The 144,179-nt window shown below is 42.6% G+C and overlaps 1 protein-coding gene across 1 annotated transcript; it reads left to right on the top strand.

The window, feature by feature from the left end:
* The first annotated feature begins 77,278 nt into the window (after positions 1 to 77,278).
* Lpar1 (lysophosphatidic acid receptor 1) lies at positions 77,279 to 143,702 on the top strand. The gene is made up of 3 exons (XM_038348149.1): positions 77,279 to 77,407; positions 95,096 to 95,843; positions 143,332 to 143,702. The coding sequence occupies exons 1-3, from the start codon at positions 77,363 to 77,365 to the stop codon at positions 143,631 to 143,633; spliced, it is 1,095 nt and encodes a 364-aa protein (XP_038204077.1). The 5' UTR covers positions 77,279 to 77,362; the 3' UTR covers positions 143,634 to 143,702.
* Positions 143,703 to 144,179: the final 477 nt, after the last annotated feature.

Genomic DNA, 144,179 nt, shown 5'->3' with positions numbered 1-144,179 from the left:
TCTTTCCCTGTGTTTGAGACACACAGAGAGAAAGCCCTCCTTTCCAAGGGCTCTCTGTGAACGAAAGTGAAACCGTGCCTGTAATGAACTAGATACGTAATGGCCCTTGCTCTTAGTTGTGGTCTCAAAATGCTTTGTTTAGGCCTTCCCCCCCCTTACAGGTCTTTTGCATATTTATTAAGGCTTCCATTTTTTATGGGATTTCTCTGTGTGCAAATGTGTGTTTTTACATCTATATGTGTTTCTTGTGCTTTTTCCTTGGCTTTTTCTTCTGTTTGTTTTGTCCTATTCTGGTTTGATTTTGTTTTATCTTATTATTAATTTTTAGATGTCTGTTTGTTTTCTAAGGAGAGAGAAAGAAAGGGTGTGGATTTGGATGAGAGGGGAGGCAGGAAGGATCTGGGAAGAACTGAGGGAGGGAACCACAGTCAGAATATAGTGTATGAAAAAATTCCATTTTCAATAAAAGAAAAGAATTATGTGCTATCTCTTTAATAGTGCATTATGGTTTAGAGATTACTCATGTAGCTCGGGCTGGCCTCAAAATTGCTACATAGTTGAGGATGACTTTGAACTAGAAGTCTGGCTAGATTTAGTCTTTCACCCTTTATAGCTACTCAAACATGAACGGCCCCTAGTAGGCAAACCTGAATACACCCAGCAATTCTAAGCAACTGTGCTCTTCCTATGAGGGTGAGATTTCCTTTCTGCCTCCTGGAAACTAGTAGAAATCATCCGTGGAGTGGAGACAGAAAGGCGGATAACCCACAAGCTGCAACCGTGGGCTTGTGATCCAATCCCATAGTGAACTACACAGACAAGATCTGTGCAGTAGCATGCAGTAGTAAGAGAGTGGGCACAGAGCACATCAGAGCCAACCAAGGCTTCGGCTTACTGTGGATAAGGGATGAAAATGTTTTTTACTTTTGAGATAATATTCACGTCATTTCCTGAGATGATCAGCTGGGCTTTCACAAGGCAGTGATAGATCCCAGAGCTCACATTTGGGAATTCTTGAAGGAACTGAAGTTTCAGAGTCTGTTGTTTGGGGATTAGATGCTTACCTAAACACTTTGACACTCACGGGCTATCTTAGTCATGCCGGACAGATGTAAGAAGACACTGGATCAAACGCCTTTCTTCCTTGTTTTTTTTCCCCCTTCTCTTCCTATGACACGTGCAAGGATGATTACAAGCCAATAGCCACATGACTTGTGGTTTTACGAACTTACTAGTAGCTCTTTCCAGCGTGTAAGGTTCACCCTGCTTCTGAGACTACACCCCAGAAACAGAAAATGTAGATTTTCTGATGTGCAGACATGATTCAGAGAGCCCTTCCCGGGGTGGATGATCCCCCAAGGGCAGATGGGAAACAGGCACGCTGAGCTGTGCTCTCAATTAGCAACAGGAAGGACTGATGTCACTGTACAGTCAATATTTCACAACAAGGCTTTAAGCCTAGTTTTCACCCTTTCAGAGCTGACCCAGGGGCGTAAGCCTGCAAAAATTAAACTAAAAGCATAACATGAAGAACGTAACCTATTATATGCTCAGGAGGTGGGGGGAAAGTCAAAACGAATGCAAACGGGAATCATGGTAGATGGCTGAGGACTGCGGTTCACAGACACGTGGGCCCTGACCACCGACTGCCAATATCTTTTGGGGGCAAAAGAAAATATTATCTACCGAAGATGGATATTTTGCTGGTTTTTCTAAATGTGGATACAGTGCAGATTTTCCGTGTTTTTCCAATTCCTGTGCTCTGGAGAAAGGATTTTAACCAAGTGAAGGGACAGACCCCTGCCACAGCAGGCGCAATGCTGGTCTAATCAGAGAGGGGAAAGACGTATCATTTAGAATAAACAAGAAGGGGAGAGCAATTTAATTGGCTCCTTATGTTCTGTCTAACACAGGCCAGAAGTCTTAAAACCTAGAGGCTTATTTTTATTTGTGAGTATATTTATTTTTATTTTTTAAGCGAGTTTTCCATCTGTGTCCATAGAAAGCCAGTCAAGGAACGACCATCTTGGCCTCTTTGATCTTGGGCTCACCTTTCTGAAGCCTGGAAAGGTCTTCTATTTCCCTTACGTAGAAGTACTGCCAGCCAGCAGCTCATGGGAAAGAGATGTTTATCGTACTTGGGACAGGCACATTGAAGCTAGTCCGCAGTTGGCCCTTTCTCTCCTGGGCTCTTATTTTTCTCACAGCCACAATCTCCCCCACTGCTATCCTCAACTCATGGTATCTCCTAACATCGTTTTGTACAGGCAAAGGGGACCTGGGTGGCTATCAAAGAGTTGTTCTGAGAGCGAGGGAGAATAATAATGCGAAGGACTGGGCAGGCCTTCTGGGAAGCCTCTCCCAGACAGTGGGGCTGCCGAGGTTCCTCTGCTGACGGTTTCAGTGCCTCCGGTTTGGCCGACCTTGATGAGAAGTGCAGGCTTCAAGGCGGTCCCTGGAAGATGATTCTCAGTGGGGGTCCCCTTACGTTTTCTTTCCCCCATATCTTGGGAAGCTATCTGTCTATGAATTATTTAAGTTCAGCAGACCAAACATGTCTCGCTGAACTTTTTTAAAAAATAAAACAGAGTTTGTTTTCCAAAACTGCTGGTGATGATACTGGTGAAGATATGTTTCTTCTCAAGTGAAAAAGAGTACCCCTTCTTGGGCCACGAAGCCTAGGGATCAGAGAAGATTCTAGAACAAACTAGCATTTATTTTTATTTTTATTTTATTTTATTTTTGGTTTTTCAAGCATGATTTCTCTGTGTAACAGTCCTGGCTGTCTTGGAACTCACTCTGTAGACCTGGCTGGCCTCAATTTCACAGAGGTCCACCTGCTACTGCTTCTTGAATCCTGGGATCAAAGGCGAGCACCACTATTCAATTCAAACTAGCATTTTTTAAAATTCACTTGCCCCAATTTTTCTCAAAATAAGCTGTGGTGCTTATTAGTGAGCTTACGTGTTGCGTGTGTGTTTTCTCACACAATGGAAGCATGCTTCTGGAATTTATACTTTTCCAATCGTTTAAACAAAACATTCATCAAATAAATGACTCAACTTTAAGGGAAATTGACTTTCTTCTTTTCTGTTTTTATTTTAGACAGGGTATCATATAGCCCAGGCTGTCCTTGAACTTGTAATACAGCCAAGTTTGATTCTGAAGTCCTGGTCCTCCTGCTTCTACCTCCCCATGCTGGAATCACAGGCAAGAGATTTTTGGTCAACCCTAACTTACAAACTGTAACAAAGTAAGATCTGCAGTTAGTTATGTAGCAAACAGAATCCATTAGTGGACCCAAATTCTACTGAGTTTTCTCCAAATAATAGACTCTAGGGATACAGTTTGGGTGTAGTTTCATTTACTATAATCCAATTAATATGCAACTTTTTAGTAGCCATAGATTGCAATAAAAAGCAATAAACTTCTAAACACTCTTCTTTGAACTTCCTGTTTTAAATAAAATGACCACCATGGTCTCTGCCCATATCCCCACTTCTGCACCTAGAGAGTTTGGAAGAAATTGCTTCGTCTGCTCACACAACTTGAATGTCACATGGAATAATTAAGCCCTTCCCATGGAAGGTCTGTGGTGGGGGAGGGGAAGGTAAAATTTGGTGAAGGAGAAAGTAGGCGATGCTCTGTCCGCGTGTAGAACCCCGTTTATTATCCATTCCAGACAACGGAAACAGACAGCTGGAGCAGCGGGGCAGCTTGTTTCTCTCTGAGTCAAAGAAGGGGGAGCTTGGCAGACGCCAGCCAGCTGTGCTTATTCTGGGGTTTCCTGGCTCTGTGCTCCTCAGTAGACATGTCCAGACCTGGGGGGACGCTCTGTCCAGTGCAAGCCCATCTCCTGCCTCTCCTTCCCTCCTGTTTCAGAAATGAAGAATATCAGACATGTGTGATACTCCTGGATGACATGAGATGCCAGGGTGGGGGAGGGAGGACAATGGGAATGGAAGGGAGCATGGAGGAAAGGAAGGATGGGGAGGAGGAGGCTGAGGAGGAGGGAGAAGAGGAGGAGGAAGGGACCAGGAACTTGAAAGTGAGTCTAGGGTGGCCCATTAAATTTCAAGGAAGGAAGAAGGGAAGGATGGAGAATAAAAATGGAAGCAGCTAAAGATGGAGAATGGACAGGAAGAAGGAGCCTTACCTAATAGGTCAGTGGTTCTTAAAAGTAAATGTGCTTCGGAGTCTTCCAGAAGGCTTGCCAAATACAGAGTTCAGGATCTACCACAACTGCTGATTTGTTGGGGTTACAGTGAGGCCTGGGAGTCTTCATTTTAACAAGAGAGACTTCCCAAGACACTCTAGAGTTGAAAATAAAGCAGGTTTGTGGGCTGAGAGAGGCTGGCTGGAGATGGGTTACATAGCGTAGCATGGCGTCCTGAGAGCAGAGAGGATCTGGGCTTCAGAGGGAATGGGGACAGGGAGGCGGACAGGTAGAAGTGACACTAAAATGTGGGAGGAAGGGAGGTGAGGACAGAGGCCCCTTGAGACCTTCAGCGTGCAGGCTTGCTCAAGGAAGTCAAATAGAAGATGGGGCAGAAGAAGAAATAAGAGTGCACCGGGTTGCAGCTAAGGCCTTGATTAAAGCACCTGAAAGTTGTATCTAAGTGCTCAAGTCTCTTGGTCAGTCCTGTTTCCCAGTGTAGACAGGGGGCCTGGAGATGCAGATCAGTGACAGCATGCCTCATTTGTTGAAATAACCAGGCTAGCTATTGGCTAACAAGGTTCCCCCACCACTCATATGTGCAGTGCCCTGGGCTCGGTCCCGGCTTAGCATGGTGAGCTGAATGAATCAATGAATGGGTGAATAAAACTTAGTGCATGGTAATGGAGAGATTAATTGTGAAGAAAGAGTGCGGGGGACTGTGGGTGGTGTCAGGGTAGCTAAGCCCATCGTCCTTTTTGTTGTGGTTGTGGTTGTTGTTGTTTGATGATGATAACCAGGCTACCTGCCTATTACAAGTCTCCATGAAGCAGACTCACACAATGCCTTCCTAAAGCATCTACAAAACCACAGCAGGACAAACCAAACACTGAGTCTTAAGAGAGACTGATAAATGGCCGTGAACCTCTGGAATGGTTGTATTGACTAGTAGAACTTTGGTGTGCACATCCTACCACCCGAATGGAACAAGGGGAAATGTCTTTGCCTTCAGAGACACTTTGTTTCAACAGCGGTATTTACTGCTAATCTACTCAGTGCCCCTGCGAAGGTACACGGGAACAACTGATTCTCTTGTGTGGCACACCCAAGGGGCGAGGAGCCATCCATCTACCTAGCCACTCCCCTGTGATGGTGCTGTGTTGTACCTCTGTGGCTTTGCTGAGCTCACTTTGAGCATGTCTAGCCCTGACTTCTTGTAGGTCTAGGGAGAGCTGCACCGAAACTCCAGGGTTCGGTTTCCGCAACCCCTTTTCTAGATATTCTCACTGCCCTTTGCCCTACAGTGGCAAACATGAGCATTATAAGTCAGACACTCAGAATTTTGCAAATGTTTCAGGCATCATTTAATACTCATGGCAATTTAATAAAAAGAAGCAATGCTAACTCAGGTTATCAGTGAGGACGTCTTGGCCTACTAGCATGGCCCTTTAGGAGGACTGCCTGAGACAGCACAAACTCAAAAGCCAAAGGGAAACGGGCTATGATTTCAACCCAGGTTATCTAATGTACTGGCTGCAACCCCAGGAGAGCACTGGTTACACCGTGTCCGAGACATGAAGTAATGCATATAGCCTATTAGTTTGGTTTCCTGCAGGGCCCATTTCGCAATCAGTTTTGTTTTCATATTTTAGCAATAATATTTCAAATCTATGAGAATTCATCATTACTATCCATTTCCTACTTGCTACTACATCCTAATGGAAGGAAGCACGTTTTTATTGGAACTTCTAATTATCTTTTAAGTGTCCTGGGAAACACTAGTTGGAATGTTTTCCAAGTCCTACTTAGTTTTCTCCATTACATTATTCTGCTGGGGCCATTTTCTCTTGTTTCACACTCAATGTCCCTCTTCCTGGTGGCCGGGGCTCTTCTAGTGAGGTCTCCCTGTCTGTGCACTTGTTTAGGAAGGGTTAGAATGACCAGCATAAGTAGATGACTTGGGATTCCTTCACAGTCTTGTTGGGTCACATTAAGTGTCCTTCGGTAGGCTTCCTATCTGCCTTGTCCTCTCCTCATGCTGACATTTGGTTGCTGTTAAAACAGAATTAAGAGGTGGGACACTTATGAAGGAACTAGGTTATGAGGGTTCCACCCTCACTAGCAGATTTGTGCTATTTTAGCCAAATGGGTTTGGTCATGATGTCAGTGGGCCTGATAAAAGGCCAAGTTCCAATATTTCTATCCCTGTGTGTCACTTCTTTGCCTCATTGTGAGGAAGCAAAAGTCAGTGCTGTGCACTTCCCCATCTTTGGAACAGTGAGTCAAGTACATGTCTGTTGCTTAGAAATTATCCATGCTGTGGGATTCTGTTACAGTGACAGACAAATCCAGTGATACACACCACTCCCCATCTTTGTGCAGAGAAGGTAGATGAAAGCATCTTCCTGTCCCAGATAGAACAACATCACTTTGGCTAGGCCAGGAACCTTACTTCTTTGAAAAATGTAAAGGCTACATCCACGTTTATTAATTCATAGCCTGGAACAGCCTAGACATACACCAACAGATGAATGGATGAAAATGTGTATGTATTCAGTGGAGTTCCATAAACTGGAAAGAGGAAGGAAAGGATGTTCTTTTCAGGGGAATAAGACAAACAGGTGAGTCTGGAGAGACGGGGAAGAACGTGAAAGTGGAAGGAGGACTTTGAGTTGGGTGGAAGAGAGCCCCAAAGGAAGGGGACAGGAGAGGGTGATGGAGAAGAGAAAGTTATAAACAATAAAAAATACAGACTGGTGCCAGATAGCTCAGCACTCTGCCACCAAACCTGAGTACCTGCGTTCAATCCCATGGATCCACAGAGTGGAAGGAGAGAACCAGTTAGAGAGGGATAGAAGGATGGATAGATAGATAGATAGATAGATAGATAGATAGATAGATAGATAAGGACAGAGACAGACACACAGAAACACAGAGAATGGCAAGTAATACTCCCCAGCATAAATAAATAGATGGATAGATAGATAAAATTATAATAGAAAGATAAAAAGATAATTAAAAAAGAAAAGAAAAAGATGTTCAGACTACAACCAGATCTGAATAATGGTTTCCTTGTAGCTCTTTTTCCAGTCATTTTGAACTGAGCCCCGCTCAGTTAAAGCGAAGATCAGGCTGAGTGACATGCCAGCCACTCAGTACATTGTCTGTAAATGGCTTTTAGTGTCTGTTCTTCAGGTGACTAAATGATTTTAGCCTGCCCCTTTGCTCACGGCAAATCTTGGAATTCCAGCACCTGATTGGAAATGCAGTTGCCACTTAGAAGCAGGAAGGAATTACCATGGTGACTAAGCATGAGTGGGCTTCTTTCCTTAACTTGGACAGTTTTCTTTATGTGGTTTATGGTGGAAAATTCCATGTAGTAGAATTTTGAAATTCAACATTAACTTTAGAAGACATCCATTGTGTTTATCTGAGCTGTGCTTGCCGAATGAACCTTGAAAGTAAATGCAAAAATATTTACAGCATGAGTTGCATGGATTGTATATTCATCAAATTAATATGATGGCCCTCCTTATATACAGGTATGTGTCCCAAGATCTCCAGTGCTTTGATAGTGCCAAACCCTATGAGGGTTTTCTCCTGTATATACACAACTGTGGCAAGGTATATTGATAAGGTGGATATAGTAAGAGGTTAAGAATAATAACAATAAATTAAATAATCATCATGATACAATATGATAAGCAATTATGGATTATTATCATTTTTAATAATTGATATTTAAATAGCATAATAATATCCAAATAATTGAGAATAGTTTAGAGGTAACCTAAACTATAGAAGGTAAAGTCATCATAGGTTGAGAATGCAGTTCAGTGGTAGAGCATTTGCCTCACATTCATGAGGCCCTGGGTTCAATCCCTAGCATTGCAGAAACCATAACTAGAGCAACAAACAATGTTCCCCAACAAAACGACAATAAGAAGCATGGATATGGGAGAATGAATGTGTAAAAGTTAGCCATCAGGCTTGCTTTGCTCAATGTCATGATTAAGAAACATTCTTCTTCAACTACCCCAGAGTTCTCCAGCAGAGCCTTCCGTCACACCACCACATTGAAGGCAGCAGAGACGAGAGGAGTCTGTGACCAGAGGGGATCCTCGTTCATGAGGCAATGTGGAACAAGGTTTTATCCAGCTGACTAAACTTGGCTAACCAGATCCTCCTTCTTAAGAACTAAGATAATGAAATAGAGAGAGAGACAGAGACAGAAAGAGACACACATAGAGACAGAGAGAGACTCAGAGAGAGACAAAGGGAAATGGGAGAGAGACAGAGACACAGAAAAGAGACACACAGAGAGACCAAGAGAGACACAGACAAAAACAGAGACAGAGAGAGATAGAGAAGAGAGGTGGGGAGGGAGAAGGAAAGAGAAACAGAGAGAAAGGAAGAGCGGGACAGAGAGAGAGAGAGAGAGAGAGAGAGAGAGAGAGAGAGAGAGATTCAAGAAAAACAGGGAAGAATAAAGAACCCTGAGGTTTCTCAAGTGTCCCAAGCAAGCTCAAGTTATGGAGAAGAAAACACGTCATTTGAATTAAAGACATAATTAAATAGACGAATTCCACTGACAACAGTGAACAGAGTGAGTAGAAACTGGGATATGAATTGAATCACAGGTGTGCTTCAAGTGAGCGGGCTTACCCGCTGCTCTAGAGAGCCAGGATTCTCCATGGGCTCGGAGCAGATGGGCAGGGTGCAGCTAGTTCGAGGGCTGTGGACAGTGTCACTCTCTAACTTTGCCTGGGGGAGACAATGGAGTGCTTGTGCATTGAGCAGTGCACAATTTTGAAGGTAAAAAAAAGTAGAAACATTTCATCTACTTTATGGAGAAACAGATTTTCAATTTTCATTACTCCTATTTGCTGCACCAAAAGTTACAACCCAAATGTACTATTTTCTTTGGAAATATCCCATGTGAGTGATTAGGGATCAGAGAAAGACTTCCAGATGATGGAGAAGAACACCGCATTGCCCTCATGAGATCCAAACGGGGGAGGCTTTTGGAAATGAACAAAATCCAATCAGACAGCACAGGGGCTCCTGCTTGAAAAAGTCATTGAGCAGAGATATTTTCTCAGTATTGTTTGATAAAAGTTTGTGGTGTGGGAGGTCCTTCTGTCTATCCGCTGCTTTTATTGGTTAATGAATAAAAAAACTGTCTTTGCCTGTGATAGGGCAAAAGAACAGAGCTAGGCAGGGAAAACTAACGTGAATGCTGGGAGAAAGGAGGCAGGGTCAGAGAGAAGCCATGGAGCCACCACCAGAGACAGATGTGCTGAAACTTTGCTGGCAGGTCACGACCTCGTGGTGATGCACAGATTAATGGAGGTGGGTTAAATTAATATGTAAGAGTTAGCCAATAAGAAGCTAGAGCTAATGGGCCAAGTAGTGATTTAAATAATACAGTTTCTGTGTGATTATTTTAGGTCTAAGCTAGCTGGGCAGCCGGGAACCAAAAACAGCTTTCTCCCTCCAACAAATTTGGTTGTCAGAGAGAAAGTAACTGAGTGATTGTTGCAGCCACTGATAGAAGTTGTCTGAAAGACCATAGTGAGACACAGAATGCGTGATGGTTTGAAAGAAAATGGCTCTGTAGATTGCTTTTTTTTTTTTTTTTTTTTTTTTTTTAAAAAAAGGCATCCAAAGGGCAAAGGGAGTAGTGCTACTAGTAGCTGTGGCCTTGTTGGAGGAGGTGTGGTCTTGTTGAAGTTGTTGGAGGAAGTATCTCACTGTAAAGGCAGGCTTTAAGGTCTCCTATACGCTCAAGCCACGCCCAGTGAGACAGACCACTTTTTGTTGTCTTTGTGTCAAGATGTGGGACACTCAGCTCCTTCTCCAGCACCACATCTGCCTGCACGCCGTGTCCCGCTGTTATGATAATATGTTATGATAATGCCCCACTGTCACTTTGAACTGTAAGCCACAATGAAGTGTTTTCCTTTACAAGAGCTGGCTGTGGCCATGGTGTCTGTTCACAGCAATAGAAACCCTATCTAAGACAGTGTGGTTTAAGGGAATTATGGGATGGAAATGACTTATTAGGGGAAGATAGACAAGGCTGTGTTTCACGATGCTGAAAATAAAGGTATTAGAATATGTGTCGGGCAGCTAGAAAAAAGAGCCCCAAATACAGGTGTGTGTGTATTTTTTTCTTCCCTGGGCCAAGTAACAATCTACTGTTAAGTAGTCCAGATTCAGGGGATAGCTCTCCTGCCTTCAGATAGCCATTCAAGAACACTGTTTCATCTTCTTCAATTCCCAGGGTGTTGATTTAGTTGGCTGAAATTTGACGAAGCTAGAAAGAGAAAGCACAGAGATGGCCACGCCTCTTCCTTCTGCGGATGAGTAGGAGTCACGTGACCCTACCTGCTCCTAAGTAGTCTGGCAGAATGGAAGTTCCAGCTGAGGGTCCATGTGCCCAGCTAAAATTCAGCTACTTGGGAAAAAGAGAAGAAAGTGTTTCTGGTGACTACTTGGATTCTGCTCTCTTGGGTGTGGAAATCCAGGTCAGCCTCATTTTCCAAAGCACTCGGAGCCATCTGTGGCTCACGGGCCAAAAGGTCAGCCTCTGAAGTCACACAACAACACAAGTGGACCCTCTTAGCAACCACCATAAAACTTCACTTGCCTTTTAATTGCTGGAATCATTTGTTGGAGTCATTTCCTACCCACCCCGAGGATTCAGTGTTGGTGTTAAAGCGAATTCGGTGTTATTTTTCCTAAAGGAGCAGTGTGGGTCCTTTATTCTGAAGACCTGAAAGATTAGCTTAGCCCAGCTAAAGACCTGTCTTATTTTCTCCAGGACCTTCTTCAAATGCTCCACTCTTTTTCTCTCACGAACTCTTCTTAAAGGGTTCTCTCCTCTTATAACTCTTTGGATAGAAAGGAAGGATGTAAAAAGCTGAGATGATTACTGGCGTCTGTTGACTTTTTAATTGTAAAAGTTCAGGGGTGGAGTGTGGGTGCAGTTTGATACAGGTGTCTAAATATATCAAGGTAATATCTGAGTGCTGACCTACTCCCCCTTCCCAGTCCTTGTTCATGGGGGTCTCTAGCACTGAAAGCTTCCAGACTCACAGTGTCAATTCCAGGGGAAATCTAATTATTTCCCTTTTTATTAGTGCCTGCAAAAGTCCCAAGATCACCTCTCAAGAGCTTGACTCCGAGCAGATTCCTGGCTCATTTAATTAATCAAAGTGATGAGGAACCCCGTGTGCTGGATGCTTAGGACCGCATCATCCTACATCAAGGGCAAAAGCTGGAGAACAGGAAATGACAGGATGGAAAGGCATGCTGCTGTGAGGTCACGTGAGTAAGGGAGCCAGGTGAGGGAAAGAAAGCTCCTAGTTCGTTTGCTTGCAAAGTTGAAGGGTGTGCAGTAATTTCATTTTTATTTAAATAGTTACCTTCTTAAATTTTAAAAATTACGTCCTAAATGTGTAGATGTGGACTGGGCATGTGTGCCCAGGTCCCCATGATACATATGGGAATCAGAAGATGGCTTGTGTAGGCCAGTTCTCTTTTCTCATCACGTGGGTCTTGGGGAATTGAACTCTGGTCTCTGGGATAGAACTCAGGTTGTTGGGCTTGGTGAGAAGCACTTTCATCCAGGGAAAAGCTCCCCAGCCTTTGACGAGGCAATTCCCTACAGCCTCTCACTGCTCCCTTGCCTGTGAAGTCCTCTGGCGGTGTCACAGTTCAAATGCTTGTCTGCAGGTAGCATGTCTCAACGTCCCGTCACTTGAGGACAGGCATACATTGACCCGTTGAGACCCAGTGTGCTGTAGTGTGTTACGTCATGGTAGTCACCACACCCTATTTCAGCTTTTCATAGCTTCGACTTTCTATTCCACTTCTTTTTTTTTTTTCCAATGTGCTTCCCGGCCCTCATGTGCTCCGACATAATGGAGGTTACCACGGGTCAGATTATAGGAAATCAAACCTTTGTTGCTTGAATACACAAATGCAGTGCTCCACTGTTCAGTAGTATACTAGTTTTATTGACAGGTGGTTAGACACCCTGGGCTAGTATCTCAGGCTCGCAGTAGACAAGAGGTGTCTTCAATGACAGCAAGATCATTCACATCAATGAGGACCAGGGAGCCGAGCACGCTGGCATCTGCTTGTAATTCTAGGACTCGGGAGGCCTTGGCAGGAGGATTAAAAGTCCAAGGTCATGCTCAGTCACATAGTTAATATGAGGCCAACTTGAGCTAAATGAGACCCTGTCTCAAAGAATGAGAGGGGTGGGGGGAGTAGATAGGTATCAGAGAGCAGACTGTTGCTACTGTGCCCTTACAGTGAGATGGGTTCGTTGGCACTTAGTACAGTTTAGTGTGCGGTGAGGTGGTTAATAACACAGACTCTGGGCTAAAATCAGTTTCACCATTTACCGCCTACTTAGGTTTAGGTATATACCCTGACCTCATTATACCTTAGCTTCTAAGAATAGAAATAATAGTATTCACCTCACAGCACTGATGTGATGTTGAGATGTATCAATATTAACATATATAAAATGTGTACAATGATTTAGGATCTAAGAAAGTCCCACAAAAGAGTCATATAAGTACATAATAATAACTTTGTTAGTGTTATAATTTTTTTTCCGTGAAAATTCATGTGTAAACGTTCCATGAACAAAGTGAGGGAAGCATTGTTCAGTAGCAAGTTCCCCAAAATGGGGAAAAAATCCTGAAGCCCAAAAGGCACAGCTTTCCGTTTATGAACCTTGTCTGCATTATCCCCCTCTGAGTAAGAAAGTGGGCATGACATACTAATGGAAAAACCGACTAATAAGCCTGCTTCGGCTTCACATTCGAAGGGTGGAATCATTTATGGGAACACTCTCCAAACTTTCTAAATGCTGCAATCAAATCCCTGCATGGAGAAAGCTACAAAACCAAGTTCCAAACAATGAAAACATCAGTTTCGCAGTGGAGCCGTTCCAACCATCTGGCATTCATATGTTGTTTGGGGGGTGGTGATCGTACAGGCGAGTAATGACCCAGCCCCACCTCTAGGCAAGTGGCTTTCGTGCAGGAAGCTTTCTCTGGTCACTTGTGGCTGGTTAGGATTACCAGAAGCCTCCTCCCCCCACTTCCCTTGTTAATGTTTTAAATTCAGACAGATCTTTCTTCAGAAGCACACAAAAAGAGACTGAGTGCATCTGTGGGTTTCAAGGCAGTGAGGGTTCAATATTTCATAAATAAATGTGTTCTTTAAGGCGATTTTTCAGAAACAAAGTGCCCATCCTGTTATGCAGGCTGAACACAGTTTTAATGATAGTTGTCGCTTCTAAATGAATCTAAATCAAATATTGATAATCTTAGATCATGTTAAGGCTGATTTCGGATAAAACTTGGAACACAGACACTTGATACATCTTTCTTTGTTCTAAACTGTCAATTTTGTTAGCATTTTATCTTTTCCCTATGGTGAGGAACTTGACATACAGTTAAAGCTACATTTTTTTTCACTTAAAATAATTAATCTAATGAGTATTTGCTGAGCTACTAAGGGCTGAGTACTAAGTTAGGGTCACTTATTCAGTGGTCTATAAGGAATCGTTTAGAAATACTGGGACATTTGTGCTGTGAAAAGGGAATATTACTATAAAATGCGGAGAGTATGGTAGGATTTTCTTTTAAATCCAGGAAGAGATGAAAATGAAGCTAGAAAACAGAGGAGAGGCTTCTGAGACAATGTAAACAAACTGTGAATAAGATATACATTGGGGAGATTGAAGGGAAAACTCAGTGGATAACAGGACTGATCATGTGGATTCACAGTCCTTGCACTGTCCTGGTATTTGGGTGATATGGTGATTCGAATAAGTATAGATCCCATAGGCTCATTTATTTGAATGCTTGATCCTCAGTGGAACTATTTGAGAAGGATTAGGAGGTGTGGCCTTGTTGGAGGATGTGTGCCACTGAGAGTGGGCTTTGAGGTATCAAAAGCCCCTATCAAGAGTTTAACCATACTCTAGTGAGCATATAAATAACACAAATTGGACTTATATTTTTTCCTATTTTTATTTTGTTGGGTGGGGGAGTGGATGTGGAAGGACTGGAAAGTGGGTGTGATCCACATGTATGATGTGATCCTACTGCTCCAGTGCCATGCCTGTTTGATTTCTACCATGAGGATCACGGACTAACCCTTTAAAACTGTAAACAAGCTCCCGGTTAAATGCTTTCTTTTAAGAGTTTCCTTAGTCCTGGTATCTCTTCACAGCAATAGAACAAGTACTAAAATAACTGGGAAAGACAAAGGAATAATAAATGACAACAAAGTAGCTAAATGCTAAAAGACAGAGGACATGGAGTCAGTGCAGGGGTAGAGCTGACCCCAAAAGAAGCAGAGCTAATGAAGCAATAGCACCAACTACATGGATAAATGTTCTCCAGCCTGTCTTGTTGAGGTTTATAAGCCCACACAGAAGTCCTTTTCTTAACTTGGAATATAGCTCAGTGGTACAGTGTTTGCCTAGCAGGCATGAGGTCCTGGGTTCAGTACACAGTATGGGAGTGGGACAGGAGTGGTGCTACCTAGTTTTGAACACCTTGATGAGTGTTTAGGTTTTATCAGCACCACCTGTCTCTCTCTGTCTCTTCCCTCCCTCTTTCATCTTCTTCCTTTTGAAAATGTCAGGAAAGTCTAATATGTGCAGGGATTGAAATAAATACCAGTGATATGGACCATTTATATCACTGTGAAAAAACACATTAAACTGGCTAGTTAATTTTATTTTGTTTTGAGATGTTGCACAGTATGTGTAAGGACCTAGGTTCAATCCCCAACACTTGTGGAAGAGACTTAAATTGACAAATAATAATTGTGTGCATCATAGAGTATGGGAAAATTTTAAACAGAAGACATTCATGGATCATAGCTCTAAAGCTAGAATGTCCAATGTCAAGACACTGGCAGACTTGTGTCTGGTGAGGGGCTTATTTCTTATGTAGTTGATGTCTTCTCATGTTGTTCTTGAAAATGGCATCATGGGTAAGGAAGTTTTCTAGGGCCTGTTATCTGTAAGTTCATCCATCTTACTCATGACCAGAGAATCCTCACCATCTAATCACCTCTTATGCCCCCTCCTTCTTATACTGTCACCTTCATTATTAGGATTCAACATATGAATTTGGGTGGGACACAGATATTTAGAGCCTGAAAATCAGCCACAAAGTCTTGTTCAAAAGTATAAAGTTGTATGCCAATTGCAGAACATTTTTTAAAAAATCATTAAAAGGAAAGACTTGCAGATGGATTTTTCTTTTCTTTTCTGCCAGCTCTCTCCCCACCCTTCTCTCTCTCACACACACAAACCAACATGGACACTTATTATTAATTATAAAAATTCAGCTTTAGCCTAAGCCTGTTCCACTAGCTCTTAATTAAATTAAACCATTTCTACTAACTGACAAATTGCCACGTGACTCATGGCTTTTACCTCTCCTCCTGAATGTCTTGCTCTCTCTGAGTCCAGCTGGAAACTCTACCTTTCTTTTTCCCAGAGTTCTCTCTATCCAAAAGTCTCAGCTATACCTCCTGCCTAGCTATTGGCCATTCAGCTCTTTATTAAACCAATAAAAAGGCACCGTGGCAAAGACATATCTTCACAGTGTACAAGAAAGATTATTCCACAATGAAGAATAAAATAAGCTGAGTGGTGTTGTTAGTTTTTTCTTTTTTTCTTTGGTGGCCCACCACCCAGCTCCCAAATATGCAGAAAGTTAGTCTTACTTATGAATGCCTGGCCTTACCTTGGCTTAGTTCTAGCCAGCTTGTCTTAACTTAGATTATCTCATCTACCTTTTGCCTTTGGCCTTTTACTTTTCTCTATTCTATATTCCTTTCTTCCCTTTTACTCCATGACTGGTTGTGTGGTTGGGTGGCTGACCCCGGTGTCCTCTCTCTCTCTTTTTTCTCATTCCTCCTCCTTCTTTCTCTATCCTCTTTGCCTGCCAGCCCTGCCTGTTTTCCTCCTGCTTAACTATTGACCATTCAGCTCTTTATTAGATCAGTCAACTTGACAAAGTAACACAGCTTCACAGAGTTAAACAAATACAACATAAAAGAACGTAACACATCTTTGCATCATTAAACAAATATTCTATAGCATAAATGAATGTAACACATCTTAAACTAATGTTTCACATTTCCCCCTTTGTGTCTAAATAAAACTGTAAGGTGTTTAACTTTAACATAGTAAAACTACATACAACAAAACAGTTGTCAAGTAAGAATTACATTGCCATTACTCATTCCATTTTTATTTAGCAAATTCAGAGAAAATATTCTACCATCTATCTTACCATAGCGATTCCAAAGTTTTATATCTAATTTACTTTCTATCATAACTAAGAAAAACTATATCTCTAATTATTCATCTTTAACTCCACCTAACAACAGTAATATCTGGCTGCCTGGTTAGTCACTCAAAGTTCTTTTACAATATTAGGGCATCTTTGGCCCATAGGCCTAGAATATCTGGCAGACTTCTAAGTGAAGCAGAAAATTTGAAGGATTATTCCACCTCGTATTTCCAAAATTCTTCAGTAGGTTTCTTCTGTGTCATGCAGCATATCTGGTAGACTTTTCTATTAAACAAGAATCTTGAAGTACTGTCCCAGCTTATTTTGGCAAAGTTTGACCATACCTTTCCTGTGTGTCCTGCATATCCAGTTTGTATAACATATTGCCAGCAGTCAAGGCAAGAGCAGTTTCTTTCCCCAGTGACTAACCTTGCCACAATGAAAGCAAACTCTATAAGGAGTTTCTTTGTTACCCATCATCTTCTCTGAAGTAAATTGGTGTTGCCAGGAGCAGATGTGTCCCATTGTCATGAGAAACCCTATTTTTTAAAACATCTATCTAAAATATATTTCTACATTATCTTGAAAATATACCTAATGTGACAACAAGTTTGATTTTTATAGATTAACTGCTAACCCCATTTCTTAATTATACATTGCATTTTTAAATGAGCTGCTTAAGCATGATATGCTAAGCAAGAGTAGAAACATATACAGTATAACAAAAATAACTTTAAATTTGGATCAGTATATCAAAACCCATGCCAATGCAATATATCATAAATTAATAGTTGTCTTCTTAGCCTATATTCCTATATTCCCCTAAGTAATAACATTCATAACCCACCAAATAACCAATGACCACCCACATCATCTCTTGGTAAAGTGAGTGTTCAGTCTCCAGACTGTTTCCTGTTATCTGTGGGCAAAGGAATCTTTAGGGGTTCCTGAGAAAATTAAGATAATGGCCAAGTCCTGAGAAGATCAGCTGTAACCATTCTTGGTCTATATCACCCATCAAGATTCAGGAGTTCTCCTCCAATCAAACCTGATCCATATCAACCCTGAAAGAAGCCACAGACTCTTATTTCCTAGGGAAATAAAAGCAAAGCCTTTTTTCTAAAGCAATGCATGTTTTGAGTTCCATTTTAAAGTTAGGGCATTCCTAAAGTATACCAGCTGGTTGATTTCATCAGTCCTTCTTTCAATCCCATGTCTCTTAGAAGCTGTTGTTTGCAAATCAGCAATCAAATGTTTTAAGGGACATACAGCAACATACAGGATAGCTGTAGGATAATGCTCTTATACATAGTAAAAATTTGTCATTTGTTTGGTTTAATACAAATTCTGATTGGCCAGTAGTCATGCAGGAAGTATAGGTGGAACAGTCAGGCTAGGAGAATTCTGGGTAGAGGCAAGGTAGAGACTTAATCATCATCCAGAATTGGGGAAAGAAGATGAGAATGCCTTACCGAGAAAAGGTACCAAGCCACATAGCTAAATATAGCACCCATGACCCTGGGGTTGAGTCCCATGATCTACCTATTTAAACATTATCCACAGCACAGGATCCAGACTCCCTGTGTATTTTCCATCTTTATACATCTCTATGTGGCTTATTTCTTTTTTATTATATTACTTTGCTTCTCTCTTTAAAGACTTTATTATTCTTAAAGTACTTAATTTAATTTTTTCTATGACCATTACAAACTTTCTCTTTTCTTAAGCCTATGCACATTGTAAAACACAATGTAACCTGTTTAAAGTTCTTTTTCTGTCTGGAGCTGTCTTTACTGTGTACCTATAGTCTTTTTGTCTGCATGAGCCTTTAAACTGCTAAGTGGTGCAGTTAAGGCCTCCACCATGGCTTTGGTGGCTGACTCCACTTCTCAAGTGGTGAGTGGCAAGCCTAAAGCTTGTGGCCCTGTGAAGGTGCAGTTGATCAGAAACTGCATTCAGCCCCCCCCCCCCTCAGAGCTCTAGAATGCTGATGCTTATGCTACAGCAGGCATTTTTCTTTTCACTTAGCTTTTTTCTTTTCTTTTTTTTTTTTTAACTTAATGTACTGGCTGCTCAAGGGCTTGCTATAAGGCAGAAACTCTTAAAGAAACTGTGTCCATTATTTATAATCTAAGCTTTCTTGGGCTCTAGGTGGATATTCAAGCCTCATGTTGGTATGTCAAAAATGTAGTTGGTGCTTTCTTTCTTTTTTTTTTATTTAGCTTTTTGTTCTCTGTGGGCCCTGGTGTCCTATTTTCCTTCTCCTCTTCTTGCTCCTTTCTTCTCCTTCTATTTATTCTCTCTGCCTGCCAGTCTTGCCTATCCCTCTTCTGCCTTGCCATTGGCTATTCAGGTCTTTATTAGACCATCAGGTGTTTTAGATAGGTAAAGAATTACAGCTTCACAGAATAAACAAATGCAGCATAAACAAAAGCAACACATCTTTACAGCATTAAACAAATGTTCCACAGAATAAACAAAAGTAACTCACCTTAAAATAATATTCTACAACAAACAAATTAGAAATGCATCTATTAGATAGCAACATCTAAGAAAGGAAGAGGTGACTAAGCAGTGAAGGCAGGGAATGCCATCAAACCATGATGCAGTCTTCCCCACCCATGAAAAACCTTTGCTAGCCCAATTTGGGCCTTGGGAGCAAAGATGGCCCATCAGAGATGCCAGGCCTAACATTTCTTAGTCATTGGCCATGGTCTACCATGAGAAGAGAATCATCTTGGCTATCACCACTTTGCTCACCACTGGTTGAAAGGATGTGCTGAGAAAAATCAAGTTCTATTTCAAAAGCCACTGAGGACTGTCCAGATACTAACCACTGCAGCCACATCCTTTGAAAGAGATCCAGCTAGGGCTACAAGGATAGGAGATATAAGATATATCCAGAATAGGAACCACTAATCTTTCCAAGATGGAAGAAGCTTAATCTAGTCAACTTGCCCCAAGTTTCCAACTGGTCTCCTCCAGTAATTACACATTCTAGAGATTCAGTGTTGGCTTCTGTATCTGACAGCTTGAGTATTAAAAGACAACATTTGGTAGATTGTATTTGGTAGACAGAGACTATGCTGAGTAATCTTCATTTTCAACTTGCCTTGGATTTGGAGTCACCTAGGAGATACACCTCTGGGGCATGTGTTGCCAATTGTGTGTGTGTGTGTGTGTTCGTGAGTGATGTGTGTATGTTTTGTTGCCATTAGAATTTCCAAAGAGGCTTAACCGTGGAGGGAAGACTAACCCTGAATATAGGTGGCATTAGTCCATACACTGGGGTCCTAGACTGAATAAAAACGGAAAAAAGGAAAAAAACAAGATGAGCACTAGCATTTAGTTCTCTGTCTCCTGACTGGGGACACAGTTTGGCCAATTCCTCCATACTCCCACTATAGCTAGAGCAGCTTTCTCTACTACTCTTTCCTTGTCATGATAGAGTGTTCCCTCAAACTGTGTGCCGACATAACTTCCTTCCTTAAGCTGCTTTTGTTGGGTGGGAGTTTATCACAGTGCAAGAAAAGTAACTAAGACTGAGTCTACAATGCCAAACATACATGTGTTCTTCCTCTCTCCTTTGATGGCCAATCCTTTCATCTGTTTTATGGGGTCAGACTGACCCAGACTGGCTCAGCCTCCCTGGGTGTGGAAATGAACAGGCACTGTGCTTTTGACCTCTTCTTTACAGTAAAAATTATAGGAGGATTTTGTCCACTCTAGTTCACTTGGGAGTTATGGTCATTTCATTTGCACCTGCTAAGACTTGTCACTACAGGGTCAAGTCTATCTTCTCTTAATCAAGTTTCTACACACCACTGCAGATCTCTTCTGGAGAAGAAGTTTATCTGCTTTTATTGCTAATCTTTCAGAAACTTGAAGTCCCAGAAAGGACTGTCAGTGTGACCATATTCCTTTTCTGGATGTTTTTATGGACATGGGAGCTCAATTTTATCATCAGTGAAATCTGTTAAGGCTTAGTTGCTATAACTCTCTTCTTTACTTATGATTTTTACTTTATCATTGTCTTGAGACAGGGTCTCTTGTGGTTCATGCTGGCTTTGAACTCAGCATGTAGCCAAGGACAATCTTGACCTTCTAAGCTTCCTACAGGTACACTCCCGACTCCTTCCTCATCCTTTTCTATGGGGTGAGTTGGAGCCCTAGTCCTTAGAGGGTAGCTTTGCCACTTGGACCCTTCTACCTAAACATTCTTTGCAGCGTTTTCCCCTCTGAGGTCTTCCTGTCCTCTAACACCACTTCTGGGAAGCAGGGACCCTCTGATGCTGAATACCCAGACCTCGCTCTGCTACTCTATTGCTCTTGAACATGTTTTGCTGCCAGGCCTAGTCACATCACTCTGTGGATGACCTCTCCATCTTTCTGGAAATATTTTTTGGCTCTTCTGTTTTCTATCTTGTCACATACCTTCAAGTTCAGGGAGTAACATATTCAGGGAGAAGACTATATGGAATAAAACTCTCAAAATAGAAGTCCATCTCAGAATTACTATATCCTATTAAAACCAGAACATTCAGTATACCCATGTCCACAGAAGCGTATTTTATTTTTTTTAATTAATTTTATTGAACTCTACATTTTTCTCTGCTCCCCTCCTTGCTTCTCCCCTCCAACCCTCTCCCATGGTCCCCATGCTCCAAATTTACTCAGGAGATCTTTTCTTTTTCTACTTCCCATGTAGATTAGATCCATGTATCTCTCTCTCTTAAGGTCCTCATTGTTGTCTAGGTTTTCTGGGATTTTATTTTGTAGGCTGGTTTTCTTTGCTTTATGTTTAAAAACCACTTATGAGTGAGTACATGTGATAATTGTCTTTTTGTGTCTGAGTTACCTCACTCAATATGATGTTGTCTAGTTCCATCCATTTGCCTGCAAATTTCAAGATGTCATTTTTTTTTCTGCTGTGTCATGCTCTACTGTGTAAATGTACCACATTTTCCTTATCCATTCTTTGGTCGAGGGGCATTTAGGTTGCTTCTAGGTTCTGGCTATGACAAACAATACTACAATGAACATAGTTGAGCACATGTCCTTGTGGCACGATTGAGCATCCTTTGGATATATGCCCCAAAGTGGTATTGCTGGGTCTTGAGGAAGGTTGTTCCCTAATTTTCTGAAAAATCACCATACTGATATCCAAAGCAGATGTACCAGCTTGCATTCCCCCCAGCAATGCAGGAGTGTTCCCTTTCCCCCACAACCTCTCCAGCATAGGCTGTCATCAGTGTTTTTGATCTTGGCCATTTTTACAGGTGTAAGATGGAATCTCAGTTGTTTTGATTTGCATTTCTCTGATGTGGGGTTAGTGAAGCTCTTTTCCCATTCTGTAGGCTGTTGTTTTGTATTGTTGACCATATCCTCTGCTTTACAGAAGCTTTTCAGTTTCAGGAGGTCCCATTTATTGATTGTTTCTCTCAGTGTCTGTGCTACTGGGGTTATATTTAGGAAGTGGTCTCCTGTGCCAATGTGTTCAAGTGTATATCCCACTTTCTCTTCTATGAGGTTCAGTGTGGCTGGCTTTATGTTAAGGTCTTTGATCCATTTGGACTTGAGTTTTGTGTATGGTGATAGATATGGATCTATATACATTCTTCTACATGTTGATATCCAGTTATGCCAGCATTATTTGTTAAATATACTTCACAGAAGCATATTTTATATCTGTTTAGAATTAGGGTATTGGCAATGGGAAGTCATAGTTTTACACAGAAACAAACTAAATATATTTCTATAAGGCTAGTTTGTCTTAGGGTGTGATCACCACAGGTCTGTTCGATACAGTTACATGATCACATTTGCTTTTAGGTATTTTAAGGTTTTGCAGCAATGACAAGGATAGCCCCAAAGGATCTTATGGTTGAACATTATTATACCACTAATTTGTTTTCAGTAGATCCACATAGTTTCATTTTAGCTTAAAATGTATTATTGAGTACATATTTGAAATGTACCACCAGTTTGGAGGTGGAAACAGGAGAATCATGTATTTGAGGCTAGTCTGGGTTACATAGCCTTTTCTCAAACTACATGAATTTCTGAATAATTGAGGTGAGATTTACAAATAATACATTTTTATTAATATCAAGTATTCAGTTTGATGGATTTGGACAATTATATACACTTTGTAACTACCACATTAAAAAAGATATAAGTAAGACATTTTCCTAGCCATAGAAACTTTCCTTGTATGCTTTTGAGTCTGTCTCCATTCCTTAGGCAACCACTATTTAGTTTCTACAATGATTGCTTAGCTTCACCCATTTTAAAACCTTATATAATCATATAGCATGCAGTATTTTATTTAACCTTGTTTTACATTTATGTGTTTATTTGTTTATTTGTATGTGGTATGTTGTTCTGGGGGTGCATCTTCCATGGTGAGCAGGTGAAAGTCAGAAAGTTTCCTTTTCTGCTGTGTAGGTGCTAGGGATGGAACTTGGTGACAAATTCTTTTTTTTTTTTTTTTTTTTTTTTTGGTTTTTCGAGACAGGGTTTCCCTGTAGTTTCTAGAGCCTGTCCTGGAACTAGCTCTTGTAGACCAGGCTGGATTCGAACTCAGAGATCCGCCTGCCTCTGCCTCCCGAGTGCTGGGATTAAAGGCGTGCGCCACCACCGCCCGGCTTGGTGACAAATTTTTACCCACAGAGCCATTTTGCTGTCTTCAACATGAGTTTTACTCATTTGGGATATATCAATAGCTTGTTCCCAGTGTTGCAAACTTGTTGTGTCTGTGTGCATGTGTGTGTGTGTGTGTGTGTGTGTGTGTGTGTGTGTGTGTGTGTGTCTTAACTCTGGAATGTCCTGTGGCCAGTCTCTGAGAAATGCAGGGGATTGGCAGAGCCAGTCAGCTAGACACAATGCTTAATCAGGTAGCATTTGTACAAAGGTGTAATATCTCTCTATCTTCTCTCTTTTAGAAAAATACACTAGTATTTCTTTTTCTCTGACTCATCCATAGAGTCTTGGATGATGAGTCCAGCAGAGGCTCTGACCAACACTTAGAATGTCTGTAAGTGTATGCTCGAGTTAAGCTAAGGCAGCAGGCAAATTTCCCAAAATTAGCATCACAGAGAATAAGATTTATTGTTTTATAAAATGAAAATTCAAATAGGATGTTTGTGTTAGCAGAAATGGACTACAGGAGGCTTAGTGTAGTGCCACACACTGAAGAACTGGTTAGCCTGGCCTAACTAGTGAGTTATGGGTAAGTTAGGGCTGCATAGTGAGATGCCATCTCAAAATAAAATAAAATAAAATATAGAGTAAGAAAAAAGGAAAGGGGACTTTCCCATTTGATCACTTAGGTATCAGAACTATGACTGCCTATCATCTTTAATCCATACCTTCCATAGCTGGTGTTGGTATTGCCACCTCACAGAGCCACAGTGGACAAAAGGCTTGAAGAAATGCATGTTGGAGATTTTTACAGATGGTCCTACAGTTAAAAGAAGCCATCTGTATTGTATTTTGCTGGAGGCAGCTTTGAGTTTGAATCTTTAATGTTCCCACTAGCTTGTGTTTTAGTGCCTTTCCATGTTTTAGTGGAGGTATATCGGGAGGCTGCCAAACCTTTGGGCATGGGGCCTGGCTGGTGGTCGCAGGTTACTAGGACCGGGCCTTTGAATATCATAGCCCAGTCCATGACTGGGGCTTGGTCTTCTGCTACCTGGTCCGCTGAGTTGTGAACTGCCTCTGCCACACGCCCTGCTGCTGTTTACCAGGTCACTCCACTATGCCTTGCCTGAAGGACTGACATCCTCTGACACGTGAACCGAAACAGCCCCTTCCTTCCTAGGTTGCTTCTTTTTATTAGTTTGGCCACAGAGATATAAACTTACTAATGCAATGGCCTTAACTAAGTACTAGAAGAGTTTGAGAAGTCTTAACTAGCTGGGTGCTCAAGAATATATACTATAGCTAAGATGGTTATCACAAAACAAAATGAGTATACTTAAGAGTGCTGAAGTTTTACAGAGTTGTTTGGTGTTAGAGGGGGCTGCTTGTTCATCCTAGCTGCCCAGAACCGAAATAATCACACAGAAACTATATTAATTAAAACACTGCTTGGCCCATTAGCTCTAACTTCTTATTGGCTAACTCTTGCGTATTAAGTTAACCCATTTCTATTAATCTGTGTATTGCTACGTCGCTGTGGCTTACTGGCTAAAGTTTCGACATCCATCTCTGGTCGGGCTACGTAGCTTCTCTGTGACTCTGCCTTCTTTCTCCCAGCATTCAGTTTAGTCTTCCATGCCTAGCTCTGTTCTACCCTATCAGGCCAAGCCAGTTTCTTTAGTCATTAACCAATAAAAGCAGCACATAGACAGAACCTCCTATACCATTTCCCATTTTCTGTTTAAACAAAAATGGAAGGCTTTAACTTTAACATAGTAAAATTACATATATAAAAAACCAAGTATCAAGTAAGAATTACAGTTGCAATATTTATATCTATTTTATTTTTTATCATAACTAAACAAAACTATAACTATAAATTCTTCAACTCCACCAAATATTCCAGAAAGATATAATATTACCTAAGAAAACAGGAAGTGCATTGTAAGCAACTTCCAAAACTCCAGAATTTACAGAGACATCTTGCTGCCTGGACAGTCACCCAAAGTTCTTCTGTACCATTGGGGCATCCATCTTCAGCCTATAGGTTCAGAGTATCTAGAAGATTCTTTTCACAAAGCAGGTAATTTCCAAGACAGTTTCACCTATATTGGCACTCATGTTCTTCTGTTTTCTACAGAATGTCTGGCAGACACAGATTAATGGAGATGGGTTAAATTAAAATAAAAGAGCTGGCCAATAAGAAGCTAGAGCTAATGGACCAAGCTGTGATTTAAATAATACAGTTCTTGTGTGGTTATTTGGGGGCTAAGTGGCCACGAACTAACTAGCGGCCCTATTCCAACAGATTGGGTTCTCAAAGGTTGACTCAATACCCAAAACACCTTCAGCACTTCCAGTTGAGGGAACATTAGCTTTATTGCCTTCACCTTGCTCTAGAAGGTATAAGGGGGCCAGCAAGATAGAACAATAGAAAAGACACAAAATATATGCAGTTCAGAAAAATCCTTCATTCCCACTGTTGCCCAGGGTGGCCCAATGCCACTCACAGTTCTTGGAATGTTCTCATTGTGTGACTTGGCACAGATAGCCAAACAATTCCTTGAGCTCAAGAAAACCCAGCATATTATACCACTCATATTTTATCTGAAAGAAAGGGCCATATTATTTTATGGGGCTTGTACTTTTTTACATCATGTGAAACATTTCCTGCTATTCAGTGATGGAGAGTCTAAACCCTTTTAAGTTTTGCTTTGAAAAGTTAGGTTTTTAACTTATTAAAACATGTAAAAAACAAGGCTGGAGAGGTGGCTCAGTGGGCAAGAGAAGGCAAGGTTCAATTCCCAGGATCCACATGGGGGCTCCCCATTGTCACCTCACAGCCATCTGTAACTTCAGTTCCAGGGGATCCCACACTCTCTTCTGACCTCTGCTAGTACCAGGCACATATGTGGTACACATGCATACATGTAAACAAAACACCCAAACACATAGAAGGAAATAAAAAAGGCATCATCTCAAAATGCTTGTACCGTTGGTACAAAGAAAGGAGTTTCCTTTATACAGAGTGCCAGTCATCTTAACACTAATTTGCACTGATTCATCAGTTAATTATAAGGAATACTATTTCTAGACTTTTAGTTTTTTTAGTGTCTCTCAGTCACGGCACCAGTTCCTTAAGAATTTTCTTGATTATGCTAAACCCCTTATATTCTTCAATTAGTCCCATGAGGTTTAGAGTCATTGTCTTTGTTAGGGTTTCTATTGCTGTGAAGAGACACCATGACCATGGCAATTCTTAAAAAGGAAAACATTTAACTGGCGATGGCTTACAGTTTCAAAGGTCCAGTCCATTATCATCATGGTGGGACATGGAGGTGTGCAGGCAGACATGGTGCTGGAGGTAGCTGAGTGTTCTACATCTGGTTCCACAGGCAGCAGGAAGAGATAGTGAACCACGGGTTCTGACTTGGGCTACTGACATGCTTCCTCCAACAAAGCCATGCCTACTTCAACGAGGACATACCTCCAATGATACCACTCTCTATGGGGGCCATTTTATATTCAAACCAACACATTCTACTTCCTGGCCCCCATAAGCCTGTAGCCATATCATAATGCAAAATGCATTTAGTCCAACTTCAAAAGTCCTCATTGTCTTTAACAGTCTCAACCCTGTTTAAAATGCCCAAAGTCTCTTCAAAGACTCATGGCAATCTCTTAACTGTAACTCCTGTAAAATCAAAATAAAAAAGCAGATCACATACTTCCAACATATAACAGCACAGGTATATATTACCATTCCAAAGCATAGGGGAGGGAGCAGAGTGAGGAAATACTGGACCAAAGCAAGACTGAAAACCAGCTGGGCAATCTCCAAACCCCCCATCTCCATGTCTGTTGCCAAAATGCTCTTCAGATCTCTAACTCCTTTCAGCTTTGTTGACTGCAACACACTTCTTTCTCTTGGGCTGGCTTCACTCTCTGCTAGCAGCTCTCCTTGGCAGAGATCCCACAGCTTTGGCATCCCCAACATCTTGGGGTCTCTAAGGCAATCCAGGCTTCACCTTCACAGCTACACACACTGATCTCTCTAGGCATCTATTCGGGGACACACTGACACATACCTGGCCTCAGTGGCTTTCCTTAGTTATGGAGAAAGATTCCATAACCCCTTTCTTCTATCCTTGACTTCAAAGCCAGAACCATGTGTCTGAAGCTGTCAAGTTCTGCTGCTTGCTAGGTCTGGAACACGGCCTCCTCGTTCAATAAAATCTTCACCAGTTTTCTGGTTTTGATGGTTACTTTCACTGCCTAAGTTTGGCTGTCCTCGAACTCACTCTGTAGACCAGAATGGCCTCGAACTCACAGAGATCTGCCAGCCTCTGCTTCTGAAGTACTGGTATTAAAGGTGTTCACCACCACATCGGGCTCTAAGTTTTTCTTTAATTCCTTTTCACAAGTTGGAAAATTAGCTGGGTGGAATCTTACCCTGAGGATACCACACTCCTTTTATTCCATTTCTTAATCTGTTTATCTCCTTGAACACAGGACTTAGCTCCATTCTACTTTCTGGTGCCCCTTTTCTCAATCTGTACATTTTGTATTTTTACTTGCTAGCTTGCTCCTTTTCATTATAAGTCTTTATCAGAGTTAACACTAATAACCACCTGATGGCATCTAAATTACACTGTTTTTAAGGTTTCCTCTGCGAAGGGAATTAATCCAAAACTCTCCACTTTTGCCTCAGGCAGACTCTTCTGACAAGAGCAAAAGGCAGCCATGCTCTTGTTCTTTGCCAAAATACTCCAGGACCACCCTCTAGGTCACTTCCTAACATTCTTCTCCTCTGCAGCCTCTTGTACCAGGTCCCCAGAGTTCAGATCATCCTTGGCACCACTGTCTTCCATGCTCTTACTAAATGCCCATTAAGCCCCACTCAAAACATTCAACTGCTTTCCTACTCCACAGTCCCAAGTTCCAAATCCCTTGAAACAAAAACATTGTCCAACCTATCACAGCAATATTCCTGTCCCTGGTACCAACATCTGTCTTAGGGTTTCTATTACTATGAAGAGACATCAGGACCATGGCAACTCTTTTAAAATATATATTTTTCTCTCTTTCTCTTCCTTTTTTACATTCTTGCCTCAGTTTCCCCCCCTTCTTCCTAGCCCCTCCCTCACCTCCCTTCTGCCTCCCCCCTCCAACTCCTCCTTCATTTCTATTCAGAAAAGGTCAGGCCTCCCATAGATATCAAGAAAACATGGCATATCAAGTTAGAGTAAGATTAAGCACCTTTACTCATATTAAGGCTGGACAAGGCAACCCAGTATGAGGAATAGGGCCCCAAAAGCCAGCAAAAGGGTCAGTGACAGCTCCTAGTCCCACCATTAGGAGCCCACAAGAAGATCAAGTTACACAACCATAACGCATATGCAGAGGGCCTAGGTCAGTCCCATGCAGGCTCCCTGACTGTTGGCTCAGTCTCTGTGAGTCCCTATGAGCTCAGGTTAGTTGGTTCTGTGGATTTTCTTGCACCACAGCAATTCTTATAAAGGAAATCATTTAACTGAGGGTGGTTTACAGTTTCAGAGTTTTAGTCTGTTTTTATGGCAGGACATGAAGCCTGCAGGCAGACATGGTGCTGGAGAAGGAACTGGGAGTTCTACAACTTGATCCACAGGCAACAGAAGCAACCAAGTGTCACACAGAGCATAGCTTAAGCATAGGAGATCTCAAAGCCTTTCTCTCCCACGGTGACACACTTCCTTTAACAAGGTTATACCTATTCCAACAAAGCCACATCTCCTAATAGTGCCACTCCCTAAGTGGGCCTTTTCTTTCAAACCACCATAGTCATTTTGACCATGTCTGTGAAAGTTATCTTAATAGAGTTCTATGTACTACTTTATAAAATTTGTTTAGCTATCTTAAGATGACACTATGTTATCTATAAATGATGGCCCCTTTATATCATCTAATTTCTTTCTCTTACCTTCCTATGTTGGCAAGGAGCCAGAGTTCACTGTTGAATGTACATGATGCAAGCTGTCTTTGTTACCAACCTTAATAATAAAGAGCTCTACTGAAGGATAACTAACAATAGTGCCTCTAGACCAGCTTGTTGGTAGCAATGTTTGATTTTGCCTGAGAAATTCTTCCAAAACTGTAATTGGAATCTTCACATTCATAGTTAATTCTTTTTTCTTTTTTGTCTGTTTTGTGAGAAGCATTTCTACCCTCTGCTTGTCTTATGCAGTAATATTTTGTTTTGTCCACCTTTCCGACCCTTGCTTTGTAGCTATGTTTATCGTTAGCTCGAAAATTGTCGGCACAACACCTCTTTGCCTTCCCTTGCTTGTGGGTCGCCATTGTTTGCTCAGCTAGGTAGGGCAGAGGAATTATCAGCCCCGGGTCTGCTTCTAGCATCTCTCCAGTTATTCACACGGAGATGCGTGATTAGACACAGGCAACTGCATGGCCACTCGGCTTCAGGTTCTAGTTTTCTTGCCAGCTTTGTGTACACTGGGAAGTTCCACACGCAGCCCCAGCTTCTAATACCCTTTCCTGGAATGTCCTTAGGCCATGTCTTTTCTAAAGTGTTATTTTCTTTCTTTCTTTCTTTCTTTCTTTCTTTCTTTCTTTCTTTCTTTCTTTCTTTCTAAAAGTAGGTTGGATTTTGACACTCACCTTTGCCTTGGGCCTTTTAAAATAGAAAGTGTCTTTAGGGAAAAACACTAGAGAAGCTGAATATGGGAAGATGGAAGAGACCCTTTGTCAAGCAGACTGAAACCCCACAGAATGCCATTTCCCCAAATTTATTCTTGAATCAATTTCTCCATCAAAGAAGGGAGGGAACATTCCAGCAGATCTCTGAGCTTGAGTTTTGGTTGCACGCTAGTAATTTTTTGTTTGTTTTATTTCCAGAGGGAAGGGAACTCAAAGAGGAAGAGTGAAGTAGGGAGAACAGCCAGCAAACACTCTGAACCAATGATAGCATCAAAGGAACGGCAGATGGCTCTTCAAACCCCAGTAATGCTCCCCTGTTTACAAGTTTTGGGTCACTAGATAATCTGTATGCTTTAAGATGTTGTGTGTGTGTGTGTGTGTGTGTGTGTGTGTGTGTGTGATGTATGCACAGGCACCCATGTATGTGGAAGCCACATGACATCAGGTGCCCTATTCTGTCACTGCCTTCAAATCCAAGTCTTTCACTGAGCCTGCAATTCCCAGTAATCCTTCCATGTTGCTGCCAGTGTTTTGCCTCTTGCTTGACAGCAGGAGCAGCTTTTTTTTTTTTTTTTTTTTTTTTTTTGCCACTGCTGAAGAAGCACATGCTACTTAGCAAAACCCAGGAGAGACAGTTTAGCACTAGGGTGACCATCCAAAAAGAGTTGGGGGATAGGCGGGCTCCAGACAGACATTAAATAAAGTGTGTCTAGACACCCTCTTCCATTCCCATCTAGACAACATCATAGATGTTAGGATTTTAAGGAACTTCTTCAAATACATTTTCCTGGATAAAGACAACTTGGAACATGGCTCGTGCCTGTGATGCCCGCATTAGGGAGGCTAAAGGGCTGCTGAGAGTTTGAGACCAGCCAGCCTTGGGTGCATAGCGCCTTCCATGCCAGGATGGGCTACATTGTGAGACCTTGTATCACAACAACATGCAAAACCCAAACAAGACAGCTTGGAATTCTGTGAAATACAGTGCACAGTTGCATCCTGTTTTCCAGACTTGGACCTCATTTGGAACTGGTTTTGGTGGTTTAGTCCAGGTTTGTCACGAATGTTGTATTGTAGCTCACGGTCTCTCTTGTGTGCTGGACACCTAACCTACTTCTGGTTGTTGACGTAAAGCTGGTTGCGGAGCTGTCTCATTCAGACAGGCCTTCGCTTGTCAGCAAGACAGGTCTGTCCAGGCAGACCTCTTGTTTACTTCAGCTTTGGCTGTAGTAGATGGAATAAGGAAGAGATAAACCAAGTAACCCGGTGTGTGTGTTTATGTGTATATGTGCATACATGTGTATTTGTGCTTGTATGTTTATGCATGTAGGTATATGTGTATATGTGCATGCATATTTGTATGCGTGTGTGTGTGTGTGTGTGTGTGTGTGTGTATGTGTGGTGGTGGGCATCAAAACCAGCGCATGCTAGGTTAGCAATCTACTCCTGAGGCACATCTTTTCAGTCCTACTGTCCTGGTGAATACATGTATTTAATGAAGACAGAGATCCCTGTTTGAGGTTGGGAAGGACCACAGAGGAGCTAAACTAGTTACTACTGCAATAGTTGGGATAGAAGCAACTACGTTTCTCAAGAAGGCAAGAGATGAAACCAACATATTAAAATTAATCAATGTGACTGCAAGCTCAGAGAAGCCCACTTATCATGTGCCTTTAACCAGTGAGGAATGGCTAGCCATGGTAATCCCTTTAAAACAGTCTTTTCATAAAATATAGAAGTATTGATGTTGAGAAACAAAACAGGTGGGGTGAGTAGAAAGAGAAAAAAAATTAAGCAATAAATAGGATTATTATGAATTTAGTGGTGCCATAGTGAAAGCCCCTTTCAATGTATTCTTAGTTTTTTTTTAAATATGTATGTATAATACCTGATGGTTTCCTATTCATCCCAACTTCCTAATAGTTTAAGATCAGCCGTCATTATTTGTGATAGGAAGTGGTTTATATGTATACGTTTATTTTTCATTTATTTTTGTGGTGCTGGGGCTCAAGCTGCTCAGGGCTTTGTACTTGGTAGGCACTGTACCTCTGACTAACACCTGCCATGGGATGCATTTCTGCTTGTTGTCAAGAACAGAGTTGCTGCTGAGTATGACAGTGTTAGCAATAGTAAGGAGTACTTTTTATATTTTAAGTAGACAATTATAAAATAAGTCATAAATTGGTAGAAAAGGAGTTTGGAAAGCAGAGTCTTTTAAAAAGAGATTTAAAGAGTTTCTAGAGAGGGGGTCTTGGTCATGTAGTACAGACTGGCCTGAAACTCTTCATCTTGTCTCAAGCTCCCCTGGGCTGAGATTACAAGTGGGTGTCACCAAGCCTGTGTAGCTCGAACCATACTTTTTAAAAAGTAAACAGTTTTGGATAATAAATGACCAGCTTTTCAGTTCAGCCTTGAGCACTGCGAAATACCACGGACAGGAAATGGCCATGGTCCTTTCAAGTCACAACCTGCTGAAGGCTTGCGAACTTTCCACCCCCCTTATCGATGGAGCCCATCGCTGTTGGCAGTGACCTCTTTCTACCAGGCAAGGGCCTGGCGGTCAGATCCATTCTCTCACTGCCTTTCACTCCCCATCAGCTACGGTCGCCTCAGCTAGTCCTACTTCACTGTGGTCTGACAACCCTCGATGTCCCTCGGGCTAGAGATGGTTAGGCCTTTTACTCCTGGGCATCTGCTTTTGATGCGTGGAGGACACAGCTGTGGATGGGGTGGAGAATTCTGCTGACCCGGGAAACCCTGGGGTGGGGCTGGAGTGAGAAGCAGGTGGATGTGCTGGCATGGAGAGACCTCTCGCTCCCTGTTGCTCGGTCTACTGAGTCACGTTAGGCTTCTGGGCTGGTACCCTCCAGAAAATGATTCTTAGGCCCTGCTCCCGCCCACACCTCCAGGTGTTGCTACCCCCCACCCCCGGAATTAATTACTCACTGAAAATCATAGCTTGCCCTTGCAAAGATACACTAGGAGAGCGGAAGAGAAATTTATAATCATAGAGCCAGGGGCACAAAGCCGTAGTCACTTTGATTTGCAGTTGCAAAGACAAGGAGACTCATGCACCTTTTTTTTTTTTTCTTTCTTTCTTTTTTCTAACGGCAAAGCCAACCCTTTGGCCTGCAGTTTAGGGCCGGGCCGCGCCGGTAGAAAGTTTTCTCTGTCTGCAAAGTTTAGAAACTCAACTAAGAGGAGGCCCACATCAGGTCACCAGGTCTTCTCCCCGACCCCCCTTCCGCTCTACTGTTCGGGCTTTTCAAACAAGGGAAAAGCAACAAGACAAAAATGCACCATGCAGGGAGTCAACCAAAGCTGTGCAAGCGGCTAGGCGCTGGGGTGAGCGCAGGAGGGGGCAGGGGTAACCGGAGTGGGTGTGTCTGATGTGGAGGGTTGGGGGAGAGCACCGGGAAGGTACTGAATGGGAGGCTTAGGCTTCTCTCACCCGCCACCCCCCCCCCCCCCCATCCACAGCAGCTCGGGAAGTTCAGTGAATGACTGGGGGAGGGGACCACAGGAGTTAGGGGCGCTGGGGGAGTTACACAGGTAAGGGGAGCTGCTGGGGAAAGGCGCCGGGGGCGGGGTGCGGGGAGTTGCTGATTTGTGCGACGTGGATGGGGCAGAAAGCGCCAGAAGGCGGAGGGAGAGGAAAGGAGGCTGGCACCGAGGCTTCTTTCCCTGCCGCCCGCCTGCTCGCAGAGTCCGGGAAGTCGGGACTGGGCGGCAGTGACGCCCCTGGAGTCTTTTTTCCCCTCCAAGCGAGCACAGCGCTACACTCATAGCCTCCTGGCCGTGCCCCTGTGAGGCTTGGGCTGGGCTGGCCCCGAGGCTGCGGGGACTGCGGAGCTGGACCTAGCAGGTAAAGGCGCGGGCGGCCGGGTGTCCCCCGGCGCGGGTGGCGACGGCCCCGCCTCCCATCGGCGCGCTCAGCTCGCGCTGTCCCATCACTCGCGGCTTTGTGGCCCTGCGCGTGAGCGCCTGAGAGTGCGCGCGCCCGCGGGCCCGGAGTGGGTGGGTGTGCGCGCGTGTGTGAGGCCGCCTGCAGGAGGCGAGGCTGCCCTGGCCTCCCGCACCAGCCGGTGGAAGCCAGCCGGGGAGGGAAGTCGCCTCAGCCGCCGGGCGGCCCTCCTGCCCTTTGGCCAGGTCAGTGCGCCCCAGGGTCCGTCCGAGTGACGCGTAGGTGGCCTGCGGTTGGTTACCTGGGGTCGGGTTGGGGGCGCGAGAGGGCTGGCGTGGGGCGCTCCGAGTTCCTTGGTGCGGCGTCCCCGAGGACTCAGATGGCCCGGGTTGTCCCAGCGTCCCGCGTTCTGCTCGCTGGTGACTTAGTCGTCCCTTGAGTCTTAGGTTAAACTTAACTTGAAGTCGCCTGAGGCTTAGTCAGTACCTAGGAAATGCAAGGCAGGGGAGGGACCTGGCTTTGCCTGAATGGGTTGATCCGCTGTGGTGGCTCCTTTAGGGAGAATGCTTTTAAAGTTTAGGCTGTTTTTTCTTTGCTGCCATTTGGCCTTTGATGTGAGGCACCCAGGGCTTGTTGCTGCTTCCAAGCTGGGGCCCTGGACTGGGTCTTTTCTCGGTCCTCTTTTCTTCCTCTCCTCCCCTTTTCTTTCGTTCTCCCTTTCGCTCGATGTTTTTCTTCTTTTTTTCTTTTTTAGTTGAAACCTACGAGGATTTCTTCCATGTGGGTTTCAAGCGAGTACTGGCTTGTGAAAGTTTCGCTCTTAAGCTATACCCATCGTCATCGATGTCTACTGCTATCTGCAACCAGAAGGTAGCTGGTTATTAACGCAGAATCCTCTATTCTTTCCGGCAGTGCTGTGTGTTTGCGCTTTTGTGTAAGTGTCCTTTGCTCACCTAACAAGACTGTGAAGCCAGAGGTCTGAGTTTCAAAGTCTTAGAAAACGGAAGAACATATTCTTTGGTCAGATAGAATGAATACCAAGGAAGAAGAGTCAATTAGGCTTAAGGCCATGTGCATCGAATCGCAGTGAACTACGTGAGCACACCGCTGTTTCTGCCCTTGGTTCTCCAGATGCAACATTATGAATAATAATCACCAGGGCTCTAGGTATATGAAAGTCGTATTTTTTTTTTAAAAAAAAACTTTTATTTCCCCTTTCTTTGGTCTTGAGTGTTAATTTGAGGGAAAAGAAATGCAGAAAGAGAGAAAAGCCGCCTGAGGCAGGAAGGCTGAGAAGCGAGGCTGCAGAACTGGGTCTTGTCCTCAGAGCCCCCTGGTACACAGCGTCCCCTAGCGGCGCAACCCGGGCCTTCTCTGAGCTCCTGGTCTTGGTGTCTTGTCAGGAAAAGGACTGGGTGGGATGATCTTTGCTGTTTCACCTATCTTTCCAATTGGTTATTGCGGGGGAGTTCTCAATGATAGAATAAATCGAGCGGGGAAATGGGAGCGCAACAGAAAGAAAACGGGGAAAAAAAATAAAGAAACCCGTCATGCATGGGGTGTTTGGAGGTAAGGAACTTCCAGTTTTTCCTTTCTTTGCCCACGAGGGAACCAGTAATAAGGTCTTCTTCTTACAACCCGGTGAGGCTGCTTAAAGCTGACGTCAGGACTAAGTGATCCTTGATGTGGGACTGCAGGGCATCAATCACCTGCCCACTGTGCTCCTGCATCCTCAGCTCAGGAGAGGGGCTGCGGCCCTCCGGAGCTCAGCATCCCCGTGGGTGATGGGTAAGAAGTCACAGAAGTGAGAATTTAAGTGGCAGCGTTTTGGAAACTTCTGTTTTCATTCAAAGCTAGTACTTTCCAGAATGTAATTTGATTTTGTTTTTCAGATTGTATCACAGATGTCGGGTTTTACAGAATCGGCTCTGTTTGCCCTAGTGGGACACTCAAGGGAAGAGTAGTAAATCCTAGTTGCTGAGTCTTTGCGCTCACAAGAACAGTCTGAAATCTGTGATTTCTAGGGAAAAGGATTGCTCCAGATGCTTGGTAGAAAAGTTTGTACTCCGTGCTGACTTCGCTGGGAAGCTACGAGTGTGCGGCTCATAATATCTTTAGAAGTTTAGTTTAAGGGCAAACTTTTAATGCTGTGCTTAATGTGTGGTCACCCTACCCTCAGTATCTCCTTCCTTCCTTCCTTCCTTCCTTCCCTCCTTCCCTCTTGTCCTTTCTCCTTCTCCCCTCCCACTGTCCCCCTCCTTCCCTTCCTCCCTCTTTCCCTCCCTCTCTCCCTCCCTTCCTCCTTGCATCCCTCCCTGCTCTCCTTCTCCCTCTCTCTCTCTCTCCTTCCCTCCCTTCCTACCTCCTTCCCTCCCTCCCTCTTCCTTGCATCTCTACCTGCCTCCACCCCCCTCCCTTCTTCCCCTTCTTTCTCTCTCCCTGCCTACGACTTTCTGCCCTTCATTCTTTGCTCCCCTTTCTTCCTCCCTTCTTTCCTTCCTGCCTCCCTTCTTTGGTACCATCATGCCTACACATGTGAGGAACATGCTTTACTTTGAGGGTGAGTTAGGATGTCCTGCAAACTGACGCATAAGCCAGCTCTGACTTTGCCCACGAAGTCAGCATCTTGCTTCTGTCTGCTTTCTTACCTTCTGCAAAGCAGGATAATTCCAAGTCTCTATCGTGTTAGCCTTTAAGTAGCTGTTATGGGTGTGTTAGACTGTTGGGAGTGAAGGAGAAAACTCTAATCCAACAAGCAGCCATTGAATTCTTGTTGTAACAGGTCCAAAGAGGATGAGGAGAAAGTTCTAGAGGGAGCTGAAGTGCAGACGGCAGGGAATACAGATAACCGTGGTGTAGATGGTGATGAGTGTAGCTGTGTCCTATTGCTTCACTGTGTGGTCACGGAGAAATCTGAAGAACCTGGACAGGCCGGGGAGCCAAACAGCCGGAAGAACGACCCGTGTCTCCCAAGATCAGTGGGGAGAGGGAGGACCTCTCAGAGGTGGCTGTATCAGGGTCCCTGGCGATGAAGGAGGCCTGGGTGTTATTTTAAGATGCTGTGCTGCGACATTATTTAATCCTTAGATGCGTGAAGCCCCCGACTCGGACTGCCTAGCAGCAGAGTGGAGGTAAAATGTTTGAGAGCTGATTGAACGAGTGTTCTCTACGTTGTTCAATTGTAAGCTCGTAGCTAGGAAGGTGTGTGGCACCATCACCAGTTTATTTCATATAAAGCGTCTGGAACAATTGGTGTGTCATTTCTTCCCCCCTTTACCCCCTCCAGACGATAGCTTCCTTTTGGGAAACTTAATTTGGTCAAAACGGATGAGGCCCGTGGGTTGTACAGGGCCTCGTGGGGCCTTTGAGCATGTGTGTTCAAGCCCCTCCTCAGACACAAAGCTGTGCATCGGTGGTTGCTTTTCCTGTTTGGGGAAACAGCTTGCGGGTTAATGCTAATTTAAACACGGCTCTTCTCCACACTGGCATTCTTGACCCTGTTTATATTATACATAGCATCTTAACCACAGTGTGGAATATGTGTAGTACAGACGAGAGAGGCTTATTATTAGCACAGAAATAGGGCTAAAGACTCTTTTAAAGAACCGGGAGGTGTAGAGCCCTAAAAACCCTCTATGGCGTTTGGTTTCCAGTACTCCTATAGAAGTACCCTGTGGAGTGATGTGCACAGATTTTATTTTCTCACCTCTGAAGCAGTTAGCTCTTTATATCTCAGGGGAATCTCAGTGGAATTTCTTCAGTGGAGCAAGGACCCCTCTCCTGCCCACTGCCTTTTGGGTCACTCCTGGAAAAGGCTGAGCTTTTTAGCTGCAAGTCAAGCTGATTTGGGTAAAGACTTTGAGTTACCATTGAGTCTCGAATGCTAGGCTGCCTCGGAGACAGGTCACTAAAAGAGATTTGGTTAGCTTTTGTGATCTTCTGGATGCAATTTGAATGCATGAACCTTTTAGTAACTTTTAATTTGTTCATTTACTTATTTTTTTAAAATCTTCAGCAAGGTGTGGAGACATAGGTTTGCAATGGTTAAAAAAAATCAGCTAGTTAATTAATTTTGGTAAGTCCAAGGCTAATGTATTTTATTTTAGGGTTCTCAATGGGTCACTTTTTTTTTTAAGTGAGTGAGGGATTGTATTGAAATTTCTCGGCTCTTTGTTTTAGTAAGTTCATGAATAATGTACTTTATTTTAGGATTCTCAAGGGGTCACTTTTTTGTTAGTGAGTGGGGGATGGGGTCACTTTTTTGTTAGTGAGTGGGGGATGGTGTTGACATTTCTTGGCTCTTTGTTTTAGTAAGTTCATGTATTTATTTATTTAGTAAGTTCATGCATTCATCCTTACACTACCTGGTTGCTGGCACAGGGCCAAGGGAATTGTATTACTACCTGGACGTTCTCTCCCACCACCCCATTGCTGTTAAGGAGGCTTTAACCCTGGAGTTCACATGAAAGCCAGGGCTTCCCTCCCTGCATCTGGAAATGAAAGGGAACTATTTTAATGCATCCATGGGTTTAGGTTATAATTTATTTTCTTTTTGTGGTGCCGTTTTAAAAAAGCGATATAATAACAGGGCAGACTCTTAACTTTAGTCCAGCGCTAAAACAAACATGTATGAGCCTGAATGGGTCGGGGTGTGCTTGTGGTAGCATAGGAAGAAGGGAAAACGCTGCTTTCAAAACCAGTCTCTTCTTCTGAAGGGGAAAGAGAAAGCTTGGCTATTGGCATGTAGCTTTGGATCTCTGCTGAAGTTGAAACTGTCACTTAGAGGATGTTTTGTCAACTGTAGACATTCTATGTGCCTGTGCTTCCAGGGTGCAAGTTGCCCTGGGGGCTACGTAAACTGTTCCCCACAGCAAGTTGGCCACCTCCCCCCTTCATTTACTCCAGCCCTCCCTTTCCCTCGCTCTTGTGACAGGGTCTTATTCGGTAGCTCAGGTTAGCCTGAGCCATGAGACGCTGCCTGGACTCTGACTCATAGCAACCCTTCCTGCCTCACAACACCCCAAGGGTTTGGATAAGCCACCACCACACCCGGATTTCCTTTTTTATCCCCCCATTATCTAAATTTGAAAATAGACTAGATTAGTCTTCCTGTCAGTGTGCTACATTCAGGTTTCTTTCCCTGTATCCCAGCGAGTCTCCCAACTCTTGGTTGAATTTCCGCCCCCAGTGAAGATAGTCCTTGCTCTTTGGAGGGAGGCAGATATGGGGCAGAGGAGGTAAGATCCTCTCAAGCCCAGAGGTATGTAACTGACTGTTGGTGCAAACAGGTCTGTGCTAAGTACCAGGTATGGACAGAAATGAACAATGCAGAATTCCCCCCCCCCCCCCACCACCACATCCCCAACCAAGAATCCAGTGAGGGTTCCCAATGATGGGTTCTTGGTACTCTGGGAACATCAAAGGCAAAGGGTCAGGGGACACCTGGCCTTCGGAGTCAAGGGTCAAGGCAGTGGAAGTGGAAATGCTGAAGATGGGGGAGGAACTATAGATTAGAATCTGGAAGGACCCTGGGAGATTAACCAAACCTGGGGAGAACAAAAGAAATTAAGCTGGAGGGAGTTAGGAGACCTGGAGACTGAGCTCTGCTGTGTCTGTCTGTCCGGTAAGTCAAAGGGCTTTTCTTTTTACATCTGTGAACTAGGAACACGTATTGATATTATTTGTTTCCCAAGTCTACTTTTATTCTTCACGTAACCCCATCTATGGCTCATTCAAGCATCCCAAGTTCAGTGGGTATTAGTTAATTGTGCATCTACGCCTGGGGGTCAGTGGGAAACAAGCTGTGGAAGGCCTCTTCTCTCTTCTGTCATGGAGATGGCATTCCATGGTGCTCTGTCTCTCTCTCCACTCCTTCACACCAGGACAGCGCACTGTGTAGCTCAGGCTGGCCCTTCTACCTGCAGTTTTTCTTTCTCTGGTTCCTAAGTGCTGGAATCACAGCTATACACCTCCAGGCCTCATTTTTTTCTGTCCTAGTATGTGACCAGCTGAAGGCTTTCTGAAATGCCTTCACTCAAAATGGCTTTTGAGTGGATTCTTCTGTTTCAGCAGCTTCTTCAAAGTCCTCTCAGTGTTTCCCCTGGGTGAAGGAGGCAGAGCCTGGTATCCAGGCCTTCGATTTATAAACTCAAAACAGTTGCCTGAAATGTACCTGTAAATGTAGAGCCAGACACAGCCGTGCCTTGCCTGTAGCTTGCTTCCATTTCCTTCCAGATAGTCCTCCTTCTGACCCAACTTGTGTTTGAGTGTCTACTACACTCAGTTTATGGCTGTCTTCCTAGAAAATTTTGAGTCTGGTGTTTGACTTTGATGGTTTTGGTGAGATCATCTAAGGTACAAACATTGTAGAAAGCGTCCAGCCAGAAGAGAGGCATTGTGTGCCTTTGTGAGTGCAGGCGGCTTTGTAGTGGTCCAAACCGTACACCCATGTCCAAAGTAAGGGATGTGATCGCTGCCACTTCCACCGCCTCTCTAAGGTAGCTGCTCCATCACTGATTTGTCCTGAAGCCTTCTGATCTTGGCTTGGTTGCTCAAGCCTAGATCGCTGTGCATGCTTTGTTTGCACACACGGATGCATTTTTCATACATTTGTGTGTAATCATGCCAATATGGTTCCATTTGTCTCTCTTCCCCCTGGTCTTAGCCAGGCTGTACCCAAGGTTGCCATCAAAGGTGACGAGCAGAAGCCAGAAGAACATGGCCTCTTCTTGCCTACAGCCTGACTTCATTCAGTAGAGCTCTTGTCAGTGATTCGAGAGACTGTTATGAAGTGGGTGTGTGTGGGGGGGATGTGGGGAGGAGGAACAGAAAACTGTTTCCAGCTGTGTGACACTCAAGATGAATAATGCCATTGCAGGGTGTGTTCTTTCCACAAGGGCTCTGCTGCCCCTGGGTCTCCAGCAAGGGGGGGAGGAGGGGCATCTGGGAGCCTTTGGTGAAGTGGAAAATGAAGTACCAGGGGAAGGCCTGGATCCACTTGTGGGATGGAGACAGGTGGAGTTATTCATTGGAGGGCAGGTTTCCTGTGGGAGCAGCAAACAAAGCCTCCCTCCCCCAGCTCCTCAGAAGTCTAATCAGGGCGCGATAAGGATGGCTTGCTGTCAGGACTGAGGAGCACAGCACCGCCAAAGCGGGATTACCTTTTGTTAAGGGGTCGCCTGCCTCTCCGGACTCTGGTTTGTTGGGGAAGGATTGCTGTCACATCAGGAAAAATGAAGCTTTCCTTCTGCTCCTCTGTTCACTGCAGTTCCACGGAGAAACCCCTGCCCTCCTTGCTGAGGAGACCCAGACAGAACAGTTCAAAGGCGAGGGAGGGCAGTCAGGCTGACATTCTCAGATTCAGCAACTTCTGCTTTCTAGACATTTTTTATCTGAGATCCTGTCAGTGAACGCTCATGCATCTGCTGTCTTAGAGGATTCTGAGTCCTCATGCACGACCGAGAACACTTAGGAAGAGAAATTCAACAGCAGACAGAAAAGCCCGGGTCCTGCTCTCAATTAGATTATAAACATGGAGAGACTCAAGCCAAGGATGACTCAGATCAGGCAGCTAGTGATAAATACTCCAAACCAAAGTTTAAACAGAATTCTCCGCACACTTCTGAGGGTGGAGGGAGAGCTCCCTCTGCCTTGGAGTAGATAAGTGATTGACATGGCAGCTGGGTGCTGGTGTCAGGCCCCTGGCTAAGTTTATTCCATGCCTAAGAATAAGAAGAGAGACCCAGCAGGAATGCGTGTGAGCGACAGGCTTGGGAAGATGCCTGGAATATATGGCTTCTGACAAACGGTGCGGGTGTGCATGGGGCCTGTCTTACAGGCTGTAGAAGCACTGAACTGAAATGGTTGTTTTGATGCCATTGCCAAATAAGACGCCAGGGTATGAGAGGGTTGCCATGAGGTTTGCTCTTTCTAGATACGTCTAAAACTACAGAGGCAGGTGTGTTCTCCTGGAGCTGGAAATTTGGAAGCAAAGCTTAGTTTCAAAGACAGAGCTTGCGTGTTCAGGAAGACTCACAATACATGGGACATGATTTATGTAAACACTGCTAAAATATATGTGGAAAGCTAATGAGAATGTTCAAAGTTAGAGGATTTATTCAGACCTGGGATTTGTCTTGGTAAAGTGCTTGCTTAGCACACTTGAAACCCTGGCTTTGATCCCTGCCACGGCCCAAACTAGGGAAAAAAAGTGTGGGGTGCATGCAATATAGATATAGGAGAATTCCTGAGAGTTCAAGGTCAGCCTGGCCTGCAGAAGACTCTGTCTGGTAAAAGAAAATCTACAATAATGGTTTACCAAGGACAAGATATAATTTTGGTCTTTGAGTGTTTTTCTCTAGTACAGAACTGAAGGCAACCAGGCATTCCTTGAGCATACATTATGGCTTCTCTTGATGGCATGGTTCTGGGTGGGTGGCTTAGACCTGTAATTCCTGCTGCTTGGGAGGCTGAAGCAGGAGGATCTCAAGTTCAGGGCCTGCCTAGGCCCTGGAAATAAAATATTTCATATCTGATGGGATAAAATTCAAATGATGGAGTGAGTTCAAAGCTGGCCTAGGCAACTTCGGCAGAGTCTCTCACAATGAAGTTAAAAGGGGATCCGGGTGTAGCTCGGTGGTGGAGCAATTGCTTAGCCCTGTGTGAGGCTCTAATGTCAGCCCTAGGCACCACCCAAACCACCCAAACCCAAACCCCAAACAGGAAACGGTGTGGATTTTGGCATGCTATTCTGCGGCGAACACAAGTCTTACCCCACCCCCAGCAGTCCTTTCCAGTTAGGATTGTCTGAGAAATATTCTTAAAATTGTTGGGAGATTAAAGGTGATTTGGGGGTTAGCGGAAGGAACAAAGCAGTTTTAATTAGCGCTAGAACTTGCTGTGGGACTCCCATTGCTGCCATGACTAAGAAAGGGCAAACTGAATCCTCAGAGGAACTTGGAAATCCCAGGAGGCTCCCATGGAGGTTCCAGAAAAATCTATAGAACTGCTTCATTGAGACAAACAGTAGGACTTGGTCCAACTTTGTTGTTTTTTTTTTTTTAAACCTGGATTTAAACAACAACAACAAAATGAACCTTTTCTGAATAAGATTTTATTTCTACTTTAGATAATTACTTGTCATGTCTTCTACATTTTTTTGATAGAGCTAAGATAAATTGTGTTTTTTTTCCTTAAAGCTGTTATGATTCTTTAAACATGTGCATATTTCACATGGTAGTGAAAGCAGGGCCCACATTTGGGAATACTTGGGCTGGAGAGGAGATTCATCTGCAGTCTCACTGCTCCTGATGCTGGCCGTGGTGGCTCACACCTATCGTCCTGGCACTTGGGAGGTGGAGGCAAGAGAACCAGGGGCCCAAGGTCCTCTGCGGCTAGATAGCAAATTTCAGCCCAACCTGGGCTGAATGAGACCCTGTCTTCAAAACCCAACTCAAAACCAAACTTCTTTATTGCATTTTGGAATAATCTCTTGCAGTTCTTAAACTCTTAGGACCTACTGAATATTTAATAACGTTTTGCTTTGTAGCTAAACTGTCGATGCACCCTATGAAAGTATTTTATATTAAATGTCTAACGATGGGGAATAATCACTACATGTGATAAGCTCCTTATTTAATTATCACCTTCTAGCTCTGCTTATCTCTCGTCAGTCTCTCCAGGGCTTGTGTTTCTTGGCCCATTGTTACCTGCTATTGACTCCTTTATCCCTACTCCAAACAGTCTCTACATCTGAGCTTACCTACACAAGGATGGTGGCTCCTAGGGCTTTCTGTTGACCGTTGTCTCTGTTGAGAAGTTTTTCTCTCCAACCATCTGAACGCATTCTGTCACCACGTCTTTACTCAAAGCTCACCACCTTCTCAGCGAGGCCGAAGCCGTCTCTAGCTCCTGCCTGTAAAATGGAATGATCTTTCCTGTGTGTCCAGCTTGCCTCATAATCCCTTCTTCACTGTATTTTTTACTTCTTGGTTGAGGAAAAAAAATACTTTTTTTAGAAAAAAACAATTATTTTGTTTTCTGTTGTTTTCCAAGGGCTCAGCACAATACACTATACACAGCAGAAAGTTTTTCGAACAAAAAACTTGAATGAATGAATTTAATTATGATAATTAATTGCATTTAATTATGATAAATAAATAAATACATAAAGAAATGTATTTGTGGTTGTTGAGGATGCTAGAATAACTCAGATACAGCCTTGACTTCATGATGCTTTCAGTTCGGTGAAGGCGGGGATGGCTTTTGGGGAGCTCACTGTGGAGCTTTAGGAAAACCCAGCAGAAGAGGCAAGGCTGCCATTGTTTCTGAGATGGAGAAAAATGGGCCTGCGACTTGAAGGGCGAGCTAAAAGAACTGAAAATGAGACGTGGGGCTGGAACAGGAATGGAGGGAGTGATGAAGACAGAGAAAAGTTGGTTCCTGGAAAAGAGAATGGGACTCAGCTTTTCGTGTCCTGAGTTGAAATGAAGTCATTGGTTTTCTATGATAAGATTTTGTAAGAGTAGGCATTTGTCATGCTTATTGGTATTTTTTGATGGACAGAGCTTCATTTTGAATACTTTTTAAAACCATCAGCAGTATTTTTCGTTTTAAACTTTGCTCATTCGTGAGGGCATAGGGATTTTCCACTTGAAAAGTGGGAATTTAAGCCCATGGAAGTAGCTTCAATCTGTGTCTGGCAGATGATCGCTCTGTGGAGTGTACGCCTAAATTCTTTGTTTTATGCTAATGCTATTTCCTGCAAAATTTGAAACAGTACAGGAGAATAAATGTTCTCTTTGGCATTTGTCTTCATAGAGGTTCCTTTGGGAGGCTCAGCAGGACTCCTCTGAAGGCTGCTTTTTGTAGATGCTTTATGCATGTGGACTTCTCATGGCTAGTTCTGTTGATTCTCCTAAGTGAGTATGGATTTTATAGGTTTTACTTCTTGGGGATTAGGGTTTCTGAGCCTGATTTTCTTTGGGTGATAAATACTATATGTGCTTATTAGTTGAGCTGCAGTACTAATATTCATAAACTCTAGATTCTGTTAGCCTACTTGAGCTGTTATAGACCAATAATGCCCCCATAGCATTTGGGTGTTTCTACAAGTGGTTCCTTGTCTCTCTCTCTCTCTCTCTCTGTCTGTCTCTCCAATGTCAACTACTTTCTGACAATTTCCTTGTTAAATACATAACGTGAGTTACAGTGTAAACAACCCTTTGCATTGGAACTCTTTTTTCATTCAAGTTAATGTTGCTATTTTTGTTCTGTTGCTGTTGCTTGTATCTGAAATACCTTCATTTGCAGGTCTGATTTTTAAACTTTGCATGTTATTTTATAATGTATTTGCCTGTAAGCAAGATTGAACTGGATTTTGTTCTGAGACACCTCTCGATGAGGAAACATTGCTTTTATGTTTATTGTTATAATGGATGAAGGGACCACAGAGTCTGCACAGAACATTCTCAGCGCAAAGGAGATTTAATACCCTGGAGGGCCCAATTTTTGAGGGGGGGTGGGGCACTGCCTCTGGATCAGACAAAGACAACAGTAGGTATCTCTGTTGGAGTGGTTTTTAAGGAGAAATAGGGGAAGCCTGTGCTAGGATGAGTTGTTAAGTCCTGATTGGACATGTTAGCCCGTGTAGCCAAATAAAGAATCTTGACTGTCAGAACTTGGTGATCAGTTTCAGGAATGAGTTAGACATAAGGAAGTGGCCAAGTAAGGGAATTGACCTTATTAGTGTAATAGCCGCCATTACAGTTACCTTCATCGATGGGTTAAATCACATAAGATGTCTTGTACTTGATCTTAAGCTGCTAAAAAAAGGACAATTTTATATTGTTCTGCCTAATGTATTTCTTGGCCTTTCCTTTTGTTTTTGTTTTTTTCCATGTCTTGTTTGTTCTGTACATCTGCAGCATGGTGAGCTGGACACATCTGGTCTTCAAGTTTGCTGGTTACTGCTTGTTTAACAATAAGTCTGTTTCTCTCATTGCAATGTCATTGTTCAAATAATAAGTTTCAATTTAACTCTGACATCCATCAAAGAATTTTCCTTTTCAATTTCCATTCCTCTTTTATTTATACTTTTCACTTTATAACTCCTATTTTTGTTTATTTTGCTTTTTCAAAGAAGCTTCTTATTGGAACTCTTGTTGCAGTGAACTTTAAGTCTGACCTTGCTTTAGTATCTATTCCAGGAACCTCTCTTCCCTGTAGGATACCAAAATGCATGAGTGCTCAAGTTTCTTATGTAAAATGGTGTTGTCGATGGGACATACTAACCCAGATCCATCTCCCTGCATACTTTAAACCAACCCTGGACTTCTTAAATGACTTGGTAGTCTATACACATAAAGTCCATATAAATACTCCATATATCGTATAGCTTTGGCAAACTGATAAGGAAAAAGGAATGTTTGTGTATGTTCAGCTGAGATGTAGTTATTTTTTTTCTTGAGTGTTTTTGATCCACAAATGGTGAGCTGCCCATCAAGGTGGACATTAGGTTTCCATTTTCTATCTGTATCTATCACACTGTACAGCAATGTTGAGTGTATCACTACAGTTGGCTGTAGTGGGGATGGTGAGGAAAGAGGACCTTATCCCTAGAGATGTGAAGTCTAGTGAAGAAGATGTTGGCCCCCTGCTCACAATGCATAAATGCAGATGCCATCAGTGCTAGAAGAGATGGCACGCTGAGCCTCATTTGACACTGGAGAGATTCGGGAGTTCCTGGGGACGTGCTGTGTCTGCAGCATGAGATGGGTTGACTCTGCAAAGTCCTGGGCTGCTGCGCATGCTTGGGATTGCACAGGCATGGAAGAAGAGAATGAGGGGAGGAAAACGAGTTAGGGACAGGTGGAAGGCAAGCTTTTGATTGTCGTCCCCCCCCCCCTTTTTTCTTTTTGTGCTACTTGGTGAAGTCCCAGTTTGTAATTCTCCCTTAGCACATTTCCAATAGGAATAGAAATGACTTTTTTTTTTCTTTCAGATGAGTGTAGCTGCTTGTGGAAACAGTTGTGCAGGATAGCCCTTTAGCATCCTGCTAATTAATAGCTAACATGTATTGATGGCTTGTTCTATAAGAAACCGGACAAAGCCTTGCATAACCCTGTGGTGCAGGTAACCCTGGTCAGATTCAAAACACTACTAGATAAAGTAGTTGTCAGTTTCATACTTTTCCATAATCCATAGGAAATCAGAAGAGCAGAGTTAAGTCTTTGATTAGTGAAGACCAGATGGCTGGCTATTGAATAGCTTCTTGGTGGTTTTCATTGTGCAAAGAATTATCATTCTGCTTGCTCTTTGTTTCATATTCACATTGCTTTGCCATGGTAAAATTTTTACCACTTTAAAAAAGCTGTGTCAAAGCCAGGCGGTGGTGGCGCACGCCTTTAATCCCAGCACTCGGGAGGCAGAGGCAGGCGGATCTCTGTGAGTTTGAGGCCAGCCTGGTCTACAAGAGCTAGTTCCAGGACAGGCTCTAAAAAAGCTGCAGAGAAACCCTGTCTTGAAAAACCAAAAAAAAAAAAAAAAAAAAAAAAAAAGCTGTGTCAAGAATTAAAATAATATACATTAGAAATTTGTAAAGCGCATTTGAGACCGAGAGGTGGGAAATCAAGACCCATGTGCCGGCTCCCACTGCTGCCCCCACTGCCATGCTCTGGCCTTTCCAGGCCCTGCCTTCTCAAGTTAAATAGAGGATTCGAGTCACATTTGAACAACTCATTCCTCAAGTTTATTGTTTGGTGACTCTGATTTTATTTTGTCTCTGCTACTTAATTTTAAAGACTTTGCTCTGTACTGTTTAGATAGCCTCGCCCAAGAAGCTCTAGCTGACGTTGGGAGACTCCTATGCAATTTTTTCCTCCTGTGTTTTGGGAAGGTAATTCTCCAGTGACTTTAGCTTGGCCTCTGGATTTTAAAAGCTGTTTTCTTTTGATTCCCGAGGTTCAGGGAAGATGGAAAAGTATGATTACCTTAGATTTATCTGTTGATGCTTGCTTCAGAAGAATGTAAAATATTCAAATTGTGAGTTATTGACATTTTGTAAAACCCATCAAAGAGTGTGTGTTGTCACTTCCCAGAGAAGCATAAAAGAGCTAAGGGATTGGGGAATACCACTTTCAGGTTTAATGACTAGCCTGAGTTTTAGTAACATGTTAGAGGGATGAGCTTTTAGAAGTAGATAAAAGGTGTCTGGCAAATTGCTTTTTCCTTTTCCCTAATCAGCTCTTTTGTGTTGAAATTAACAACTATATTGAAATATAGCTATGTTTAAAGAGTAATACTCAATAACTTGATATAGAATGATGACTCCAATCTTTCAATAGTTAACATACCCAACATTTACCTGCTCATTTATTTGTTTTTTTTTTTTTTTCTAGAAACCTACGGGCTCACTTTTGAACAAATTTGAAGTATATGAGACTATATCATTATTATTATTTTGAGACAGGGTCTCATATAGCCCAGGCTAGTCTTGAACTCACTGTTTAGTAAGAATGATATTGAACTCCTGCTCCCTTGTCTCTGCCTTCCAAGTTCTGTACTACCGTGACCATTCATAAATAGTATTAGCAATGGTCACTGTGTTACCCCATCAGGTCTGCAAAACTTAGCAATCTCACAACCAATACTTGGTAGCACCTGGCCACTATCTGCCTATTTCCCCATCTAGTGCAGCTTTTCTTATCAGTGTGCTAAAATCAACTGATTTAAAGATGTCTAAACATCATTTTTGTCATTCAAATCATTCAGTTTTTGACATGTACATATTTCAATATGAATATTTTATTATATTTCTTTTTTGTTATTTAGAAATTGAGGGGGAAAATAAGACATAAACCTTTTATTTAGCTCTACCTAATTCCTCATTTAATAATTAATATTTATCCTGGAAGTCCAGGCAACTGAGGATTTAATGTGTGTTTGGGGCTGATTCATCTGCTTGTATCCCTGTTTGCTGTTGAGTTCTTTCTCCTTAGTCTGACTGATACATGGAAACTAGACAGGTCTCCAGGCTCTCAATCTGAAACACAGGTATAGGCAGTGTTTGGGATTAGATGAGGTGTTGGTTCAGGCAGGTACTAGGCATGGGTGTTGCTTCAGGCTAATACCAGAGATAGGTTGGTCCAGGAGGGGGCAGAGACATGTGGTTAGCTCAGCCTTAAGGCAGAGCCAGGAAGAATTCAAAGCACCCCTATGTGCTGTGAAGGTCCTGAGAGAGTCCTCTGTGGGTCTGAGAGAAAAAGCAGTGTAGATGAAAGACTAAAGCGTCCTTAAGAAATGTCATTTTCAGAATTGGAAGCAGCAGGTGAATGTCTTGGTTTCAAGTGATCTCAACCCCGAGGCACGTGTTAGGCAATGGATATTCAAGAAAAGTCCCAGCTACTTGAGCATCTGGCAGTTCCCAAGGAGAGGGCCACGGACCGCAAATCCCCATCTGAAGGAGTACTATCTTTCTAGGTGTAGGAATCAGAGCTTTCATGCGGCGACACATTTCTCCCGTAGGAAAGAGGAGTAGTAAACTGCATTCAGTCTTCAGTATGGACAGACTGCCCCTCCACGACCAGTAGGATTGAAGCTTGAACCCTGGACATACCTGTGTTTGGGGAGAGGCCTTTAGGGGAGAGCTGGCATTAAGAGAAGTTGTGGGAGTATGAGGGGAACGTCGATTCAATAGGATCTTTCCAGAAGAGGTAGCTCTCCAATGCACGCGCACTGAGGGAAGTCCGTGTGTACAGGAAGGAACAGTCCAAGCCCGCATGAGAGCCAGAAGCTCTCTGATCTGATCTGATCTCTGACGTCCAGGCACTGCCACTCAGACTCCACAATCATACTGGTAGTATGCTATGACATCCACAATCATACTGGTAGTATGCTATGACATCCACAATCATACTGGTAGTATGCTATGACAGGCCGTAGCAAGCTTTCCTGTTGGCCTATCTTTGCACAGCCAGCCTGCAAACAATGACCCGGAGACTTATTATTATTTATGGAAGCTTGGCTGTATCTTACACTTTTTCTCAACTAGCTCTTATAACTTAATTAATCCACATTGACTTTTAATCAGTGTTCTGCGATGTGGCTTGGTTACCTCTTCTTATTACGAAACATCTGACTTATTCCTGGTCCGCTGGTGAAATGGTGTGCCTAGACTCCGCCTCCTTTCTTCCTCTCCCTGGAAATCCTGCCTATCCTCTCCTGCCTAGCTACTGGGCGTTTAGCTCTTAATTAAACCCGTCAGAAGGTGCCTTAGGGAGAGACACATCTTTACAGGGCCCACAAATATTCTGCAGCAGCAGGCTAAGCTGACTGACACATTCTCTGTTGATTTTGACTGGGAAGAAAGTATTAATTCTGGCCAGTAGTTGTCCTGGTGGATGCTAATGGCTGACTTGGAGCTTGTTCTCACACACGAAGAATGCCCATCACTTCTTTGCCTCTCCTTCTTCCATCTTTCCATCCCATTTTAATGACAAATTAACCCCAGGTGTAAAGTTTTTCATTAAACACACTTCAAATATGTTAAAACTTCACCTCTCCTTTAAAATTCTTTTTACATGAAGTATTGCTCAAAGTATTAAAATGTTTTTGAAACTGCAAACAGCATATAAGTAACAAACCCAATCATCATATCTGCATTTCTATAGTAAGTAGAATTATCATTTAGTCTTTTTTTTTCTTTTATGGCCTTTCCCCATTATGGCCTGTTTTATGGTCTGCTTCTTTGCAGAGGTAGTGAATGTGTGTTTTGTTTCTATAGGCCATGGTCTAAAAGCCACTGTTGTACATGGTAACATGTTTGGAGTCAAATTTTGATAGCTTGATAATAAACCATTAAGTTGTTCAATATTTCATTTAACCACCGTGCTCTCTAGTTTTATGTCAGCTTAACACAAGCTAGAGTCATCAGAGAGGGAGCCTCAATAGAGAAAATGGTCCATAAGATCAGGCTGTAGGCAAGCCTCTAGGGTATTTTCTTAATTAGTGATTGATGTGGGAGGGCCGACTTACTGTTGGTGCCAGCCATCCCTGGGATGGCAGTCCTGGTATCTATAAGAAAGCAGGCTGAGAAAGCCATGGGGAGCAAGCCAGTAAACAGCATGGCCTCTACATCAGCGCCTGTCCCCAGGCTCCTGTCTTTTGAGTTCCTGTCCAGGCTTCTTTCTTTGATGATGAACAGTTGGAAGCATAGTCAAATAAACCCCTTCCTGCCCACGTTGCTTTAGTCGTGGGTCCCACCCCAGCAGTCCCAGCTCTAATAAGACAGCCGTTAGTTTAGTTTTGGAGTTGTAGTTTCTGCCTCTTCACTATCTTAAAAAAGTCTCACTCACAACTTCTCGTGCAATTTCCTTACACTGTGTACAACCGCAGTCACTGGCTTGAGAAAAACAGTACTTGGTTTTCAAGAAGACAAAAATATTCTTGAACTTTTTAACTCACTGTAGAAGATAAAAAGTATAATGAGAAAAAGGAAGCCATAATTATTCTGATTGAGAGACAGACACTGTCAAATTTGTGGGATGTTTTCTTCTAATGTTTCTCTGGTTCAGATCTTTTCTAGGCTTGTCCTTCTGTCCCCTCAGCACAGTGACACAAGTAGGTGGTTTCCTTGCTCTCTCTCTCTCTCTCTCTCTCTCTCTCTCTCTCTCTCTCTCTCTCTCTCTCTCTCTCTCTGTGTGTGTGTGTGAATGCATGTGGAGATCGGTGCAAGAACCTTGGGTATTGTTTCACAGGTGCCACCTCTAATTTGAGACAGGGTCTCTCGCTGGCCTAGAACTCACCCATCAGGTTAGGCTGGACTGTGAGCCCCGGGGATCTGCCCACTTCTGCCTCCCTAGCACTGACCTTCCAGGCCTTTGCCACTAATGCTTGCTCTTTTAAAATGCTGCTTCTGGGCACCAAACTCATTTCCTTGTGGTGGCAAGGGGAGCATTTTCTTGATGAGCCATCTTCATAATCTCTCAAGCGATTACTTTTGAGTGCATTCCCCAGCGACAGACAAACTACAAAGACATTTTTACTAGTCAGTGATAGTAATGATGAAGCTGATGTCCAAAATGACGCCCACACTTCATACCCCATGCAGCACAGCCAGAGCAAAAACAGAAATTAGTGTGACCAAGGGGCATGACTTTTCGCAGTGTGGGGAGGAGACAAGATGTTTTCTGTAGTTTGTCAAACTATAAACAGTTAAAATAGTGGGCAGTGTCTCTAAACACAATTTGTTATTATTATTATTATTATTATTATTATTATTATTATTATTATTAGAGACAAGGTCTTACACAGTAGCCCAAGAAAGCCTTGGAATGATAGCCATCCCCCTGTCTCAGCTCCCCATGGGGTGAGATTCCATACGTGGACCACCATGCCTTATTCCAAACACTATCTTTACAATAAGCGAAGTTTGAACAAAGCCACATTTAGTCCAGGTCTGTGGCGTAGCGCCAAAACTTATCTTAGGAAAGCAACTGTGAGCCAAAGGGAGACAGTTCAGACAAGTAGCTCTGCTGCCTCAGTCGGAGGGAGATGCTGCATGTTCCACATTCCTTGCGGAACGATGGGCTGGCAGCTTTCAGGATATTGCCTATAAATACTATGTTGCACGTGATCATAGGCTTGATAGTTGCTGAATGGGATCAGGCTCACACTTACACAATCTAACGCTGCACCCTTTCCCTGTTGTCAAGCTATGTGTGGATCTCTGTGCTTCCAGCCTTGGCTACACGGAGGACATCAATGAATGTCAGCCTGTGACCACAGCAGGATATGCTGAAGAGTCAGAGGCAGGAGGATCACATTATAGGAGTGATAACACTATCCTGGCCTGCAGTAGCCCACTACGGATTACTTTCTAAATCCCATGGTGGCAAGCTTTGGCATAGTAACATGTGTGGGATCCTCATTTCAGACCATTTGATGGTCTAGAGGCTGAGCCAGCACCTGGCAAGTCTGGAGAAGCCCAGATCGCTCATGGGGTGGAAGGTGGCAGGGAGAAGAAAGGGTGAGAGGAGAGGGCCCTGGAGCTTCTTGAGTAATGCCCACTGCCTTCTCCATGAGGGGTCTACATACTGTGGGCTGTCTTGGAGGGAAGAGTCAGTATGAGGGATGGAAAGAGCTAAGGGAAATGGCAGATTTAGGGCTCAACTGGGATTAGAATACATTGATTCATAGTGACAGCCTTATCTGGTCTCTGGTCGTCTCCACAGGGTCCCTGGTGACTGTGAATGAGAACAGAGCAGCAGTGTAGGTTTTCCTGGGGATGGTCATGTCAAACTGGCTGTGGGAGGGAGCAGGCTGGTGCACAGGAGCTCCAGGACCCAGCATGCGGTTAAGCTTGGGAAAACTGAGACTGGACAAAGGGAAGGAACATAGAGAGGTCAGGAAGCTGAGTAATTTGATATTCAAGGGCAGGGACAGTGTCCGTAGGTGCAAGCAGCTGGATGTTCAGTTCCAATTAGAAAGGGGGATGTCGAGGACAGCCTTACTGACAAGAGACTAAGTCAAGCAAGGAAATATTGAGACAAGGTTATCTTTGTTGAAATTGCCCTCGACAGTGGTTTGCCCGATGACTCTGGATGAATCTGGAGACGAGAAGGACAGCACCGAAAGTCCCTCCCAGTGTTAGAATTTTTTTTTCTACAAAATTTCATTTATTGGGGGCACTGCTTTCCCTTCTCTTCAATACATATTATTTTAAATCAAAAGACCAGAACAAACTGTTGAAGAACTATTTAGCAATCCCATTTTTATTGATCTCCTTGTAATTGTAAATGTTTGACAGATTATGGCCTCTGTAAAGGCCTTAGGATCCTTTAACGCAGGCTGCCCTGGGTTCACTCCGGGTCAGGGAGTACAATGGTCGGACAGTGTTGCTTTTTTCTCTGTATCCCACTACATGCTGGCTTTTGAAGTCCTGTGATGGCCAATTAGGACCGGAAAGCGAGGAGTTGCTTGAGCTATTTTTAAGGGAACATTAATTGGCTTCATCTTGCACCACATGGTCCGGGTCATGGTTAGTCTATTTGCCGTTTGGAGGTTTGGCATTTCACCTCTTGTGGAGTGGATGGTTCCAGGCATTTTCAGAATGAGTTCTGTGGTTGGGTGTTTTGTCTGAAGTTTGGATCTGTATTTGGGACTCAAGTAGAGCACAGGTTTGAAAACTAGGACCCCAAGTGACAGAAAGGATTCTATGAGTACATTCTATATTTGATATCTGAATTCTGGCTTGATATGCGAAGAAGGGAATCCAGTCCTCATCCTGGAAATAGAAAAATGACCCTTTAGGATGCATTATTATTATTCTTGTTGTTGTTGCAACCATCAACTAGCTTGAGTTTGAGTTGCTTATTTGGGAAGATCGCTGTATCACCACATGAAACTGATACGAGAGACATTTGGAACTTGAACTTGGAGGGACGGCATTCTAGCCTTCAGAAAGGCTGCAGGCTGGCTGGTGCAGTGGGAGGAATTCCTTGTTCTGGGGTAGGAGCTTCTTTCCTGGGTTTCCCCTCCCTCACTTCCCTCTCTCTTTCTCTCTCTTGAAAGAACTCCTCCACACTTGTGTTTTTCGTCCCAGAGCAAAGTCATCAAGACGAGGGAACAGTCGCGTTAGGTGGCTTTATCCCTAGTGATTCAGCCCCATCGGGACCACCCTGTCCCTATCCTTCCACATTGGAGATGCTGTCTTCTTTACTTAGCTTCTTAAACAGTGGATTGTGACCCTCTGTGGGATCAGATAATTGAATGCATTACAGACTCCACTGCAGCCATGGCTCTATAAACACACGACTTGCATTGCATGGGCCACCAAAGCTGGCCCAAACACCTCAACTCAAATTTGAGACTATGGTATGTTGTGGGTGGCAGTAGGCATTTGTTTTTTGTTTTTTCTTTTTTTTTTCTGTGCATATCAGGTTTTCTTATAGAGTCATAGTGGCTTAATCATGGAGAACAAACTTTTTGTGTTTTCCATGTGTCGTCAATCCTCAGCCTGTAACTATCAAATTAATATATTTGGATTTTGTTGTTTCAGAATGTTGAATTTTTAAAATTACTGTTTGAATCACTAACTTGAATTCCTTTCTAAATGGTCCAGTGAATTCGGGCTTGAGATTCGACAGACTCTCCTGCAATTTCTGAAACAACCCGAAAGTTACGTTTCTATTTTGTATGACGTACTTGCTTAAAAAGGCATTCTCAGTATTGTCAAATATATTCTTTATGATTTATTATCCATGGAACCCTTGATCTGGATACCTGCTTTATACACCTGTTTACCTGGGGTCACAGTGGAAACTCTCCGAAGCTTTGTTTTAGATGACACCTTTGGATTGGCAGGAAGATTTCCGAGGACTCCGCTACAACCACAGGGCATGCCTGCTCACTTCATCTGCTTTAGTGGATTTACGGGAGGCCTGTGTTTGCGTACACAGATATGCATACCTGTCGAAGATATACTATTGGACTGTGACCGCGGAAAGGAGTTGAAAACGTCAGAAGTAGGGATTGTGAGTAAGAAGCGAGGAGATCATCTTTGATTTCATCATGTGATAAGCCTGGAGTGTTTGATGGATCAAAAATCAAAAATGTTTGGTTTCAGGAGAGCAGCTAGCTGCCTTTGGTGGGCTCTTAATGTATGTATGTATGCATGTATGTATGTATGTATGTATGTATGTATGTATGTATGTATTTTGTGGTAGAGAGGATTGAACCCAGGGCATTGTACATCATAGGAAAGTATTATACCACTGAGCTACATCCCCTCCCCATCTTGATTGGCTTTTTAGGCACCACGGTTTGAACTGTACTTAAGAGAGGATTTGAACAAGTGACTTGCCCAAGGACTTCACCGCTGGCCTTGGAAGGTAGTGAGCTTCCTGTCACTAAAGGATTGTCAGAGATTCCACAACAGATCCTGTTCAGTGCAAACGCTGGATAAGGGAGGCTAGATAATTCTAAAAGTTTCTTTCCAGTTGCTAGAGATGTTGTGTTCAGTTTTATAATAAACACCACGCACAAACTACCTTAAGAACACTCTAGGAGAAGCTAAATCGGAAGTAAGACTAGTTAAACTCCAGCCTGTCGATTGGTCATTAAAAGCAAACATGGACACACCCATCATCCACTTAAGCACACATGATAAGTGCAGGAGAGCGCTGCATTGCCTTTGAAGCTCATGATTTGCAGGTGGCAGTGTTTTTAGGAGTGAAGAGCTTCCCAACTGTCTTTGGTGACCTGATCCTTTCTTGTGTCCTCTGTGAATCTGGGCAGAACCACAAAGTCACTCCTTTATAGCCCAGACAAATACTGGATAGAAAACATTTACGTTTTCCTCTGAATTTTGGTGCTCTTGTTCTCTGGCTGGGGATCAGCCTTCAGAGGTCTGCTTCTGGAAGAAGAGGGGAGGGAAGTCATAATATTTTGTGTGAGCTCAAGCAGGCAGAGAGGTTTCTCTATCCTTAGATAATCGTAGGTATACAAGGTCACATGAAAGTGCACTGCCTGTGGTCTGTGTTTTTACTCCCGACAAAAGGGACGATTAGGATCTGTGGCTTCCAGAAAGTTCAAGGATATCCTAGCAAACAGTTTTATATCTGATGCAGTTTTGATGCCATTAAAAAGAGAACCAGCAGGCAAATGCTCTCAGCTCTGCCCTGTCTTGAAAGGCCTTGGTAAATGTTGACTTTGCCTCTGTGACTGCCTGGGATTGTAAATTTGAATGTGCTTTGGGGCAGGTGGTCCCAGCTCCTACCTTACTTTCCGGTCTTTGTGCTTCCGCTGCTCGGGTTCCCAAGACTCAAAATTGATACCAGATGTGTGTCAACATCAAGAATCCCCTATGGATTTTCTTGTTCCTCCAACTCCCTCCCTCCACCCCGCTCCCCAGATACCAATTCAAGAAGGACACTCAGACACCAGGGACAGCCACTGTTAACACGGCCTGCAGGCCGTTTGTGAGACCTGTAGGCAAGTTGTTGTGAGCTTGAGAATGTTCACACTCATAGACGAGCATATTTGATGTATTGTGTTAGCCACTGGTCTAGAAAATTCTGGGCTTTTTGTGCCTGCGTTATTTTAATGTTTCTAGTTTCTGATTCTGAGGACGCAGGTTTTCTTCTAATTCTGGGAGTTATTTATTTGTTTGTTTGTTTGTTTATTTATTTATTTATTTTGTTAAGGCGTAGCCCAGACTGGCCTTGAACTCTTTCTGTCCCAGACTGGCCTCAAACTCAGGGAAATCTTTCTGCTTCAGCCTCCCTAGTGCTGGGCTTACAGGCCTGAGCCACAAGTGGTCTGTGGGATTTTCTTTTTTTTAAGCCTATTTCTTTACTCATATTGCCTCTGTAGGTTGGATATCTGCTCAGATGTTTCTGAGGTTGCAACCCTGCCTGCCTCTAAATCTTCACTTTCTGATCTTTTTTTCCCTGCCACTATTGACTGCTCTGTATAATTTCTTCTCAGTAAAACTCTCAAGTATTAATTCTATTATTACTATTATTAATACATACAATGTATTAGTCCCTATTGAGTTTTCCCACATAAATATGGTACTTTCCGTTTCTGGAAACACTGAATTGTTTTCAATTTTTTAAAATCATTTATTGACTTATTTGTGTGTGAGGGGTGGCCATGCATGCTTTTGGGGGTCAGAGGATGACCTGCTGGAGTCTGGAGTTAGTTCTCTCCTTCCACCATGTGGGCTCAGGTGATCAAGCTCATGCCATCAGACTAAGCAAGAACCTTTTTGTTGTTGAGCCATCTTGATAGCCCCATTTTCAAGTGGAAATATTTTCAATCTATTGTCCTATTAATATTTATTAACACATCATCCTATTATAATTTTACATTGTCATTTTATAAACCGTTTTTGACAACTCCAGTATCTATAGACTTTGCATTTATTGGCTTTGATGACTTCGGTATGTGCTGGCTTGTTTCCAATTGTTTTGTGCCCCTCCAGTCCCAACCCCTTCTTCCTGCCTCTGACCCTGTCCCATTCCTGTATAATCATATGTGGTTTTTTTTCCCCTCTGGGAATTGAGAACACAAGGTAAATCAGTTTGGAAAGAATATGCCCTTGCTTTTGCTTCAACCCACGGCCACTATAGTTTCAATTTTCACTTGGAGGGTTTTTTTTTTGTTGTTGGTCAGACGAATAGAATTAATTTTCAGTCTCCAGTTAATTAATAGCGGATGTCTGGCTGTCCGTTCTCCGAGAATTCTTTGCAACTTTCATCTAAGTCCCGAGGCAGACACACTTCTGTGCCCCATCCCTTGTGACAGACATCTGTGTTTACGTCTCTGCCTCACCTGCTGACATCGGGCTTGGTGCAGAGATCTTTGATGTGAGTCTACTGTCCTGATTTCTGCCTGTAAATCTCAGAACTAAGAGTTAACTGGGATTGGGATCTCAACATTGGCCAGATTCAGCCTTCTTTCATGTCAGCTGATTGTTGATGTAGTTTGTTTCCTCGGATACATGCTGCTTTTTCCAACTTGACTGGAAGCCACACAGGTAGCTACTTGTGGGTTTTGGGAGGCATAAATGCACACAATGAGTTCAGTTGCTTTAATGCTGGAAGGATTTCAGGGTATTTGACCCTTAATATTCCTGGAAAGACATCTACACTATAACTTATTTTTTTTTTAAAAAAAAAGGACGTATTTTATCCTCTGAATGCATTTTGTAAAAAGATCTATCTATCTTTATGCATGTATGCATATGGCTGCATGAGTTTATACACACTATGTGTGTATGGAAGCCCATGTAGGTCAGAGGAGGATATCAGATCCCCTGGGACTGGAGTTTTGAATCGCCATGTAGTATTAGGAACTTATCTAGGTCCCCCCCCCCCCCACCCCAGTGCACTAGAATCCAGTTTGCGAGTTTCTGGTAAGGAGCTGGAGGTTGAGGAAACACACGCAGAGACAGACCAACACACAGACCTCTGATCGCTGGTACAAAGCCCCTCTTTAATAGCACCATGGAAGCTTAAATACCCTACAGTCAATGGCCAACAAGTAAAAATCCCATCCTCTGATCCTCTAGGCTAGACACAGCTTCTAGTAACTTCAATTAGAAGGCTCTAGGAGGGAAGAGCAGCTGAAGGCCAGGACTCAAGTGGTCCTAACAGCAGTGAGTATGTGTAACCACTGAACTATCTCTCCAATGCCTGGACTGTATTTTAGTTACCAAATAATCCTACTCTTCAGACTGTCACATTGCTTTCGGGGTCACTGTGAGTTTTGTGATGCTGCCTTTGTATAGATATGCCAGCGTAGATTGCTGGTTATCTCCCCACGGTACTCTCTTGAGGGAGAATTCATAGGTCATAGGGTGTGCCTGGCTGATTCTTGGTAGATGCTGCCAGAATTAGCCTGAAGGAGTAAAATAACTTTGGCTCATAGAAACCTTCCTCACATTAGTGGATAAACTGATAAAACACATTAGTAGGTTGGGAGAAATTGCACTTTAGATTTAAATTTAGGTTTAAATGCTGTTGATCAATCGAAAAGCACATTTTTCTGGTTTATTGACCATTTGTATCTCACGTATATGTTTCTTGTTTGTGCTTATCAATTTTTATATTAGGAATATCATTTTACAGCTTATTTTTGTTTAGCTTGTATATTAATAATATAGCTCTTGTCTTTTCAAGTTATTAGTAGTTTATCCAAGATACAAAGTGTGTTTTCAGTTGTGTGTTCCTTCCCTCCTATCCCTCCCTTTAAACAGAGAGTGGCTTTATCTGTTTGTGTGGTTTCTTTTATTAACCTTTTCTTCTTTAAGGTTTTGCATTATGATAAAACATACTCCTCCCGTTTTAAGATGTTATAAACACTTAATTTTTGTTTAGCTCACTTAAGACTTTTTTAAAAAAATATTTCTAGTTGTAGTGTATGCAACATTTGCTTATGTGATGTTCAAAGTTGACCTAACATTGCAGGTTTTAAGTTGCTTGCCTAAGTACCATTTAAGTGGTCTCTCTTCTTAGTTAGCAATCTCACCTGAGCACTGTTAGTATGCCCGCCCAACTGAGCGTCTGAGTGAAAAGGTTAATTCTGGTGAGCGCTCCATCTTTAAGATGTTCAAGGTCCAAGTGCTTATGCCTGGATGATAGACATCAGTGTGGTTAATGTTGTTATGTGCAAGGTGCAGAGGTGACGGCATACAGGGTACAACCAACTCCCTGCCAACTGTGATGGGTGTGTGTGGGAATGAGGAAGGAGGAGACTGCTGAGACTTTGGCCAGCCCTGGAAGATTGACAGATAAAAGAGTTCACTTTGTGGCAAGGGACTGGAAAGGGACTGGAAAGGGCATTCTGATCAGTGAAAACAGGACATGAAGGGACACGAAATAGCCTGGAGTTTTCTAGCAACTCTGAGTGGTTTTCTTGGTCCACAGTGGAAGACTTGTGAGTGGATGGGGCAGAGTCCAAATCGGGGAGCATCCTGTTGGTCCCCTCCCTTCAGATCCTCGACATTAGCAAACGTTTCCATGGTTTTATATTAGGTCATGGGAGGTTAAGTTAGAGAAGGGGCAGAGGAGTGAAATAAGAAATAAGATTAAATATCCTTGCCATTGTCCGGGGAGGTGACTGGAACCAAGTGGACAGTGAGTGGAGCAGGGGAGAGAATGGACTTACCTCTCCTGAGGAGGAGAAATGGCCAGGTCTAACGACGTAGTTGGCACAAGGAAATACCAGGTTAGACTTGTCCTGACTCTGTTTACGATAGTAACGTCCCAGGTTTAGCCTCACTTCAAACAAGATTTATACCTCATCTGCTCTCAGAAAGCAATGGACCCTGTCAGATGCTCATCCTCCCTGGCTCCCTCTGTTAGTTACATTGGGGGACAGTTTCCCCTTTTTGGAAAGTTATTTCATAATTTTACCCCCTATCAGGTCATATTTCTGGTTTCGTGTGATGCTCTTGGCACGAACAATGTTTGGTAAAATGAAATGATTTTTTTTTGTCCCCCAGACAGCTAGATTACACAGATGTGATGCTGTGATAGCAGACAGAATAAGGGGCGCATCAAATTGGTTTCTCAAATGAGATGGTTTTGCAAAGGGGGAGATGAGTCTCAACTTAAAACCTTGTTCCTTTTAAAATAAGAAAGTAAACAGCTTTATTAGAACAGCTGACATTTGATTAGCAACCTCGCTGAACCTGGCTCTGGAAGTGGATGCCCTGACAGTGGTTTGGTGCTGTTTTTAATCAGCTGAGATAACAATATTATATCGGTAGAGACAGCTGTTAACCTAGAAGAAAGGAAGTTCTAAAATAGAGATTAAAAAATAAAACACTGTTATTTCCATGTAAGATATTTGATTTTGAGACAAGACGGACATATATCAAGGTTAAATCCTACCCTGATGCTAATGGCTTCCTTCATATGAGTTTTCATTTGAATATTTCTATCCAGTGGATTTTAATTCTTCATGCAGCCTTTGAGAAGCTATCACATTTATTTTCAAAACTGGATTCTAAATGGGCTTTTAAAGATGTGCTGCCTGAACCAGGAGCTTACCATGGCTTTGCTTGGTGTGGAAGGGAGACAGTGGTTAGTTCTTAGGGCCCAAAAGATCTTCAAGTGCAATTGCATTTTTAAAATTCCCATCTCTGTCCTGTTTCCTGAAAGCCCCAGCGTTTCCTTCATGAGTCTTAGCATAGATGGCAGTGCAAGGGTTCAGGAACAAAGCCAGAGCCAGGGTAGCTCAGTAACAGAGTGCTTGCCTAACACACCCAAGGCACTGGGTTCAAGCCCTAATTACTCCAAGAGAGAGAACAGAAGCTAAAAGGGAGGAAAATGTGAGCATGCCAAACAGGGCCTTGGCTTTTTCCCGGGTCAGTCAGTCATGCTAAGGGCCGCAAGACACTAGGGTGTTAGTTCTGTGTGTGATGTGACTTGGGGGTCTGCTTACTCCTCAGTCAGGATTCTCTAGAGAAATAGAACATATATGTACATGCGTGTAAATCCTGTATGTGTATGTCTATAAACTCTGAAGTCCCAGTCTAATGTTGAAGATTTAGAAACTCCCTGGAAAGTCATTTGCATGTGGAAGGCTGAAGAAGCTGTTGTCTCAGGTTCTTGCTTCTTCCTGTATAAAGCCCACCATATTCAGAAGGCTGTGGACCAACCAGCAAATTATTTGTTATGCTTACTGATTTATGAATGTACATTTGAAAGTGGTCAGTGTAAATGAACATTTCCAGTCCTGACTGCCCGGTCCCAAATAATCACTCAGAGGCTTAACATTACTTATAAATGTTCCCTCAATAGCTCAGGCTTATTACTAACTAACTCTTACAATTCAATTAACCTGTATTTCTATTTATGCTTTGCCATGTGCCTCATGGCTTGTTACCTCATTTTTTATGCATCCTGCTTTCTCCATGACTGGCTGGCATCTCCCTGACTCCGCCCTCCTTTCCATCAGTCTCTGTTTGGTTTTCCTGCCTAACTTCCTGCCTGTCTGTCAGCTTTTTATTAACCAATGAGAGTATTACATATTCACAGTGTAGAAAAGGGTTGTTCCACAGCAGATCAGAGAAGGGGGAATTGTGGTACCATGGCCTAATGTTTGTACCTCCCCCATCTCCTGGTTTCATATGCTGAAATCCTAATGCCCAGGGTTGATGACATGAGGAGATGGTGGTAGAGATCACGGGGAGTGGTTACATCAGGAGAGTGGTGGTGAGTTTACAAGAGAGGCCCCGAGTGTCCCCTTTGTTGGCTTGTGAGAACGCAGTGGGAAGATGGAGTCTTCTACCTGACAGAGGTCCCTCGTCAGTACCCAGATCTGCTGGGAGCATGGATCTTAGACTTCAGATCTTCAGAACGATGAGAAATGCATGTGTGTTGTGGAGGCCACTCAGGCAACGATGAGGGCCAGGGCCGTTCAAATGCACTAAACAGAAGCTAGTTGCCCACCCTGCAGGAAGCAGAGCAGCACAGCAAATAACAGAAAAACCTACCCACATCCACATTCTTCTGCCTTCTTTTAATATTACAATCCAATAGCTTTTTCTAAAAGGCCTTTGTGTAAATTAGAATTGCCTTTCCAGTTGAGCTGTGATATGATCTCAGGTCCGTGAACAGGATATGAATTTAGGCGATCTCAGATCTTTCGGCCAGCTCATTTAGAGGAGGAGAGCTTGCTGCTGACTTTGTCTAAACTAACGCCTGCCGCTTTTGGCAGCAGACTCTCCCAGTAAGATGCTCAGCAGCCAGCGGTTACATCCTATAGGCCAACCCCACGGCGATGGGGGTAAAGCTCTATTAAAAAAGCAATGTGTTCTCCTCAGGTTCTTGGCTGAGTGGTTTTGTATCCAGGAGTAAATGGCAACATCTACTCTCAGAACAGTGCCTCCCTGGCCCATAGGCTTTCAGCTAATGTGTTTAATGAATGAGTCAGAAGATTCTTTCTGCCAGTCTTTGTAACTGAACATGTGAAATGACTCTCAGTTTGGATTAAAGTCCATGTTGTTTCAGTTTTTAAGAGAAAATATCCGTTTTATCTCTTAGGCTGGGTGTTAAAAACACATTCAGTTGTGGTCAGCCTACAGTCTTGAGCTGTCTGCTTTCAGTTCTGCACAGGGCCATGTGGTAGCCTTGCTCTATGCAATGGCTAGTCTGGTGAGGAGTCCCCCCTGTGGCCTCAGAACCAGCAGCACCAGCACAGCCTGGGAACCTGTTGGTCAATCCAGGTTCACTGTCCCAGGTCATAGGTCCTGAGTCAGAAACTCAGTGGCTTGAGGCCTGCTCCCTGTTTCTGAAGAGCTCTCCCTCCGGTGAGCACTCAGGACGACATGTGGCTTGCAGACTGGTTGAATGCACATTCGGGTTTTCTGAGTGAGCTCTGTTTTTGGGAGCTTGTTAAAATATGGACTTTTGGTCCTGCCCGCAGAGGGGGAGTCAGGGGGATTTGGTGGGGTTCAGGAATCACTGTTTTGTCTTTGGTGGAAAAGCTTACTCCGTTCCCCCCCTTTATCCCACTTGATTACCCAGTAGCTATCTGGGTAGATTACAACAGCTTCGTCCTATTCAGTATCTTTAAAGAATTCAGGTTACAAATAATCTAAGGTTTACTTCAGATTTACTTAAGGAGATTTCAGAAATACAGGCATCTAAGAATATCTAGGTTCTACTAATTCAAAGCCCCTCGTTAAGTTATGGTTAAATCTGGTTTGCTTAGTGTTTAAGTTTTGTTAAGATATTATGCCATCTGAGAAACATGTTTTTTTTTTTCTCTTTAGCATTGATTGACAGTTGCTAGAAGGTATTACCATTGTAATATCTTTATGTATTTTGTATCATGGGATGACTCTTACCAAGATTCAGTAAGAGAAAATGGTTTCTTCATAGCTCTCCTCTTTCTCAGTAGTATACAACTTGTTCGTCAGAGTAAAACCTTACTTTAAAATAATATTTATTTATTTTTATGTATATTTGTATGCCTGTGTGGGTGTGTGTATATCACATGCATCAGGTGACCTGGAAGCCATAAGAGACCTTTGGATGCCCTGCAGCTGGAGTTACAGATGATTGGGAGCTGCCTGATGTGAGTTCTGGGAACTAAGTCCTGGTCCTCTGCAAGAGCAGTAAGTGCTCTTAACTACTGAGCCATCTCTCCAGGCTCTAATGTGTGATTAAAAAAAAAAATCTATCTATCTATCTATCTATCTATCTATCTATCTATCTATCTATCTACTATCTATCTATCTATGTATCTGTCTATCTGTCTGTCTGTCTATCTCTATCTACCTGTCTATCTACCTGTCTATCTATCTATCTATCTATCTATCTATCTATCTATCTATCTATCTATCATCTATCGATCTATCGATCTATCTATCTATCTATCTATCTATCTATCTATCTATCTAATTTATCTGTATTTCTGTATCCTGGCTGGGCATTGTTGGGGCCTCAAAACTAAGTGCTTGGTGGAATGTCTGCTTTTTCCTTTGAAATGACTTCCCTATTCAGTGCGCTTGTCTCAGCTAATGTCTTTCATTGGTCTCCTTCCATCTGATTGGCTGCACTGTGAGTACTGCTAGTCTGGTTAGGAAAGGGTTAACGTTTTCCAATCCCAAGAGAAGTCATAGGCGATGGGGAAAATCTGGTTCATTTTGTTTCAAAATAAACCATACCTCAAGTAAGTACAAACAGCTGCAATGCGGGCTGGGAGCCAAAAGAAACCAGTGTGGTGCTAGGAACTCCAACCGAGAGGAGTTCATGTATCATGGATTTGAGGGCAGGCTCCATCTCGAAATCATTAGGGCCCAGCAGGAGCACAGTCCTTGCTTGTCATGCTGGGCTGGTCACCTCCCTAGTCACCAACCCAAGGAAAACTGAGTGGGTTTTTTTTTTTTTTTTTTGAAAAGGTGGCCTTTCTTTCTTTCTTTCTTTCTTCCTTCCTTCCTTCCTTCCTTCCTTCCTTCCTTCCTTTCTTTCTTTCTCTCTCTCTCTCTCTTTTCTCTCTCTCTCCCTTCCTTCCTTCCTTCCTTCCTTCCTTCCTTTCTTCTTCATTTTAAAAAAATTACCCTTCCTTCCTTCCTTCCTTCCTTCCTTCCTTCCTTCCTTCCTTCCTTTCTTCTTCATTTTAAAAAATTACCCTTCCTTCCTTCCTTCCTTCCTTCCTTCCTTCCTTCCTTCCTTCCTTCCTTTCTTTCTTCTTCATTTTAAAAAAAATTACTCTTCCTTCCTTCCTTCCTTCCTTCCTTCCTTCCTTCCTTCCTTCCTTCCTTCCTTCCTCCTTTCTTCTTTTTCTTTAGAAAACAAAACAAAACAAAAACAAAACCCCAGAAACCAAAACCCACCAAAATACCCCTTCCTCGGCCCCAGAACACTGAACACACTACACCTGCACCTACGAAACAGGGAACTCTGGGGTGCAGGCATTTTCTGCTTTGCTGCCTGCACTTTTTAAATCTCCTCTTGCTTGGCTTCAGCAGCAGGCATATGCACCCTGGCCCTGGGGCACAGCACTTTCTTCTGTAAAGTCAGGAAAATGTTGGTCAGAGGAGAAGGCCTTTGGGGTGGTTTCTCCTCCTAAGACAACAGCTTATCAGGTTGGCAACACCTCCCCTCCCTCCCCTCCCCCAGAGGACTAGGGATTGACCCCAGGGCCTTACACAGTTAGGCAAGCTCTCTATCACTCACTGAGTTGTATTTAACCCTAGCTACACCTGTGTCGTTCTTCAGCTTGGCCACCAGCTCCCTCTGCATGCCAGTTCGAAGGCTGTGTGTGACATTTACTGTGTGCTTGCAATAGCCTCCTGGGGCTTTCTGGCCTCGCAGGGTGGTGTCTTTCCCTAATGATGAGATGGTTTGAAGCCTCTTAGATGTTAGGTCTCCATTTGGTTTTCCAGGTGATGCTGTGAGGGGAGGCTTGCTGGGTGATATTTTAGGGGTTTTACTAATCTCTTCACAGTTTATTTAGATAAAGGAAGGGAGGTTCTTCCTTTGCATTTTCTGAGGCTTTCATGATAGAGAACTTTAACAGTTATCTTAAAAGGTATTGCCATTAGATAGTGATAGGACTATAGATCAGGGAAGACGGTGGGAGCTAGGGTGCTATCCCTGTGATTTAGGCCCCATTTTTTTTTAAATTAGTCCTCATAGTTTCTAAAATCGCTGTGACTAGATAAAAATCGCTTAAATTTTTTTTGTATCTGTTCCCTTGTTTCTTCAGTAGAGCTGCAGGGTTGAAATGCAGTCCATAGGATTGCTATATGAAAAAATAGAACTCAGCTGAAAAGCACTTGCCTTGTAAGAATGGAGACTTGAGTTCGACCCCCTAGAACTCACACAAAGAAGTCAGCTGTGGCAAGTACTTATAACCCAGCCCTGTGGATGTGGACGTGGGCAGATTCCTGAAGTGTGCTGGCCAGCCAGCCTAGTCTAGTGGCATATTCCAGGCTAAGGGGAGAACCTGTCTCAACCAAAGAATGTGGCCAGTGCCAGAGGAACAATGGCTAAAGTTGTCCTACACACACACACACACACACACACACACACACACACACACACACACACCACATACTCACACATATATAAAGAGAAAATGAGGCCAGGGCAGGCTGTCCTTACCGATACTTCAAGTTGGTAAAAATCACGTATGTGAATTGTCAGGAAATGGGAATATTCATATATGTTACACCCAGCTAGAAGTCATTGCCTTCCAACACAAGGCTCAGTTTTATTAATTTCTCCTCTGTACTTGTAAATGGGGGTTCACTGAGGTGGAGTGGTGCATCCTGGGAGCAGAAAAGTAAAGGAAATTTAGTGCCTCATTATTTTTCCAGTACTAAAGTAGTCTACATCTTTTGTTGTTGTTGCTAAACTTTTGGCGAGTGTATATGTTAGATGCAGGTTTCATACCTATTTTCTTTAAAGCTGCCTTTTATCTTCGGTTTGATTGGATTATTTCAGGGAAGCTAGGTTTCTTGTTTGGCTCTAGAACTTTGAAAATAAACAGAACTTTCATGTTTTCGAATAGCACTTTGTGGGCTGAAAGACATCTGGAAGAGGTTATTCTCCTGGTAGGTGGAAGAAATCTCACAATCTTCTGTCTTCAAAGAACAAAGCACCTTGTCACATTGCTTCTAGATCCTTGAAACGGAAGCCCTGAGGGTCATGTTGCTGGGTCATCTCCTCTCTGTTGTGTATCAGACATAAGTTCATCGAACACTAAAGATTTCTGTGGCTTTTGAAAACAGAGCCAAATGTGGTGGTCTGGGGTTGCCGACTTTCCTCTGAGTCTAGACTTCTTTTCCGGGAATCCTATTTGAGTTTTGGCAACATACTCTTAAGTTTTGATTTGTCTGAGACATCTTTTCTTTTCTTCTCTAAGACCAGGCGGGCACATGTGTGTCTGGGATGGTAATCTAATTTTTAACAATAACTTCTGCCCAGCTTGAAAATTACAAAATTGAGTTTATTCCTGGCCTTGTCTATTTGTATGGGTGATATAGCAAAATATAATACTTTCATCTGTAAACTTTTTATCATAGATGTTTCTGGAATAAAAGGACCTCCCCTGGTCTTTCTTCCCCCCTCCTGATTCCATTTCTCTCTCGAGCCTATAGGAAAGTTGCAATTACGGCACAGAGTATGAAGAACCTTTATTTCAGCAGTCAGTTGAGGGTGATTTGCTTACATTTATATTCAACAGTGAGCTTCACGTACTTTATAATGTAATCCTCCCAAATGAGGACATTCTCCCACAAAACAGCTTTCCAAGTCAATCAAGATTGTACTGTCTTCTGGTTTTCACATCCTATTCGTGTTTTCTCAGATTACCATCGTTACATCCTTGGCAGCTAATGGTTCAGTTCATGACCTTGTACTGTCTATACCTGCCCCAGCTCTGCCTAGTCTCTTTCATATGGAATACTCAGGGGCTGCACACAGTAACTTCAACCTTGCTTCACCTCCCTGTCCTCCCATGCCTTCCTCTGAAATCTTGGTGAAAGCCTTCATAACCCCTAACTCTTACATTCTACTTGACTGCAAAACCAGGATCACCTTGAAGATACCGAAATCTGCCTATTTGAGCAATAGTCAGCTTGGTGGACCAAAGATAAGTGGCTTCTTTGATGGGTGGTGTCGGAGTGTCTTGTACTTACTTCCCTGGAACAAGACAGTTCTCCTTTTAGTACAGAATAGTATCTCAAGATCAACATGCTGCGTGCGTTTGTTTTTGTTGACATACGTCTTCTCCCAGTGTTCTCATTATGAGGACACATTTATACTTATCTTTTTTTAACCTCTTTTCTGATTGGATACCAGACTGAATTCTTCCTCATTGGAATATCTGATATTTTGATGCTTCTGTGTGTTATACCCAGTGGCCCATCTTATATGGTTTTCCAGCTTTCCTAGTGGTATAGAGACTGATTCTCAGGTCTGAGCCAGTGAAGATCGGGTACCATTTCCTTTACTCTGCTCAGGTGGCTGTCTCTGCTTCTCACAGTTTTCTCCCATGCATTCTCCGATAAGTTTTCTTTGAAACCTAAAGGAAAGTACTTTGAATCTCTTGAGCTTTCTTTCTGTTTTCTCATAGTCAGTTCCTGGAGCTGTAGTTTTTTCGGAGCTTCTTGGAGTGCCGGATCTATCTCCTCAACTCAGTAAGTGACCCGTGCTCCACCTGGATTTTCTTTGTATGGTATATTTGATTCTTTGAAAATTCTTTTGAAGGTGTAGGAAATGAACCCAGAGCTTTGTGCATGCTGCCCCCAAGCCATACTCACATCTCACATGAGTCAGGAAGTAGTTGGGGCAATTATACAGCATACTCGTCTTTTTTCTCCTTCTCAAGGATCGTTGTCCTTTGTTTTTAGTGTCTAATCTTTGTATTGTTTAATCATCATCATGATCTTATCATCATCATCATAATTATTCCTATTATTTTATTATCATCATTGGTTATTAGATAAGCTTTTTCATCTGGTCCATGTTCCTTCCCTTGAGTACATTCTTTTTTAGTAGAAAAATTAAATACACATACCACCTCAGAGAACAAAACCTGTTTAAGTATTATATATTTTTCTGTGTGTTTCCCCACATAGGAGAAAGATATTTGAACACCATCTAGTCTTACTGATTAGACACACCTGGATTGAATGTAAGCATATCTTTAATAACTTAGTTAATAATACTATTATCACTAAGTGTTCAGATGATTTCATTTTTTTCTGTCATATGATTTTGCATTAAAAATTCTGGGAGCTAAATATTTGCATGTAATATTCATTCCAGCATACAGTAGAATCACATACCTTCAGACTCAAAATAATGTTTAAGGATTCTGATATATACCATGTATACACATGCCTGTCTATAATGGATTCCAGAAAGGGGTTAGCAATTGCATCCACGCTAGGTATATTTTTAAGTGGCTGTTCCTTATTCTTTACAAATCCACCGGAGAAGTGTCTTTTAAGCAGGACTTTTGTTAGGTAAAATCTTAAGAAGAGCCTCTCCACGGACACAAAGTCACTCCAATTAAAACAGATTAGGCCAAATAAAAAATGCCCACATTTAATGAATACAGTGCTCCTGGGTGGACCGGGACACCATGGCAGGGAGAGGAGGCCATGCAAACCCCGGAGACCATGTGTTCCTTTTTCCAGCTCGAGCCTAAATAGCCTGTGGGAGTGGTCCTGACCCTCCCTGGGGAGGGGTCAGTGCTTAGCAGGCTGAGAGAGTCCCGACCAAGGCAACTCCCAGGCCAGGGCCTGGGTTGGCGCTTCCAAACATTCCAGACTTCTTGGATATAGGGGTGTCCGAGGGCTGGGGTCTCACTTTCAATCGAATAACTTTTTTATGCTGAGTTATACTTGTTTTAAAACACTTTTGCATCTTTTGTGATTGTTGTTCTAAGCACTCAAAACTGATTTTGGTGTATTCTTCCAAAGAAGGATGAATGTCAGCTCCTTTGAATCTCAGATGATAGATCATACACCTCTGTCAACAGAATCCCCACCTTTAAGAAGCTGTGTCGGGCTGAATCACTCCTATTGACACAACCACAGACTTCTGTATTAAGGCTGTTTGTCCTCTCCCCTACTTGCCCTTACTTCTTCCTTTTGTCTGTGCCCCTCTTCCTCCAATCTGCTTATATATTCTTATTCCTTAGTTTAGACCATTTGAGAACTACTTCTGATGTTAGAAGTGCATGTGTGTTCTTAGGAGGAAGCTTCAGCCTCTCCAGCGCGGGAGTTTTTCTTCGTCTTCAGAGGTTCTAGTGCCATCGTTGGAGCCCCGCTCTCATTCACTCACCATCTGCCTCCAAGAACCGCTGATGTAAACATTGAATATGGGGATGGAATCACCAATGTATAAACTTAAAAGATTTCGTTTTAGATTTATTTTGTTTAATTTGTCTGAGTGTTTTACTTTCATGAACACATATGTCCATGAACCATATGTGTTCCTGGTACCCAAGAGGGTTAGAAGGAGGTATTTGGATCCCCTGGAACTGTATCTATGGATGGCTGTGAGCTTCTTTGTGGGTGTAGGTGCAGGGGACCAAACGTGGGACCTTTGCTGGAACAACATATGCTCTTAACCACTGAGCAACCACTTCAGCCCCAACGTACAAACCTTTAAGGTCACATCAAACCATAGCATGTCTCTATATTATGAGATTGTAATTCTATGCTCATTAAACATTACCCTCTGGCCCATTCTTTCCTCTCATTGTCTGGTAACACTGGTATGCAACCAGCTTCTTTCCCTTAGCAAAATGTCACTAAGGTGCACCTTTATTGTTGCCTACGTCAGGGCTTCGTTCCTTTTAAAGCCATAATAATATCCCATTGTACATACCAACCAGTTTATTTATATGTGTGTATCCATTACTGGACACTTGGGTTTTTCTACTCCTGGGCCATGCTATGTGAACATGGGTATGTGATTAGCTCCTAAAAGTCCCATGTTAATTACTTTGGAAATGTGTTCAAAAGTGGGATTGCTGGCTCATAGTTTGAGTTTTCTGAGGCTCTTCCATACTGCTTCTGTGTTGACTGCAGCATTTTACAGTCCTGTGACCTTCGTTCAAGGGCTCTGATCTTTTACTTCCTCCTTCTCATGACCCCTTGTTATAGTTTTTCTTTGAAAATTCTTAGTAGCCAGTGCCGTGGAGCTTTCCTGTGGCTGTTTTCTGTTCACCTACACACGTCCTTTAAGGAAGTAGTTCCTCTATTCCTTTGCCCATTCTTTACTACAGTGTTTGTTCTTGAGCTAAGAAAATAACCTTCTCTGATAGATCATCTCTGTTCCATTTGTTTTCCTCGAGTGGGCTGGTTATCCTTATTTGAATGGTTTCTATGCCGTGAGCCATAATTTCTTTCTGGTTTTTTTTTTTTTTTTTTGGTTTTTCGAGACAGGGTTTCCCTGTAGTTTCTAGAGCCTGTCCTGGAGCTAGCTCTTGTAGACCAGGCTGGCTTCGAACTCAGAGATCTGCCTGCCTCTGCCTCCCGAGTGCTGGGATTAAAGGCGTGCGCCACCACCGCCCGGCTCATAATTTCTAACAAACGCAACATTCTATTACCATGAACCTTTGCGCTCCCTCACCCACAATGGCTTTCCATGACACCGCTTTGGATTTCTCAACTGACACTTTACCTCATGTGTGGTTCTAAACTATTTGATTTGGGGTGTTGTTCTTTGCATTTCATTTTTTTTTAAAAAAAATTGATCAGTTATAGATATTTGTAAAGTGTTAGCCTCATGGAGCTTGCTAAGAAAACGGTGTTCTTTTCTTCTGATTTCCCTATTGTCCCAATGTGTGTTAGGTCTTTATTTCAGTTGGGTCAGTGTTTATTCCCATCTATTGTTGTGCTGGGGATTGCATTTGAGGCTTTAAACCTGTGGACTGGCACACGTGAGGTAAGTACTGTATGGCTCAGCTGTATCTCCAGTCCTTTGTGATTGGGTTCTCCCTCCTACCATTCAGTCCTGTGTCAAGTGAAAAGTGTGTGGATCCTTTTCCTCTGAAAAAACTTTTGAGTCTGTTTTAAGTTCATCATCTTCTTCATGCTGGCTTAGTTTTCTTTGTATCAACTCTTCATGTAATACCAGCTCTCTTAGTGTTATAAACTCATTCTCAGTACATCCAGATGAACAATTGGTCTACCAAGGATCCCTTCTCAGTCCTTGTGTGTGTTGCCCAGGGATTGCTCTTCACAGTTAATTTCCTTTGGTTTCTCTGTGTTAGCACTTACTGTCCTAGTTGTCACCTCCCTTTCCTTCCCTTTCCTTCCTGTCACATCTGTTAATTACTTCCCTCATCATTGTCCCTTTGTCTTCTTGCATGTAGGGATCTTATTCAATAGTCCAAAGGCACGTGGATGCCCACCTATTGGATTATGAGTTCCCCTCCCCCTTTTTTAAGGTCTGTCAAGATTTTTAATTAAATTCAATGTTGCCGTTGTTTCTTTTGCAGTGCCAGGCTCCAATCCCATTGCTGCTCACATGTTCAACATGCACTTGCGCTCTACTGCTAAGCTGTAGCCTGTTTAGCTCTTCTAGGACTTTTAAACCTCTACGTTAATGTGATCCTATCAAAGCTCATTGAGCTGGGTAGCTTCTTATGGACCTTTTCACGCTACAAAAAGGACTTTCCGTTTTAGGGACTGTTTTGAGGTCTTCCCTCTCCCCCACCTTCTTTCTTTCTTGAACCTAGGGCCACATATGTGCTAGTCAAGTATTCTAACTCTGATCTATACTCCAGGCAGTACGGATCCTCCACTTACCACCTTTTATCTTCAGACAGGGTCTCCTTAAGTTGCCCTGGCTATTCTTTAACTTGTAGCCCTCCTGCCCTAGCTTGCATTCCTTTACTCCTTTAGTCTTCTGATTTATCTCTTAGGGTTTCTACTCTAGTTCTCTATTCCTTTGCTCTGTTCTCCCATTTTATCTGAAAATTCTGGCCAGCTTTCTTAAGTTCACATTCTAATCCTTTTAAATTAGGAATTATTGCTTTTAAAGCATCCTGTTTTTGTTCTGGTGACTGCAGCATCTCTTTCTGGAACTAACTGTTGTTAAGTCTTTTCCTTCCAACCAAAGATCCTGGAGGACAAGCCCTTCTGTCTCATGCTTAAGGGGAGGGAAGTCTGGTGGCAGATGCTGTCTTGTTCTGGTGGAGGGACAGATGGAGACAGACATTAAGAAAGACAAGCTGGCTTGCCTGTGTCTCTTCTCCTTGATGCTCTAGGTCTTTGGTCCAGAATTTTCTACTGAGTTTCTGCCAGACTGTCAAGCTTGTTGCAGAACAATATACAGATATAAAGTCTGATTTGTTCCCTTTTTCATCTCAAGTGTGTAACAGTTTTCTGAAAATTGGGGCATGATTTTATATTTTCTTGATTTCAGCAATGATGATGATAATTTCTTTCATGTAAAAAATTTTTTTTATACAGAATCTCATGTAGCCCAGGCTAACACCAAACTTGCCATGTAGCTGAGAATGACCTTGAACTTCTGATCCTCCTGTCTCTACCTTCTGAGCTCAGGATTATAGGCCTGTGCTGTCATTTACGCCTTTCTTCCTGCTAGGATTTCATTCACCTATCCTGTGTTGGGGTTGGTCTTTAAATGCAGGTTTTCCCACCTCAAAGATCTGGTTTGCCTTCTCTTCACTGAAAACTTTCTGTTTTCTATGTCCTGCCCTGCCTTCGCTTCAGTTCACAGTCTAGACTCACCTTTCTTCGTCCCTTTGGTTAATGATAACTCTTTTTTGACCTTGTGTCCTACCATGGTGACATGCTCTGTGTTCAGAAATGTACTGAGGTGTCCTCAGCCATCTTACGAAGATGAACTAGAAGTTTCTGCTCTAAGACATATACTTACTGCTTAAGTAAATATCGGCTCTAATTCTGGAATCTCTTTATTTAAACTCTGTCTGATGTGTCTGGGCTTAGTGCATTTGAAAGGCTCTCTGTTGCTCGTCTTTGGAGAGAGCCGGTGTCTACTAAGTCTTTCTTCTTTTCTCTCCCTCACCCTTTCTTTGCTGCAGATCTACCCTGTGATTTTTCAAGAGACTTGCATGAGTCACTCCTTGACCAAAATCCAGTACAAGGAAAAAGGTTAGGCTTGGAGTAGATTAATTTGCCAATTAGAGGTTTATCTTCTTGTGAGGCCTGGGGAGGGAGCCAGCTCCATTTGAAGCAGTCAGATGGAAGTTTGCTTCCAACCAGAGTTTTTCTTTTAGGTCTTTGGTGTGGCATTCCCTAATTAGCATAGCCGTTGTCATCTGGCATGGCTGGCCCCCTCAGCAGCCAGCTAGTGGCATTCTTCTCTCACAGTTTTCTGGTAAAATCTTCATAGGAGTAAGGCTGCTAGAGCTGACTTGCTTAGTTGGCTTCTAGAGGCAGAGGCTCTCTTGAAAGAGTTAGTGTGTTTCAAATGCGCCCCAGCTCTCCCAGGCCTGGCACCCTCCCACTGCTGAACACACTTCCAGGTCCGCTAGATTCTCGTTTGCTTGTTTTCTGTATGTGCACTTGGAACTTGCAGTTTCTCATGAAGAGGGTGTGGTGCCTAATTTCATCCTGGACCATCCACGTCTATTCTCTCCAGCACGGGTTTGTGGAGGTGTAGGCAATGGTTTCTGCAGTTTCTAGGACTGATTCCTAAGGTTTCTACCATCATCCATCCATCTGGTAATCTATCACAAGGGATGAACCTGTGTGTATTACTTATCGGAAAATTTTAGTTTCCACCTAAAATGGTGCTTAATTGCTTGTGATCCTTGATACTCCATTTCAATTTGTATAATTTTTCTATTCCTTGGATGAACATCTAGATACAGCTTTCCACTTTGCTTTCCTATACCATAAGTAGCTTCCATTTCATTCCTTACTGTTTGTATTCATAATCCCTTTGTAAATTAAAAAAATTATTTTGTGTTGTGATGCATAGATGAATGTGTGTTCATGTGTGTGTGTCACATGTATTTGCATACATGCGATAGCCAGAGGGTAACTTGCTGTGTTGGCTTCTGGAGGCCAGATGTCTTTCTCAATGGCTTAACACCTCATTTCTTTGTAGGTGGAATTTTCATGTGACAGTGGCCACTCCCAAATAATCATTCAGAAACTTAATATTAATTGTAAATGCTCAGCTGATAGTTCAGGCTTATTACTAAGTAGCTCTTAAAACTTAAATTAGTCCACTTCTATTAATCTATGTATTGCCATGTGGCTTGTGGCTTTACATGTTCTCCAGCATGTTTGTTCCCTCTGCATCTCCTGGCAGCTCTAGACTCTGCCCTTCTCTCAAGCATTCTCAGTTTGGTTCTCCTGCCTAACTTTATCCTGTTCAGCTACTGGCCATTCATCTTCTTTATTAAACCAATCACAATGACATCTATTCACACAGTATGAAGGAATATTCCACATTTCTTCAGATGAGGAGCTCATCCCTTTAGCTAGACTGTTTGAACAGTAAACCCAGAGAACCTCCCATCTCTTCTTCCCCAGAACTGGGATTATAGGATTCTTCCCCCCTTCTCTCTCTTTATTTGTATACATATGTGTACATGTGCCTATGTGATGTAGAACCAGAGGATAATCTTGGGTGTCATCCTGAGGAATAATGTCTACCTCCTTTGAGACACAGCCGAGACAGGGTCTCTCATTGATCCATCAGTCACTGATTAGGCTGGACAGTCTGTGAACCCCAGAGACCTTCCCGGCTGCACCTCCCCAGTCCCGGGACCACAGACATAGGCTACCACACTTAGAGTTTTGTGTGGATGCTGGGGCTCAAACTCGTGTACTCATACTTGCAAGGCAACCGCTCCACTGAATGAGCTACCTGCCCAGTCCTCCAGTACTCTTTAAGTTGGAGGGTTGACCTGTAGAAGAACCTGGGCCCTGGCATCAGGCAGGTCCGGCTCCAGGTCTTATAGCCCTCCTGGCTTTGTGACTGTGACTGGGTCATGTGACCTTTTGAAGTCTCAGAAGTCTCCCTTGTGACATCTAACTGAGACCAAGCAGAATGACCACTACTGAGCTTGGTGTGCAGAGGGCTTTCTCTCTCTTTTCTCTTGTTGTTAGTAATGATGACATATGACAGCTTGGTTTCGGGGGTGGGGGTATATCCTTTTATTGTTATAGACGAGGTGCTTGTGTTCCCCTCTGGGCAGTCTTTGTACTGTGGTAACTGAAGTTACCTTAAGCTAAAACGAAATGGACCTGATTATACAGTATGACTCTTATAGAATAGAATCCCACTTACTGGCTTTTTGTTGTTATCATCATGCTCTTCTTGTCTTCATTTATGAATATGGAAAGATCATATGAATTATAAATGCACAAGAAAATGGAGAAATGAAATTAGGGGTGAACACAAGGTCATGTGTTGCTATAAAACAGTGTGCTGTAGGTCCTATTAATTTTCCTAGGGTAGAACCCACAGTCTAGAAGCTGTTGTAAAGAAAGCCATTGCCCCTTCCCCTGGGCCTTTCATTTAAATTGTCAATGTCCTTCTCTTCCTCCTAAGAGTAGAGCTGAGGAAGATGTCAGCATTGGCTCAGGATAGCTGTGGCATCCCATGTTGACGCTGGGCCAGGACAGCTTTTGAAGCTTGCTTGCTGTGCTTTTGTTCATAAAGCGATTACCCTTCATTTAGAATCAGTAAAAGCTGATATGAGTCAAACTGTGGTGTGAAGGCATAATACTTATGCAAGAATAAAAATGAAAACTTGCAGGCCGTGGGAGTTGCTGTGTGACCGGGGCATTTCTACAGAGGCTCAGCAGCCTGGAGCCGGTAGCACAGCACACACCGTGGGATCAAAGGACTGGGATTAACTGTCCAGCTTCTCTGTTCCCACTGCACAAGGCTCAGATGGTTTGACCCTTGGTTTGTGACTCTTATTAGTAAGGAAGCTGTCATTCTCCAAGAGCTGAAGAATAGTCAGGCATCTCCTCTCCTCCTCACTCTGGCCTTCCTTATGTTTTTGCAGGCTAACAGTTCCTCCTAGCATGACCGAGATCTGATCAGCCAGCGCACGCATTGTTTCCTGTGCCCGGCTCTGCAGTGCTGGGGCCTCCTCATTGCCCCAAACTACAGCACTGTCATGGCGGCTGCCTCTACTTCTGTCCCTGTAATTTCACAGCCCCAGGTAAGTGATTTGACCTGGGAGATTTTGTTGTTGTTGTTGTTAACCATGGCTTTGTGCAATAGTCAAATTGACTTTTAAGGAAGCATATTCTGATGAATCAAGCACACCTCTCTTTGTCACTTGCTGCTACGTTGACGGGATGCTTTGGAGAGAAAGATGCTGTGTAGTTCAGGAAGCAGCTAGAACTGACCTCTGTTCACAGGGGACAGGTTTAACACACTCGGGATGAGAATGTCCAGTTGGCGCTCCTGCCATCAAGCTCCAAAACAAGACACGTCAGAAGTGAATTCTGCTTCTCTTATTTCTGCCTTCTTGAGGGGAGGGTGGTGGTACAAATAATATTCCTCAGTTTAATCTAAGCCCTCCAAGACTTCTTCATTGGCCCTTTCCTGTAATTATTATTTTGCCTTGGCCCATTCTGAAAAAGTTGAAAACAAAATGGAGTTCTAGAAACTTCTGAGCAGTAGTCTCAGTAACTGCTTTGGCTGTACATGAGGAGCAGAAATTCTTCCAGGATGTCTTCTTTGTTTAGATTATGGTGTTACCTGCTGCTCTGAGTGTGCTAGTATATTAGTCTCAGCAGGCAGTATGTGCAATGGGAGGGAAACAGACTTGGCCTCATTAGGCCTTGGTTCATCTCCCTGTTCCTTGGACTGGTGCCTCCTTGTCCCTCCCCAGCTTCAAACTGCACCCGTGTTATTGTCCTTCACACAGTATCCAGTGGAGAAAACAGTAGCTGGTATGCAAAGCACTCAAAAGTGTATAGTTTCTCATCTTCTTTCCCTTTCTTGTGACTCTTCTTTATCCCATGTGACTTCTCATTTATGACGCTCAATTTTAGGCAAAGGTTTAAGAAAAAATGGGTACCTTTGAGCAAGAGACATTTTAAATACAAACAGTACACAAAATACTGGGTTTCATTGTAATATTTTCATATATTGTTGTATTTTTCTCATTTTCCCCATGCCTCTTCTGTCCTGCCTCTGTCCTCCCTCTTTCTGGTCTCCCCCACTCCATCCACACTCCCCTCTGTTTCCATGCCATGCATATGGACTGTATTTGTTACTTTTTGCTGCTGTTCTAAAACACCATGAACAAGGCAACTAAGAGAAGAGGGTGTTTATTTGGGCTTCTGGTTCCAAAGGTGTCAGAGTCCATCATTGTCATGGAAACGCAGCAGGCATGGCCTCTGGAGCAGCAAGCCCAGAGCTTAGCTTGACACATAAGCAGAAGCAGAGAATGATCTGGAAGTGACTTGAGAATTTTAACTCTTTAAGCCCACTTCCAGGGACATACTTACTTCCTCCTGCAAAAACCACACCTGAATCTCCCAAACAGTGCTACCAGATTGGGACCAAGTGTTCAAATGCATGAGCCTATAAGGAACATTCTAACTCAAACCACCACGTGGACATAGTTTTTAAATCTAGCTTCTGTATATGAGGGAACCGGAAGTCTTTGGTCTTTCTTACCCCATCACCCAGTCTTGATGGCACAGGACATTGTTTTACCCATTTATTTTCTGTCTCATTTAGAAGCCTATTATATTTTGTGCATGTTTAAAATAAGGACTTCTGGTTTTGTTATTTATTTATTTATTTATTTATTTGAAGAGAGAGTCAAGAAAGAGGGAGAAAGAAGGATCAGCAGTTCTCGACCTGTGGGTCATGACCATTAGGGTGAGTTAAATGACATTTTCACAGGGATCACCTAAGACCTTCAGAAAACATAGATATTTACATTATGATTCATAACAGTAGCACAATTACAGTTGCAAAATAACAATGAAAATAATTTTATGGCTGGGGGGGTCATCACAGCATGAGAAAATGTATTAAAGGGTCACAGCATTAGGAAGATGTAACAAGTTTTTCTTGGAGGAATATCTTTGGATTGCCAACCCCCAAATAGCAACCCAGAGACTTATTTTTAATTATGAAAGCTCAGTCTTAGCTTAGGCTTGGCCCACTAGCTCTTATGACTTAAATTAACCTGCTTCTATTAATCTACGTTTTACCATGTGGCTTTTTATCTTTTGTTTTGTATGTCCACCTCCCTCTGTGTCTTGTTGGTGTCCCCACCTATCTTCCCAGAATCCTTTCTGTCTCTGGAAGTCCTGCCTACTTCTTCCTGCTTGGTTATTGACCATGCAGCTCTTTATTAAACCAATCAGAAGGCTCCTTGCCAAAGACACTCTTCACAGTATAAACAGATACTCTACAACGGAAAGATTGAGAACTATTGTTACGGATTAACTGGGGGTTTTCCACCATGAATAAGTCCTTGCTGTTCTTTGAATCTCTCAGAGTGTTTTTAGGGATGTTCGATGCTTGGTGTCATCTCCATCACGCCATTTCTCTTTTGCTAGCTGGTCCATCAAGGTTTCAACATTTGACTACTTGGGCATCTTGCTGCTTTTAACCCCTGTGGATCTTTGGCACCATAGGGACTTAGAGAATGGATCAAGAGATTTAGTTTGTTTTACTTTAGGTTACCATCTCAAAGCCTGAGGCAGCTGTTCCCGAGACTGACAGTTCTTAGCCCTTTTTTTGGGGAGTGAGTTAGGTCCTAGCATGGGCTTCCCTGACCAGACATTTCAGCATCTCTCACTGTCGTGTGTCAGCTTTTCCAATAACACTGGCTTACCCCCCGTGCTCCCCGTTATGTAAACTACTATGGTTTGGTGAGTAATATCAATGCTTTCAAGTGACTCATTCCATCAAAATGTCCAGTACTCTCCAAAGTAGAAGGGGAACCTATTTAATATAAACACTGAGGGAAAAAGATACTCTTGAAAACTTTCTGGGGGGTTAAATTGGCATAGCTACTTAAGTGGGCCGGTATTAATCAGTATTAGTCAGTATTAATAAATACTGATGAGGCAGTATTTATTGAAGTCAGGTACCTTTGCAGTCATTCTGCTGTCTAAACACATAAGACCAAGGGAGAGTGTAAAAAGATAATCTCACCACGAATTTCAAAGTTCCTCATAGTCAGTTGTGGTTATTAGTGAAGTTAGGTGTATGGATATGATTTAAATGGCACATAGCAGTTAAAACAGGCATTTCAGCATGCCTATGTTGTCATAAGACACCTTATAAAAGGAAAAGAAAGAAAGACATGGAATAATCCTCACAGGAAGAGATCATTAAAACTATAAAACAAGACCATGTGTTTTTTAAGGACTAACATATGGCTCATAAACAGAACTGCAGAGGGAAAAACCAGCACATACATTTTCAATAGAATTCGATTGCCCCCCAGAGGGCCCAAATTGGATCTGGGAAGATGATAAATCCCTCCAAAGCTTAAGCCTACCCTAAAGAACCATATTTTGTAGCGTGTGACTTCCTTCATTAGGGAGAATTTAAATTTAATTAAAATTTTCTCCTTGAGGATCATTATTAAAAAATAAACAAAAATGGCATGAAACACCGCTTTTCGGAAGCATGCACACGGGCGCTGTAGCCACACTGCTGGAGTCCAGATCCTCGAGAGCCCGAGGGCGTGTGTTTGCCCTCTCTTTGCCTCCACATCCCGCTTGCAGAAGAAACAGAGCAATAAAGAAGCCAGCCTTCTGGCATTGTTCGGAAAGTGTCATGTGCAATCATGCATTCGGCTCAGAACGACGGCTAGTGCATATTGTCCATGCACATTGGCATGCATTGTCGTTACTGCTCAGCCACTGGACAGGCCTCTACGTGCAAGAGTAAATGAGATAAATAAGGGTTGTTGCCTTCCTCGAGTTGAGAAACGCGGTAGAAGATGGGCAGATAAGGAAACCACAAGTTAAAATGCTGGGTCACAATTACAGTGGCCCAGAAGTATGGCTGTTCTTGGAGTTAGCACTCTGGCTTCTTGCAGGAAGACCACCAGACAAGGAGCCCGTGCATGGCTATGAGCTCTTTTGACAGGGGGGAAGAGAGAGCTTGTGCAAATGCCTGGCGGGCTGTGATGAGGGGTAGCTCAGAGTGAGCACAGTGAGGTGGGGCCTGGGCTGTCCCCAGAGGCTCCTCTACCGGACCACAGGTCTGACGGTTGAACTCTGAAGAATTCTGTGAAGGGCTCGGCACATAACTTAGTGCTTAGGAGTGTGTATTGTTCTCTCAGAAAACCAGAGTTTGATTCCCAGCACTGCACCCATACTAGGGGTTCATAGGTTCAGCTTTAGAGGACCCAGTGCTCTCTTTTGGCTTCTGAGGGCACCTGTATTTATGTGTGCACATAAACACACACACACACACACACACACACACACACACACTTAAATATAAAATAAATCTTTTTAAAAACCAAACCAAACCAAACCCAGCATCTGGTAAGCTGGCTGAAATCAGCCATGATGTAGTATTTACACTGCAGAAGTTGGCAAATGTGTTAGAATGGGTCGGTTCTTGGGGGTTTGCAGGATTTTGAAAGCCATATTAAGAAATTGAACAAACTCTTAATGAAGCCTGTAGTGGTAGAATGCTTGGAGTCTTAGACCTTTGCTTGACAATGTTCTTGACAAATTCTATAACAATGCCAACTACAGTAGGCAAGTCCTATTCTCAGCCAATGCTGGCCATACTGGTCATAGTATAAGTCTTTTATATTTGGGAACTAAGACAGTTGGGAGGAGTTAGCTGCAAGCTGGGATGATTAGATCACAGAGAAAGGTGGTTTATTTTTCAGGAGAGATACAGACCTTTGGATCCCCTGGCTCTAGGAGTCTGGCTCTAGGTCATAATGAGCCTCCTGATTATAGGCTGATTCTTCCTCTGGGTTTTGCAGCCAGGATTTCCATCAAGACAGGCTTACCTGTGCATCTCAGCCCGTACTGATGGCTGCTCCCCTATTAGCTGTTGTCTCCTGGTGCAGAGAAGGCTTGAATTATATGAGGGCAGCCTCTCTTTAGGTGGCACATAACGAGCAGCTCTGACAGAGCCATCACCTTACCCTGACATTATCCAGCCCGCCAACTGCTCCTGCAAAGGGAACTGACTATCCAGTGTGAGGATAAGCTCACCAAGTGGGAAAGGCCTGAGAATCCCTTTCCAAGGCAAAGGCAAGAAGTAGAAGAACAGGAAAAGAATGTGGGGTTTTTTTTTTTGTTTGTTTGCTTTTCTATTCATCTGGGAACAAAGAACATTTCTCCAGTGAAGGCTGCCTAACACCAGACATAAACTAATTAATATGAACAAATAGCCGGCGATTGTTTCAAATAACAATAGGGAAGAAAGCGCTCATTGTCACTCCCGATGTCTTCGCTATTTAGTCAGCCGGGCATTGGCCTTGTGCTTTGCAGTGAGACAAGTTTGTGTTCTCTGCTTGGCTACTGCCTGGTCTCCAGGATGCAGGCTTGTTTTCTTGTTCTGGGCCAGCAGCACCCAGTCCTGACATCATTAAGGTGAGTCCCAGGATAGTTGGGACTGACTGCCACAGGAAGTTGCCTCCACTGATTTATAGCTATTCTAGTCCGGAGTTGGTAAGAAGCTTCCATATCCACGGGAACCTGAGGATGCGTTTGTAGACAGGAATCACTGAGATTGGTGACGTGTTCCTCCTCTCCTGTGGATGCTGTGGGGGTGGAGTAGTTGCCGTGTTCTGTTTCTAGAACTCAGCTAAACATTTATTTCATTGTGGTTGATGAGGTTCCGGGGGGAGTCGAATAGTAATTTGGATTTCAATGTTAATGGAAGGGTCAGTAGCTCAATACCAGAGTATGTCATTTGGTGATAGGGGTGTCTGAGATCTTACAAGGTGCTTGGCTGTCATCCCTGGGATTCCAGTAAGGAAGGGACCTTTGCCTTCAGTGTTGTGGATGCTGTTCCCTTCTGCCTCTGGAGTGTAAAATGGCATTTGTGTTCACGCTAGTGACCAAGAGAGAGTTTGATCCTCTTAAGTGATTTTGTGTTCATTAAAGGTATATGTTTGTGATGGTTTCCAGTGCCTTCCAGTTTTCCTCTGATGTTTTGAACTGTTTTAAAGCCTTTTTGTTTTCAAAGTCTATGTCTTAGAAGCTTTTACTTTGAGTTGGATGAAAGCAAGTGAGTTCTGCATTCCAACTCTGGATATGTTACTTTGAGTTTGAAGGCTCTCTCTCTCCCCACTTCTTCCTCACTCCTTCCTTTCCTCCCGCCATCTGCCGTGTGTGTGTGTGTGTGTGTGTGTGTGTGTGTGTTGTTGTTGTTGTTGTTGTTGTTGTTATTGTTCTTGTAGAAGTCCGTGTTAAGGAGGTTTCAAACATTCTCAAGAATGAACACAAGCTCCAGCTACAATCTAGAGTCACCAGTTACTAAAGTTCGGCCCATTGGCTTCACTTGTGGGAAGATGAGGCCCTTTAAGTCCACAGCTTTGCTCCATCTCTTATCTGTCTGCATATCTCACTATTCATCTGCCAGATATAACTTGTTTATATAACCGCAATTCCATTATCACATTTAAGAACTGAAAGCAACTGCTGACATCACATTGTGCTCAATCATGTTGTCGTGGAAGGTCAGCAGACAGTCATTCGCTCTTCTGTTACTAATCCATCCCGTGAACTCTCATAGTTTAAAAAGACAGTCTCATTTTCCTCTTCACTCTCTGATGGAGATGGGAATTACAGTGAGACTCTTTCACCAACAAAGACTACAAAACCGAGATGCTGCTCACTTTAGTGTTCCACGTGAGGAGGTTAAGGCAATAGTTGCTCTTAAAATTTGATTGCCAAGGAGTCAGGCATGATTTTTAATAGGCAAAAGCATGAATAGTTGTATGAAATATTATTTTAGTATGAATCATTCATTGCAGTATGATGTTCCCTGGGCCACACAATGAAGCCACAGTGTGATCTGGTTTTACATACATGGACCTGAGAAAGAGAGAGGGTTCATAGGCTTAGATCCATATAGACCTTGCAAGTCTGAGCTGTTATATACAGCGCTAAGAGGTCTTTCAGTATAGGTTTTTCGTTCAGCTTTATTTTTCATGTTGTAGAATTAAAACGTGTGCCATACTTGAAAATGTAGACGGGAAGACAGGGGCTTGGTGCTTTGTGGAGTCTTTAATAGATACCAGGCATATGCTAGCTCTCACCATGTCTCCATGGTGGCTATGAGAGTTCCTTATAGGGAGCAAGTGGTGGCTGCATAACGGTTTGTGTGTGTGTGATGTGCATCTGTCTTATGCCAGGAGACCCATCAGAGGAAAGCAAGTTAGATAAACACTCTATGGAAAAATCCCCCGTGTTGCCAGGAATAAATGCACGTGGAGATAAACACTGAGATTTCTGACTTATTCCATCTTGATCTGTGCTCCGATTAGAAGTTAAATTTCTTCTTATATTGCTGTTTAAATTTATTTATGCCCCTTCTGTGTTTATAAACTCAGCAAGCTTGGGAGGGTATTTTATTTTGGAATCTGAGAGTGCATTTTCAATTTTTCTTTCCTAAGATAAAAATCACATGGGTGGTGGTGGGGAGCCTAGTGTAAACCACAAAAGATACCTATGGAGTTTGTTTATTTATCTTTCTAATATGCCCTTGTAATTGGTTCAGTCTGTGATGGTTGGTGAAGCTGCTTCTTTGTCCCTAAAGGGCCTGTGGCTTTCTCTTTCGCACCCACCCTGGTGCGTGTCATTTTTATGCCTCGGTTCTCCCGACACTCGGACTTCTGTTGCAGAGTCAGCAGAGATGTCAGAGTGTCACGGTGTCCTATTTTTACCATAATCACAGGGTCCGGGGGCGCCATCTTTTGAGCTCTGGATCGTGCTGTAACGAGCCTGTCATTAAAGAAATGAGCCTGAATTTGCTGGGTGATGACCCTGTCATACCATAGTTGCAGAGTGTCACTTAAGCACTGCCCTGGGGTAAATTGCAGCTGTAGGCAGGCTGAAGCCTATGGAGAAGGAAAAGGTGTGTTTCTTCTCTGAATTCCTTAGTGAGAACTGGGACTGTGGTGCAGACTTGTTTCTGAAGCCTGGATTGGCCATGGAGCAACTTTGAGAGATGCTGTCAGCTTCCAGCAGAGCCGAAAGACCCGGCAGCTAGAAGGACGGGGTGCGTGCTTGTGGGTGAACAAGGGCACTGTAACTCCACAGTCGGGATGTCCAGAGGATGATCTCCACACACCAATGTCAGATCAGCCTGCACCAGTCAGCAAAGGGGGGTTTAGGAGTCTAGGTTCAGGCCCAGATAGGAGATTATTCACTGAATTCATGCATGAGTTCCAGCTCTAAGCACTTTGCTCCAGAATTCTGCGTAGCACAACCTTAACTGTGGTTGGTAAGTCAATAAAGCCAACCAGGAGAATTGCAGTTCCATGACTTAGTGGCACAGGTCATAGTTCAGGGCTAAGCTAGAGGGATGAGTTGAGTTGTGTAGAGATGACGTGGTCAGGTGATCCCACCTCTGTGACTCATGGCCACATGGAGGGACTCGCCTGCAACATCACACTTTCATGAGGAGCCTGGAGCCCTAAGGCACCACTGATTCTGCATGTGGGAATTCAGGTAAAACAAGCAGGTGATGAGAGGGTGTGCCACTAATGTGAGGACCACTGTCAGCAGACACACTGGACAGTATGTAGTTAATTAGAATTAAAAACAACTTGTTTTGTCAGACAGGATTTCCCACCACAGCCCAGCATAGCCTTGAACTTGTGGTAATTTACCTACCCACTCCTCTTTTTTTTTCTTTCTTCAGTTTGAGACAGGGTTTCTCTGTGTAGCAGTCCTGGCTGTCCTAGAACTCATTTTGTAGACCAGGCTGACCCTGAACTCACAGAGATCTGCCTGCCACTGTCTCCCAAGTGCTGGGATTAAAGGCGTGAACCACCACCACCCAGCTTTACCCCATCCTCTTGTGTGCTGGGATAACAGATTTAAGCCACACTACCTGGCTAAACTGGATTTTTTTTCTTTTCTTTTTAAATTACATTTTGACCTCAGTGGTGGCATACGCCTTTAATCTCAACACTCAGGAGGCAGAGGCTGGCAGATCTCTGTGTTCAAGGCCAGCTCAGTATGTCTATGTACAGAGTTTCAGGCCAGCTAGGGCTACACAGTGAGACCTTGTCTCCAAAACAACTAAAAGTATATGTCACTTTAGTTATTCATCTTGTGTTCCCCGTGTACGTGTGTGTGTGTATGTGTTCTTGCGTGTGTGCATGCTTGCGTGTGCTCACGTGTGTGCACTCATGCATACACATGCCATGGCGCATACGTGGGGGTCAGAGGACAACTTGATAGAGTCTGTCACCTCCATCCACTAGGTAGTGTTGCCAACAAGGTATGACCTGGGGACTGAACTCTGGTAGTGAAGGCTTGACTGCAGATACCACTGTCTGCTGAGCTGGCTCACCAGCCCCAGAATTCTTATAAGTACCTTTGGTCCAAGTTTTCTCTTAAAGTTATTAAAATTTTCTCTCGATATGACTGAGTCATTTTGCGATGAAATACGTTAAACGATGGTGAAACGTGCAGGAATGTATCCATTCTTTTGCCTTGTAAAAGCTTAACCTTTTGATGCAATTTCGCAGTCTCCTGTCTTCTAATAAATCAAGGAAATGAATACTTACCATCCAGCAAGGTCATTGAAGTCCTTTCTGCTCTTTTTCCCAATGATGTTAATTTTTTCATTCAGATCAGAAGTTGACAATTATTATTCTCTCTGCATATATTTGAGGACATTCAGTTCTGTGAGAAAACATGAATAATTATAATCAATTTCTACAATTTTTTTTTTTGGTTTTTTGAGACAGGGTTTCTCTGCAGCTTTAGAGCCTGTCCTGGAACTAGCTCTTGTAGACCAGGCTGGTCTCGAACTCACAGAGATCCGCCTGCCTCTGCCTCCCGAGTGCTGGGATTAAAGGCGTGAGCCACCATCGCCCGGCTAATTTCTACAATTTTTAAATGCAAGATGATATACCACATGTTTACCTGTGCAAATTGCCTTCATGGTTAGTGTATGTGAACTGGCTTTATTTCATTTCTTTTTAGTAGTTTCTTGCCTATATTGTGATTCATTCCTCCTTTGGTGGTTCAGTATTTATGTTGTTTCTTAATTTTAAATTATATGATATTGGCTCTCCTTAGGCACATTTGCCATCTTCCCCACCCCTTCCAGAGTCCAGTGTCTGAATATATGAATTTGAGTCATTTTTGTGAGAACGTTTTTCAAAGTTGTTGTACTGAGTTTCCATTCTCTGGCATCGTATGACTGCCCTCGCCGGCAGTGACATTTTCAGACGCGTTAATTGTGCTGTGTTGGAAACAATTGGCCCTTTCTGTTGATACCGCTCAGCCTTATCTGGTTCCTTCTGAGGAGAATTTTCATGTGGCTCTCGGCTGGTATGGCTTTCTCCTGGGGATTGTTTGTCCATGTCTTTGCACATCTTTTTTTCTATTGGATCATAGCTTTTCTCTTTTTGATTGGTAAGAAATTTTTTTACTCCTCACTGTAAGGAGAATCATATATGTTAATTGCCAAATTTCATACAAGCGTTTTTCCTCCCCTTTCATTGAAAGTTTTTTCTTCCAGCACTGAAGTCTTACATTTTTTTGATTAGCTAAATTTGGTCAATGTTTTGGTTTCACTTGGAAAAAAATCTTCTCACTATTCACAGGTTATAAATACATTTTTTGTTTTCTTCCAATTCTTTCAGATTATGATATATATATAATAACATAAAATATTATATATAATAGATATAGCACAATAATACTTAATAGAATAAAAATAATATGTATTATATAATAATATAACATGTGCTTTACATATATATCATCATATTGCCTCAAATGGTGTTCTGTGTATGATAGTGACTTATACAGCCTGATGTGAGTTTCTGTGAATGACATATTTTTAATTTAATTTAAATTTTTATAATATTTAAAAATAAATGAATAGTCGATGGGTATAGTTTGTTGTTTTTACTCTTTGACTCTTTTGCAGAGCCTAACACAGTCACCAAATGGAGAGTCTTACTATTACTTATAGCTATTTGGCCTCAGCTTAGCTTGTTTCTGGCCCTCTTAACTTAAATTATCCTGTCTGTCTTTTGCCTCTGGGCTTTTATCTTTCCCTATCTCTGTATACCTTTCTCTGTGTAGCTGGGTGGCTGGTCACTGAAGTCGTCCTCTCCTCCTTTTCTCATTCCTTGATCCCCCCCCCCCCGATTTCTTCTCCTATTTATTCTCTCTTCCTGCCAGCCCTGCCTATCCTTGCTCCTGCCCTGCTATTGACAGACAGTTCAACTCTTTATTAGACCAATCAGGTGTTTTAGGCAAGCAAAGTAATACAGCTTTTCAGAGTTAAATAAATGCAACGTAAAAGAATGCGATACATATTTACATCACTAAACAAATATCCAACAGCATAAATATGTGTAACACATCTTAAAATAATGTTCCACAACAGATGGATACAGCCATGCCACCCTATCAAGCTGCCGTGTGTGTGTTTCAGTCTCTGGCTAGTTCCAGAGGATTGTCATGTTTGTCTGTGCTAACCTTGTCTTGTGTATTCCGCCTGGGCCTCCTGAGTACTGGAATTGCAGGTTCACACCACCATTCCTAGTCGGGTAAATCCTTATTCCTCTAATTGTTTTTCTCGATTGAAGCCGCTCTTCTTATTACTTGCACTGTGTGTGAACTGTTATTTTTCCTTATCCATTATTTTACTAATACGGAGATTGTTAAGACTTCTGGCACTACTAGTGGGTTTTAGTTCAAACTCACAGCCTCAGACATAACCATTTCTGCTTCTCGGTAGCATTTGGGAGCTGGAGAGATGGTTCAGCAGTTAAGGGCACTACCTGCTCTTCTGGAAGTCCTGAGTTCAATTCCCAGCAACCACGTGGTGGCTCACAACCATCTGTAATGAGACCTGGTGCCCTCTTGAGGGAGAGACCTGGTCAGTCATCCTCATCAACTTAGACCATGAAACCCAATATGGACAAGTTCAACAAAACCACCATATACAGGCTGCCTATGCATGCTTCAGCATTGCCAGGGCATAAACTTCATTCATTCTAAATTTCCTCATTGACCACGATAATCTGCCGCAGGTGTAGCCCATTAACCTTGCTTTGTAGTTCTTAATTGGCTTAGAGAAGATCTAAAAGACTTGCTATATTTAATCCTGCACATCTTTGGTATTATTAATAGCTTTTATCATTCCTCCTCTTAGCGACAACTTAAAATTCTCTGGGAATCTGCCAGTGTGATGATGTTTTCCTTTCTTTAGCCTGGTAGAGAAGAATCTTCATGAGAAGGCTCTCATAATATAGTCTCACTGACTATTACTTGCTTTATAAGATAAACCACTTGAGGTATTATTTTCGGTGAATTTCTAAAATACTAATGATTGCATCTTCTTCAGCATCTTAAGGAACCTAGAATTAAGCCATATTGTAATTTGTGTCAGTGTTGTATTCTAATGAGAAATCATGCCATTTTTTCTTACTTTTAATTTGAGACTCTAAGAAGGATGGAGATTATTTTCCTGGTAGTAAACCTAATAACATTTGAATAAATTCCATGCTGCCTACTTTTTCTGCTCTTATCGGGAGGATAGTGTAACTGGTTTGATTATTTTAGATTTAATAACTGGAAATGAAAAGGACATGGAGAACTTTATGCTTCCATTTCAAACAGAGGGAATGGAACTAGGAGCCATGGCCTACCTTTTGAACACGTGACTGGGTGGACATTGGACTCAGGAGGAGTCTAAAGCTCCGAGATGCACATACCCTCACACATTCCACTGTGTTAATAGAAATGGGACCGTGTGATCCTGAGGAGATGGAGACAGGTGGCTCCTCAGTGCGCATGGGCCAACCAGCCTAGTCTATTCAGCCAAATCCAGGCCACTGAGAGATCCTGTCTCTATAGCCAAAGTGGATGAAAAACTGTACCCAAGGTTGACCTCTGGCTTCCACATGTACGCACACACGTGTGCGTGTGCTCTGACACACATAAACCTATGTGCGCATATGCATACACAGAAGTGGGGAGCAAGTTGACTTCACTTATATCATACTGCGGGTTCTTTACCCAGCGTAGATTAAGATGCCCTTAAAGCATGCCAGGGGAGTACATATTTACTTTCTTCTTGGACTCTCTACTAAACCGCAGAGGTCTAATTAGTATCTTGTGAGCTTTATGCCAGGTGTTTGTTTTTCCTCTTGGCTAATGAGTGTATAATTGCCTTCTGGGAGATTAAAAGGCGTGTCAAGTGGACGGGAAGTGGCTTCAGCAGGCACTCAGGTGTGTCTATCGTTTGGTCCCCTTTGAAGGCATAGGGTTGAGCTGCATCCATGCCTGACATTCCATAATTCCTGGGAAGGCAGAGAGCGGTGCATGAAGGTCAGAGACCCCAGACAGCGCCGTAACAACGCCCTTTAGAGTTCAGGATGACAGGCTGCCCTGATTGAAGCTCACAGGTAGGGTGAGGAGATTTCCAAGAGGAACATCTGTGTAGAGTAGCCACTGATGCCCCACTTCCAGCCCAGGATTCCTTTCTGGGATGCAGTGACCAGTGCAGAGTAGCCAACTGAGGCCCCACCCCCAGCCCATGATTCCTTTCTGGGATGCAATGACCACTGGGGCCCCACCCCCAGCCCATGATTCCTTTCTGGGATGCAGTGACCATTGGGGCTCCACCCCGACCCCATGATTCCTTTCTGGGATGCAGTGACCAGTGCAGGATGGAAGGGCATGAATGTCAACTTTCTGCCACTGAGAGACATTTCGTTTAAAAGTAATTTTATCTGAGATGCATGTTTAGTCTCTCTCCAGGGCAGCATTTGGTAGCTTCTTACTCAACAAGGATTTCGAGCTGTAGTGATTTCACCTGTAGAGCAATAGCTTTCATTGGAAAGTATTTACTGAATTTTGTCTGAGTGTGTATTCATATTGTCCCTATGATTCTAACAGTAACTGCTGGTTTCTTTTCTCAAAGTAAAAAGGAAACAAACCACTTAAGATCTTAGGTAGATACATTTTGGGGGGGGGGGGTGATTAGTCTTTGCCTATTGCCCTTTCCTTTAGTACAGCCAGCTGGAGACCAAATGCTCACTTTTCCTCAGCAGTGTGGAAAGTGACCTTACTTCAGTAACTACCCAAAGCCACCATGTTTATCTCCACTCATTTCGGTAGTTCTGCCGATTGACTCAATTTAAATAGTATGTTCAATATGTTTGGATTTCTTCCTCCTCATCCTCATCTCTCACTTACATGATTCTTACCTAAACAGCAAGAGAAAATGAACAAACATTTACATCCTACTTTCCTAGCTCAAGTACTTTTTGGTGCAATGATAGATTTATGCCAATATTATTGAATTATATCTTGTGTAATTTGTTTTAAGAATTATTTTTATGTTTGAATTTTTGACCATTTAAAAACAATTGTTATGTCTTATGAATTCTATACACCAGGGATTTTGGCTGCGTGTGTGCATGCATGCATGTGTGTACACACATGTGTGTATGCATGTGTGTGCATTGTGTGTGTATGCACAAGCATTTGTGTTTATTAGTCACTTTCCTTGTCGTTGTGGTCAAGCTCCTCGTGAGCCTGTGGAGGGGGGGGGTTCCTGTAGGGTTCTAAAGATTTTTCTATACAGCAAAGTTGTTCATACCTTGGAATTTGTGCTAAAGCAGTGGTTCTCAACTTTCCTGATGCTCTGACCCCTATAATATAGTTCCTCATGTTGTAGTGACCCCAACCATAAAATTATTTTTGTTGTTACTTTATAACTGTAATTTTGCTACTGTTATGAATTGTAATGTAAAAATCTGATTAGTAGAAAATTGTAATATAAAATCCAATATACAGAATATATGATATACAATGCTGGTGAAAGGGTCATTTGACCCCCAGAGGGGTCACAACTCACAGGTTGAGAATCTCTGTCCTAAAGCTCCCACATCAGAAACACTGGGGGTGTTCTGCTCTCTTCACCTTCCACATTTGATGAGCTTGCTTTTTCTTTATTTCTCCTTTATGCTTCTAGAGCCTTTCTTTACTTTTAAGATTCCAAAATCTCATTAAGCTATAGAAAAATTTTGACCTGCTTTCACATTGTTCTATAATTTATATAAACATAAACCAGTAATGAATGTGTCTTAAGCTGTGGCTTTTTCTTGTATGAGGCTCTGCCTCTCTAACTCCACCCTAGTCCTTGGATCTCCAGAATAACTAGGTGTGTGTTTTAATCCACCCCTCCAATTCCTTCTTGTTGTCTCTGACCCTCTCTATGAATGCTGGGTGGATATCTTACATCTTTTATTTTATTTGGCTTTTATACTCTCTAGGAATTTTGTCTTTTTTCCATTTATTTATTTATTTTTGGTTTTGGTTCTTGGTTTTTTTGAGACATGGTTTTTCTGTGTCGTGGCTGTCCTGAAACTCACTCTGTAGACCAGGCTGACCTGGAACTCACAGAGATCCATCTGCCTCTGTCTCCCAAGTGTTGGGATTAAAGGTGTGCACCATCACTGCCCAGTTCTACTTCATTTTTTTTTATTTAGAAATTATGTTTTATTGTGTTCTGTCTGACATGTACAATCATGGCTTCCCAAGATAACCATTACTAAAACCACAGGACCTCTGAATAAATGACCTTAGTTGGCAGAAGGGATTTTTTTTTTAGAAGTGGAGATTTGAAATGAAGAGATGATCATATAGATTCAGGCTTCTTAAAAATGTTCTACTCACAACCCTTTTGTACCTGAAAGCTGTTCACAAGTCTCTGTACATGTCTGCTAGGAAGTTTCATGATTGAGAAAATTAAAATGGGAAGACCTACCCTAACTGTATGTGTGTGTGTGTGTGGGGGGGGGGTGACATTCCCTAGGCCGGAGTCCTGGAGTGAATACAAAGGGAAAAGCCAGCTGACTACAGCATCCTACGCTCCTGCATCCTGAGTGTGGATTCAGCTGCTGCTTCTTCCCACTCTACTGACAAGACTTTCTGATAGAGCAGACCACATCTTCACACCATCAGCCAAAACCCAGCCCTTCCATCCTTGACTTACTTTTGCCAGTAATATTGTTACAGCAATAAGAGAAATAATTAGCACAGTAGCTGTTGTTAATATAATCAGAAAATTCCGAATTCCGGTCACCTCGATGTCTTTGAGAAGAGACTATGTTCCTGTGGTCACAATAAAGGGACTAAATCAATCTCTGTGGGACTTGAATTGGGTGGAAAAGGAAATGGACGATAGGGAGGGTGATCCATCAAAAAATAGATCAAGAAAATGGATACCTTCAAAAGGCAGAGGTACTAGACATCACATGAGAAAAACTGAAAAATGAGAAATTATGATGAGTCGTTAGAATGTCTCAAGTAAGTATTTTTGAAAGCAGGGTTTCTGGGTAGGTGTGGTCTTGGGTGTGGGCCACTGGGATGTAATGGAATAGGTCACTAGAGGTGAAGTCAAGGAAAAGACAGGTAAGGAAAGTCGATGAATTACCTAGAATAAGGGCAAGATTTGAGGTGAACTGGAACATTAATGGCCAAGTTCTCTAATGTGTAGTGAGGGAGACACTCTGGACTGTGCAGAAGATGCTAAGAGATGTAAGACAAGGTTGTGGAGTATGACTTATTTCATGAAGAGAAGAACCATACAGCAGATTATTTGTTTAGTGATTTAGGACTTACAGCAAGAGAAGAGGAAACAGTGCAAAATGTTTCCAATTCTAGAAGTTTCCAGTGAACTGAAGGTCTCAGGAAGAGAATTGTTTTTTTTTTTTTCTAGTTGATATGCATTTCCCCCTTTTGTATTCTTCATTATCTTTTATTTTCTAACTTCGCTTTACTGTTTACTGATTACCCGTATTCTATTTAGACCTCCTCAAACCTTTCTGGACTCAAGTGTTAGTATAAATAGTATGCAAATATACTCCAACTGTTTCTGATTAAAAGAAAAAGAAGGAGTAAGTAAACACATTATAAAGCAGCATCATTCTACACTGGGAGGCATGCGTGTCCTCTAAACTGATTATATTTTACTTCTTGGGGAGTAGTGTCAGGTATCAGCTGCTTACAGTAAGCCTTCCAAGGGGGAAGAAAGTTCTCAAGAGTCACAGACTGGTAGCTGGATGCTATTCTGGGGAGGGAGAGTTCTGGGGATGGGTTGTGCAGACCACAAGAATGTTGAACAGTACATGCTGGCTTTGACTAAAGAATCTTTGATACATAGTATGACCTTTGAAATGTTGGGGCTGATGGCCCTTCTGCACGCTTGTGTTACAAAATGTCTGTCACAGGTCAAAACCACTGTGTGAGGTGAGAAATGCACACTAATTGGCCAAAGATACCATATCCAGAAGCTATCTCTGTTACTAAATAACAGGGCAGAGTAAATTTCAATAGGATAAACACTTCAATTGCAAAGTTCTGCAAGATTTTTGACTGTTTGGGGTATTTTAAGGAAGTTTTTTTTTGTGTGTGTGCATGCCATGTGGCTTTTCTCGAAGACTTCAATGACACACCAAGTAGAGACCTTGTTATTTATTTGTCCCACCGGCTTTAATCTTGAGTACTAAGTGGCCAATGTGGCTGTTGGACATTATTCTGGGTCAGATTTCCAGATTCTTTGCTTTTATTGTTTCATTTGCAGATGTTATAAGGAGTCTTGTGTTGTCTGTCCATCTTTATATTTGGATCTGTGGCTTCACTTATTTATTTATTCATTCATTCTTCTTTCTCAGTTCACAGCCATGAACGAACCACAGTGCTTCTACAACGAGTCTATTGCCTTCTTTTACAACCGGAGTGGGAAATATCTTGCTACAGAATGGAACACAGTGAGCAAGCTGGTAATGGGACTGGGGATCACTGTCTGCGTGTTCATCATGCTGGCCAACCTACTGGTCATGGTGGCAATCTATGTCAACCGTCGCTTCCATTTCCCTATTTATTACTTGATGGCCAACCTGGCTGCTGCAGACTTCTTTGCTGGATTGGCCTACTTCTACCTGATGTTCAACACGGGACCCAATACGCGGAGACTGACTGTTAGCACCTGGCTTCTCCGGCAGGGCCTCATCGACACCAGCCTGACGGCCTCTGTGGCCAACCTGCTGGCTATTGCCATCGAGAGGCACATCACAGTTTTCCGCATGCAGCTCCACACACGGATGAGCAACAGGCGTGTGGTGGTGGTGATTGTGGTCATCTGGACGATGGCCATTGTGATGGGTGCCATACCCAGTGTGGGCTGGAACTGTATCTGTGATATTGATCATTGTTCCAACATGGCACCCCTCTACAGTGACTCCTACTTAGTCTTCTGGGCCATTTTCAACCTGGTAACCTTCGTGGTCATGGTGGTTCTCTATGCACACATCTTTGGCTATGTTCGCCAGAGGACTATGAGAATGTCTCGACATAGTTCTGGACCCAGGAGGAATCGGGACACCATGATGAGCCTTCTGAAGACTGTGGTCATTGTACTTGGTGAGTTCTGTCTTAACCGTTGTCTCCTTTATAGATTCTCAATGTTGTCATGTAGCCACATTGATTTATGATAATGGTAAACGAGAGTGTGAATATTTACCTGGTATTATGAGAGAACAGGGAAATTTTGTTTTGCAAGTCTATGGCAATGTCAGCCTACCATTCTTTTTGCAGTTACAGAATCAGTTAAATACTGGTCTTGGTACTGTGGTGTAAATGATGAAAGGTATCATAGAAGATTTTTCCTCCCTAGAATACCATAGCATTCAAGGTTCCACACCACAAAAATCAAAACAAACAGAAGCCTCAGCATAAATGGTTTCATTTAGCTTTAAAAGGTTTTATGAGAGGCCACATCGTAAGACTCTTGCCCTGAGGTCTTTGCTTCACAGATGTTCAAATGGATGGTGCTTTATTTGATATGGGCACCCTAGATGCTTTCCTACATAGATATCTATTAGTTCATGTCTACATGCTGTAGTTATATTTTATTTTTGAGAATTTGATCCATGTAGGCAATGAAATATCATCCTATGTACCTCCACTTCCCCCTCTGGTTCTCCCTCTATCTCCCCGACAAGCCCCTCCCAACTTCATGTCTTTGATTTTGTTTCTAAGTTTTTGACAACCCCCTAAGTCCCATGTGCACAGATGTGGGGTATGGGAAACCTACCAGTATTGATTGCCTTCCTCCATAAAACAATGATTCTTCATCCCCTGGCAACTACCCATGAGCAATAGCTCCTCGGAATGGAATGGGTCCTGAAGATCATCTACCCATCCGTGCTGGGATGAACTTGGGAACCTTTTGGCTGTCTTGTTCATGCAATGGTCTTGGGTAGGTAACCTCTGCGCTGTGAGGTCATGATTTAGATAGCTCTGCCATGTATGGGAACAGCATTCCTCGGCACCCACCTCTCCCCTCTGGCTCTTACATTCTGTCTGCCTCCTCTTCTGTGATGGTCCCTCAGCCTTGGTGGTGGAGGTGGGTGTTCTGTTTAGAGCTCAGGATCTCTCTCTCAGCACTGTGACCAGTTCTGCACCTCTCCATTGACTGCTATCCACTATGAAAAGAAACTTCTTGGGCCAAGGTGGAGAGCAGCCCAGGGCTGTCGGTAGCAGAACCTGAGAAGACTCTCTATAATTCTTAACAAATTGTAGGCAAATAGTCCAAGGTTTTATAGAAATCTATGGCAGAAATCTTTAGGAAAGTTAGTTTTGCAAAATTAATTTTCTCTTCATATTAATAGACATTACATCACAGTTCAAGATAAAAATTATGATGTTTCTTCTATAAACTCAAATAATCTTTTTGTTGTCGATTTAAAAAATTAAAATATAATTATATAATTTCTTCCGCCCTTTCCTCTTTCCTCTCTGCAATCTGTCCCATGTTCCTCTCCATATCTATCTATCTATCTATCTATCTATCTATCTATCTATCTATCTATCTATCTATCTCTAAGTATATTAATATAATTTTCTCAGTTCCTTTAATGCTTCTTGTATGTATTTATTTTTATGACCACTTAGTGTATAACCAATTAGGGAGCTCATCCTTGAAGAAAATGATTTCTCTCACTCTCAGCATTTCTTGAGACAGGCTAACCTTGAACTCACTCTATATAGACTAAACTGGCCTTATCTTGTGGCCTCTTGCTTCAATTTCCTGCATGTTGGTATTATAGGCATGAATTACCACATCCAGTTTTAAACGCAAAAGAACTTCAAACTTAAAGTTTTCCTAGATTTAAAAAAAAAAACAAACAACTTCATGGTAGTGGTCAGTGTGGATGAAGATATGTATACATTTACATACTCACAAGATGGTTTCAGAAAGCCTAGTAAACTCTGGGCACTGGGGTGGCACCTGGAGATATACCCATCTAGAGAACATTTGGAGAACATTTCTTTTAGAGTATAGAGTAACTAAAATGTTTGCTTAATGATAATTTGATTAATTAATTACCTAATTGAATCACAGCTTCTTCTTAGACTATATTGAGGTTAATGTTTGATCACGTTTATTAATCTTAAAGCACACCCATATAAACAAAACAATGCCCCCCAAAATGAAATCCCTGTAAGAAAAACAAACCACGGCTTTTTCAGTGGTTGGGGATGTAGTTGTGTGGCGGCGGATGGTCTCTTCTCTTTTCTTTAATTGAAAGTATATTTCTCATACCGTATATTCTGATCATGTTTCACCGTTCTCTAATTCCTCCCAGGTCCTCCCCACCTCTCAACACGCCTAAATCAATACTCTTTCTTTCACTCTATCATTAGAAAACAAACAGGCAACTAAAAGACACAAAAGAATAGGACAAAGCAAACAGAAAGAAAAGAGCCAAAGTCAAAGCACAAGAAACACATACGGGTGTAGGTGCTCACACACCTGCACACCCAGAAATCCCATCGCAACAAGAATAGAGAAATAGATAATAATAGAGAAATAGGTGTGTAAGTAAAAGACCTGAAAGGTTCAAAAATAAAAATAGAAGCCCAGATAAAGAATTAGGAGATAACAAAACTCCAAAAGTGCTATTGATTTAATTTGATGCTGGCCATCTACTTACGAGCGTGGGGCCCGCCCATGTGTGGTTTGGATACCCAGTGAGACTTTGTTTGGAGAAAACTTAGATTTTCTGTTGTGAGCGGTTGTCAGTTGAAAACAGTTTCTGGGTAAGGGATGGGACTTGTGTCCACTTTCACTCTCCTCAGCCCTGGGACTCCACGTGACTAAGATCTGTGCAGGTCCTGTGCAGGCTGCCACAGTCTCAGTGAGTTCATGTGTGTGTGTTGGGTCTAGAAGGTCTTGTTTTCTCGGGCTCTTCTATCCCCATTGACTCTTTCCATCTTTCCATCCTCGCTCCTATTAAGTTCCCTAAGCCCCGAGTGGATGGATTGGAAGGAGACATCTCATTTAGGACTGATGTTCCAAGGTCTCTCATTCTCTGTCCGCTGTCCAGCTGTGGATCTCTTTTTGTTTCCATCCTACTGTGAGAGGAAGCATCTCTCATGATAGTTGAGCAAGTCACTGATCCACGAGTATATCAAAATGTCACCACAAGTCATTTTATTGTTACACTCCTTTAGCAGAACAGTAGTATCTGGTTAACCCCTTGGTCTGTGGCCTATCTAGTCTAGGGTTCTTGGCTACCTGAGCGTTGTTTGGCATTGGTTTCATTTCATGGAATGGGCCTCAAATCCAATGAAATAGTTGTTGGTTCTTCCCACAGCTTTTGTGGTGCTGTTGCTCCAGCATGACTGGCGGGTAGGGTCATCATTGTAAACTGAAGGGTTTGCAGCTAGGTTGATATTTACGTTTTCCCTCTGAAGTGTGCTGAGTCCTTTTAGTACCAAAAACTCTGGTCAATAGGGAATAAAGGCTCTAGGTAATCACTAGGTCAACTTCTCTCTATTGAGTGGGTGGTGAAGATGTTGTCTTCAGCAATAAGGACTTACTATCAGTGTCTGGAGGGCAATCAATAGCTTTGGCAATATCCAGGATCATTTGGGAGTTTCAAGGGGGCCCCTTTGGCTAACCGCCCAAGTACCATTCCTGGTACCGAGAGTTTCATTTGATGGACTTTTCCAGTGGGTTTAAGACCTCAGATTCGATCCCTAACAATGCAAACACACAGACAAACTAACTTTATTTTATCTTTGCTACAGAAGTTGAGTGAAAGGTCCTGCAATCCTCTGCTCTCTGGAAAGCACAGTAGGGTAACTAACCAAGGATTATGTGACATCTCTGAAACCACGGTTTTCACTCATTTTAGTCCACAGAAGCAGATGGAGCACAGATTACCCTTAAGTAAATTAGCATCCCTGAGAGAGCCTTCGCCCCGTTCTTTTGGGTCAGGGCAAGCGTGTCATGTTGATCCTCTGTGGTTCTATTGAGTGTGACCTGTAGACCTTGGAGAATGGGATTTAGGCCATAGATTCAACAGCCCTCCGAATTCCTGTCTAACTGAATATCCAGGAAGCATCCTCATTGGGGACACCATCACCTCAGACATGAGATATCTAATTCCACCCAAAGCCCAATGAGCCCAAGAACAGCTTCTTCCTCAAATAATTATGGTAAAGCCTTGGCGCATCTCTGTGCCTCCAGACAGCTTCACACGTTCGAAGAAAACACGTTTCAGTTTGCCATGGATATAATCTGTGTATGAGATGAGATGTATAGCCTGAGACATTTTGCTTCCGTATTGACGCAGACATTTGTTTGCTGGCTGTCAAACGTTGATGGACACTGTGAGATGCGTGCGTGGCTTTTCCTTTATAATCTCAGACACTCACTGTTTAGTTCATGGAGCACTAAATGACTGTGGCATTTGGACTATGAACCCATCAAGTTCTTACTTTAATCTTGACCTTTGCATAAGATTCCACATTTGCATCACACACTACACTTAATGATTCACGTAAAATTAACATCTGTGCCTCATTGAGTTGTTTGCCCTCCACCTTAAGCAATACTTCCACCACGTATCACACGAATTTCAAATGTGTATAGCAGAAGTTGTGTCCTTTGAGGCTTACGTAATAATAGTTCTGTGGCCATGAAATGGAAGAAGTTTTAGAACATGGAAAACTCCAGTCAGAATGATGCGTGAAAATAACTTGAAGCAAGATGGAAATATGTTTGTAATTTCGGAAATAGAGGTCAATAAATGAATAACAACCTTTTTGAGAAGAGCAGTAGGAGTGAGAGGGTGGGTGGGCTCCACACGGGAAAGTGGTAGAAAACCCCAAGAGGAAAGTCACAGCCCAAAGCAGCCATCCATGTGTTTGTGGCAGTGATGCCCAATGTCTCTTGTGCCATCCGCTCTCCTGCTGGAAGTGGTGGATCTGGAAATTTGGAAACCGTGGGTTGGTTTTGTGAAATGAGCGCTGTCATTGGCCTGGCGATCACCTCATTATCAGTTCACTGACTGATAATGTGGATCTTTGACTCTGGCTTTTGCACAATGGTTTTTAATATCTGAGAACTATGATCTATGAAGATTTTTGGCCTGGGGAAGGCCAGCGGGATCAAATGTTTTGTTGTTTCTTTTCTCTATGTGGTCTTTCACAGCTATCTGGCTCAAAGTAGGCACACAGCAAGTAATTGTTAAATGAATGAATGGATTTGGTGGGCAAAGCAGCTTTCTGAGCTTTCAAGATGGAAGAGCAGAGAGAGCCTCAGTGAATTTACTATGGTTTCATTTTAGCCAGCTATAAAAGGCGACACACCTGCCTATACTTCTATTATATTCCGTGAGTTTAAAATAAAGCCAGCTTTTTATTGAGATAGGGTCTCACCATGTAGCCAAGGATATCCTTGAATCCATGATTCTTCTGCCTCACTCTCCTGAGTGCTTAAATTAAAGGCATGCTCCACCACGACAGGCTAATAGTTCATGACTGCTAACTAGAATGTGAGCAGCTTAGAAAATGACTGGCTATTGCGGGTGTTCGGTTAATAGCAAATCAGTTTTATTGTGATTTGTTCTGGGCTGGCTAGGACTTATCACTTGTGTGGAATAGCCTTTGGTTTTTGCTGTATGAGAATGGGCTACGGCATTTAGACCTGTTCAGTGTCCGTGTTCTAGCGAGCATTTGTTGGTCAGCAGCTGAGTTCCTAGAGAAGAGGCATCTTAGAGTTTCACAATGGCAGCACCAGCGGGGAAGGAAGCATGAGAATGCAGATAGCTACTTTGAGTGAGTATTGCATCTTAACAAGAATCTTATTTCAAATGTGTACAGCATTACTTGTTCACCCAGCACTCAGACTACCTTAGAGGTTTGGATTTAGAAATGCCTACTGAGCATGGCTACCATGATCGATTTTCTGTCTTTCCTCTGGGTGGTGAAAAAGCAAGTCTAGGGACTCTGGGTAGCTTGCCTGAAGTCACACAGGTAGTAAGTGTAGGAGCTAGAAGTCTATACAACTCCTGACTTGGGTTCCATGATCTGTGTGGGTTTTACCTCCACATCATGCTGCTTCTCAAGAGTGAAACTATCCCGCGTCTTCTAGGACAGCTTGCGGGCAGCTGGTTTTTTTTTTTTGTGTTGATCCTAATACTTTTCTTTGATGCTGCCAAACCCCACCTTTGCCCCTTTTCCAGGGGCCAAAAAAAAAAAAAAAGACTTGAAGGTGTGTTCTTTTCCTTTCTCTCCCTTCTGATACCACTCAGGATTCCCAAGTCGGCCACCGTTCCCCATGGTTTGGAATTACAGCGTCCACAAACCAGCTGCTTCTCACTGAGGGAATGTTTTGTTCAAGGTGTAGTCAACTCCCCATTCCTTGCCCCAGCGTGAAGCTAGAGATCCCCTCCCCAGCTCAGGCTTCCATCTGCTTGACGTCTTACCAAGAATTCCTTGAGTCGGTTCCTCCAGTGACTCAGGCAGTGGAGGCGTTCTTCCTTATTTGACCACAGGCTGTCTCAGGATGGGAGTCCTCTCCCTTTCTGTTCTGTTCTTTGTGGTGACAGTTCACTGAGGACAATCAGCAAAGAGGAGAACCAGAGTTCAGAAAGGAAAAGGAGCCTGGGGAAGGTGTGGAGGCTTTGCCATCTGATCCCTGAGAGGCATAGAAAATAGAACAAATGTAGGGGTCATCTCTCTTGGCAAAAAGGATACTTTTTTTTCTAGTTTGACCATTGCAATTGCCAGTGGTCACCAGTAAGGATAAATTACCCACTATTATCCATGTACTATGTGCCAGAGTCAACACTCGCCACCACTTTTAGTGTTGTTTGGACCAACTATTAGGGAAAGTCTCTTTTTTCCTCCCATTTTATACGGCAAGTTATTTGTGGACGGCCTTCTCTTTGGAAGTGGCAAAACAGAGTCCAGCTGTAGGGGTGGGCTCTCCGCACTTCCAGCACAGGGTGCTGAGCGTGAGTTCTCTCAGTTTACATCAGTGAATCTGATGGGTGCTAACAATATGCTCAGGAATAAACAGACCAATCAGGACAACCCTTCACAGAGCTTGCTTTGGAGAAGAAGCTAAGAAAGTGCTGTAAAATGGATGCCTCCTTGATTTGGTAGGGATGGGGCAGAGACCTTGAGTGAAGGGAAGGCAGGACTCCCAGAAAAGACAATATTGAGTAGATTCATAGTCTTTCTCCCTCCCTCTGCCTCCCCCTCCCCGTGTGTGTGTGTGTGTGTGTGTGTGTGTATACACATGCATGTGCATGCACACAGGTCACAGTTGCTCTCTCACCTTATGTTTCGAGGCACTGAGCCCAGAGCTTTGGTTTAGCTAGACTCGCTTGGCTAGCAAGTCCGAGGTTCCCATGAGCCTTCCCTCTCCGGCCTCTTTAGCATTGACATCACAGGTATGTGACACCAAACTGGGCCTTTTACAAGGGTGCCGGGGACCCACGCTCACATCAGGGTAAAACACACACTTTACCCTGAGTAGATTCTGGAAAGGTGTAGAAGAGGAGTTAGTCATACCATGGTGTGGAGGTGCAGGGTGGGGGGTGCCAGTGGGGGCAGGAAGTAGTGTAAGCAATGGTTATCACCCTTGGGAAACTGAAAGCAGTCAGGCATGATTTGCATGACATGGTTATGCTGGGTAGAATGTTGACCAGATGGGGGGAAACTTCAAAACATACTATGGCATTTGGGCTTTAGGGTGACTGACAGGAAACGCTAAAGTGCATTTTCTAATGAACATCAAATCTTATAGGTAGGGCAGGGCACAAGCTGTGACCCAAACAAAGATACTTACAGTAGCAATACCAGACACTGATTGGTTGGGATGCTGGTACCACAGACGAACCCTTGCAAGTCAGGAGACTTGGCGTATCTGCTTCTTTTCTCCTATGCATACTTTCTGGGTTCCTGTTCTTTGCTGTTCAAGTATGAATGTTCATACTACATAAACATGATAGGAAGAATTATTTTTTTAAAGACAAGTGTCTTTTCTTATTTGGAATTTCAGAACTTCGAGGGTCTTTAAAAACCACTCCATTTACCCTCTTTATCTTTCAGAGGAAGAGTCTGAAGCTCTCACACTGAATAATTAACCCAAACCAGGGCCCAGTGTGCCGTCTCCTGTACCCCACTCCCATCCACACTTTCTATCTTTTCCTTCTTTCTGAACACCAACGTGTTTTTGTGGGGCTAGCTGGAACTCGCTCTAAACAGTGTGGCTGTGAAAGGTAGCACTATGGGAAGGGCCTCTTTGAATTTGGTCTCATTATTACCAGCTGGTAGTATCTGACCTAAGGCTTTGTCACATGACATCAAAAACCAAATCGCTTGCATATTTTGTAGCTTTGACATATATTACAATTATGTTGACTTTCTTAGTAAGAATATGATATTAATGCCTTTATTCAGGTATGTGTGGTTTTATTTTTATCGACTTGCTTGGTTGCCTCAGATCCTCACTCTGGCGTTGATTAGCTGGGTGATGATGGTTAAATTCCATCCTCTTTGTGTTAATAAATGTCTTCTTACCTTTGCCCATAGGATAAGTTGGCCAGTTTGATTTTCAAGATTACTTAAGGTCCTATTTATTTTATGAATAAGATTGTAAGGATAAAATGACCAACCTATAGATCTTTCTAGTGGAAAAATAAGAAATGGTATCAAAACAAAAATCATAGACCATTTTTTCTCTCTATACAGAGTGCTTCCTTCTTCAGTGATTCCTATTAAGATTCTCTGTTGACCATTCAACGCCTTGGCGCCTTTATTGAGAATCGTCTCTGAGAAGCCAGGGTTAACATTTGATTTTCTTACAGAGACCCGGGTGGCAGTGAAGGAAGGCTTTCCAGTTGGCCCTGCTGGTCAGAGAAGGGAATAGACACAGAGTCTCTTCTTCCCTGGCCACAGGTGATGGAGCTGCATACACATCCTGCACTGTGGAAGGGAATTCGAGCTACCTCAAGTGTCCTTAGGTCCCTGTGGCATCCCTGTGAAGGCCTATTTGAAGAAGAATCTGAGGGAGAATTCATGAGAGCCTTGATTGTTTGGCCAGTCCCTAGGTTGGCTTGGCCTTATGAGTAGTGGCCAGGAGAGACACTCTGCAGGCCTAGTGCTGTCCCAGCCCAAGCCCCAGAGAAAACACCTTTCCAAGGGCAGCTCTGTGTACTCTTTGTTGCCCATCTCCGTTCAAATATTTTTATTCCAAGGAAACAGTCAAACAGAAACAAAACCCCCAGACCACATGGACCCAACAGTATTCCTTTTGAGGGTGGACAGATGATCCTACGTGGAGCTCTTTCTTATTTTAGGTCTGCTGGAGTGACTCAGGCCTCTGAAGCTGAGATACTGAATGCTAAGGTCATGTTCTTGTCCTTACATGGAATAAAGGACGTACATGTTCCATTACTTTGGTGATTTTGATGAAGGCAGGAATCACTGTTGCCAGGGGTTATAAACTTAGATTCAGAGTGAGATAGGACAGTTTGAATCTTGGCTTCTCACCACAAGCTCCCAGGACCTAAGGAAAAAAAATGACTTTAACGTCCCTTAACTTCTGTTTCAGAATTTGGGTTCTATGAACTGATTTCTTAATGTAAAACACATTGTTCAGCCTCTCCCAGAGAACACTTACTATAGGAAAGAAAGGCGTCTCAGACTAGTAAATCTTAACCATGCAAGCAAGTGTCTGTCTGTGTTTTTCAGACACATTCATGTCCACAACTACCCACACACCAAGCCCACTCTTGCAAACAATGGTGGAGTTTCATTTCTCTGACACAGAAGAAAAGGACCATTGTGTTTCAGCAGCTGGCTCTGAGAGTAGGTTGTACATTTTGTTGTTAATGTCTTTGCCTTTTCCATGCAAAGGAAATAACAGTTTTGATCGGCTTCACTCCCCACAGGTGAATTTAACTGGGGTTGACTATTAAGAAATGTTTGGGAGTGGAAAAGACCACTTGGTTAGTATCTATTTGAATGCCATTGTCTTTTGTAGGTAGGTCTACAATATCTACAATAATTAAGGTGCAGCCAGCAGCCCAAAGTCCTGCAGAACTAATTCCTTTCTCTTTCCTGTTGATGAGTGATAAAGGACCACATCTGGAGAACGTGGAAAACTGTCAGATGAACAGTATGCTGCTTACTTCTCTGGTGCTGGACAAAGCACCATGGTCAAAGGCAACTTAAGCAAGAAAGAGTTTGTTTTGGCTTATGGTTCCAGAAGGATTAAAATCCTCATGTGGTGGCAGAAAGGAGGCACGGCAGCAAGTGTCGGGCATGGTAGAGTGAGGGCAGGAAGCTGAGAGCTCACATCTCAGTCCCAAGCACAACAGAGAGAGAGAGAGAGAGAGAGAGAGAGAGAGAGAGAGAGAGAGAGAGAGAGAGAGAGAGAGAGAGAGAGAGGAAGAAAGTAGGATTTTTTAAATCAAAGCCCATCTCCATCTGCAGTGAAATACTTCTTCCAGAAGCTAAAACCTAAACCTTCTAAACCACCTAACCCTCCCCCAAACAGCCCCTCCAGCTGGGGATCAAGTGTTCAAATAAACGCCCAAAACACTGGGAGATGTTTCTCATTCAAAACACTACATATAAGATCATGAGACCTTGTGCCGTCCTCAACTGCTCCCAGCTTCATAGTGGGACCACCTATGGGACCTGGAATGCGGCTTCTGTCACTATTCCCCTGGGAAGAAAAGGATGTGAGCTCTCAGTTTCTTGCTCCAACTGTCTGTCTGAACCAACTCTCCCTCTGGAACTGTGAGCCAGAATCGACCCTTTCTTCCATCAGTTGGTTTTTGTCGTGGTTACACAACAGCAGAAAGTAACTAGAATGCTTTTTTTTTCTATTTCTCATTTTTATTTAGAGTTGTCTGGAAATAAATAAAGGATTCTTTCTCATTAAAGAACTATAGAGTTGTTTCTCAGAAATGACACATGTACCAGTTTGTGAACAAGTGATTGTGCACACCTCTGGGTCAAAACGGAATTATTTTCTTCTTTTATGTATTCATTGTCCTATTATTTGAAAAAAAAGCACTTTAGTTATGTTTGCTTGTCACATAAGCAAAAATTTATGTTTTACTTTTTTAGATAGGGTCTTATACCGTTCAAAGGTGGTTTGGAATTCACCATGTAGTCTAGGTTGGCCTTGAACTCATGACAGACCTGTTTCAGCCTTTCTTACGTTGAGATCATACATGTGATTTGCCATGCCAGGCTTGTAAAAGATTTGTTTTCTCATGTTTATTATAACTTCGGTATTTTTTATTTGTGGTCAAAGCTCCATCCTCAGCCTCTGAGAAGCTTTTTATTCGTGTATTTGCTCGAAGATGACAGAGTCTAGACTGAATGTGGTCACAGCTTTACTTAAACCCTGGCAGGTCTCCTTTATCAATAGAGGACATATCACAGTGGTCCAAAGCAAACATGAAGTTCTCCCAGGGCGACACAGCAATAGCAGGGTCTTTCTGAAGAAGTGGGATTTAATTTGGCATCAGGAGACTGAAAATTCATGGCTTCACCTATTTAGCCTCCCTAAGTAGACTCTTATTGACACAGAGAGGACTACATTTGAAGCAGGGTTTCCATGAGTTCATTCTAAATGGGCATTTCTGGTCTTCAGAAAGCATCCCTATGTGGCAAGGGTGAATTCATTTACTGGGGTTGGTATTTTTTTTTCCTCTTTAGAAAAGGGAAATTAGGTGTAAAGAAGCCTAACCTTAAAGGACCCACGAAAGACAGCCAGCAACAAAAGGTTGTGCTGAAGCCAATGGGTCGCCGTTTTGTAGTGAAGTGATTGCCCAGCTGACCTTGCTGATCCCGTGATGTGCAGGCTTTGATTCCATAGGAAAGGCTGTGCTGTGGACCACACTGCAAGCAGTGCGTTTCTGAACAACAATTGGAGAAGACAGAGACATCCTGCAAAGAGTGGCTGTGGTATACGCACACGTGTGTGTGTGTGTGTGTGCGCGCGCGCGCGCGCGCGTATGGGTATAGCGATTAAATAATCAAACAAAAGTTGTGGAGATAGAGCCCTATCTTTATCTTATTTAGCACAAGGGGAGATGTTTTCACTGTAAACACTTTCTAAGTCTCGATACATATATATCCCACAGTATTTACTATTAACCTTTAGTATTTACTAATTATTAGTATTTACTAATATTACTAATAACCAAGAAAGGTTACTTAAAAACGGGAGCAGATGCAGTTGAGACAAGGTGACAGTTAATGCCACTGCGCTCTAGATTACCGGCAGTGTGGTACAGTAGGAAGACCGATGAAGTTCTGTGCTAGAATGTTCCAGGGTTTTCTTTAGTTGAACCTGGACCTTACCCCCGCTGAAGCACAGAATCCATCACTAATGCATCTGCACATGAAACAACACATACTACAGTTGGAAACTGGGGGGCAGAAAATGTATCTCCATGTGTGCTTTGCGCTCTCTGCAGCATCCCGCACTGCGTAACTGCTTGGCTGCTGTCCTGGGGTTGACTGTGTTATCCCTTGGCAGTCACCGACTCATAGCTATTGTTGTGGCCATGCATGTAGTTATGTTTCTGTGTGGCTAATTGTGTCGGGCAATAGTTTGACCCATTGTTGTAATTAGATTCTGATTACAATAATGTAACTGTGGATATTTGAGTGCTAATCCACATGTAAGGGAACTGTGTTGGAAAGGGTACTTTCTGAACTGTCTCTTGTTAGTGAACGTCCACCTTTTCAGTAGTTTAACTCATAAACATACTTGAAATATTTTCAGCTTGCCTCACTTTTTGACTCAACTAAAAAAAAAAAATCTTCAGGCTTAAATCTTTTCAAGCAAGTTACACAAGCTTAATTTTAAAAATTTTTATTCATTTTAATATAAATATTGACAACTAAATCATTTGCCACTATGAATTTTTATTTGACTTCATTTTTCAATATTTATCATATTAATTTGTATAGCATTTGACTGATTTTAGTTTTATTGTCACCTCTTCCCCGGCCAATTTAAGCTTTTGCTGGGTCAGTATTTTTAGTCTTTAGAGAGTTTCTATAAACATATGTGGATGGTGATGGCTAGCATGAAGTACTCACTAATTACCAGGGCTCGTTGAGTCCTGCTTTGCCATACATGGGTAAGGCTTTCAGCAAGAATTTCTCCCCCTTTTATTTTAGTTCTTTGAGAACTTCCTGCAACGCATTTTTATTACATCCACTTACCACTCCCCATTCCTCCTAGGTCCCCTTCCTTACCCATCCAGCTTTGTGTCATCATTTAAAAAAAAAAAAACCAAATTATCAAGTCCAATTTTGAGCAAGAATATTAATCTCTTTGAACTTCTGTCCCCTTATCAGCCAAACACGGAAAATACTTTCCTAATGATCATATGTGATGGTCAAGAAAGAGCTTTTTATAGGAAGCACTGTCCATGTGTCAAGTGTGGGTGCTTTTACAGCTGCTTATATATAGCTTACAATTTATAGGGCAGCGGCCCAAAATTTTAAAAATGTTTGGCACGCTACATGAGAAACATGCCCTGGTGTGAAAGGCTCTAACTAGTCTTGCTCCAGGTTAGCTGCTTGCTGGCTGGCGTGCTGTTGGGTCGTCCACTTAACCTCTGTGACAGCTTCCTATGCACGCCATGCCGGCCTGCACTGCGTCAATGCTTTGCCAGGCGTAGTCCAAGGACCACCTGCGTGTGAGTCACCTGGGATGCTCGTTAAATAGCATTGGGTCTCTGCCCAGACCTACTGTAGTGGAATCTTTGTGTTGGCATCCAGACACGAACACGTCAGTCACACAAGTCTGGTGGTGCCACCAGTCGCTAGCGTTGCTTTAAATGACATGGTAGTCAACTTGGTTTTGTTCAATTTTAAATCCGACTTTTCGCCTTTTCCACTAAACTTGGCAAAAAAAATTTTTTTTGAGTTCCATTTAAATATTGAGTTCTGGTGATAGTCCCAGGCAAATCTGTTGGCATGCCGACTTTATGTGAGCTAGGATGAAGAGGGAGAGAGAGGGAAGGGAACGAGGAGCTTCTGGGCAAAGCTCAAAACTATAAAGATAAAATTCTCGATCCTGAAGAACTTCCTATCAAGGAAAAGTGGTATTTTTATGCAGAATGGTTGTTCTTGAAGTATTTGAAATGACGACTCCAGGTACAACACCCCAGGAAAATGTGTCACATGCAGTTTAAGGACTGAAAAATGTGCACAATTCAGCAATACCTTCAGAAATCACAAGATCTCTAGGCATATTTCATGAAGACATGAGAGCTGATGCTGTTTTAAGACTCTTTATTCCCCTCAAGAGAAGAGATGGAACATAATACCTGGCTTTGTACCAATCCAATAAGAGTTGTGTGTGTCTGCGTAGGCACTTTTGTTGAGAAGGAAACACTGACATTACTCTTTCCCAGGCTAAACAGGGAGCAGACCATCCCTTTTCCTTTCCTTGGTTCAACATGGCATAGTTTGAGATTTGGATCTGCGTGTGCTTGGGTTTAAAGTCCCAATTATACTGATACATTAACCCCGTGACAGGTAATGGATCTGAAGGTTTTTTTTTTTTGTGCTTCTAATACAGAGAACACCTTATTGGAGCTTTTTTCCTGCTGCTTTAACAAAATACCCCGACAAGAAGTGACTGAGGAAGGGAAGGGTTTGTTCTGGCTTGTAGTTCCAGAGGGATAAAGTCTGTTGTGGCAGAGGAGACACGGCGCTGCACGGGGAAGGCCGGGTAGCAAGAAGCTGGAGGATCCCATTGCGTTCAGGAAGCAGAGGTGGGGTGGAGTGTGGAGACAGAAGTAGGGACAAGCCCGCAAAGCCCATCCCCAGGGACATCCTTCCTCTGGCAAGGCTATACCTCCTAACGGTTCTACAGCCTTCCCAAACAGCATCATGAACCTGGTTGGGACCAAATGTTCAAATACATGAGCCTATGGGGACATTTCTCATCCAACCCACTATAGCCACTACCCCAAATTGGGAATATGCAATGAGATGTTCAAATGCTTAGCATAGCACCTGGTACACACTGAGCACGACCTTCTCCCGCCTTCCTTCTGACTCACAGACATGAAGTCTGTTATCAGTTGGTTGAAACTGTTTTCCCAGAATGCTCTTTGGAGCAGTGTAGCTTCTTTCCCAGGCTTCTGTAATGAGGAGCAGCATCTTCCCACTCCCTGGAAGCCAGGGGCTCTGTATGTGAATCATCCTGTTAGTTTCATGTTCTTTATCTATCCATTACAGAATTATCTTCTACTGCTCACTTTACCAACTAGTGTAGAACCGTGACTGTTTGGTGTTGGGATGGAACTGTAAGGATTATAATATTTGTATCCTTTTTGAAAGCCAGGCTTGATTTGTCTATATAGTAGCAATTATATATAGGGGTGTATCTATGTGTGTGTGTGAGTGTGTGTATGAGAGAGAGAGAGAGAATGTGACTTGTGTGTGATCCATATGTATCTGTGTATTATAATATGCATGCATATATATAGAAAGGAGTCAGACTTCAGATAGGTGGAGTAGGCACGTACAGACACATGTGTGTACATGTTTATCACTGTATTAGTTATTTTTCTGTTGCTGTGGTAAATTACCAAGATAGCTTACATAAGAAAGATCTTTTTGTGACCTATTGCGACAGAGGGGTAAGAGTCCATCACAGCAGGGAGGTGTGGCAGCAACTGGCAGGTGTGGGGAGGAACAGGAGCTGAGAGACCACATCTTCAACCTCAGCACAAAGCAGACATGAACTAGAAGCGGTTCAAGGTTGTGAACTCTTAAAACCCACCCCCAAAGATATTATACTTCCTCTAGCAAGACTGCAGCACCTCCCCAAACAGGGCCACCTGCTGGGGACCACGTGTTCAAATCTCTGAGCTTATGGGGCTTCTCATTTAAGCCACCACAGTCCCAAATCTAGGGAAGAGTGGCTGATATGTTTGGGAATGTCATCTGCCAGATCTGGTTCTGTTTGCTCTCCGCCATCAAGAGCACCACAACCATGAACACCCCATTCAGTCCCAGGGACGCGATTTCTTCCAGCGGGGAAGGTAGACGTCCAAGTGTCTCCTGCTCCTCTAGAAATCTGGGTAAGGAATAAGAGGAAATGGGAGACTGTGCGGCAGATGTATTTATGAGGCAGATGGAGCCCCACCATTCTCAAGCCTGCAGGGACATGGCAAGGGTGCTCTGTATAAACAAGTCTTGGCATGGACGGCAAGCGGGGATGGAACTTCCCTAGAAGAGGTGCAGATGACGCTGGAAGGGACAGAGACTCCCTGTCAGTGAAATTATGGAAACTATGGACTCTCTCTCAGGAAACTATGTAAATGACCTGTTAACTTGGCTGTGAAAACATAGGCAAGGTCTGGGGACTAAGCTAATCTATTGATCACTTTTACCCCTTTAAATACCGAATGCTGTTTCAACAGCAGTTATTTTTAAAATTAGAATACATACTGATTTGGAAATAAAAGAAAACCAATGAACTCATTCAAATGATTTAGAATTTTATTTCTTATAGAAAATCCAAGTATTAAAGCATGTATACTGTTTAGATTTCTGCATGCTAATTAATACAACTGAAGTCATGTAATATATGTAGTTTTCTGGATGATTTTTTAAAGTAAGCATTTCATATGTGAATCTGTGAAAACATATTTCCCTCTCTACGTTTTATTACATAAATATGATAGAATATTGCATACTTAATGGGTATTTAAATTTGTCCTCTTTTCCCTTTACTAGTATAAACAGAATTGAGATAAATATAGAATTTAAGTACTATCTTATAGTGAGATTCTGAATTCTGCTACCTATTCTTAAATGCTTGTGTGTAAGTTCATGTCAGTTTCTATACTTATCATACAGGAACAAGCTGTCTTGCCGTTTTTATGTCCAAATCAAATGACTACTTTTTCTTAACATTCTTATTTTGTAACTACTATCATTCATGAGAATAAATATTAGCAAACACCCTCCTGAAAAAAGGGGTAGACACAGCAATGATTTAGAAACAATGAATAAATAGAAACAGGGATACATCTGGTCATGTTTTAAATATGTGTCCCACTTGGAAATACTTTGTGCCCTATAAAGTCTAAACTTACTTCTTCCAGAACCTGGATCTGATCCTCACAGCACTGCATACCAAGGGAGTCAACTTGGGCATAGTACTCAGCTTGTCTGTAGAATGAGAGATAGAGCTGAACTTCAAGAGGTTAAAGGAGATTGGTCACTGTGTGAGATGCCGAGGCTGTCAGTACAAAGAAAACACGTAACTCAATGCTTTCATCCAATGACTTGACTTCTCCTCTGAACTCCAAAGCCCCATCTTTCTCTTGCTATGGGAGATGGCCATCACACTGTGAGAAAGCTCAGCCTCAAGGAGGGACCAAGCTTGGCTTTGCAGCTTTGCAGCTTCCTGGGATGTGTGTCCCTGGGCTGGACCATGGCACTGTCAGAGGTTCCTGAGACTGGGGGAGCAGATGTGCAGTTCACTTGGAAGAACGTTCGCTGAACTGCCTTCCTAGGCAGATTTAATCCCTGGATGATGCTCCCGTCCCTGGTCAGTGCAGTGTTCTTACTGCTCAACAATTTTTTTTTGGTTTTTTTTTCGAGACAGGGTTTCCCTGTAGTTTTTAGAGCCTGTCCTAGAACTAGCTCTTGTAGACCAGGCTGGCCTCAAACTCAGAGATCCACCTGCCTCTGCCTCCCAAGTGCTGGGATTAAAGGTGTGCGCCACCACCGCCCGGCACTGCTCAACAATTTTGCCCACCACCCCAAATCCTTCCAAGTTACATTTAAAAGATTAAATCGTGTAATAAGCATATGGGTCCTAATCAAGTAGTAACTGTTTGATAAAATGGAATACAACTACATTACTTAATGTTATTTTAAATTTCTTTCCTGTGCTCTGAGCTTTCCTGTTGGGGTATGCACGCTGTCTTAAGATCTGGATTCAGGCAGTACTCTGATACCTTCATTTCCCATTCCACAGTGAGTTCCCATTTTGATCTCATCCACATTCCCCTTGTGGATCTCAGTTGGCCTCCTATTGGCAAAGGCATGATGTCATCAGCATTGCCGTCTAATGCTGAAACCGAAGCCACCCGATACTAGCCGCTCAGAGGGTAGATGTCAAGTGTCACCATTTCTTACGGTACTTGAGAAATTGTCATTTTGGAGATGATAAAACCAAGGCTCCCTGGAGAGGTGGCTCAGTGGTTAAGAGCAGTTGCTGCTCTTGCCAAAGACCCCGGTTCAGTTCCCAGCTCTCATGTGGTGACTCAAGCCATTTGTATCTCCGGTTGAGGGAACCTGTTGCCCTCTTCTGGCTTCCATGGATGATGCACATATATACTTGAAGGCAAAACTTCACATACATTAAACCGCAACAAAAAATAAAACACAAAACCAGCAAACAAGTGAAAACCCCCAAGGCTCCAAGAGACCGTGTGGAAGGCTAAAGATAATTAATTTAACATTTACAGGACCTTTGTCGGCTTGTGTGGGTTGCTTCTTACTTGCTGTGCTACTGGCTTCATTGTTTCAGAAGTTCTAAATGTAAGAGGAAAGGCTAAAGAAAGGAAGAAATAAAAAAAAGCAAAATAAGATGTTTATTTTTTAATTGTTCTAAACTATAAAAATTTGTTATTCTGTTTTGTCTGGCATCTCCGAGTGTTACTGTGACTTTACTTGGTGTTTAAGAATTAAGGCCATTGGAAGAAAATGCCAGTGTTTTCTATTAAAAGCAAACAATTTTTGTGGACCCTAATTGGACTGCATATCAAAAGCATTGTATTCATACTTCGGGGAACGTGTAAAAGAAGAATATTGAAGCTTGGTTTCCAATGGGCGGACAAATGATTCTGAAAAACGGAAAACCATTCCCTGTTTCTCCTTTCCTCTAAATGGTCACATGCCTCGTCTATCACCCACGCGCGTGCTGGTGCTTCCTGACCGCTTTCTGGGCACAGCCGCATGGAAAGACATCGTCAGGGTGTAATTTTGTGCAGAGCACAGAGAACATTGCTATTACAGAGCAGGGCCTCGGCTGGATAGCTTGGCCGTGGACCGTGTTTTGGTCTCTGTGTTAAAAAGGGAACGGAACAGTGCCTCTTCCACTCAGGCCTGTTAGGAAGTTTCTGGTCCTGGTCGTGTGCCTGTTGGTGATCTTCATAACTGAGGAGCAGAGCCAATAAGGAGAGCCAATCTTTCGATCAACTGCGGTTGGAGGCCTTGACTTGAGTTACTGGAATGGTGACTTTAGGTTGCGCTTATGCTGAGTCACTCACAATCTAAAAATGTGACCGACTAAAAAGCTGTGGAAGCCACAGACTGGCCGGCTCGACATTGTCTGGCTTATTGAGGCAGGTGTCTTTGGATGAGCAAACACGGATGTTCTCTGACTGACCCTGGTTCTTTAGTGAGGCACCTCAGGAACGGAGACAGGCATGTCAGCTAACTACCAGTACCACTCTTGTGAGAGAGCTTGGCCAAGTGTGATGTGGGAAGTTGAGAAGGGAGTTTGAGGTTCCAGATATTTTGTTTTCTTTCTTAGTTAATAGAAGGAAATTCTCATGCAAATTGACCCTCATTCTTTTTAGGTGTTGCGTTGGTTTTCTATGCTGTACAACAAATCACGCCAAATTTATAGGTTTTCAAAATAACTATCTAGTATTACCTGCTTCTGTCTCCTCGGCTATACCTAGTAACGTCCCTGACAACAGCTTTCAAAGAGAGAGAAGGCAAACCACATCTTTATTTTACCTAATTTGAAAGAGTAAAATCTTGAGTTTGCCATGTGTGTTATAAAGTTTTCTTCAAGTTATATTTTCCAATTGTCTTTCTTGAAATCTGGACAGACTAAACAAAATGTATATCTCACTGTGTGTAAAATCGTTGAAGTGGCTGCAGTCAGAGGGTGGGTAATTAACATTCCCTAATCCTCTAGGAGCTTAAGACACATCTGCCTCGTTAGAGGACGTTTATACCTCAACTACAAAGAGGAGAACGGACTTTGAGGCAGGCCAAGGGTCACCAACTTATAATAATGGGTCTCCCCTAGCTCTGAGCCTCATGGCTGAGTCACAAAGTCTGTATGCAGTACTTACTTATTATTCTCTCGCTTAGTCCCGGTTATGAAGTAATCATATCCAGTGCCATTTCTTTAAAAATGCAGAAATGCAAAAAATAAGAATATAAGTTTCCTCATTTGTAAAATAGAGAGAATCCTGTTTTCATAGGCCTCAATGGATGTGGGAGGGGGGAGGGAGAATTGATGTTGTGCCCAGTGCCGTTTCCTTTAAGTCTGAAGCCTGACTTCTGATCAGAAAGTCCTACCTCTCTGGGTAGAGCTGTTTGCCTTTTGCTCGCTGGTATTGCTGTTTAATCGTGACTTTAATGTTGACAGTTTGATAACTTATGAAGTTTATGAGGTCAGATGCTCAAAACTAAGCAGGAAAAAGTAAAAGAGGATAAGCTTGCTATGTGTGAGAGTTTATTACATTTACTTCCTGTGGGGATGGCGCAGTGTGTCACTGTGTGTGTGTGTGTGTGTGTGTGTGTGTGTGTGTGTGTGTGTGTGTGTGTGTAGGTAAGGGACAAGAGCTGGTTCTCTGAGACTGAGCTCAGGCTGTCCAGTGAAGCAGCAAGCACCCTCGCCCACCAGCCGTCTTGCCTCATCAAGCCCCGATTTCTCATTCTTAGGAAGTCAGTGGCCGTAAGAATGAAAATGCACACCTAAAGAGTTAAACTGTCCACTCTTTTACTTCTTTGTACCTTTAAAAGTTTGTTTTAAGAAAAATACGTTTAAAGATATGTGTGATTGTATGTATATGTGCGTATGAGTATGTTCATGTGTGTGTTCATACTATGTGTACATTTGGTACAGGATGTTCACAGGTCAGATTCCATAGGTAGTGTTATAGATAAATTTTTATATATTTCATTTTTACACCAGTATTTTCAAAATAAAACAAAGAAAAAGCATCAAATCATAACCACAGTTCAAGGGTGTAATTTTATAGTGAATTTAAAGACTCCTTGAGTCCAAAGTCAGACTGTTTAGTCAATGACTTTTATATTACTAAGTGCAAGCTTGAACAAAGGAATGCTTGTCATCCCCAAAGATTTGTTTTTTGTCCTGTTTTGGTTTTGTTTTCTTTTTTTGTGAGATTTGTGTGTCCCTCAACTTCCTGGGCAAGCCAGGTGGCTAGGCTCTGTTCTCATTGTTAAGGATGGGATCAGCCTGGGAACCAAAACATTTCTTTGTACCAAGACATGAAACCAAGAAGTACCATCTCAGCAAGCAAAATAAAACAAGACACCTCCCACTCCCCACGCTTTATCCTCTACCTTCTCCCACCCCACTTCTGGGCCTTACAGGAAACAGGAAGTGGAAGGAGATAGCAATCTTTTCTTACATACTTTCTTAATTACTTTCCATGTAGGCATCAATGTCTGTCACTCTTGGTAAGACTGCCCCATGTCTGGGGAAGAAGGAAAGCAGGATGGGGTGAGAAGGTTGTGGGACACAATGCTAAAGACATCATGTAGATGGGAAGAAGGCACTGGGGGTTGCAGTTAGAACCCCATCCCTGGGTATATGGAGCTTGCATCCTACGGAACTGATCTACCTCACAGAGGCTGACAACTTTTTGGAGAAATAATCAAGGGGAAAAAGTCATGTCCCCAAAGGAAACACCTTTTGTCCCATGTCTCCTGCTGAAGGTAAAGGGAAGTAAGTAGCCCTTCTCAAGCCTGGACCTAGGGTATTAATAAATTGATGATGATGATGATGATGATGATGATGCATCTTCCTTTCCTTTTTTTTTTTTTTTGCGTCTTCCTTTCTGTGGAGGGATGCTGCAGGTGCCCAGTTAAACTACCCAGCCATTCTCTCTGCTTTCAGCATCCCATCCTGTGCTTCACCCTCCAGAGCATCCCTTTGAGTCTCCTCACAGGTCTTTTCAATGGGTCCCCACTGCGTAAGAAAGCTGAACTCCAGCATTGCCACCCTTCCAAACCCTACTGAAGTCTGCCCTTCAGCCTTAAGGCAGACTGTTCCACTCACCTACTCTGCTACATCTAAAATGGATTTATTATTCCTTAAACATATTATAAGCTTGTCTCTGTTCTGTGCTGCAGGACAGAGGTTTAACTAAAGACAATAATGAACACATTTATTAAGATAATCTTCCCCAAAGAAGAGCACACCAATTGACTTTGAAATACCAAATGGCCATCCCTGAAAACATATATATGAGTAACATTATAAAGACTGAGAAGGCTGTATTTATGTATTTAAGAATTTATAGGTATATACAGAAACATATGTATATAACAATTACTGAAAAAAGGGGCCATAAATTTGAAAGAGCAAGGAGGGGTATATGGGAGGTTTTGGAAAGAGGAAACGGAAGAGGGAAATGATGTAATTACATTATAATTCCATAATAAATACATATGCATGCATACATTTAGAACCATCTGTAAAGGTGTTTGTAGACTTTTGAATGGGAATCAAATCAATCAAATGTCACCATGCAGAATGGTAGATTGTTGTTGACCTTCTTTTGGTAATAGAGTGAACCTTTCTGACTTTATTGTAGAGTCTGACAGTGACGTGGTAACTGGCTCCTTCAGAAATATACACTGAATCTGTCAGTTGCTCTAAAAATCTATATATTTCTTATTTACTTTTTACTAATTAAGCTTGTTCTTTTGACAATTTTGTACATGTATATCATACATCCTATCTGCTCTCATCCATACCTCTTCTCTCTCTACTTCCTCTGTCCACCTCCTTCCTACTAATCTCTTTTCCACATTCCTATCATTTTATCTGTGTCCCTCTTGGTTTGATGAGGACATCTGTGTGACCATGGGATTGAAATTTTCCACTGTAGCCTGGTGTATTCATCAGGGGGTACACAGATGAGGGCCATGACTCCCTTCATTCTCAGAGTCTGTTACAATACAATGCAACATTCCCATTATAGAGCTATTGATATGTATGCAGGTATGATAGACAGATGATAGATTGTAACACAGTTCAACACTTCCATTATAAAGTTATAGATACATATGCAGATAGAATAGACAGACAGACAGATAGATGGAGGGATGGATGGATGGATGGATGGATGGATGGGTAGTAATAGGTAGATGGATGATAGATAAATAGATTGCAACATAGTTCAGCACTTATATAGTATACATATATATATATATATATATACTTATATAGGTACATATGCAGATAGATGATAGAGACAGAAAATGTAGATAGATAAATATATATAGAGAAAGAACTTAGTACATATCAGATTAATTCTAAGTCAGAGAATGTAACAAAAAAATCTAGATTTAAACAAACTTCTGCTTGCATGGTAGTGAGATGAGTGGCCTTATTTTAGCATTTTAGTTTTAGATTCTTCACCTTGGAAAGAGCATGGACATCTCATCTTCAGGTGCTTGTGGAAGAGTAAATGACAATGGGATCCTCAGTCAGTGTCCACCAGCCTCGCTACCACCTTCCAGTGCTGAACTACTTGAGGTTGACCAGATGACTGTCCCTAGTTTTCCACTTGCTCTCTCTTTCTGAGGTCTTTCACTCATCCCAGCTGTCCCAAGAGAGGCACAATTTAGCATCTTGTGAACTAAGAGTGAACTTTTTCATTGGGTGTGGCAGGGTGGTGAATAAGGAAGGACAGAGTGTCCTGGTGACGTTTAAAATGGAACGTTGAGCCCTTCTGCCTGCACACAGTGGAGCCATGAAGAAACCCGTTGTTTTGATAGCCTTCTCTAAGAAACATGGGACTGGATTTTAAGGTTGGTTCCAATTTAGATTGTGCCCTCTTCTGTAGTCTAATGCACAGTTGAATAGCCAAACACTGACTCCATTATGAAATCTCAATGCTTTCTGAATAGCCAGTGTCTAAGGATGGGTTTTATGGTAAAAGGAAAGTGTTCTTTATGTTTCCTCCTCTGTTTCTAAATTGAGGAAAAAAGTAATTAAATGAGAACTCAATAGTTGGCAAAAGATCTTTGCCTCATAATAAATCTCTTTATATATTAAGTGTGTATGTGTGTGTGTGTGTGTGTGTGTGTGTGTTCATTAAAAGGCAAGAGTTTCTTTTTTCACAGTTTGACATTCTATCTCTGAGTCAGGAATGAGATGTCTGCATTTGTAAAGATCAAGAGCCCTTTGAAATGGAAAGTTCTAGTAATACTTGAGCTTCCAGGTTCAGTACTGCTCTGTGCTGGGTAGTTCTGGTCACTTTTGTTGTGAAAAGGGTCATGGTGAAGTGACTTGGTCTTCTGGGTGATCAAGTGCTGGGTGTGTGTATAAAGAAGCTATGGTTTTCTCTCCAGTTTCTATTATTGTTTAAGAGCTATGATTTATGCCTTTTTTCCTGCATGGTGCTTGTGCTTTCGTTTCTCCCTTCTACAGCCTCTCAACTTCCTTCATCATTAGAGGTTTCCTGCCCTGTAGATTTTCAGTGGGCTGTTGCCTTTCTTCTTCACGACTCTCAATAAAGCACAGCCTTTGCCTTTCTGTATATTGTAAGTATTCATGCTCATCTCAACTGAGAAACAGAAAATAATTGAAACCATGGGAAAGATGAAGGAAGATGTAGGTACTTCCAAACTGTTACTCTCTGATTGGTAATTCTCTTGTCCTTTCTGAAATGGAAACTTAAAAAGTCTCCTTGTCATATGTGAGGATACCAACTCCTCTCAAAGGATGCTAAATAACTATTCATCACTATAACAAGATATCTGAGGCAAAAACTTAAGGGGGGATTAATTTATCTAATGATTTCAGAGATAATCGGCACATCGTTGTTGACTCTGTGTGTCTGAGCCAGTGATGAGGAAGTAAATTATGATGGAAGGGTGTGTTAGAAGCCACTCATTTCATGGCATCCAGGAAGCAGAGAGAAGCAGAGAGCATCTTGGGTCAGGCGTGACAAGGTCTATTTTCAGAGTCACACCCTGCTGACTTGCTCCTCGGGGCAGACCCCACCTCCTGCTTCCTGCTGTTCCCAGTGATGCCACCATCTGATAAATCAACCAGTGAGTTCATCTGTCAGTCAGGTCAGAGTCCTCTTGATCTGTCACCTCTCAACCACTGGATCCACCACCTGGGGCACAAGTATGCAACACGTGTGCTTTCTATGGGAACACTCATGTCCTAATGGCACTAGGCATGTTATCTATGGGAACACACATGTCCAAATGATACTAGCCATGCTTTCCTTTTTTCTTTAGCATGGTTTTGTGGATGGCTTTGCCAGTACCCCTAGAGGCTGCCCCTTAGAGTTTGCAAGGCCTTCTGGGAAGCTGTACTCACATGAGTGTTTTGTTTTGTTTTGTTTTGTTTTGGTCTAGAGAAAAAAAGCATTCTTTTATAATGTCTAGTTAATTGCACTGCCTAATGAATCTCTTTCCAAGAGATTAGAGTGTTTTATTCAATGTATTTATTAAAATCCATTTATTCTTTCAAGCTATCATTCTACTTTATATTTTGTTTAGCTTTCTTTTAAAGATATGATGCCATTAATTTAACTCAGAATTTTCTGATTTAATACTTTAACAACTAAAACCAAAGCCATTATAACTCAGTTTATTTATATTGTCTTAGTGAAATAGCCATGTAAAAAGTAGTTTATTAAAAATTCCATTAAGGATTAATAATTTACTATAGATTTATCTAAATCAATGCTCTAAAAATTATAAAAGTTAAAATATTTTAACTAGCTTACCATTTCTAAATATTTAAATAAGTAATTTAAGTTAGCAGTTATTAATTTCTAGTTTAAATGGGAAAAAAGTTGCAAAAATGTGCTTAGATGAAAAATACACTTCTCAGACCCAAGAACATGATGAGAGAATCAGCTGTTGGGTTGGGTTTGGATTAATCTCTGTCTTCAGTAATGCAAATTCCTGACTTAAAATCAGGGCATCCTGTTTATACATGTAAACATGACTCAGTATACATATAATATATAAAAATTAAATCCATCTTCAAAAATTCACTTATTTCTGTTCATATCCCACTTATATGAAATATGCCATATTGTTGTCAATAGACTAGGGTTTCCTCTGCTTTCAATGCCATGTGTTTAACTTATTTTCAATCTTTGTCATCTGCAACTGCTCCTCCCAGTCCTTAATGACTCCTTCTCCAGGCTATTATTTTATAGGATCAACTTTTTCCTGTCTGTAGGTGAGAGAAAGTGTGATATTCACAGTTTACTGTCTTATTTAAGCCAGCATGATTTCCATTTCCAGGTAGCTGTAGCTGTTAACGACCCATGCTTGTTGTGGCTGTATGGTATTCTTTGATGCATATGTATGTGTATGTCCAGGGTTTCCAGCAACAGACTTCATGGTAACTAAAATGTGGAATCAGCTATCAAATTCTTTACAATTTAGTGCTTTATTCAGATCCATTGTTATCTCTTCCTCCTTGTCAAAACAGCATGATTAGTGTAATTCTTAATATTTTTAGATTTGTACTAACTTTTGTGATAAGGTAAATGCATGACAATACCAGAAAATGCATAGGCATTCATAGATAGGGTTTCATTGTTAATTCTAGATTTTTTTTTTTTGAAAACTGTTGCAGGGGGAGGCCACTTGTTCATCCTGGCCACTGGGCTAGTTTAGCCTCGAAATAACCACATACAGAAGCTGTATTAATTAGATCACTGCTTGGCCCATTAGCTCTAGCTTCTTATTGGCTAAGTCTTACATTAGTTTAACCCATTTCTATTAACTTATGTATCGCCACGTGGCAGTGGCTCACTGGCAAAGATTCTAACCAGCATCTGTCTCAGGCAGAGTATACATGACTTCTCTCTCTGTCTATTCTTCCCAGCATTTAGTCCCATCTTCCCCACCTACCTAAGCTCTGCCCTATCAACAGGCCAAGGCAGTTTCTTTATTAATCAATGGAAGCAACACATAGACAGAGGGACCTCCTATACCAGAAAACTATTGCTTATCCATAAAATATTTCTTTATATCATAGTTTTTAGATATACATTTCCTTTATCCTTTCAGTTGACTCTTAAAAATATATCTAAGGTCACTATTAAAACTTCAGGTCTTGATTAGATGCATAATTCACAAATTTCACAGAATATATTTGTTATTTAGGCTTTTTGTTGTTGTTTTTGCTGAGAATATTTGTGCATTTTATACAGAAAAACATTTTCATTCAGAGAGATTTTCCTGGAAGAGACATGGCGGGAAAAGCGTTTGCAAAGGGCTTTGATGGTGGGTTATCTCCTCCGAGAGTTGTGTTGTTGTGAAGCCTTTTATTCTCCTCATGGTGAGAATCAACCCAAGAAAAATATTTAAATATGAAAAAAAAAGCCCTACCACAGAATGATAGGAATGTATACTTTTAATTTTCGAGGCAGCCATGTTGGCAAATGTTAGATTGATGTTTACAAGGAACCAAGTAGCTTGGTCTCTAACAGAGGCTAGAATGTGGTGATGATGGTGTTCCTAGTCATTGCATGACTTTACCCAGAAGTTTGCTACTTGGAAAAAGTGTACACAGCTTGAAATAAGCTTTGGAAGAAAGCACTCGTGTCCTGTTTACAGCATGCTCACACGCATGCACGTGCACACACACACACACACACACACACACACACATACACACACAGAGCTTACCCTGTTAATAGAAGACATTATACCATGAGTGGAAAGGGTTGACACTCTCCTATCATGGAATGTGGCAGTGTGTTTGATCTGAGAGTCTCCCCCTCTTCAGGTCCCAAACATAAGCACAGGAGAACTTCGGCTCCAGTGGTGACATCTGTCAGCTCTCTAGAACTTGATGTCTCTTTTTGTTCCCTGATCCTCACTGAGCTGACTTCCTGAAATTTTATCTAAAGCCTTGCTGCCTCTGATAACAAAGTTTCTTGCAAAAGGCTTGTCCTGGATTAGAACAGCTACTGTGGAATGTGTCTCTCGTGCCAAGTACTTTAAATGTATAAGTCCATTTGGTTCTGCTAGCAATCCTTCAAAGTGGGGGTTGTCGTGTGCTTTTATAAATTAAGAAACTGAGGCCCATGGTGGTAAGCTGGGACAATGCCAACAAGTATACAAGCTGGGACATTCTAGCCCAGACGCATCTGACACCAAAGCCTGATGCTTAACCACTAAGCTGGGTGCAATCCTGAGATACTCCATCTGCTTCTATCTAGGAAACAGAATTCTATTTTGCTATAGAAAACAGAGATGGAGGGAAAAACAAAGTCTTTTGAATCCTACATTCTGTGAATTAAAAAAGAAAGACCTTAATACGTCATAGTAAAACCAAGGCGTCCAAACTTACAAAACACAGTGGTGACCTGTTTTTGTTTCAAATGCTTTTCTTCATCTACTGTGTGAAGCTATCCATGGTGACCCCTGACTCACCAAAAGTAAAGGATCTTTGACCTCTGCAGATGGGTAGGTGGAAGAGTGAACTGAAGAAAAGTTGAATGTGTGTTGAGTAGGTGTACCACAGTCAGCATCAGCCGGTTTTCAGTTCCTTTACTTGTGGATTTCAGGGTGGATCTAAAAGTAGGGGACAAGTGAGCAGCAGGATGTAGCTAACTGTCTCATTCTTTCCCCTGCCAGTAAGAAAGGAACATCCATCTGGGCGAAAATGGACCATGTACCAGTGAGTCTGTTACATATTCCTCCAAATCTCTCCTTAATTCTTTGGGACCCCTGAGAGCACTGAGTGTATCATGTAATAGTATCCTTGCATCAAGAACTGGATTCTGTGGTTTTTGGTTCATTTTCAGAGAACTGTGCATCACATCCAACAATGTAGGATGGATTTTGAAGAGAAGTTTGGAAGAGTTGACATGATTAGTTCTGGAGATTGTCTTACCTTCACAATCACTTCCTTGGAAGGAGGTATGCTGGAGCCCAGAAAGTTCTAGTAACCTACATTCCTAGTTAGAATTGGGTTTGTTCCCAAGCATAGGCTTCCTTTCTAGTGCTGGGGTTACGAGTTTGTGCCAACATGCTTGTTTTGTTTCGAGTGGTATATTTTAGGGATCAACCCCAGGTCTTTATGCATGGCAAGCACTTTCCTGACTGAGCTGCCTGCCCTAGACCAGCTTCTCATTCTCCTGGATGACTTTATGCTTTTATTTATATCGAATCACCTAAAGAACAGAATTCCAAATAAAAATTGTGCTTTTAGAATTGCACCTTAATTTATTTTTAGCATATCTTCTTGCATAGTTTTCTTATTGGTTGCTCGCTCTCTATTAAATTTATTTATTTTTTCACAATTCCATTCATACATAGTGTTCTTTGTTTAGTTTATCCACCATTATCCTTCCTATCTGCCTCCAACAGAATCCCTGCTTCCCAGGTTCTCATCCTGTTTTCAAGTCTTGAGAGATATATTTTTGTGACCCACTGCATCTAATTGTAATAGTCTGCATGAGCATGGGCAGGGCTTATTAGCTTGCTGGGGAGCAACATGCATGTGGTTAAACCACTGAGGACTAGGACTCCCTCACCCCGTCCCCCCTCCCCCATAGTCTTTGGTTGTTTATAGCTCCAAATTGCTCTCCTGTTACTACAGATAGATGACAAACAGATGGTATTTATCCTAACAAGCCAATGCTGGTAGCATTGCTTCTTTACCTTCCTCGTTTTGAAATATTTGTCTGGCATCTGGCGGTGTTTAAATGCTTGTTCTAGTCGTCTGTCCTGTAGTGCTCATGAGTGGTCATCGTTAGAGGTGACCACATTTCCACTGCCTCTGTTCTCTTTTCTTATACCGGATGTTCTAAAGATTCCTTTATGCACCACTTCTTCCTGTTTGGAAAAAGATTATCTTTAAAGCTGTTCCAATAAGGATAGGTCTATTAGCAAGCCCTATCCCTTTATCTGATAATGTCTTTATTTTCCCTGCATCTCTAGGAGTTAGTTTTTCTGAATACAGAATTTGAAGACCATGTCTCTTGTGTTTACTCATTAGAAAGTGACCCATTTCCTTGGGAGCCCGTGGTTTCAGATGACAACTTCATATCCCAAGCCCTGAGGCTCTGCTTTTCACTCGATTTCAGCCTTTTTTTCTCTGTGGTTCAGATCGAGTGAATCCTACAGCACTGTTTTTCTGTCATTGCTGCTTTGCTCTTGGACCCATGAAGCTAATTTTCATCACTGGTTTTATAATTTCCACTTTTGAAAAAAACTAAAATGGTTTTAATTTTTTTTTTTTTTTTGCTGAGGCTTGCTGTACTTTCAATTGTTTATAAAAAATTTGAAATTATTTGTTGAAGCATTCTTATAATGGCTGCTTTGAAATATTGCTAATTATTCCATCATCTGTTTCACTGCATTGTTTGCCATTTCTCCACCAAGTTGGTGATTTTTCCAAGGTATCATTTGATCAGTGAATTTTCGCTGAATCCTGGACACTTGGCTACCTCGTTAGGAGACTCACAGTCACACTTATCATTTCCTTTTAGCAGACTTTTATCCCTGTTACTTTTAGCATATAAGCCCTAATGTATTGGATGTACTTTCACTGAGGACATGATTTTCTGGGACTCTGCTGCTACCTTGGTCTGCTTGGTGTATCGGAATCTAGTAAGTGTCCACCAATCTCTGCTAGGTGTCACCTGGTGGGACCTGGGCAGGACTTTCTGATGCCTCTTGTGTAAGAAGGGAAAGACAAGTAGATTTCTTACAGACCAACACTTCTGATGCCCTTCCCCCATCAGGTGCAACACCTCAAAAGGAGCTCTTTGCTGTTAAGGCCCCTCACCTGCTTTCCCATTGAGACTAAAGAGTTTTAAACCTATTGCGTGGGGATAGTGCATTCCCTGCTCAGTCTTCTTACTGAAAAGTGATCATGACCCTTCCCTTCGCTATTTATTACACTGGCTCCAAGACTGAGCCAGTGACCTAGGCCAGAGCAGACCTGAGACAGCAAACTCCATAGGAGCAAGTACAGGGGAGCTACTGTACTGGCTTCCTGGTATTATCTGAAGAATTCCTGTAGGATATGGGGTGAGAGGAGGAAAGGAGTGAGCCTGCCTGGGCTTCCTGAGCTGCCTGTTCCTACTATGTTGGGCATCTAGAAACTCTGGGCCTGGGTCAGCCTATTTTGTGTGTCTTGGGTTGTGAGATGCCCTGATACTATGGTGTTCCTCTAGTTCTGGGATCCCATCCCAGTTTATCTTTATCTTTGCCTCTGATTTTTTTCCATGGTTTACATGTATACTTAACTGGGAGGATCAGGGAGAAAACCTATACTGTCTTGTCTATACTAGACCGAGGGACTTTTTTTCTTTAGGAGTTGGAAAATCTTAAGACTACTCATAATAGGAAAAACAATATGCATTTGGTTAGTGACTTTTTTTCCCAAAAGTCTTCCATCAGGAGTGTCCAACCTGTGGCCTGTAGGTTGCTTCCCACCATACATGGCCAAGACAGCTATGAACACCGTCCAACACAAAACTGTGACATTTAAAGTATTATGAACATTTCTGGTGACTGGATTGCAAGGTGCTTGAGCATGCCCTTTGTTCATGATGGCGACATTCATCCATACCAAAGATTGATGTGCCTGCATAAAAGCCTTTTAGTTTCTGCCCCTCCTAGCTCTCTGTAAAAACAAAACTGAAACAAACTTGGCTCTTTGTGCTCTTTGCCTTCCTCTTGCTCTGTGATTAATCCAGGTTTGTGGGTTTCGGTGGGTGGAGGTCCCATGTCTTTAGGATTGCAGAAGAAAAGTTGATCAAAGTCCCAGTCTCATCTGGCCACTCTTGCTGTGGCCAAATGAGTCGACTAGTCTTCCCATCCGCAGGCCACCACTTCTCCTTTCTTTTTCCCCCAAACCCAACTTCTCAAACTGGAGAAACTGGTGTTTTAAAGACAGTTAGTAGAATCTTGAACATATCAACCTCCTAAGGGGGAGAAACCCCAAGTTTCTCTGGACTCTGCGTCTTCTAGGAGGCTTGTGACTTTTTTTTTTCTTTTTGATTCTGTGAACTGAATGCATGCTAGACAATCCCCCATCTATTTTAGAAACCACCAGCTTTTATTCTAATGAACAGCTCCTGGTAACAGATTGAAGAATTTGTTTTAAACTATTTGGAGCGATATTATGTTTAGTTAATGTTGTCACTAAGTGTTTTGCAACTTGAGATGCCTCACCCTGAGTACACATGAGCAAAACCATAAAAATTATAGACAGGTTGCTAAGAGGAAGACATTGAGACTACTCCAAGGGGTCCAAACCCTATTCTGGACTCTGTGAGGATTGCACACACATGTGAGGATTGCATACACAGGCCATGCTCTCATATTCATATACACATAAGTGAAAATAAAAGTAAATCTTAAAATTTTTTAAAAGAAATTCTTCTCTGTTCATTTATATTCCAGTTTTATTGACCTTACCAAGTTTTTGTATTTTAATTGCTTTTTTTTTATTTTGGAGGAAGCTCACTCTTAAACTTATGGTGGACATGCATGAGTCATTTCATTTATCTTTTCTCGTTTATGAAAGTATGGCAGCCTCTGAATGCAAGACCGTAGACAGTCTTTATCCTGTAGATTGAGGGTTTTTTTTTAATCTTAGCATAACTTCTTTATTGATTTTTTGGGAATTTCACATCATACACCCCAGTTCTGCTCATTTCTCAGTCTCTCCATATCTGCCCTTCACCCTTGTAGCACCCTCCCGCAAAAGAAAATTTAAAAGAAAAAATTAAAACCAAAACAAAACAAACAAAGAAAAAAAAACAACTTTTCTGGCTCTCTGAGAGTTCTTCACTTGTCTCAGTGGCAGTGGAAGCTGAGGTGTGTCACACAGTAGACCCTTTTGACCTATCAGCTTTCCTTGGAAATGTCCCTTTCATTGAGTCGTGGGTCTGGTTCAAGGCCTCTGGCTTCTGGCATCTCCATCACTAGACCAATCACTACAACTCCTCTGGGATATCCCGTAGCCATCCTAAGTCATGGACATCCTATGGGTGTCATTCCACAGGATCTGTCCCTTCACCGGCTCCATCAGGGTTAGGGTGGGCCAACCCAAGGCTCTGGATGTAGGCCTAGGTACTAGTTGAACTGGTCAGACCTGGCTGCTGTGGCTGCCCCTGTCAGGTGCAGAGTGGAGCCAACTCTCCTAAGCCCACACCATCAGGGCCAGCTCTCCTATACCCATGGTGAGGGCTGGGGCCATCTCTTCTGAATGCAGTGGGCCAGTTCTCCCGTAAGGATCAGGGCCAGATCTCTTGCTGCAGTGTCCAGCAAGGGGCTCAGCCCAACCCTCAGATCTCATCTTGCATGGTTTTTATGTTCTCTCCCCCACCCCCCGTAGAAACGGATCACAGATATCAACACAGACCCTCATGTGCAGCAGGACCATGAACCCAGACATGGCCCTCGCAGCAGCTGGGGCCCAGTTGTCACCATGGCTTCTGTGGCATTTCAGGTCACCCAGATCAGTGTAGCCCCAGTGGCAGCATGGCTCTTAGTCACCATCATGGTCTTAAGTGACTGACTAGAACCCAGGCATCTTCAAGGCCCTTGGTGTCCCAGACTTCACATCCTAGCTGGACTCAGACATGGTCCTTGGCAATCGGGCCTGGAAGTCACCATGGTCCCAGGTGGCAGCTCAGTCCACTCAAATTCTGACTCAGAACTTCTGGCAGTTTAGCTCACCACCAAGTATGCTAATGTGGCAGTGGTGGGCTCTATATAATTGATTTTAGAGTTAATTACAAAAATAGTGATTATGGTAAAAATGCTCATGAAGAGAAATAGTCAGGGAAGCAATGTTCTTATGGCAACTCTCAGCCGTGGCAATAACCCAGCTCTGATGTAGTTTTCTAAGAACAGACTCTGTCATGAGGATGTGTAGGTAGGCAGGGGTGAACATGCCTTGGTATTTGCACTATTATTCTTTCTTTCAAGGGAAGAGGAGAAGATAAGGTCTCATGGAACCCAGGCTGACCTCAAACCCACCAGGTAGCCACGCATGACCTTGAACTAATGATCCTCCTGCCGCCACCTCCTAGGAGTACATTTATCTGTCCCGACTGATTCATGCAGCACTGGGGATTGAACCTATGAATTTGTTCATATTAAACAAACGCTCTCCATTCCCAACCCACACGCTTGTTCTTAATCGCCTCTCTGCCAACAGGATATACATTACAACTTTATAAAATGTAGCAGTAAATGCCTCAGCCGCTTTCCCTTCTGCTGCAGGAAAACTGCGTCCAATTCGTCTTTGCTTGCGCCGCCCCTTTTCTTTCCTCTCTTGAACCTGTTACAACGAGGCTTCTGTTCTCAACGCCATCCACCCACCGTCAGCGACCTTCTTCTCACTAAATCTACTTTTTACGTTGTTCTCAGTCTTGACTCTTTTCTCCCTCAAGTCAAGTCCACAAATCATATCACCTGGGCCATCGAAATGTCACCTTCCTGTGTTCAAAGGCAACAGCATCTCTTGTGGTCTCATCGAGGAGCCACCGGCATCACCACTACAGGGGTTCCTCATGGTTCTGCTTGCTCTGTCTCCAAACACCATCCCCTTCTAAGAAACATGGCACTTACCTTCTTCCTAGTTGCTTTTCTCATTCCTTCTAGAACCTACTACCTTAAAAACACTTGACGTATTTGTGCTTGCATGATTAAAAAAAAGAAGAAAGAAAGAAAATAGTACAGTATCACTCGAAAGCCAATAATTTAACTCTTGACAGTTACTAATATCCAATTGTTTTTGTTCCTAAAACTTTACACCAAACAATCATAATTACATAATTTTATATTATCTGACAAATAGTGATTGCAAACAAAGAAAGCATGTATGTGTCAATTAGGTGAATATTTTCCTAATATTAAGTAAAAGCAAGTGGAAAATAAAGATGTTTGAGAACATCTGGAGAAAAGTTCTGCAGGGCCTTCACAGTCGGACTGCTGTGGAAGAGTTCTGAGTCAGGTGTGGGGGTGCTCACCCCCAATCTTCACCTTTGGGAGGCAGAAGGGATCACAAGTTCACAGCTAGAGACAGGGAGTAAAATCATGTCTCAAAAACAAAAACAAAAATAAAAAATAAAAAAAAAAAGAAAGAAATGCCGGGCGGCGGTGGCGCACGCCTTTAATCCCAGCACTTGGGAGGCAGAGGCAGGCGGATCTATGTGAGTTCGAGACCAGCCTGGTCTACAAGAGCTAGTTCCAGGACAGGCTCCAAAGCCACAGAGAAACCCTGTCTCGAAAAACCAAAATAAATAAATAAATAAATAAAATAAAAAAAAAACAAAAACAAAAAAGGGGGTGGGGTGGTTCAGCGGGTTAAGGCTCCTGCCACCAAGCCTGAAGACTGGGTTCAGTCCCTGACCCCCCACAGAGTGGAAGAAGAGAAGCCGTAAGTTGTCTTCTAATCTCCACATCCACACCGGGACACATGTGTAGCCACACACCTGAACACACACAATAAAAATGTAAATGTGATTTTAAAAGAAACCATTTTAAAACAAAAAGGAAGAAGAAAGGAAGGAATCGTAAGTGCTGACTCCATACCGGAGGAGCCGAGCGGGAAGTGGCTCGTGATGACTCTTTCTTGGAAGATGACACAGGGCTTCAGTCAAAAGACCCAAGCTCAGATGAGCAGTCTGGACTGTGTTTCAAAGCACTGGCAGATGCAAACAAATTTTGCTTTTCAAGTTGAGTATCACGTCTAATGTATCATCTTTATGACATTCTAAATTGACGATTAGTCTTAATTGAGGCCCATGTTGTGCAATTCTTGGTCGTTGCTCTTCTCAAGACATAGCTGGTGGCAAATTATTCATATTTTACATTTTGTTCTTTTAAACTAATACAGTTATTTTTAGGTCATTTGGTAACAATAAAGACAGAACATCCTAGTCTTAGAAATTATTATGAGTTTACTTTTTGTATACAATGTGATTTGTTTTCTTTTCTATGGCAGTTGTTATTCTTAATTTTTTTGAATAAGCAGTATTGCAAAGAATTCCTTGATTGTACATAGTTTGTACAATGGTTGGATACATTTCTAGAATAAGTTCCCAGAAATGATATTGCTGCAATTTACATTTAAAATTTTATTTTTATTTATTTTATATGTATAAGTGTTCTGCCTGTATATCTGTGTTCCACATCTGTGCCTGGTACTGGAGGAAGCCAGAAGAAACTATTATAGCCCCTGGAACTGGAGTTACAGACAGTTGGAAGACCCCATGTGGGGCTAGAAATTGAACCCTGGTCCTCTGGAAGAGCAAACAGTGCTCTTAAGCCCCCAGCCACCTCTCAAGCCCCTATAGTTTATCTTTAAAGCATTTAGAAAACATGGATTGATATTGCTTAGGTATTCTGTGCTACAAAAACTTACTGGACTACATTTAAAGTTGCTTTGTCAGAGCTGACCCACTGGATTTTCCCTCAATAACTGTTATTAAAATAATTGATATTCATGCAGAAAAAATTACTTATAACCATGGAAATCTTAACCATACCTCTAACACCCATTTCTCAATTACATTTTTTAAACCTGTATTTTTTTAAAAAAAAATTAACCATTTTTGATAACAGGAGATATCTTCAGCACACAGCTATCATATTAGAGTAGAACAGACAGTACCTCCCACTCTGCCAGGAATCTGTACTTTGGGAAGGTCAGCCCAGGACATCTGGCAGCCAGAAGAGACTCAACAGATCTCCAAAAAACAATCACACTGACAGTTTGAGCCATTCTTCTTTTCATGTCTTTTGGACACTAGGTAAAGAATACAAACAAGTAATAAACATTATTAGATTGCAAAAAACCACACAAAAATATTTGCTTTTGGACTAAACTCTAATTTTCCCCCTTTGACAGAAAAAAAATGAGTAAATGAAGTTTCCATTATGTCTGTGTGCCTTTGAAATGGTCCTCTAAGTAGTACACATCGTGCTGCTCCATGTATGTGCTTCGTGAAGTCCAAAGATTAAAATCCTCTGGATTTTGTCCCTCGCTATAATCTGTGAGCTTTTGCAGCCAGATTTCAGCACTTGTTTAGATGCTCACCACTTTGGAATAATCTTAATTCATAGCTAAAAATTAAATACACTGCAAAACCATTTATAAACTTCCTGTTTATGCTGAACTTTTGCAAAGGAAAGATTTAGGGGAGTTCATTTATCCCTTAAGTGGGATAAATATTATTCAAGTTACCTTGGTAACAGCCAGTCAATAAGCATGCTGTAAGTTTAATCTTACTTTTTCAGTTAGCTGATGTCAGTCTAGAATTGACAACAGTTATTTTCCTGGGAGACCTAAGGGCTTTTAAGAAAATCTTTGGTAAGGCTGTGGGGTGGCATTGATGTTTGGTTATTGGTCGGCGATAATACTCTGTCAAGGCAGCCTCAGCTTCTACGACATCTTTACTTTGAGACAGAGGTAGAGGTAGTTGAGAAAGCATACGCGGGGGGTGGGGGGACAGGTGGTGACCCCTCTTACCATTGTTTAGACTGCTGTACAGTTTGTTCTGCTGAAGGTAAATTAAGTAATTTCCTGTTTTGTATGCTCACAGAGAGAGACCTCAAGTATCATGTTCTACTCCTGAGTGTCTTAGCTGCTGATGAAAATAGTGTCTGCGTGTTTGAAAGGATGTATGGCCCTAGGTATCCTGGAGCTGACTAGGGCCATGCTGCTTCTGTATGACTGTGTGTGTGTGTGCGCGTGCGCGCGTGCGCGTGTGTTTCTTGTCCTCTCTTCATGTGGTTATCTAACTGCATTTGCCTACACACCAGATTGTCATCACTGGAGCTGTAGCTATAGGCAAAGCAGTTTGGGACGCAGTTCTTTATACTATCCTCCACAAAATAAGAAGTCCTCTGTGTAGACTTTTTTTTTTTTTGCAATGGGAAGCCACTCACCGAAGCATGGTGGCCTCCAGTGTAGTTGAAGTTAAAATGACAGCTTACATGGAAGCTGAAGCACAAATAATAAAAACTCGGGGGTAGATATTGGGGTTCAACCTGAAGACCAGAAAAGCAAAGCAGCCAGCCACTGGCTGTCACCTTGACCTTCCGTCCAAAAATGGTAGTCCTGCCTCCAGGAATCTCAATGAGACCGAGATGGAGCTCTGTCTCCTCCCGTTTTATATTCCTCTCTAGGACTGGGATTAAAGGCATATACTACCTGGTTTCTATAGCAACTGGTGTGGTTCCTGGGAATAAAGGTGTGTGTTATCACTGCCTGGTCTGTAAGGCTGACCAGTGGGGCTGTTTTACTTTCTGATCTTCAGGCAAGCTTTACTTATTAAAATGCAAACAAAATGAGAAGCAGTGTTATTATAAGAAACACATGGTTTTTGATAGGTTCTAGTTGGCAGTTTCATAGATAAAGGACAGTATTTTATTGACTAAATTAGGATGCATTACTATATAAGAATACTGTTTAACGAGAAAATGAAGCATGCCTGAAAATAAAAAATGAAATTTGTTTGCCACCTTCCCTTTACCCATCACTGGCAAAAAAGCATGAATAATGCAGCAACAAAATGAACAGGCCACGGCTAAAGACCCAATAATGATCCTGGAAATGAAGTTCAGCTTACCTTCCTAATTGCCACGTAAAAAGCAAGATGCTGAAAATGCAAAGGAACAATAGGGAATCAGTCACATCTGAATGTAAATTCTAAAAATAATCCATATCTATTATAAAAGTAGTCCCCAAGGAGCAAAATAATAGAAAAACACTCAGAATAAAAATGGAATACTTCTTAATAAAACAGCTCAACAGAAGGCAAACAACAATTTTGAACAAAGACGGTACATCTGAATCCATGTATCCTGGTAACATCAGCGCTCCCCTGAGGAAAAGTAAATAAATTGGCATTTCAGCCTGGTGCACAGACTTTCTTGTGGCATGATGTATGTTCTTTATTCACTTATTTTAGAAAAAAAAAAAAGTTCATTCAACAAATCTTTACAGGCTCCTGTGGTAAGCAGAAACAGCCTGATGACAGAGAAACAATGTAACCAACAACGATCCTGTAAATAACAATAAGTGACAAGTCTGATGGCTTCACCATCGAGGGTTACACGGTGCCAAGAACTTAGAACAAGGGTTTTGACTTCGTTGTGGAAGGCATCCTGAAAGTAATGGCAGGTGAAGGAGTGGGGTTTAGATTGAGGTAGCGATGGAAAACTGGGAGGGGGCGGGCAGTGGCACACCAAAAGTCACTGAGAAGGTGGAGTGTCTAGGAAAGCAGGAAGGCAGCGCTGTGTGAAACTGAGACGACCCATAAATCCGCAGCTAGAGTGGAAATGCTGTCAAGTGTCATGGCTGCCACACTCTGTTCTTGAGCACGGGGCTCCGAGAGAAAATGGTTTCAGCTGAAGCCAACTTTCCAGACAGAGTGTGGTTACATGTACGCTTGTAAATGGGGGAGGGAGAAGGCGAAGATTCCATAATGCCGTGGACTGGTAACTAAGCTTTGACCACACGGACCTTTGGGAGGCAGCCTAGACGCAGACTGTGGCATTCTATTATATAATATATAATACAGACGTCTATCCCGTACCTAGACTTCTACTAACAGTCATGTCCAGACTACAGACTGTTTCTCGAGGGCAACATCATCTATTACACCATTCAGATGGCAGAGGTATGGCTGGGCTGTGTCTTTCTGGGCTTCTGACCCACCCTACTTTTCTGAACCCTCAGACTCTATGGACGATCCTATCAGCATGAATCAAGGCAGGTTAGTTTATACTGTAGTAAGGAATGCCTTTGTGTTAAGATGTTTGCATGAGAGGTCCACCTTGTGCCCCTTCGAATGTCCTGTAGCATCTCTTCAAAGTCTTTCCACATGGCAGTATATCTTCTAGATAAAACATCGTAAAAGATGTTTATTTTTATTTATCTGCCTGAATGAATGTCTGTGTACCATGTGCATGCCTGTTTCCCATACAAGATAAAAACAGTCATCGGATTGCTGGAACTGGAGTTCCAGATGATTTTAAGCCACCATACAGGTACTGAATCATAAGGCAATAAATAAGATAGTTTTGGACACACACACACACACACAGGGACCTGAGGATACTAAAGAGGGATAATGTGGTGGCGGCAGTGGGAATATAATAACTATTCTGTCTTAGAGGTCAAAGTGTTATTAATGCTCCTCACTAAAAGAGGACAGGCTGTTTGGATAACCAAGAACAGCCCTTTAAAGGAAATGACATTTAACAGTAAGTGGTCACGAAGACTCACAGAAGAGTTCTCCCAGGTGGAGGACCTGTAGAAGAGTTTTTAAAAAAAAGTTGTGTGGGTGGAGCCTAGTAAATGAGAGGTGTGTTGTCGTCAATGGCAGCCAAGAGGGGGTGATCAGGTGTGAGGCCTTATGGACCAGGGTAGTGATTTCAAGTAAGAAGGCTCTGGAAAGTGACATATTGTGAGTTGTTTCCTTTGTAAGAAGTTGTTCTGGCCATTGTGTTCCAGCTGGGCTGTAGGGAAGGGTTGTGGAGGAAGAGGCATTGGTGAGGTTAGGAGTCTGTTACAAGAGGTGTTCCGCACTTAGCTGGGGTATCAACAGTGGGAAGTGGTTTCTACTGGCTGTTTCGCGTAGAGGTTTCCTCCACAATAGAGGACACTAGCACATAAATCATGTTAATGTGTACTTTCCAATGTACAATTGCAGGATTAAGGTTTGGAGCCTGCAGTAGTGGCCAGTGTGTGTGTGTGTGTGTGTGTGTGTGTGTGTGTGTGTGTGTGCGCGCGCGCGCGCGCTGAATGCTAAGAGGTGTAAATAGTGCCCGAGGGAAGGGTGTTGACGCTCTCTTGCACAGAGGAATGGCTGGAGTGCTAGGTCAGGATAGAGCTGGAGGAGTAGACTCTGACACAGGAATGTCAGGAGGAGAAGGCAGTGACTGTTCTGCTCTGCATGGAGGTCTGTGTGCTGCTAATGCTCTTCCCTAGTCTGTAAGTGTTGCTCTTAGCAGTGAGTAATGGAAATACCAGAGCACACCACTCCATGAATGAAATTATAACCTCTGAATGTCTGCCATTTGTCATGACATGAAGAAGGGGATGCGGGGCCCCAGGGGACAGCAAGCTTGTTGGGCAGCTAGCTGGGTGTATGCAATGATGAACAAGGGAGACCCTGCCTCAAACAAGGTGGAAGGCAAGAACCAACACCTGAGATTGTCCTCTGACCTCCACACAGGCACTATGGCACAGGTACAACCACGTTCACATGTAAGAACACACATGGACACACACAGACAGACACATACACACACGCACACAAACACTCCTCTGACTTCTGGGCACACATGGACACACACACACACACACAGACACATACACACATGCACACAAACACACAAAGCATGCACAAGGGTTACAAAACGGATGTAGAAATTATCGACATTAACCAGGTGGGGTAATATTGGTGTTAAGATAGACATTATAACACGGGGCTGGAAAGATGGCTCAACAGGTAAGAATGGATATTGTTCTTACAGAGGACCTGGTTTTGATTCCCAGCACCCATGTCATGAGTTACTGCCTGTAACTCAGGCTCCATTGGTCTCAACATCTCTGGCTTCCATACTTTCTGCCAAGTACCCACAAACATGGCATCCATGAACACAGACAAACATACACATATGATTAAAAATAATTTTTTTAAAAAGATAGACATAAAACATATGAATCAATTCTTTTCATTGGAAAGGGAAATCAATGTGTGATAATCTAGGTTAGGTTCATCTTTTAGAAAGAGCTTTCACCACAGCTGGAACTGGTGGCACAAGCCTAGAATCACAACTGCGCAGGAGGCTGAGGTAGGAAGGCTGAAATCCCAAGGCCCACCTGGGCTAGATTTTTCTAGCTCAGGATTCACCTGGGCAACTTGGTAAGAGTATCTCTCAAAATAATGTTAAAAGACATTGGGAATTTATTTTAGTGTAAAGAATTTGCTTAATATGCTTGAGGCTCTGGTTTTAGTCCCCATTCCTGCCTAAAAACACCACCTGGAGTTACGTCGTAATGACCCTTTAGCTACTGGACAGAAGGATAAGCTTTATTATATCTATGGTCCACTACCTGAAGCATTTATCTGATTATTATTTATCAATAAAAACTTGGGAGTCAGATATCAGGGTAAGAACCTAATTGATCAGAGAAATGGCAGAGAAGCGACCAGTGACCTCCAACCTCCTCTCTCTCTCTCTCTCTCTCTCTCTCTCTCTCTCTCTCTCTCTCTCTCTCTCTCTCTCTCTCTCTCTCTCTCCTTCCTCCATCCAAAAGACTGAGAATTTTTCTAAATTCCCCCTACTACTTCCCTTGTTTCTCTTTATGTCCTGAGTCCTCTTCAACCTCTATAGCTAATTTTGGTCAGCTAGTAACTAGCTCCACCTTCTGATTCAAAGTAAACTTTATTGGCAGTCTCAGGAGTGTCAGCTTGCAATCAAAATATCCCACAACAGCCACCTAACAGAGGCCTTTAAGATGTGTTAGGTGAGAACTGTTACAGCAGAATCGCAGAGCACCTTAAGAGGTAAACTGAAATTTGAATGGGTCCTGGGATACAACTGGCCGGCCCTGGGGGAAGATACAAATTCAATGGCACTAACGGGAAAAAAAAAATAGTTTCTGAAATCTTCATCAGAGACATGAAAAGAACCAGGACATGAAGAGGTTAACCTGGGTGTGGGGCTAGTGTAGAATTGATTTGCCTTGACTAGTTCCAGATCTGTGGAATTGCTGGATTTTTTGTGAAAACACAATTTTGCCAGCCCAGACTGGACATGCTTTCTGCTTTGCTCATCTGAAATCTTGGGCTCTCTTCCTAGGGTTCTTCTCTGGCCCCTGCTGCCTGTTTTTTCTTTGGTTCTTGTGCTTCATAGGGAAGAAAATAAGCAAAGATCAACTGGTTAGGAAAGAACCATTCCAGAAAAGCGGCTGAGTGGTGGTAGCATCGTGCCGCTGGGGGGCTGTATGGTCGGAGGGACGGTTTCGTTATATGACTGTGGCCTGCAGCTGTGACCTGTCCTTCCAAAGCTGCTCCCTTCCTCCCGCCTCTTGCACCAACATTCCAGCACCTCTCTTTCCATTTGTGTGGGCATCAGGCCCTCCAAGATTGCCTTCACCAATGTGTAAGAAAGGCAACCAAAGGAAGGCAACCCTCAGACATGTTTTGAATGGCCTCCTGGTCCCATAAGGAAGATGGGAGACAAATTGGGGCACCTTTCTGCACCCCAGCCTTAGCCTTCCAGGAGCCTAGCAGGGTGACTTGAAGTTGTCCTCATCTGATATCCTTCAGACACCTCAGACAAAACACACATGACTACCCGGGCTGTCCACTATTGCTCCCCGCCCCCACCAACAAAATGCCAAGCTAGTACTTTCTCTTGCTTCCTCCCTTAGCACAAGGCTCTACCCATGATGCTTCATTTAGTTTGACAACCCCAGACATCATCCCAGACTCTCCATCTTTCTCGCCATCAGGGGGAGGACAGCCTCATAAGTCCTTTCCCAGGCTTCTACACTTCTTTCCCTTAATTGCTGCCCTGATTCAGGCTCTACGTACTCCTATTGTAGAAAGTAGAAATAACCGAACATATATACATATATGTGTGCATGCACGCATGCTCACACATTCTATTTATCTTGGTCTTTTTTTTCTTCCTCTGATGGTTAAGGCCAGTGAGATTAAAATGATGGTCATTACTCCGTACAAGCCTCTCCTTCCATTATTATTACATGAGACTTAGGCTGAGAACCAGCGCTAGGCTGGAAAATGAATGTCTTAGCCAGTACACAGTGTTTTCCTGGCCTTGGACATCTTCTCTTCTGCCACTTCTGGCTTTGTAGTATGTAACCACAAACTATTTGTGCTTCCTCTTTTTCTTACTGTTGAATATCATTCTTTGGTTTTGTGCCTGGGTCTGTAGAGAATCTGTCATCAGAAATATGCCATATTAATATTAATAGACAGAACACCAAAAGCAGTCTTCCCGCTGTCCTTCTCTGTGATTTTTATTTTCTATCTTGTGAAGCGGGGAGCTGAAAAGCTGCAGAGCCATCTGAGGCTGAGTTGCTTCCTTGTGTTTCCCCCCTCTCTCTCTGCCTTCTTGGTTTCTTTCTCATGCCTAACTGTGAGTCCTGGGACACTGGCCATCTGTGGAGCTCTATAAATGCCAAATCTTCATGGCGCTTATCATGTGCTCTTTTGTGCCGAGGGTCTACGCATGCACAAGCTCTCTCATCTGTGGCACTCCTGATGGCACTGGGGAGCTCCTTGTGCCCCGTGGGGTAGAAAGAGAGCTGCTGCTTCTCTGCTTTACAGATAATGAAATGGGGATTTTGTTCAGCTCATCATCACATCTCTACACAGGCGGGTGGATGTGTGTGCACAGCCACTCCCTGCAGACTGGATATGGTCCATCATGCACACTTGGAGTTGTATGACCCAACTCAATTAGAGTTGACTACATATTTTAAAAAAGAAAAAAAGATGGATGAGACTTTCATTCTTAGAAGCTCAGAGGGAAATCATTACTTGAGCAAATTTGATTTTAGGCTATGCATTCCCTATAATTTAGGAGCCCAATCACCTTGGACTTTTCCAGGCTCTTGTCCCCTGTTGTCTCTGGGTCAGTTTGATTCAAGATTCCCTGAGAAAGAGAAGGGAAAGAGCAAGGGAAAGACCCATGTGGTTGGGTTTCAGTGTGAATTTCTGAGGCTCTCAAATATTCATCACTAAGACATTTGATTGCGTCTTGAAGATTCTGAGACAGTGTAGTTGGGCCTAATCACAGTTCTGAAACCAGTTCCTTCCAGTGACAGAGCAGGGAGAGGACTCTTGGGTTTCTTCACACAGTGTTCACATGGGCTAGCTCCTGTCAGGTTGTGGCATTTCCCACTTCCTGTGGCCAAATCTAACAGGTGGGTTTTTTTCTGTTATTTGAAGACAGGGTCTCTCTCTGTCAGCCTTGGCTGTCCTGGAGATCAGGCTGGCCTCCAACTCACAGATATCTGTCTGCCTCTGAATTAAAGGCTTGTGCTACCCACCACCCACATTTTGTTGTCTAGAAATGAAGGCCAAAGCCTCATTTCCAGAGCTCTTTCTTTCCTAAAAAAGACCACTTTCTTCTTGAATTTTAGCATTGGAAGAAATCATAAACAACCCATGACTGTATCTGGATTCTTTTCTGGTCAAGGCAAGCTGACTGAGCAACTTAATGAGAATAAGGGCTTTTCCTTTCTGTTGCCAACAGGGGAAAAGAGGTTGTTTTATTTAAAATATATCTGCCTGTGCTTGTAGCCAGTCAAGTTCTGAACTTGCGCTCAATCAGAGCTTTGATAAAGGAAAGGGGGAAAGGAACTTTTAGAATTGCACACCCATCCGTGTGTGTGTGTGTGTGTGTGTGTGTGTGTGTGTTCCAAGTAGATGAATAATGGGACCGTGCATTTTCCATCCAAGCATTTTCCACCCTGAGAATAATTTCTTTCCTGGCTTCTCAATGAATAAGGCATTATTTCTGAAACCCAAGAGACATTCCTTTGATTTCCCTTCATGTTTAGCTTTCTGAGTGGTTTTCAATAAAGGAAATTCGGCGACTTGGAGTGAAGGCTCTGTTAACACTTTTAGCGAGGTTCAGAGAGTGGTCTGGCTATTATCTGCTGTGATTTGGAATATTATTTTCCCTCTCTGAGGAGAGCCGAGAGTATTGTATTTATAAGAAAAACGAAGCACCTTGGATGGTCTTCAAAGTGAACAGTGGTGTAAAACCAATACACATTAGTGTTACAGAACAAAGAACTTTATGGGGGCCTTTTCTTCTGCTTTATTTGTATTTCCCTGCTGAAAAGGTTTGGGAAAAAAAGAGAGAAAGAAAGGTAGGAAGAAAGAGAGAGAGAGACAGAGAGAGAGAGAGAGAGAGAGAGAGAGAGAGAGAGAGAGAGAGAGAGAGGAGGGGGAGAGAGATAAAGAAAAAGAAGAAAGCTCACATTCACGATTGAAAGCTGGGCAGTTTAGAAACCAAATCACATTTGTTTACTTTTTATGAAACTCGTTCCTTGAGACTGATCCAAGCTGAGTAGTCCCGCCTAAGTTGACATCCACCAAGGCCATCACCACCGTGTGTATCTGTATGGATATAAAGAGTTCAGTGCATGCAAGGGCTCTCCCGACTCAGCCTCTGTGCACTAGATAGCTGTCTATCCAACATGGGGCCTCTTAGATGAGGTCTAATGGCACACCCTGCTCCACTGGCTCCCATTCCTTCAGTAGAAGACGCCCAGCACATGCTAAGATAACATAGTCATTATGGGGCCTCTTAGATGAGGTCTAATGGCACACCCTGCTTTACTGGCTCCCTTCAGTAGAAGACACCCAGCACATGCTAAGATACATAGTCATCAGAGCTAATTAATTATCTCGTGACTTACACATTCCCTTAGATCCAAATGGAAAGTGATCTCAGGAACTAAATAAGATGGGATGACATCTTTTCCCATCTAAATTTCCAAACCATGTGTGATTATAGAAATGATCTTAGTAATACAGGGTAGTTGTTGGGGAGAAAGCAGAGAATTGATCTAAGTTAGAGAACAGCTGAAGCATAATGTTTGGTTACAAATGCTTAGCTTTGAACTCCCTAGGAGTGGAAGGACAATGTAGTACTCTCAGGAATGTGACTCCAGAGCCAGGCTCCTGGAGGAGAGAACCTGGGATTTGCCTCTTGCTCACCCCTTTCCAGTGTAGTGGTCTTTTAAGCAAGGTATTTACACTTCCTCGGTCAGTTTTTCTGTTTGTACAGTGAAGGTTAATTTTGCCTGCTATATGTGCAGATTAGATGAGTTATCATTTGTAAAGTATATGCAAGAACTTTGATTGTTGGGTTAAAAACTAAAGCATTCATCACCGGAAGCTGCTGTTTACATGCCAGAAAGCATTGTTGGTTGGGGTTGTTAATGTATGCTGGGTGTTTTCTTTGCATCCATTTGCAGTTTATAACCAACCCAAGAGGTAAATAGACCATGCCTGTTTTTCAGATGAGAAAACATGAGACAAAAATTTAAACCACCTAGTTCCCCAAAAGGCAAAGAAAGCAATGATTTATGCACTGGTAGACAGACAGCAGAAACTGCGCCTTCACTAATCGTGGGGGCAAAAGCCCCCACCCCCTCCCCAACCATGCCTTTAGGAGATTTTTTTTTTCCTAAGAACTTAGGTAGTAGTGAGTATTCCTGATGCATTTTCTTGTGGAGCAGCTGTTCTCAAACTCCGTGTTCTATTCAAAATAATTAATATGTGTCATACATCCTCAGATTTAAGTGGGACTTGAATCAACAGCATATCATTAAGGTGATTATTTCTTGTGTTTCAGAAGCAAACATTTCATTTGTTTCCATGATTGATGGCTCTGGTCTTATGATTTGCACACAGACCTGAGGTCATATCACTTTTTGGTTATATACATTTCACAAGGATACTCATTATTCTCCTTCTAATACATGATCCCTCTCCGGTTACTGTAGGTGCCTTTATTGTCTGCTGGACTCCGGGACTGGTCTTGTTACTGCTGGACGTGTGTTGCCCACAGTGTGATGTCCTGGCCTATGAGAAGTTCTTCCTCCTCCTCGCTGAGTTCAACTCTGCCATGAACCCCATCATCTACTCCTACCGTGACAAAGAGATGAGCGCCACCTTCAGGCAGATCCTGTGTTGCCAGCGCAACGAGAATCCCAATGGCCCCACAGAAGGCTCTGACCGCTCAGCCTCCTCCCTCAACCACACCATTCTGGCTGGAGTTCACAGCAATGACCACTCTGTGGTTTAGAAGGAAGCTAGCCAACCTCTGTGAAGCTGTGAACCCCCACCCCCGCCCCATTGCCAAGGCAAGGTGGGGAGCCAGAGGACAGGAAGACACTCCAATACTTAAACACTAACCAATGGCAGTATTTGTCCCAAGACCCAAGAGACTTGATGTAGCCTGAAGATGAACCTATGTGGTAGCCCCCATCTTCTCCTTTGGAAAATAGAAAGTGTTTGTCTGGCAGTGGAATTCAGAAACGGACTCTCGGGTGACCATGTAGCCTTCGCTAACTAGACTTAAATGATTTTATGTGGTTTGGCCTAAGCCAGAAAAAAAAAAAAAATCTGCCAAATCGAGTGCACAACTTCATACAGGCTTCCCCTTTAAAATATAAAACAAAGCAAAACAAAAAATTCTGGAGGATACATTTCATCTAATAAGTATGTTTATTCCTGTCAGCATGTTTGTGATGGAAAAAAACTGCTCAATTGACATAGGAGAATTTTTTTCCACTATGGAGGAAAACTGTACATTGGAATGATTTTTGTGTTTGTTTAGAAAGCAAGCATG

Source organism: Arvicola amphibius, chromosome 11 (genome assembly GCF_903992535.2).
Source record: "Arvicola amphibius chromosome 11, mArvAmp1.2, whole genome shotgun sequence".
In the NCBI taxonomy this organism is placed as follows: Eukaryota; Metazoa; Chordata; class Mammalia; order Rodentia; family Cricetidae; genus Arvicola; species Arvicola amphibius.
Note: the sequence above shows the minus strand (reverse complement) of the source record. Positions and strands in the feature narration are given on the sequence as shown.

Bases quoted from the DNA above. Each gene is read 5' to 3' on its own strand.
- Lpar1 (XM_038348149.1), top strand. From the start codon at position 77,363: ATGGCGGCTGCCTCTACTTCTGTCCCTGTAATTTCACAGCCCCAG. The intron at 77,408-95,095 runs GTAAGTGATTTG...CTTCTTTCTCAG, and splicing joins CTGTAATTTCACAGCCCCAG to TTCACAGCCATGAACGAACC. The intron at 95,844-143,331 runs GTGAGTTCTGTC...CGGTTACTGTAG, and splicing joins GACTGTGGTCATTGTACTTG to GTGCCTTTATTGTCTGCTGG.